This window comes from Leucoraja erinacea, chromosome 34, assembly GCF_028641065.1.
Source record: "Leucoraja erinacea ecotype New England chromosome 34, Leri_hhj_1, whole genome shotgun sequence".
Lineage (NCBI taxonomy): Eukaryota > Metazoa > Chordata > Chondrichthyes > Rajiformes > Rajidae > Leucoraja > Leucoraja erinaceus.
In genome coordinates, this window is record NC_073410.1 from 19,285,147 (window position 1) to 19,405,509 (window position 120,363).

At 45.6% G+C, this 120,363-nt stretch overlaps 1 protein-coding gene and 1 non-coding gene across 2 annotated transcripts; both read right to left on the minus strand.

Moving 5' to 3' along the window:
- Positions 1-36,602: 36,602 nt before the first annotated feature.
- On the minus strand, positions 36,603-112,202 carry psap (prosaposin). The gene is made up of 14 exons (XM_055661953.1): positions 112,050-112,202; positions 89,721-89,854; positions 81,469-81,543; positions 73,354-73,479; positions 68,521-68,697; positions 66,046-66,186; positions 63,164-63,220; positions 61,076-61,171; positions 51,301-51,396; positions 48,313-48,496; positions 47,026-47,189; positions 43,303-43,383; positions 40,926-41,033; positions 36,603-37,109 (listed from the first exon to the last, which is right to left on the minus strand). The coding sequence occupies exons 1-14, from the start codon at positions 112,099-112,101 to the stop codon at positions 37,074-37,076; spliced, it is 1,527 nt and encodes a 508-aa protein (XP_055517928.1). The 5' UTR covers positions 112,102-112,202; the 3' UTR covers positions 36,603-37,073.
- On the minus strand, positions 63,557-63,638 carry trnas-aga (transfer RNA serine (anticodon AGA)). The gene has a single exon. It is a non-coding gene; the product is annotated as a tRNA-Ser (tRNA).
- Positions 112,203-120,363: the final 8,161 nt, after the last annotated feature.

Below are 120,363 nucleotides of genomic sequence, written 5' to 3' on the forward strand. Positions count from 1 at the left end.
TGAAACGTGGTTGCAGGAGGGCTGTGATTGGAAACTAAATATTGCAGGATTTCAGATTCAGATTCAGATTCAGATTCAATTTTAATTGTCATTGTCAGTGTACAGTACAGAGACAACGAAATGCATTTAGCATCTCCCTTGAAGAGCGACATAGCAAACGATTTGATTAAAAAATAATAAGTGTCCGGGGGGGGGGGGGGGGGGGGGGGGGGGGGCCCGGGTCAGTGGGGGCAGTCACCGAGGTACGTTGTTTAGTAGAGTGACAGCCGCCGGAAAGAAGCTGTTCCTCGGACCTGCTGGTTCGGCAACGGAGAGACCTGTAGCGCCTCCCGGATGGTAGGAGGGTAAACAGTCCATGGTTGGGGTGAGAGCAGTCCTTGGCGATGCTGAGCGCCCTCCGCAGACAGCGCTTGCTTTGGACAGACTCAATGGAGGGGAGCGTGGAACCGGTGATTCGTTGCTTCAGGTGTGATAGAATTGGAGGGGCAAGAGGTGGAGGTGTGGCATTTCTTATCAGGGAAGATATTACAGCAGTGCTTTGGCAGGATAGATTAGAGGGCTCGTCTAGGGAGGCTATTTGGGTGGACCTTAACTCTAAGAAGACCAAGGAGCTCATTGTAGACTTCAGGAAATCCAGAGGCGGCACGCACACCCCCATCCACATTAACGGGACGGAGGTGGAACGTGTTTCTAGCTTCAGGTTCCTGGGAGGCAACATCTCCGATGACCTCTCTTGGACCCACAATACCTCTACTCTGATCAAGAAGGCTCACCAGCGTCTCTTCTTCTTGAGGTGACTGAAGAAGGTCCATCTGTCTCCTCAGATCCTGGTGAACTTCTACCACTGCACCATCGAGAGCATCCTTACCAACTGCATCACAGTATGGTATGGCAACTGCTCTGTCTCCGACCGGAAGGCATTGCAGAGGGTGGTGAAAATTGCCCAACGCATCACCGGTTCCACGCTCCCCTCGATTGAGTCTGTCCAAAGCAAGCGCTGTCTGCGGAGGGCGCTCAGCATCGCCAAGGACTGCTCTCACCCCAACCATGGACTGTTTACCCTCCTACCATCCGGGAGGTGCTACAGGTCTCTCCGTTGCCGAACCAGCAGGTCGAGGAACAGCTTCTTCCCGGCGGCTGTCACTCTACTCAACAACGTACCTCGGTGACTGCCAATCACCCCCCCCCCCCCCCCCCCCCCCCCCCCCCCCCCCCCCCCCCCCCCACCCCCCCCCCCCCCCAACCCCCCCCCCCCCGGACACTTATTATTTATTTTTTATTCAAATCGTTTGCTATGTCGCTCTTCAAGGGAGATGCTAAATGCATTTCGTTGTCTCTGTACTGTACACTGACAATGACAATTAAAATTGAATCTGAATCTGAATCTGAATCTGAACTGAGAAATGGGAAAGGGGTAGCAACACTTATAGGGGTGTATTATAGACCGCCAAATTGGGAGCCAGAATTGGAAGAGCAAATATGTAAGGAGATTGCAGACATTAGTAGTAAGCACAAGGTAGTGATTGTGGGAGATTTCGATTTTTTCCACACATAGACTGGGAAACACATTCTGTAAATGGGCTGGATGGGTTGGAGTTTGTAAAATGTGTGCAGGATAGTTTTTTGCAGCAATACATAGAGGTGCCTACTAGAGAAGGGGTGGTACTGGACCTCCTGTTAGGAAATGAGACGGGACAGGTGGCAGAGGTATGCGTTGGGGAACAGTTCGGGTCCAGTGATCACAATACCATTAGTTTCAATATAATTATGGAGAGGGTCAGAACTGGACCTAGGGTTGAGATTTTTGATTGGAGAAAGGCTAACTTTGAGGAGATGCGAAAGGATTTAAAAGGAGTGAATTGGGACAGTTTGTTTTATGGGAAAGATGTGGAAGAGAAATGGAGGACATTTAAAGATGAAATTTTAAGAGTACAGAATCTTTATGTTCCTGTTCGGTTGAAAGGAAATAGTAAAAATTGGAAAGAGCCCTGGTTTTCAAGGGAAATTGGACACTTGGTTCGGAAAAAGAGAGAGATCTACAATAATTATAGGCAGTATGGAGTAAATGAGGTGCTTGAGGAGTATAAAGAATGTAAAAAGAATGTTAAGAAAGAAATTAGTAAAACTAAAAGAAGATATGAGGTTGCTTTGGCAAGTAAGGTGAAAGTAAATCCAAAGGGTTTCTAAAGCTATATTAATAGCAAAAGGATAACGAGGGATAAAATTGGTCCATTAGAGAGTGGACAGCTATCTGCAGAGCCAAAAGAGATGGGGGAGATACTGAACAATTTATTTTCTTCGGTATTCACCAAGGAGAAGGATATTGAATTATGTGAGGTAAGGGAAACAAGTAGAGTAGCTATGGAAACTATGAGGATCAAAGAAGAGGAAGTACTGACACTTTTGAGAAATATAAAAGTGGATAAGTCTCCAGGTCCAGACAGGATATTCCCTAGGACATTGAGGGAAGTTAGTGTAGAAATAGCAGGGGCTATGACAGAAATATTTCAAATATCATTAGAAACGGGAATCGTGCCGGAGGATTGGAGTACTGCGCATGTTGTTCCATTGTTTAAAAAGGGGTCGAAGAGTAAACCTAGCAATTATAGACCTGTTAGTTTGACGTCAGTGGTGGGCAAATTAATGGAAAGGATACTTAGAGATAATATATATAAGCATCTGGATAAACAGGGTTTGATTAGGAACAGTCAAAATGGATTTGTGCCTGGAAGGTCATGTTTGACTAATCTTCTTGAATATTTTGAAGAGGGAAATTGATGAGGGTAAAGCAATGGATGTTTTATATATGGACTTCAGTAAGGCCTTTGACAAGGTTCCTCAAGGAAGGTTGGTTAAGAAGGTTCAATGGTTGGGTATTAATGGTGGAGTAGCAAGGTGGATTCAACCGTGGCTGAATGGGAGATGCCAGAGAGTAATGGTGGATGGTTGTTTGTCAGGTTGGAGGCCAGTGACTAGTGGGGTGCCACAGGGATCTGTGTTGGGTCCACTGTTGTTTGTCATGTACATCAATGATCTGGATGATGGTGTGGTAAATTGGATTAGTAAGTATGCAGATGATACTAAGATAGGTAGGCGGTGCGACTCGTCAGCAGCGGCCTCTGCAGCCCGTCTGCGTTTTATTATTTTTTTGTCTATGTTTCTATTTAGTTTTTGCTATTTTTTGTTGGGGTGTGTGGGGGGGGGGGGGGGGGGGTGGGGGGTGGGGTGGGGGGGAGGGGGGGGACTTTTAACTTCTCTCCCCTGCACGGGAGACCCGACCTTTTCTTTATCGGGTCTCCGTTGTCGTTGGGGCTGCAACGAGGAGCGGCCTCCAACAGGAGAAGACCGGAGGCTCTGGTGCCGACGACTCACCTCACTGTCGCGGAGCTGGCCGAGTCCGGAGCGGGTGGAGCGGTGGTGGAGCGCTGCTGCTGCTGCGGCCCGACCTCCGGAGATTCGGAGGCTGCAACTGCGGGTCTGGCGGACGGCGGCACCGGGAGCCAGCGGGTCACTGGAGGGAGACCGCTTTTCAGGGCTCCCGCAACGCGACTTCTCACGCCCGAGTTGCGGGGTCGAAGAGCTCCTGGAGCGGGGCCTTAAAGCACCGCCCCGCGCGGCTTGGAATGGCCGCGGGACTCTGCGAGCGAACGCCGGGGGCTCCAACACCAAGACCCGGTGTGCGACCTTGCACCACCCGGCGTGGCTTTAATGGCTGCAGGATAATCGCCATCGCCAGCCTGGGGCTTTGACTTTGACTCTGACATCAGGGTGGGGGGGAGTGCAGTGGAGAGATGTTTTTTTGGCCTTCCATCACAGCGTTGTGATGGATGTTTATGTGAATTATGTTGTGTCTTGGGTCTATTTGTTTGTAATGTATGGCTGCAGAAACGGCATTTCGTTTGGACCTCAAGGGGTCCAAATGACAAAATAAATTGAATTGAATTGAATTGAAGTTGGGGTTGTGGATAATGAAGTAGATTTTCAAAGTCTACAAAGAGATTTATGCCAGTTGGAAGAGTGGGCTGAAAGATGGCAGATGGAGTTTAATGCTGATAAGTGTGAGGTGCTACATCTTGGCAGGACAAATCACAATATGACGTACATGGTAAATGGTAGGGAATTGAAGAACGCAGGTGAACAGAGGGATCTGGGAATAACTGTGCACAGTTCCCTGAAAGTGGAATCTCATGTAGATAGGGTGGTAAAGAAAGCTTTTGGTGTGCTGGCCTTTATAAATCAGAGCATTGAGTATAGAAGTTGGGATGTAATGTTAAATTGTACAAGGCATTAGTGAGGCCAATTCTGGAATATGGTGTACAATTTTGGTCGCCTAATTATAGGAAGGATGTCAACAAAATAGAGAGAGTACAGAGGAGATTTACTAGAATGTTGCCTGGGTTTCAGCAACTAAGTTACAGAGAAAGGTTGAACAAGTTAGGGCTTTATTCTTTGGAGCGCAGAAGGTTAAGGGGGGACTTGATAGAGGTCTTTAAAATGATGAGAGGGATAGACAGAGTTGACGTGGATAAGCTTTTCCCACTGAGAGTAGGGAAGATTCATACAAGGGGACATGACATGAGAATTAAGGGACAGAAGTTTTGGGGTAACATGAGGGGGAACTTCTTTACTCAGAGAGTGGTGGCTGTGTGGAATGAGCTTCCAGTGAAGGTGGTGGAGGCAGGTTTGTTTTCATCATTTAAAAATAAATTGGATAGTTATATGGACGGGAAGGAATGGAGGGTTATGGTCTGAGCGCAGGTATATGGGACTAGGGGAGAATACGTGTTCGGCACGGACTAGAAGGTCGAGATGGCCTGTTTCCGTGCTGTAATTGTTATATGGTTATATGATTATAGTGACAAAACAAAACCTGCCCTGCACATCTCTGTCAAACTTTCCCCTGCTCATCTTAAAGCTGGGCCCTCTAGTGGACATTTCCACTCTGGGTCATTGTCACACAGTGCAAAGCCTGTCCACCCTATCTGTGCCTCGAACAATGTTATACATTTTTATCAGGTTGCCCCACAACCTCCTGCGTTGCAGAGAAAACAATCCAAGTCTATCCAACCTCCTCCTGTAGCTAATAGCCTGTGATCCAGGCAGCATTCTGGTAAACCTCCTTTGCACCCTCTCCACATCCTTCCTGCATTCAATAAAACATTTGAAACAGCCCCTGGGCTAGTGGAAGGTGAGACCAGTGGATGGTACATGATCAGTTTTGTTTATTGTCATGTATTACCGATGATCAGTGAAGAGCTTTCGTTGCGTGTTAACCAGCCCGAGGAAAGACAAGCAAGCCGTTGTAATGTGTGATTGTGGATCTGCTTCTGTGGCTAGCACACAGATAGTTGCCTGGGTTTGGACCAGGTCATGTTGGTGGCACCATGACAGAGCCGGGGGGGGGCGGGCGGAGACCAGGTGCGGTGAGGGACCAGGTGCTTCTCTCTCTCGCCCTGCTCAGCCATGGCTCCTTGAAGTCAGCTGCTCATCTCAGCGCCGACCGCCCAACAGAGTATCTCCAGCACACACGGTGTCCTCACTGAGGTCACGGGTAGACCCCACCCCCCCCCCCCCCCCCCACCCCCTCCCGACATGGTTTTGTTCAGCCTGAAACACCTTGTGTTTGTTGACAAAATTACATTGATTTATTTATTTACAATCATATTTACACAACTACCCATCACAAAATAGCCACCGCCTTAGTACAAAATTGCCAAGTATTAAACATCAAATGACTGCGCGGCACAGTGGCGCAGCGGTAGAGTTGCTGCCTCACAGCGCCAGAGACCCGGGTTCGATCCTGACTGCGTGTGCTGTCTGTATGGAGATTATACGTTCTCCTTGTGACCGCGTGGATTTTCTCCGAGATCTGTTTCTACCCACATTCCAAAGACGTACTGGTTTGTGGGTTAATTGGCTTGGTATAAATGTAAATTATCCCTAGTGTGGATCCTCAAACAAGAGGACATGACTTCAGAATTAAGGGATAGAAGTTTAGGGGTAATATGAGGGGGAACTTCTTTACTCAGAGAGTGGTAGCGGTGTGGAATGAGCTTCCAGTGGAAGTGGTGGAGGCAGGTTCATTGGTATCATTTAAAAATAAATTGGATAGGCATATGGATGAGAAGGGAATGGAGGGTTATGGTATGAGTGCAGGCAGGTGGGACTAAGGGGAAAAAAAAATGTGTTCGGGACGGACTTGTAGGGCCGAGATGGCCTGTTTCCGTGCTGTAATTGTTATATGGTTATATGGTTATTTGGTGTGTGTAGGATATTGTTAGTGTGCGGGGATCGCTGGTCGGTGCGGACTCGGTGGGCCGAAGGGCCTGTTTCCACGCTGTATCTCAAAACTAAACTGAACTTGCACATTATAATCCTGATGCAGGATTCAGTCACCTCCTCCCCGTGATGCCCAGTGGCCAGAACTCCCCATGCGGTGCCCAGTGGCCAGTGGCCAGAACCCTCCATGGTGCCCAGTGGCCAGAACTCTCCATGCGGTGCCCAGTGGCCAGAACCCTCCATGCGTGCCCAGTGGCCAGAACCCTCCATGGTGCCCAGTGGCCAGAACCCTCCATGGTGCCCAGTGGCCAGAACCCTCCATGCGGTGCCCAGTGGCCAGAACTCTCCATGCGGTGCCCAGTGGCCAGAACTCTCCATGGTGCCCAGTGGCCAGAACTCTCCATGCGGTGCCCAGTGGCCAGAACTCTCTATGAGGTGCCCAGTGGCCAGAACTCTCCATGCGGTGCCCAGTGGCCAGAACTCTCCATGCGGTGCCCAGTGGCCAGAACCCTCCATGCGGTGCCCAGTGGCCAGAACTCTCCATGCGGTGCCCAGTGGCCAGAACTCTCCATGCGCGGTGCCCAGTGGCCAGAACTCTCCATGCGGTGCCCAGTGGCCAGAACTCTCCATGCGGTGCCCAGTGGCCAGAACTCTCCATGCGGTGCCCAGTGGCCAGAACCCTCCATGCGGTGCCCAGTGGCCAGAACCCTCCATGCGGTGCCCAGCACACCGTGCGTTCTTTCTCAGTGGACACCCGGGCACAGATGTAACCCTGAAAATGGGGCAGGCAGTCGGCTCATCTGCCTGGGACTGTGACCTATGAATGGCCAGCTTGGCCAGGACCAGGAGCAACCCAACCAAGACATCCTCTGCTCTCCCCATATCCCCACGCATTGGGTGGAAATGCCCTGTGTCGAGGTGCAGCTTCGGGGCAGATCTGTCTCCAGGCACCAAGAGAAAGATGCTTCACAGCGACCTTCTTTAGTTCAAGGTGCCTGACACAAGGATCTGCAGGTGCTGGTTTACACAAAAAACACAAAGTGCTGGAGTAACTCAGCGGGTCAGGCAGCATTTCTGGATAACATGGATAGGTGATGTTTAGGGTCAGGACACGGTTTGAAACATAGAAAGTAGGTGCAGGAGTAGGCCATTCGGCCCTTCGAGCTAGCACTACCATTCAATATGATCATGGCTGATCATCCAAAATCAGGACCCTGTTCCTGCTTTCTCCCCATGTCCCTTGATTCTGTTGGCCCTAAGAGCTAAACCTAACTCTCTCTTGAAAACATCCAGTGAATTGGCCTCCACTGCCTTCTGCAGCAGAGAATTCCACAGATTCACAACTCTCTGGGTGAAAAGGTTTTTTCTCATCTCAGTCCTAAATGGCCTAGCCCTTATTCTTAAGGGTCCCAACCTGAAACGTCACCTATCAATGTTCTCCAGAGATGCTGCCTGACCCGCTTAGTTACTCCAGCACTTTGTGTTTTTTGTGTAAACCAGCACCTGCAGATCCTTGTGTCAGGCACTGCAGGGTGACAGATCTGCCCCCAAGCTGCACCCCGACACAGGGCATTTCCACCCAATGCGTAGGGATGTGGGGAGAGCAGAGGATGTCTTGGTTGGGTTGCTCCTGGTCCTGGCCAAGCTGGCCATTCGTAGGTCACAGTGCCAGGCAGATGAGCCGACTGCCTGCTCCTTTTTCAGGGTTACGTCCGTGCCCGGGTGTCTTAAATGTTCCTGTGGTATCTGCCTCTTCCACTGCGTCCCAGCACCTCTCACCATCTGTGTGAACAACTTGTCCTATTGAGATGTACAGAAACCACCAACCTCCCTGCCTTCATCAAATTCCTTTGTTACCTCCTCAAAACCGTCATTGAAGTAGTGTGGCCGGATTTCCCCGACACAAGACCATGCTGACTATCCCTGGTTAGTCCCTGCCCTTCCAACTGCATTTGGAATATTGTGAGGTTTTGGGCCCCATACCCGAGGAAGGATGTGCTGGCGTTGCAGAGGGTCCAGAGGAGGTTAACAAGAATGATCCCAGGAATGAGTGGGTTAACATGATGAGTGTTTGACAGCACTGAGCCATTGAAACTCATGGAATAGTGAAAGGCCTGCATAGAGTGTATGTGGAGGTGTTTCAGAATGAAAGGACGTTCCTTTAGGAAGGAGATGAGGAGGAATTTCTTTTGTCAGAGGGTGGTGAACCTGTGGAATTCTTTGTTACAGAAGGCTGTGGAGGCCAAGTCAATGGATATGTTTAAGGCAGAGGTAGATTCTTGTTCGGTACAGGTGTCAGAGGTTATGGGGAGAAGGCAGGAGAATGGGGTTGCGAGGGAATGATAGATCAGCCATGATTGAATGGCGGAGTAAATTTGATGGGCCGAATGGCCGAATTCTGCTCCTATCACTTATGAACATGAACATACATTAATCTGATCCTTTGTCTTTTCTTCATTTATTAATTATGGATTGTGCATGAATCGCTGGGGCAGTTACCTGGATTACCCTTGCTGGCCTTAAACAGAAAAGCCTTAGCATCGTTGCATATTGCCTGTGGCTAATGAAGTGGTAAAAATGCAGACACAAGGAACTGCAGATGCTGGAATCTTGCGCAACATGCAAAGTGCTGGAGGATCTCAGTTGGCCAGGCAGCTCATGTGGAGGGATTGGACAGCGATGTTTCCAGTCGGACCATTCTGCAAACTGATTGAGGATGTAACATTTTAGCTGGGAAACCTCAACTACAGTTGTGGAAAGTGTTACCTCAGCTTTGACCCTAGCAGGTTACAGGGAGTCTGCAGTGTCCTGAGCAAAATATAACCATATAACCATATAACAATTACAGCACGGAAACAGGCCATCTCGACCCTTCTAGTCCGTGCCAAACACATAATCTCCCCTAGTCCCATATACCTGCGCTCAGACCATAACCCTCCATTCCCTTCCCATCCATATAACTATCCAATTTATTTTTAATCAAATTTTAATAAAATATCGGGGTAGAAAGCAGAGTGCAGAAAGCAAGAATGTTTACCGACAACAGAAACTCTTACTCACAACAGAACAACTGGTATGTAAAACCTGAAGAAGGGTCCCAACTCAAAGCATCACCTATCTATGTTCTCCACAGATGCTGCCTGACCCGGCAGCCAGTCCCATGTTGTGTAGTGTTCAAGAGCCTGATGGTTGTAGAGAAAGGGTTTCCTTCCACAACCTAAAGATGTGCGGGTTTGCAGCTTTATGGCTTCGGTAATTCCGTAAATAGTCCTTCAATCCTGACTCTGGGGGCTGTCTGTGGATTAGAGGGTGGGTTGGGGGAGGGGGGATAGAGAGAGTGGGTTGGAGACAGAGATATTAGGCAGTTTACTGTTCTGGATGTCAGATGTGGGAGGTCATGGAGTCGGAGTGCCCTCCAGACGTCCACATCTGCGCAAGGTGCGTCGAGATGGAGCTCCTAAGGGACCGTGTCAGGAACCTGGAACAGCAACTCGATGACCTCTGTCTGCTCAGGGAGAGCGAGGAGGTCATAGAAAGGAGTTACAGGGAGGTGGTCACTCCAAGACCACGGGAGACAGAAAACTGGGTCCCAGTTAGGAAGGGCAATGGGCAGAGGCAGGGACTGGTGAGTACCCCGGTGGCTGTACACCTTGGAAATAAGTACTCATGCTTGAGTAAGGGTGGGGGGGACAGCCTACCTGGGGGCAGCGACAGCGGCCGGGCCTCTGGCACAAAGACCGGTCCTGTTGCTCAGAAGGGTAAGGAAAAGAAGGGGAGGGCAATTGTAATAGGGGACTCTATAGTCAGGGGGTCGGATAGGCGATTCTGTGGACGCAGACAGGAGTCCCGGATGGTAGTTTGCCTCCCTGGTGCCAGGGTCAGGGATGTGTCTGAACGTGTCCAAGAAATCCTGAAATGGGAGGGAGAGGAGCCTGAGGTTGTGGTGCATATAGGTACCAACGACATAGGTAAAAAAAGAGAAGAGGTCCTGAAAGAAGAATTTAGGGAGTTAGGTAGAGAGTTAAGGAGAAGGACTGCAAAGGTAACAATCTCAGGATTACTGCCTGTGCCACGCGACAGTGAGAGTAGGAATGGAGTGAGGTGGAGGATAAATGCGTGGATGAGGGACTGGTGCAGTGGGTATGGATTCAAGTTTCTGGATCATTGGGACCTCTTTTGGGGAAGGTGCGACCTGTACAGAAAGGACGGGTTGCACTTGAACTCAAGGGGGACCAATATCCTGGCGGGGAGATTTGCAAAGGTTACTGGGGAGACTTTAAACTAGTATGGTTGGGGGGAGGGACTGAAATTGGGAAAGCTAGCCGTCAGTGTGTGAAGCAGGGGGCAGAGAATGGTAGCACTCTGACCCAAAATGTAGGGGAGAGAGAAGAAAAAGAAAATAATCAGAGAATAAGAGAGGGCGGGTTTCTTAAATGTGTATATTTTAATGCTAGGAGCATTGTAAGAAAAGTGGATGAACTTAGAGTCTGGATAGACACCTGGAAGTATGATGTTGTGGCGATCAGTGAAACATGGTTGCAGGAGGGCTGTGATTGGAAATTAAATATTCCAGGATTTTGTTGCTTCAGGTGTAATAGAATTGGAGGGGCACGAGGTGGAGGTGTTGCATTGCTTATCAGGGAAGATATTACAGCAGTGCTTTGGCAGGATAGATTAGAGGGCTCGTCTAGGGAGGCTATTTGGGTGGAACTGAGAAATGGGAAAGGGGTAGCAATACTTATAGGGGTGTATTATAGACCGCCAAATGGGGAGCGAGAATTGGAAGAACAAATATGTAAGGAGATTGCAGATATTAGTAGTAAGCACAAGGTAGTGATTGTGGGAGATTTCAATTTTCCACACATAGACTGGGAAACACATTCTGTAAATGGGCTGGATGGTTTGGAGTTTGTAAAATGTGTGCAGGATAGTTTTTTGCAACAATACATAGAAGTACCTACTAGAGAAGGGGCGGTACTGGACCTCCTGTTAGGAAATGAGATGGGTCAGGTGGCAGAGGTATGCGTTGGGGAACAGTTCGGGACCAGTGATCACAATACCATTAGTTTCAATATAATTATGGAGAGGGACAAAACTGGACCTAGGGTTGAGATTTTTGATTGGAGAAAGGCTAACTTTGAGGAGATGCAAAAGGATTTAAAAGGAGTAAATTGGGACAGTTTGTTTTATGGGAAAGATGTGGAAGAGAAATGGAGTACATTTAAAGGTGAAATTTTAAGAGTACAGAATCTTTATGTCCCTGTTCGGTTGAAAGGAAATCGTAAAAATTGAGCCATGGTTTTCAAGGGAAATTGGACACTAGGTTCGGAAAAAGAGGGAGATCTACAATAATTATAGGCAGCATGGAGTAAATGAGGTGCTTGAGGAGTATAAAGAATGTAAAAAGAATCTTAAGAAAGAAATTAGAAAAGCTAAAAGAAGATATGAGGTTGCTTTGGCAAGTAAGGTAAGAGTAAATCCGAAGGGTTTCTACCGCTATATTAATAGCAAAAGGATAACGAGGGATAAAATTGGTCCATTAGAGAGTCAGAGTGGACAACTATCTGCAGAGCCAAAAGAGATGGGGGAGATATTGAACAGTTTTTTTTCTTCGGTATTCACCAAGGAGAAGGATATTGAATTATGTGAGGTAAGGGAAACAAGTAGAGTAGCTATGGAAACTATGAGGATCAAAGAAGAGGAAGTACTGACACTTTTGAGAAATATAAAAGTGGATAAGTCTCCAGGTCCGGACAGGATATTCCCTAGGACATTGAGGGAAGTTAGTGTAGAAATAGCAGGGGCTATGGCAGAAATATTTCAAATGTCATTAGAAACGGGAATAGTGCCGGAGGATTGGCGTACTGCGCATGTTGTTCCATTGTTTAAAAAGGGGTCTAAGAGTAAACCTAGCAATTATAGACCTGTTAGTTTGACGTCAGTGGTGGGCAAATTAATGGAAAGAATACTTAGAGATAATATATATAAGCATCTGGATAAACAGGGTCTGATTAGGAACAGTCAACATGGATTTGTGCCTGGAAGGTCTTGTTTAACTAATCTTCTTGAATTTTTTGAAGATGTTACACGGGAAATTGATGAGGGTAACGCAGTGGGTGTTGTGTATATGGACTTCAGTAAGGCCTTTGACAAGGTTCCTCATGGAAGGTTGGTTAAGAAGGTTCAATGGTTGGGTATTAATGGTGGAGTAGCAAGATGGATTCAACAGTGGCTGAATGGGAGATGCCAGAGAGTAATGGTGGATGGTTGTTTGTCAGGTTGGAGGCCAGTGACGAGTGGGGTGCCACAGGGATCTGTGTTGGGTCCACTGTTGTTTGTCATGTACATCAATGATCTGGATGATGGTGTGGTAAATTGGATTAGTAAGTATGCAGATGATACTAAGATAGGTGGGGTTGCGGGTAATGAAGTAGAGTTTCAAAGTCTACAGAGAGATTTATGCCAGTTGGAAGAGTGGGCTGAAAGATGGCAGATGGAGTTTAATGCTGATAAGTGTGAGGTGCTACATCTTGGCAGGACAAATCAAAATAGGACGTACATGGTAAATGGTAGGAAATTGAAGAATGTAGGTGAACAGAGGGATCTGGGAATAACTGTGCACAGTTCCCTGAAAGTGGAATCTCATGTAGATAGGGTGGTAAAGAAAGCTTTTGGTGTGCTGGCCTTTATAAATCAGAGCATTGAGTATAGAAGTTGGGATGTAATGTTAAAATTGTACAAGGCATTGGTGAGGCCAATTCTGGAGTATGGTGTACAATTTTGGTCGCCTAATTATAGGAAGGATGTCAACAAAATAGAGGGAGTACAGAGGAGATTTACTAGAATGTTGCCTGGGTTTCAGCAACTAAGTTACAGAGAAAGGTTGAACAAGTTAGGGCTTTATTCTTTGGAGCGCAGAAGGTTAAGGGGGGACTTGATAGAGGTTTTTAAAATGATGAGAGGGATAGACAGAGTTGACGTGGAAAAGCTTTTCCCACTGAGAGTAGGGAAGATTCAAACAAGGGGACATGACTTGAGAATTAAGGGACAGAAGTTTAGGGGTAACATGAGGGGGAACTTCTTTACTCAGAGAGTGGTAGCTGTGTGGAATGAGCTTCCAGTGAAGGTGGTGGAGGCAGGTTCGTTTTTTATCATTTAAAAATAAATTGGATAGTTATATGGATGGGAAGGGAATGGAGGGTTATGGTCTGAGCGCAGGTATATGGGACTAGGGGAGATTATGTGTTCGGCACGGACTAGAAGGGTCGAGATGGCCTGTTTCCGTGCTGTAATTGTTATATGGTTTATATGGTTATATGGTGTATGGATGTGCCATAGATATACTGAGTATACCTACGGGCCGCAGCTGTGGACTGGGAACGCATCGAGGCCTCGATCTCTCCCAGATCGCTGCACAGAAGTCCGGGTATGAGCATGATGGAGACCCAGGGCAATGAAGCCGGGTGTGGAGGCACAAGACTGTGAAGTGGAAAGCAGAACATAAGCATTTCCCGAGTACAATTTGGAAGGTACCAGGACTGGGAAGGGAGATAGAAGATCTAAGGACAGCAAGCAGAGCCCTGTGGCTGAGGAGAAAGCCCAGAGGGTACATGTAGGTCCGGCAGTCAGAACGTGGGACAAATGCAGCTGCCTCACAGTTCCAGGGGCCCATGTGTGTGTGTGTGTGAACATGTATGAATATGCAGGGATTTAGGTGCTTTGGGGATGGAATGTATCTGTTTAAGACTTGGCTTCACTGGTGGAGACCCTATTCCTGAAAGTCATGTGACCCACCTGCCACCACCAAGTCTGGACCCCTGAAGAAGTTCTGTTTTCTTTCAATGTTATGTATCTGTGATTGGCCAAAGGGGTTGCCTCCCTCTGCACTTCCCCACCGTTAGTTTTCCCACCACTATACATCCTTTTACTACATCAGTTTCCCCCATTCCGCTAATCTGACGACAAATTGGTCAGTCGCTGACGTGAGGGGAATCCCGACGAGATCAAGGTCAGTCTGGCGAATACTGATAGTAGGATTGGTACATGGTCAGCGGCTGCTGAGAGTTCAGGGATCGAGTCCCTGCTGTTGAGGGTTCAAGTCCCTGTTCAGATCCATTGAATTGTTAACTGAAGGTCTATTATTGGAGTATGATTGGCAGGTTATCTTGAAGGACAATACTGAGAGGCCAGTACTAAGCGGGGTAAGTACTGAGGGGCAGTACTTTATGGGTCGGTACTGAGAGGCCAGTACTAAGGTAAATTGGCATACTGTTACTGTAAATATTCGTGCTGAGGGAGAACGCGGAAACGTTATGGAGACTCGTCCGGGATATTCCAGGACTGTGTGATCCAAATTCTTCTGCTCTAAATTCCGCTAAGTTTAAAGTGTTCCTATTGAATGCTTTTGCTTACGTTTGTGTGGTTTTGCTATTGTATAATAATTGCTTCTTCCCTTAAGGAGGTAATATTGCTTCAATACGCTGTGCGAATTGTGTGTGTGAGCCCCGTCTATCTTGTTGAGTGGAGATAATTGTGTGTGGAAGTGCTTGTTGTGTGTACATCGATCTTGTGTGTAGATTATCGGCCGAAATGAGAAATTAATTAGATCTCAAGTGTCCTTTGCAAATATTGTGTGCTAAGCATCCTGATGAAGCAAAACAACGCAAGTAGTTATCATGAGCATTTAGTGGTCTGAGAAACGACTACTGGAGTTTTCAACAGGTCTTTATTAAAAAGTTCAAGTTGCAGCATTCAGGCTTATCAGACACGTCTGCCCACAACTGGATATCTATGCGCATCAGTAGGCGCCGCTACAAGCTTTGTTTGGAGGTATAGTAAACGCATTGCTGCTAAGGAGCTTATTGGTCTCTGGAGACAACATTATCAGCAACTGAAAGACCAGAAAGAAGCCGCAATGTTAAACCCCCTTTTCACGGGGCGACTTGACGCAAGAGGTAACCAGAGTTTAACATCGTGGGAACCTCGTGCGGTAACAGTACGGCATTCGTGGACCACCGTGGCGCTAACGGCAGGTAATCGTGTAACTTGGGTACTCGGGAGAAAATTCAAACATGTTTGAATTTGTCCAAGAGTGACTTGTACACTTGTGGTTGAGCATTGCAACATTTTATGAACGTAGTGGCCAGTGCGATATCCGTAGTAACTCTTGCGGTTACCGTGGGAACTCCTGCGAACGGTAAACCCGGAAGTTGGATAGAGGGGACTGAAGGTGAGTAAAAAAGGTGTTCTCAATGTTGCTAATTGAACATGTGTCCATCGAGGACATCCCACCTCATTGTAATTGTTGGAGAATCTTTTTACCAGGAACAAGCAGAGATGGCTCCCAGATTGATGTCTGCAACTCTTCATTAACACATCACTACAAGAGGAATGTCTCTAATGTTATAATCCTTCTCATGCTGAAACACAAAATAGTTGAAGGGAGTTGAAATAATCACATTTTTATCATTTTTCATTTCTGAGTGTTCAGGCACCTCACTTGCTGAGCTATTGTACTCCAGCAGTTTGTGTCTCTTTTTGTCTGAAAGCAGTTTCTAACTGGAGGAACTTCAGAAAAAACTTGTCTCCCACACAAAACCTCTGGGCAAAGTTGACAGGCAGCATCTATGGAGGGAAATTGACAGGCGAGCCTTTCCTCAGGCTACCTTATCTCTCTCTACCCCCCATCTTAGGAACCCCCCCCCCCCCCCCCCCCCCCCCCCCCCCCCCCCCCCCCCCCCCACCCCAAATGCTGGAGAAACTCAGCGGGTGCAGCAGCATCTATGGAACGAAGGAAATAGGCAACGTTTCGGCCCGAAAAGTTGCTTATTTCTTGTGTATGTGTCGGAAGGAACAGCAGATGCCGGTTTAAAGAGAATGAGTTCGACGGCAGGCAGCATCTTTGGGGAGAAGGAATGGGTGACATTTCGGGTCGAGACCCTTCTGATATGCTGCTTGTCCCGCTGAGCTACATGTTGTGTCTATCTTCGTTTTAATCCAGCATCTGCAGTTCCTTCCTGGCCGAACCCGATTGAAAGATGAGAGGCTGGGCGATAGAAATCATTAATTGAATTAAATAACTAGATACCTGTCTAATCGTATCTACGGGATTGGACAGGCTAGATGGAGGAAGAATGTTCCCGATGTTGGGGGAGTCCAGAACCAGGGTCCCAGTTTTACAGTCTACCGTGGGAACTCTTTAATTACAGCGGGAAACCTTCAGTTTCCCAGGGGGTCGGGACGGGACTGGAGTTGGGAGGGAAAGGTGGGGGAGTCGAGGGAGAGGAGGGGGAGACAGATGGGGGTGTCTTCATTTACTGGCGGTGGGTGTCTGTCACTGAAACAGGCAGGTGAGATTTCGCATCCACCTTGTGTGTGCCTCTCTCTCTCTCTCTCCCTCCCTCTCACACAGGCATGACTGGAGGAACTCCGCGGGCCAGGCAGCATTTACGGAGGGAAATGGACAGGCGACCCATTCTTCAGGCTGCCTTATGTCTCTCTCCCCCCCCCTCCCCCCAACTCCCACCCACACACACGAATGCTGGAGAAACTCAGCGGGTGCAGCGGGGCCGAAACGTTGTCTATTTCCTTCGTCCCATAGATGCTGCTGCACCCGCGGAGAGAGGCAGTCCTGGTCAGTCCTTTGAAGATAGACACCAGTTGCTTGGAGCAACTAGGCGGGACAGGCAGCATCTCTGGAGAGAAGGAACGGGTGGCGTTTCGGGTCGAGAGCCTTCTTCAGACTGAAAGTTTCACCTCTCAGTAGATCATAAAATAACACAATCATCACGGTCAATGTGAGACACAGTCTTTATTCATATTTGACAAAATAAAAAGACGACTTCTTGCACATATTGAGAGAAGGTGCATCACACCAAACACCATTTGTCTAAAAAAACACAGATTATTCTTCAGCTCATTAAAGAGCTCGGGTGAAAAAAAACAATATAGTGTATGACAACAAAGTAACATCATTTGTGCCACGTGATTAACTATACTACAGTCCACGATGTTCATTCACGATTAATGGGAAAGATCGGGAGACGGACAAGTCACTAGCACAAATGACAGAATTGCCGAGTACCGTGGGAACTCTTTACTCTACCCCCGTTATATCATACGGAACTCGTGCTGGACCACGACCACTTCACTCTGGTGACATCTTGCGTCAGGTCGCACCGTGAGAACTGGCAAGAAACAGCTCTGAGATTAGGAATAGATCTTACAGAGGGAGGAATGAGCAGACCAGTGCGCGCACTAAGAAGAGAATGTGCTTATGCTTATAAGGAATATAAGGAACAGGAGTGTGGACGGACCCTGGATGGGTTAGAAGTAGACAAGGATTGCACAATCCAATGGTTGGCTTGGCTTAGAAGAGGGAGACAAGGAAGATTTAGAGGATTGGGAAAGTAGACCCCATGTCTACTACCTCTACAACGCCCACCATATGCAAGTATCGATCCCACAGTACCACCCGTGTCCCTTGCAGCAGCACCAACTCCGTACCCACCTACCTCTACAGCCCCCACCGGGGGCATTGATAGTTTACGAAATAATCGTAAACTATCAATGCGTTTTGAAATAAATTTTACTCAGATGCAAGCTAAGGAATGGGATAATTGTCAGCTGTTAGTTGGACAAAATCGGGACATTTTATTATTTGCCAAAATATACTTCTCAATGTTTCTTGTTTAAAGCCTGCACAATCGCCCAAACTACTTATTTATTTATCATCTAATGACAGACAAGCCTGCAGCATGGAATGATGTCAACAATCCTGATTGGGCACCCACTGTGAGCAGGATAGACAATGTGCACAAGAACGCCATGCACATGCACGTGCAACAAGAAGAGAGTATTAAAGCAGATTTGGTCGCGGCTTGAGATGCTTTATTTCAAAACGCATTGATAGTTTACGATTATTTAAATGGTAAATGTAGCTTCAGAAGCGTTTTCATTTTGCATGTTAAAACCTACCAGTTAAAACCTACCAGAAGATAGATAAAAACGAAGGTAAATACAAGAGGGAGCTGAAGAGAAAATAACAGCGGAAGTTGTTGGCCGTGCAGATATAAAGATAGAAAATATCGGGAATTATCGCGTTTGCTCACTGCATTTCATCAAAACTAAGTCATTATTGATGTTTTGATGAAATGCAGTGAGCAAACGCGATAATTCCCGATATTTTCTATCTTTATATCTGCACGGCCAACAACTTTCGCTGTTATTTTCCCTTCAGTGCACTCTTGTATTTACCTTAGTTTTTATCTATCTTCTGGACTGTAAAGTAAGATAACTGTGCCTCACGGTCACCCCGACTGGCACAGTTATTTACAGCTCAAAAATGGGCCGTTTTTGCTGTTTTTAACAGGTTTGAAAGTGCGCGTTTCTAGCATCAATAACGTGTACTGGAAGTGACGTTTGTACCCCAGTTGGATTTTGCGGTCACGTGGGTGAGGATCTATGATCCAGTGACCTTTCGTGAAATCACCCTATAGATAAGTTGGGAGATGCTAATTATCGAAACGGTGCAAATTCACCCCAGTATTGTGCTCTTATAATAAACTGCCTACCGGCCGCTGTTGCAGAGGCAATAAAAAACTAGTAACATGGACTGAAAATAGTCTGAGCCAAACGGCCTGTGCAGTTCAATACCACTGGAGGGATAGTAAGTGACAGGAGAATCAACCCCAGGTTAAAGTAAAAGTGGACTATGTGGTAAAGAAGGAAGGACCGAGGGCCATTCCAGACGCCAGCGACTATCAAGCAGGACCCCAGTAGTGTGTGTAGGGATGGGGAGTGAGACAGGGACATGGGTATACAGGTTACCCCAGCAGACCAAATGCCCCCACCTACAGCCAATCCTATCTTCAAGTCCAAGTCCAAGTTCAAGTGAGTTTATTGTCATGTGTCCCTGTATAGGACAATGAAATTCTTGCTTTGCTTCAGCACACAGAACAGAGTAGGCATTTACTACAAAACAGATAAGTGTGTCCATATACCATAATATAAATATACACACACATGAATAAATAAATAGACTTTGGAAATCCTCTTCATTATGCACAACACCCCCTATCTTGGTATCATCTGCATACTTACTAATCCAATTTACCACACCTTCATCCAGATCATTGATGTACATGACAAACAACAAAGGACCCAACACAGATCCCTGAGGCACCCCACTAGTCACCTGCCTCCAACCCGATAAACAGCCATCCACCATTACCCTCTGGCTTCTCCCATTCAGCCACTGTTGAATCCATCTTGCTATTCCTGCATTTATACCCAACAGTTGAACCGTCTTAACCAACCTTCCATGAGGAATCTTGTCAAAGGCCTTACTATAGTCCATATAGACAACATCCATTGCTTTACCCTCGTCAATTTCCCTAGTAACCTCTTCAAAAAATTCAAGATTAGTCAAACATGACCTTCCAGGCACAAATCCATGTTGACTGTTCCTAATCAGACCCTGTTTATCCAGATGCTTATATATATTATCTCTAAGTATCTTTTCCATTAATTTGCCCACCACTGAAGTCAAACTAACAGGTCTATAATTGCTAGGTTTACTCTTAGAACCCTTTTTAAACAATGGAACAACATGCGCAGTACACCAATCCTCGGAGACTATTCCCGATTCTAATGACATTTGAAATATTTCTGTCATAGCCCCGGCTATTTCTACACTAACTTCCCTCAATGTCCTAGGGAATATCCTGTCAGGACCTGGAGACTTATCCACTTTTATATTTTTCAAAAGTGTCAGTACTTCTTTTACTTTGAACCTCATAGTATCCATAGCTACTCTACTAGTTTCCCTTACCTCACATAATTCAATAGCCTTCTCCTTGGTGAATACCGAAGAAAAAAAATTGTTCAATATCTCTTTTGGCTCTGCAGATAGCTGTCCACTCTGTCTCTCCAATGGACCAATTTTATCCCTCGTTATCCTTTTGCTATTAATATAGCTGTAGAAACCCTTTCACCCCCTTGCCAAAGCAACCTCATATCTTCTTTTAACCATATAACCATATAACAATTACAGCACGGAAACAGGCCATCTCGGCCCTACAAGTCCGTGCCGAACAATTTTTTTTCCCCTTAGTCCCACCTGCCTGCACTCATACCATAACCCTCCATTCCCTTCTCATCCATATGCCTATCCAATTTATTTTTAAATGATACCAATGAACCTGCCTCCACCAATTCCACTGGAAGCTCATTCCACACCGCTACCACTCTCTGAGTAAAGAAGTTCCCCCTCATATTACCCCTAAACTTCTGTCCCTTAATTCTGAAGTCATGTCCTCTTGTTTGAATCTTCCGTATTCTCAAAGGGAAAAGCTTGTCCACATCAACTCTGATATCCCTCTCATCATTTTAAAGACCTCTATCAAGTCCCCCCTTAACCTTCTGTGCTCCAGAGAATAAAGACCTAACTTATTCAACCTATCGGCTGCAGATTGGTTATTTCCTACTAGTCAATTGTAGTGCTTATAGAAACATAGAAAATAGGTGCAGGAGTAGGCCATTCGGCCCTTCAAGCCGGCACCGACATTCAATATGATCATTGATGATCATCCAACTCAGTATCCTGTACCTGCCTTCTCTCCATACCCCCTGATCCCTTTAGCCACAAGGGCCATATCTAACTCCCTCGTAAATATAGCCAATGAACTGGCCTCAACTACCTTCTGTGGCAGAGAATTCCACAGATTCACCACTCTCTGTGTGAAAAATGTTTTTCTCATCTCAGTCCTAAAAGACTTCCATGTTAGTGACTCCGCCTTTATATTAACAAGAGCTTGCCCACGCCAGTCAGTATGAGTAGCTGCTACGAAATGTAATGTCCTGCAGTTCGATGGTGTAAGTAGATTTAATAAACGTGTTGTATTTTGATAAGTGTTTGACTCGACTCACATGGTGTCAGAGTGAGTCTTAACTACTCTGGTCACGTTTATCAAGTCTTGTTTTTATTAATTAGTTTATGTGCCAGTTATCTCTATCATGGCAAACTCGTCCCATAGAAACATAGAAACATAGAAAATAGGTGCAGGAGGAGGTCATTTGGCCCTTCGAGCCAGCACCGCCATTCATTGTGATCATGGCTGATCGTCCCCAATCAATAACCCGTGCCTGCCTTCTCCTCATATCCCTCGACTCCACTAGTCCCCAGAGCTCTATCTAACTCACTCTTAAATCCATTCAGTGACTTGGCCTCCACTGCCCTCTGTGGCAGGCAATTCCACAAATTCACAACTCTCTGGGTGAAAAAGTTTTTTCTCACCTCAGTCTTAAATGGCTTCCCCTTTATTCTAAGACTGTGGCCCCTGGTTCTGGACTCACCCAACATTGGGAACATTTTTCGTGCATCAAGCTTGATCAGTCCTTTTATAATTGTATATGTTTCTATAAGATCTCCCCTCATCTTTCTAAACTCCAGTGAATACAAGCCTAGTCTTTTCAATCTTAACTCATATGACAGTACCGCCATCCCAGGGATCAATATCGTGAACCTACGCTGCACTGCCTCAATCACAAGGATGTCCTTCCTCAAATTAGGAGGCTAAAACTGTACACAATACTCCAGATGTGGTCTCACCAGAGTCCTATACAACTGCAGAAGAACCTCTTTACTCTGACACTGAAATCCTCTTGTTATGAAGGCCAACATTCCATTAGCTTTCTTCACTGCCTGCTGTACCTGCACGCCGACTTTCAGTGACTGGTGTACAAGGACACCCAGGTCTCGCTGCACCTCCCCCTTACCTAACCTAACCCAATTGAGATAATAATCTGCCCCCTTGTTTTTGCCACCAAAGTGGATAACCTCACATTTATCTATATTATACAGCATCTGCCACGCATCTGCCCACTCACTTAACCTGTCCAGCTCACCCTGCAACCTCCTAACATCCTCTTCACAGTTCACACTGCCACCCAGCTTTGTGTCATACGCAAACTTGCTAGTGTTGCTCCTAATTCTCTCTTCCAAATCTTTAATATATATGGTAAACAGTTGCGGCCCCAACACCGAGCCTTGTGGCACTCCACTCGCCACTGCTTGCCATGCTGAAAAGGACCCGTTCACTCCTACTCTTTGCTTCCTGTCTGCCAACCAATTTTCTACCCATGTCAACACCCTACCCCCAATACCATGTGCTCTAATTTTAGTCACCAGTCTCCCTTGCGGGACATTATCAAAGTGTTTCTGAAAGTCTAGATACACTACATCCACTGGCACCCCTTCATCCATTTTACTTGTCACACCCTCAAACAATTCCAGAAGATTAGTCAAGCATGATTTCCCTTTCATAAATTCATGTTGACTTGGACTAATCCTTTTACTGCTCTCCAAATGCCCCATTATTACCTCTTTAATAATTGACTCCAGGATCTTTCCCACCACCAAAGTCAGGCTAACTGGTCTGTAATTCCCCATTTTCTCCCTCGCTCCTTTCTTGAAAAGTGGGATAACATTAGCCATCCTCCAATCCCCAGGAACTGATCCTGAATCTATTGAACATTGGAAAATGATCACCAATGCACCCACTATTTCTAGAGCCACCTCCCTGAGGACCCTGGGATGCAGACCATCAGGCCCAGGGGATTTATCATCCTTCAGTCCCATTACCCTACCCAATACTATTTCTCGCCTAATGAAAATTACTTTTAGTTCCTCTGTCCCCTTAGATCCTCTGTCCTCCAGTACATCTGGGAGATTGTTTGTCTTCCTTAGTGAAGACAGATTTGAAGTACCTGTTCAACTCTTCTGCCATTTCCTTGTTACCCATAATAATTTCCCCCATGTCTGCCTTCAAGGGACCCACATTTGACCGTCCTGGTGCTCTGATCTTTGACTCTGACATTGCTGAACGCTGTTGTCTTTTCGAGCGTGATTGGAAACAAAATATTCCAGGTGTGATAGAATTGGAGGGGCAAGAGGTGGAGGTGTTGCATTGCTTGTCAGGGAAGATATTACAGCAGTGCTTTGGCAGGATAGATTAGAGGGCTCGTCTAGGGAGGCTCTTTGGGTGGAACTTAGAAATGGGAAAGGTGTAGCAACACTTATAGGGGTGTGTTATAGACCGCCTAATGGGGAGCGAGAATTGGAAGAGCAAATATGTAAGGAGATTGCAGATATTAGTAGTAAGCACAAGGCAGTGATTGAGGGAGATTTCAATTTTCCACACATAGACTGGGAAACACATTCTGTAAAAGGGCTGGATGGTGAGTCGCGCCACCCACATAAATTTCCGGTGGGCGGCGCGACTCATGTCGCAGCGGCCTCTGCAGTCCGTCTGTCTTTTTGTTGTTTTTTGTCTCGTTTGAATGTAGTTTTTATTTTTTTTTGTGTATGTGTGTGGGGGGGCAGGGGGTGGAAGAAACTTTTAAAATCTATCCCCTGCACGGAGAACCCGACCTTTTCTCTGTCGGGTCTCCGTTGTCGTTGGGGCCGAGCACCGTGGAGCGGCCTCCGGCAGGGACGACCTGGGGCTCCAGTTGCGAAGCCTGCGGACCTACTCACCATCGCGGAGCTGGCCGAGTTCGGAGCGGGAGGAGCGGTGGTGGCGCGCTGCTGAGACCCGACCCCGGGAATTCAGAGGCTTACCGCAGGTTAGGTGGACAGTGACACGGGGAGCCCGCGGGTCCCTGCTGGGAGACCGCTTTTCGAGGCTTCCGCAACGGCGACTTCACCCGCCCGAGTTGCGGGGCTGAAGAGTACCTGGAGTGGGGCTTTACATCACCACCCCACGCGGCTTGGAATGGCTGTGGGACTTTGCTAGCGTCCGCCGGGGACTCCAACAACAAGACCCGGAGCGTGGCCTTGCATCGCCAGGTGCGGCGTTAATGGCCGCGGGACAATTGCCATCGCCCGCCGGGGGCTTTGACATTAACTCTGACATCGGGAGGGGAATGGGAAGTGCAGGGGAGAGATAAGTCTTTGCCTTCCGCGGCCATTCTTTGGAGCGCAGAATAAAACCAAGACACAACACAATTTACACAAACATTCATCACAGCGAGGAGGAGATGCGCTGTGATGGATGTTTGTGTAAATTGTGTTGTGTCTTGGTTCTTTCTTGTGTGTATGACTGCAGAAACAACATTTCGTTTGAACCTCAATGGGGTTCAAATGACAAATAAATTGTATTGTATTGTTTGTTTGGAGTTTGTAAAATGTTTGCAGGATAGTTTTCTGCAGCAATACATAGAGAAGGGGCAGTGCTGGACCTCCTGTTAGGAAATGAGACAGGTCAGGTGACAGAGGTATGTGTTGGGGAGCACTTCGGGTCCAGTGATCACAATGCCATTAGTTTCAATGTAATTATGGAGAAGGTCAGAAATGGACCAAGATTTTTGATTGGAGAAAGGCTAACTTTGAGGAGATGCGAAAGGATTTAAAAGGAGTGAATTGGGACATTTTGTTTTATGGGAAGGATGTAGTAGAGAAATGGAGGACATTTAAAGGTGACATTTAAAGAGTACAGAATCTTTGTCCCGGTTTGGTTGAAAGGAAAGAGTATTATTTGGAAAGAGCCATGGTTTTCAAGGAAAATTGGACACTTGGTTCGGAAAAAGAGAGAGATCTACAATAAATATAGACAGCATGGAGTAAATGCGGTGCTTGAGGAGTATAAAGAATGTAAAAAGAATCTTAAGAAAGAAATTATAAAAGCTAAAAGAAGATATGAGGTTGCTTTGGCAAGTAAGGTAAAAGTAAATCCAAAGGGTTTCTACCGCTATATTAATAGCAAAAGGATAACGAGGGAGAAAATTGGTCCATTAGAGAGTCAGAGTGGACAGCTATCTGCAGAGCCAAAAGAGATGGGGGAGATATTGAACAATTTATTTTCTTCACCAAGGAGAAGGATATTAAATTATGTGAGGTAAGGGAAACAAGTAGAGTAGCTATGGAAACTATGAGGATCAAAGAAGAGGAAGTACTGACACGTTTGAAAAATATAAAAGTGAATATGTCTCCAGGTCCGTACAGGATATTCCCTAGGACATTGAGGGAAGTTAGTATAGAAATATCAGGGGCTATGACAGACATATTTCAAATGTCATTAGAAACGCGAATGGTGCCAGAGGATTGGCATACTGTTCATGTTGTTCCATTGTTTAAAAATGGTTCTAAGCCATTACCCTAGCAACTATAGAGCTGTTAGTTTGACGTCAGTGGTGGGAAAATTAATGTAAAGGATACTTAGAGATAATATATATAATCATCTGGCTAAACAGGGTCTGATTAGGAACAGTCAACATGGATTTGTGCCTGGAAGGTCATGTTTGACTAATCTTCTTGAATTTTCTGGAGGTTACTAGGGAAATTAATGAGGGTAAAGCAGTGGATGTTGTGTATATGGACTTCAGTAAGGCCTTTGACAAGGATCCACATGGAAGGTTGGTTAAGGAGGTTCAATGGTTGGGTATTAATAGTGGAGTAGCAAGATGGATTCAACAGTGGCTGAATGGGAGTAACCAGAGAGTAATGGTGGATAACCGTTTGTCAGGTTGGAGGCCGGTGACTAGAGGGGTGCCACAGGGATCTGTGTTGGGCCCACTGTTGTTTGTCATATACATCAATGATCTGGATGATGGTGTGGTAAATTGGATTAGTAAGCATGCAGATAGGTGGTGTTGTGGATAATGAAGTAGATTTTCAAAGTCTACAGAGAGTTTTAGGCCATTTGGAAGAGTGGGCTGAAAGATGGCAGATTGAGTTTAAAACTGATAAGTGTGAGGTGCTACATCTTGGTAAGACAAATCAAAATAGGACGTACATGGTAAATGGTAGCGAATTGAGGAATGCAGTAGAACAGAGGGATCTAGGAATAACTGTGCATAGTTCCCTGAAGGTGGAATCTCATGTAGATAGGGTGGTAAAGAAAGCTTTTGGTGTGCTGGCCTTTATAAATCAGAGCATTGAGTATAGAAGTTGGGATGTAAAGTTAAAATTGTACAAGGCATTGGTGTACAAGGCATACTCCAATTCTGGAATATGGTGTACAATTCTCGTCGCCAAATTATAGGAAACATGTCAACAAAATAGAGAGAGAGTACAGAGGAGATTTACTAGAATGTTGCCTGGGTTTCAGCAACTACATTACAGAGAAAGGTTGAACAAGTTAGGGCTTTATTCTCTGGAGCGCAGAAGGTTAAGGGGGGACTTGATAGAGGTCTTTAAAATGATGAGAGGGATAGACAGAGTTGACGTGGATAAGCTTTTCCCATTGAGAGTAGGGAAGATTCAAACAAGAGGACATGATTTGAGAATTAAGGGACAAAAGTTTAGGGGTAACATGAGGGGGAACTTCTTTACTCAGTGAGTGGTAGCTGTGTGGAATGAGCTTCCAGTGGAAGTGGTGGAGGCAGGTTCGATTTTATCATTTAAAAATAAATTGGATAGGCATACAGACGGGAAAGGAATGGAGGGTTATGGTCTGAGTGCAGGTAGATGGGACTTGGTGAAAGTAAATGTTTGGCATGGACTAGAAGGGCCGAGATGGCATGTTTCCGTGCAGTAATTGTTATATGGTTATATAGTGTTCTGCATGCCATGTGTGACAGAGTTGACAATGAACTCAAGCGGATGGTCTCCATGGGTGTTATTGCTGAAGTTACCGACCCATCTAACTGTGTTAGCACCATGGTGGTCGCAACAAAAAACAAGAAGATCCGTATCTGAATAAACCTCAGAGATCTTAACACTGCTATCAAACGCCCGTACTACCCTATGTGAACAGTAGAGGAAGTTGTTGCTCAAATAGCCAACGCATCAGTGTACTCCGTTCTGGATGCCAAAAGCTCGTTTTGTCAGATTCCACTGGACCCAGACTCGCCTGATATTTCAACGTTCGGCACCCACTTCGGCCGATACAAATTTCTAAGAATGCCCTTTGGCATCAACTCTGCCAGCGAAGTTTTCCAGCGCACTATGGAACAATTGTTTGCTGAATATCCATGCGCCATCAGTGTTGATGACATTCTCGTCTACGGACGCGACCTGGGTGACATGACGCCAATCTGAAGAAAGTACTCGACCGTGCCAAAGATATTCAGCTCAAACTCAATGGGCAAGTTTCGAGTCCCAGAGGTTACAAATTGGACATGTTTTCACAAGTGATGGTCTCAGACCTGACCCATCAAAAACTGCAGCTATCAACGAAATGCCGGTTCCTACTGACGTTGTGAGTCTACAAAGGTTCCTTAGAATGGTCAACTACCTGGGGAAATGTATTCCCAACCTCAGCGACATATCTGCCCCCCTCCGAGAAATGACACACAAGGACGTTGCAATGTCCTGGTATCCGCGGCATCAAAGAGCTGTTGACACTCTCAAATTGCAACATGCTTCCGCACCTGCTCTCGCCTACTTTGCTTTGGAGTTACCAGTAACACTCACCTGCGATGCATCCCAGTACAGACTTGGCGCTGCTTGCCTGCAGTCCACTACCGATGGCGACTGCAAGCCTGTTTCTTATGCCTCTCGCACATTAATTGACACTGAACAACGTTACGCCCAGATCGAAAAAAATTTACTCGCAGTAGTTTTTGTCTGAACGCAATTCATGGACTTTATTTTTGGGAAGTCTGTGACTATAGAAACTGACCACCAGCCATTGGTCACTATTTTGAACAAACTCATCCATGCTGCCCCAGCCTACCTACAACGTATGATGATGCAGCTGCAGCGATATGACTTCAACATGCTCTATAAGAAAGGCAAAGACATGCACATAGCTGACACGCTAACAAGAGCCCCACGCAAAACCAATGAACAACAACTATCTGAACAGGACCAGTTCTCAGTAATGTTCCTACTGATTGTTTGAGCAGCCTTGCAGAAAACACGGCAGCTGACAAGACTTTACATAGAACCATAGAAAATAGGTGCAGGAGGAGGCCATTTGGCCCTTTGAGCCAGCACCGCCATTCATTGTGATCATGGCTAATCGTCCCCAATCAATAACCCGTGCCTGCCTTCTCCCCATATCCCTTGATTCCACTAGCCCCTAGAGTTAAAATCTAACTCTCTCTTAAATCCATCCAATGACTGGGCCTCCACAAATTCACAACTCTCTGGGTGAAAATGTTTTTTCTCACCTCAGTCTTAAATAACCTCCCCTTTATTCTAAGACTGTGGCCCCTGGTTCTGGACTCACCCAACATTGGGAACATTTTTCCTGCATCTAGTTTGTCCAGTCCTTTTACCTATATATTACTAAAAGTAAGATCAAGGCCGCTTTTGGCTCGCTGTGCTGTGATTTCCAAGAGAACGCCGCCACCTACGGCCGTCACCTCGCTCAGAGCCCCCCTCCTCCTGCCTGGACCGGAGGATTTTTCCCATGGATGAAAAATCAGAGATATTAATGTTTTTAAAACATCTCCATTCTCTCTGCTGGCGGCAGGGGGAGGGACTATAAAACCCGGATGTGTCGTGCCTCACTCAGTCTCTGCCAGACCCAGGAAGTGAGAGGGTCGCGGCTCCCAGAGCTGCGAATAACACTGAACGCACGTCTACTCCACGGTGAGTCCCCCGGGATGTGGTTTTCAGCAAATGTCTTGGTGGCTTGCTAAGTGTTTTTGCCCTAATTGGCTTTTTAAAGTGCTGTCAGCAAAACAAATGTCTTTTGTCGGCTTGCTAAGTGTTTTTTACCCTAATTGGCTTTTTTAAAGTACTTTCAGCAAAACGAATGTCTTTATCGGCTTGCAATGTATTTACAAGCTGGTTTGAAGTTGAATGGCTTAACGAAATGGTAAAAACTGCTGCACCAAAAGCTCATGAGGTCATATATTTGCACAAGAATTCAGTGCACACATATTTGTAACAACATAAAAAATTGCACAATACAAGATTTCTGCGCACACAGTCCCTACACACGATCAATGTTCCCTACTAAAAATTACAGGGGAGCGCAGGGCGGTTGTACCTAAAATGATGAGGCAGACTAAAAGTATAGATAAAGGCAAGTCTCCCCAGGAAAAAGCAATTATCCAAAACGTCGTTAGATTACAGGAGGATGCTCCTGACCGAGATATAGAAATGTGGAAGCAACTCGGTTGTACGGTTGATTGTATGTCGGGATTGTGGGTTACCCCGGCAGGACAAACATGCACGTCAGACGGACTCACAATGTGGGTTATTGAACGTATACACTTTTCAATTCACTGTGGTGCCCGAGCAACTGGCGATACACTTCTAGCTACAGGGTGGCATTCAAAGTTGCAGACTCTGGCTCAGGGGATTAGCAGTTGTTGTCAGCAACACAACCCCGGAAAGGGTATAACTTGTGAAAATGGGAAAACACCCTTACCCATGGGTCCCTTTGAGACCCTCCAGATGGACTACATTGAGTTGGAAAGATATTCGGGTTATAAATGTGTATTAGTTATTGTTGATGTTTTCAGTAAATGGATTGGCCAACCCCACCGTGGACAACAAAGCCTCTACAGTTGTTAAGATACTTATGAAAGAAATTATACCCAGGTATGGGATCCCAACTTGGCTGAGTTCGGACAATAGCCCTCATCTTGCGGGACAGGTAAGTAAAGAATTCTGCCACAAATTAGTATCCACCAGCCAACATTGTGCTTATCGACCACAGGCTGCTGGACTTGTCGAACGAGTCAATCAAACACTAAAAACCAAACTCGCCAAATTACAAGCTGAAACAGGAGCTAACTGGTTTAAACTACTCCCCGTGGCACTGTTCCAGATGCGCACCACCCCAGCACAGAAGGCACCGCCCACTCTGAACCCCATCGAACCAGAATACCCCAAAGGCCGTTCACTTTCACCACTTGACAGCAGAAATGAGTAACTATATTCTATCACTAACCATGGCATTGATAGACTTGCATTCCAGGGTATGAGCAGCGTACATTCAACTCCCACCTCTAACTACGCCGTCTAAGATTGAACCTGGTGATTCTATAATGGTCAAAAATTGGAAAAGAAAGGGTCTGGATCTCGGTGGGAAGGACTTTATCAGGCCCTCCTCACAACCTCGACTGCTGCCAGGGTGTAAGGGAGAAATGCGTGGATCCACCTTCACCATTGTAAGATTGTCAGTATTGCGCCTAAAACCTAAACTGCTAACCTCGTCTTTGGTTTGAGAAATCTCTTTCCAGTACAGATAGATTGAGTTGCCATGGACACACTGCTGCTGCTCATTTACCTTGGGATGCTGGTAGTGCAGATAAAGTGTGCTGACCCCTAGAGAATCCACCACCCATGTGAAACATTCAGGAAGTGGAGACTTAAACCCCTGTCTCACGGTGCGAGTTGACCCACGAGGTACCCCGACTTTAAAACAAATTTAACTCGTGGTAACTACGTACAATTAACGTAGCGGGAACGTCGGAACTCGTGGACGCAACTTAGCGACTCGTGGCGCTAAAGGCAGGTACCCGTGAAACTTGTTAACTCTTGGAAAAATTCAAACATGTTTAAAGTTTTCAATGTACTGATGAAGTTAAAAATTGAAGCATTTAAACTCGTTTTAAGAACGTAGTGGCCCGTGCGTTTACCTTAGTGTCTCGTGAGTCTACCGTGGGAACTCTTTAACTCAGCGGGCAGGCAGCATCTCTGGAGAGAAGGAATGGGTGACATGATGACGTTTCCAAATTTCTGCTGCGTCTTTGTGTAACTCCAGCACTGTTGTCAACCAGCATCTGCCCTTTCTTGTGTATTATATTATTTGTATCCGTGGCAGTTGATTGTCGCTCCCTTCAGTTTCCCAGGGGGTCGGGACGGAACTGGAGTTGGGAGGGAAAGGTGGGGTGTGGGGGGGGGGGGAGGAGAGAGGAGAGAGGGTGGAGAGTGGAGGGAGAGGAGGGGGAGACAGATGGGGGTGTCTTCATTCACTGGCGGCGGGTGCCTGTCACTGAAACAGGCAGGTAGATTTCACATCCCCCTTGTGTGTGTGTGTGTGTCTCTCTCTCTCCCTCCCTCCCTCTCACACAGGCTGAGAGACTCTGCCTCTGTGAGTGTACGTCTCTTTCTCCCCCTCTCCCACACACAGTAAGACCGAGGTACTGTGCTCAGTCCATCTGTGTCTCCCACATACACAGTAAAACTCTGCTTTGTGTGTGTATATACGTCTCCCCTCATTTCTCTCTCTCCCCCCCCACCTCTCTCTTTCTCCTCCCACACACAATAAGACCGATGTATTCTGCTTAGTCTCTCTTCCCTCCCACACAGATAGACTGAGGTCCTGTGCACTCTTCTCTCCCCCAGTCACGCCAATGTACACCACACAGCCTCTCTCTCTCCCCCTCTCTCTCTTCCTGCACAGTCAGAGGTCCACACTGTCTCTGTGTCTCTCTCTCCCCCCCCCCCCCCCCCCCCACACACACACACACACACACAGACCAAGGTACACACTGCCCATGGTGTGTGTGTGTCTGCCTCTGCCTCTCTCTCCTACAGTTAAAGGTACTCCACGCTGCCGGTGTGTGTGTCTCTCTCTCTGTCCCACCCCGCACACAGACCGTCAGTCAGTCAGAGGAACTCCACACTGTGTGTGTGTGTGTGTGTGTGTGTGTGTGTGTGTGTGTGTGTGTGTGTGTGTGTGTGTGTGTGTGTGTGTGTGTGTGTGTGCCCCCCCCCCCCCCCAGTTGATTGTCGCTCCCTTCAGTTTCCCAGGTGGTCGGGACAAGGGGGGAGGAGTGAGGGGGTTGGGGTGACTTAGTACGGGAGACAAGTGTACCGACAGTGTGAGCAGACACGTGTGTGATTGCCCATGGGGTTCACTGTCAAGGACTTCATAATGCAGAGAGCATTATAAACAGTGGAGCAATTAACCCTGGAAAGGGGGGAGACTTCTCTCTGAGTTGGACCCAGGAAACTGAAGCAGGAATTTTCTTGAGGTTATTAACGACATATAAATGGATGGGAAGGGTTTAGAGGGCTATGGGCCACATGCAGGCAAATAGGACTACCCCAAGACGCCAACTTGGACGGCACGGCCAAGCTGGGCCGAAGGACCTGTTTCCGTGTTGTACAGCACCATGACTAAGGCCTATCCAGTGGGATTGACATGTTTTGTATTTTTCCTTTCTAAAGATGCAGTGTATTTTGGTGATTATTGCACACTGCAGACCAGAAGCGCCTTCAATGCCCAGAGAGAAGGGATGGGCGGCTTAGGTGAGCAGGAGAGTGGGGTTGTTTGCATTTGCAGAGGGAGGGGGCAAGGGTGGTACAGTTCCCAGTCTCAGCTCCTGTTCTAACGAGCGTGTGGGCGTGGACGGGTGGCTTGGTTGGCGGCGGCCCATGGTGTGGCAGAGCCGGCGTGCCCGCTGACTCCCATCCCCCCACCCCCCGGTCCAGGGCCACAGGGAGAGAACCCCCGAGCATCTGTCCCAGGCGACTGGCACTGACCTGCTGGCATCACCGTGTGAAGACAGTGCAAAGCCCCCGCACCCAGTGCAATGGGCGGGGAGCTGGAGAGGGGAGGGAAGGTGTCACACACATGGCCGGGAAGCAGAGGGGTGGGGGTGGGGGGGTGGTAACAGACAGGGCCAACAATGAGTGGAGAAAGACAGAAACATCGACGTGCAAAGGAGACCTACAACAGTGCATGATCTCTATCACGTTATGCCGAGTGATTGTCGCCTGCCCGCTGTTTCTGACGCTAAAGCCTTGGGATCGTTGCATTTCGTGTTGGTGTGGAGGGGGGAGGGGTATTGTTCTGTTTAATCGTCCCCTGCTATCCCAGGGACAGACACAGCGGCTTTTGAGACTGGTGGGCAATCACTACCAAAGTGTCTGCCCACACAGTCAGTACACCTCTCCTACACTTGTCTCCCGCACTAAGATCATCCCGCAGAGAATGATCCCAGCCTAACCCAAGAGCCTTGTCACCCAAGACAGATTAATGACCCCCCCCCCCCCCAACAATCTGATGTGCACATCCGCCCAAATATTTCATCTCCCGTCTCCCCGCAGTGTGTAGACATGGCAGTAAATTCAATTCAAATATATCAAACCTGTGTGTTTCAAACAAATCATAAGTTTGTTTTGTTTCAATGTTAAGTATCTGTGATTGGGCAAAGGGGCTGCCTCCCTCTGTACTTTCCCACCGCCAGTTTCCCACCACTGTATATCTGTATAAATAGATCGGTTCGTTGGGGCGTGGTTTTTCTTCTGTTCTGTTTGCGCGAGGCTGCTGTGGGCTCGGGTGAGTGGATCCGAAATTGGCCCCGTGCTGAATAAAGGGTTTGGACTACAGTATTCTAATTAGTGTTTCACTGACCCAGACTGGGGGGGTGAAAGAACCGGAATCAACACATGTGTCTGTGCGTACATGTGGAGTCCACACATCCTACCACCCCTCGTAACCTTTGCACCTGCACCCCCCCCCCCCCCCCCCCTCTAATACAAGGTGTTTGCAAACTGACTGAGTACATGCAGGGAAGTCACTCCCCTTACCTCTGGTATTTAGACCCAGGGATCACACAAGGGCAGCACGGTGGCACACTGGTAGAATTGCTGCCTCACAGCACAAGAGACCCTGGTTCGATCCTGACTTCATAGCAAAAGGATTTTAGTATAGGAGCAGGGAGATTTCACTGCAGTTGTACAGGGTCTTTGTGAGACCACACCTGGAGTATTGCGTAGTTTTGGTCTCCTAATCTGAGGAAAGATTCTTGCCATAGAGGGCAGAGACAAGGTTCACCAGACTGATTCTTGGGATGTCAGGACTTTCATATGAAGAAAGACTGGATAGACTCGGCTTGTACTCGCTAGAATTTAGGATTGAGGAGGGGATCTTATAGAAACGTACACAATTCTTAAGGGGTTGGACAAGCTAGATGCAGGAAGATTGTTCCCGATGTTGGGAAAGTCCAGAACAAGGGGTCACAGTTTCAGGATAAAGGGGAAATCTTTTAGGACTGAGATGAGAAAAATATTTTTTACAAATGAATCTCTGGAATTCTCTGCCACAGAGGGTAGTTGAGGCCAGTTCATTGGCTATATATAAAAGAGGGAGTTAGATGTGGCCCTTGTGGCTAAAGGGATCAGGGGGTATGGAGAGAAAGCAGGTACAGGATACTGAGTTGGATGATCAGCCATGATCATATTGAATGGCGGTGCAGGCTCGAAGGGCCCAATGGCCTACTCCTGCACCTATTTTCTATGTTTCTATGACTACAGGTGCTGTCTGTACGGTGTTTGTACATTCTCCCTGTAACCACGTGGGGTTTTCCCCGGGTGCTCCGGTTTCCTCCCACATCCCAAAGACGTGTGGGTTTGTAGATTAATTGGCTTGCTGAAATAGTAAATTGTCCCAATTGTGTAGGATAGTGCGAGTGTGCGGGGATCGTTGGTCGGCGTAGACTTGGTGGGCCTGTCTCTAAACTAACCTAGCTAATCAACCACTCCTCACGTGGATCTACCTATCACTTAGAAACATAGACATAGAAAGGAGGTCTTTCGGCCCTTCGAGCCAGCACCGCCATTCATTGTGATCATGGCGGATCCTCCCCAATCAATAACCCTTGCCTGCCTTCTCCCCATATCCCTTGATTCCACTAGCCCCTGGAGCTCTATCTAACTCTCTTAAATCCATCCAGTGACTTGGCCTCCACTGCCCTCTGTGGCAGGGAATTCCACAAATTCACAACTCTCTGGGTAAAAAAGTTTTTTCTCACCTCAGTCTTAAATGGCTCCCCCTTTATTCTAAGACTGGGGCCCGTGGTTCTGGACTCGCCCAACATTGGGAACATTTTTCCAGCATCTAGCTTGTCCAGTCCTTTTATAATTTTATGTTTCTATAAGAACCCCCTCATCCTTCCAGTGAATACAAGCCTAGTCTTTTCAATCTTTCCTCATATGACAGTCCCGCCATCCCAGGGATCAATCTCGTGAACCTACGCTGCGCTGCCTCAATCACAACGATGTCCTTCCTCAAATTAGGAGACCAAAACTGTACGCAATACTCCAGATGTGGTCTTACCACAGCCCTATACAACTGCAGAAGAACCTCTTTACTCCTATACTGAAATCCTCCTGTTATGAAGGCCAACATTCCATTAGCTTTCTTCACTGCCTGTTGTACTTGTAAGCCAACTTTCAGTGACCGGTGTACAAGGACACCCAGGTCTCGTTGCACCTCCCCCTTACCTAACCTAACCGCATTGAGATAATAATCTGCCCCCTTGTTTTTGCCACCAAAGTGGATAACCTCACAAAATTAACTATATCATATTGCATCTGCCCACGCACTCAATCTGTCCAGGTCACCCTGCAACCTCCTAAAATCCTCTTCACAGTTCACACTGCCACCCAGCTTTGTGTCATCTGCAAACTTGCTAGTGATGCTTCTAATTCCCTCTTCCAAATCATTGATATATATGGTAAACAGTTGTGGCCCCAACACCGAGCCTTGCGGCACTCCACTCGCCACTGCCTGCCATTCTGAAAAGAACCCGTTCACTCCTACTCTTTGCTTCCTGTCTGTCAACCAATTTTCTATCCATGTCAACACCCTACCCCCAATACCATGTGCTCTAATTTTAGTTACCAGTCTCCCGTGCGGGACCTTATCAAAGGCTTTCTGAAAGTCTAGATATACTACATCCACTGGCACCCCTTCATCCATTTTACTTGTCACATCCTCAAAAAATTCCAGAAGATTAGTCAAACATGATTTTCCTTTCATAAATCCATGCTGACGGACTCATCCTTTTACTGCTATCCAGCTCTTTCCTTGCAACTTCTTTGTACCAGCTATCACCCTCCCCACCTTTACTCAATCTCACTGAAGAAGGGTCCCCACCCAAAACGTTGTCTGTCCATTTCCCTCCACAGATGCTGCCTGACCTGCTGAGTTCCTCCAGCACTCTGTTTTGCTGAATAATCAAAGTAAACTGGAAAGCAATTCATGTTTATATGTTCTGGGAGCAGAATTGGGCCACTCCGTCCATCAAGTACTCCACCATTCAATTGTCTCCCTTTCAACCCCATTCTCCTGCCTTCTCCCCAGAGCCCCTGACCATGTACCTGTCTAAATGTTTCTTAAACATTGTGATAGTACCTGCCTCAACTACCCCCTCCGGCAGCTCGTTCTATACACCCACCACCTTTTGTGTGAAAAAATTACCCTGCTAAATCTTTCCCCCCCTTACAAACCTATGAGCTGGTGAAAACACCCTCACCACATCCATTCTATCCAGGCCTTTCACTATTCAGTAAGTTTCAATGATCATCCTTCTGAACTCTGGTCACCTCAACTCTTCTATTCCTTCGTGTCAATGAAACAACTCACAGCAACTCTGCGGCTCAAAAGAAAACGAGGACAAAGACGAGACTTAACACAGACTTTATTGACCAACCAATTTGTACATATTTATCAAATATTTTACAACAAACTAATGATTGAACAGATCAGCACAGTTTAGTCATTCTGACCACGATGCTTGTACATTAAGAGAAGCATAACCCAGTTATTACTTCATTAGTAAAATCATTTTAACACTAAAAATCTATACATTAATTCTCACACATGAAGGCTAACCTTAGCTGCAGTTCCTTCCTGTTAACAAAGCCCAGGTTTGCAGCTACCTTTCATCGTTAATTTCCTGCAGTGCATCACATCATAGTTAGGTTCAATATTAGACAAGACATCATGGAGCATAATCAATAACCACAGGGCCGAGATATACGTGGATTATGGAACACTCATAGCTGCTTACAACAGACATTTCTACACAAAGCTGGAGCTTAGAATGCAAACTACACTTAAAACCATTACTTTTCATCCGTGATGTAATCCCCTTCAGTTCCAGATGTGACGCTTGCAATGTTCAACCGCCTGTCAGACAATGAGAGAAACAGCCATCAGGGACGGCACCACCAGCGATTATGGTTCACACAGTTATAGACACAGCACAGAAACAGAAACTGCCACACCGCTGTGGAGGCCAAGTCAATGGATATTTTTAAGGCAATATAGGTAGATTCTGGATTAGTGCAGGTGTCAGGGGTTATGGGGAGAAGGCAGGAGAATGGGGATAGGAGGGAAAGATACTTGATGGGCCAAATGGCCTAATTCTGCTCATATCACTTATGACAGTTCCTTTAGCCCAACTCGGACTAAACGTCCCATCTAAGCTAGTCTGTGGAATTCTCTGCCACAGAAGGCAGTGGAGGCCAATTCACTAGATGTATTCAAGAGGGAGTTGGATATGGCTCTTAGAGTTTACTGAATCAAGGGATATGGGGAGAAAGCAGGAACGGGTACTGATTCTGGATGATCAACAATGATCATATTGAATGGCGGTGCTGGCTCGAAGGGCCGAATGGCCTACTCCTGCACCTACTTTCTGTTTCTAGTCTCCTTTGCCCACGTTTGGCCCACATCCCTCTAAACCATTCCTGTACATGTACCTGGCCAAGTGTCTTTTAGATGCCTTAACTGTAGCTGCCTGTAGCACCCTCTCTGGCAGCTCATTCGTCATGCACAACATACAGTGTGTGAGGAAATTGCCCGTCAGGTCCCTTTTAACTCTTTCCACCATCACCTCCATGCAGTCTAGTTTTACATTCCTCTAACACTGGCTATTCACCTTCTTTAGACCCATCATGAGTTTACAAGCATCTGAAAGGTCACCCCTCAGCCTCCTATGCTCCAGGGAAAATTGTCATTGTCTATCCAGCCTCCCCGTATCACTTATACCCCACAGTCCTGACAACATGCATGTAAATCTTTTTTGAATCCTTTCTAACACCATCCTTCCAATGGCTAGGTAACTGTGGCGGCACGGGAGCGCGGCGTTGCTGCCTTACAGCGCTTGCAGCGCCAGAGACCCGTGCTATTTTACAAAGTTTGTACGTTCTACCCGTGACCTGTGTGGGCTTTCTCTGAGATCTTCGGTTTCCTCCTACACTCCAAAGATGTACAGGTATGTAGGTAAGTTGGCTTGGTAAATGTAAACATTTTCCTAGTGCGTGTAGGATTGGTGGGCTGAAGGGCCTGTTTCCGCGCTGTATCTCTAAACTGAAACTAAATGTACACAGTATATGTAAATGGTGCCTGACTAAAGGCTTGCATAGTTATACACAGAGCCCCATCTCATGAACCCAATAACATTCCCCAGAATACTGCCATTCTATAATTATTTGATTTCATATTAATATCTATATTCACCCTCACACTATATACAATTAAACTAATGGATCCAATGTTCTTATTATCAAAAATTATTTAAAAAATGTATGGCAGAATTTGTGTAAACTCAAATTTGTGTAAGTCTGGTCCTCCATAACCCAGGAAGCACCTGTCTCTCCATTGTGGATGGAGTCAGTGTCATACAGTTTTGGAACTTGCCCATGTTGACACATGCCTGGAGGGAGTGTGAGCTGTGAGAGTAGGGTGAAGCATGTTGGGCAGGTGGGGCTGAATGGGCAAATGCAGTAAAGTGTTGATCAATTCCAAAACAGGAAGGCAGATGGTGTAAACGATGATAAGATTATAAAATGGGGAATTGAAACAAGAACTTGGTGTCCTTGTACAGTACATGAAAGCTGCTGATGCAGCAAGTGTTTCAGGCAGCAAATACTAGGATGGTCTTCATAGTGGGTGGAATTGGGTTGGGGAACAGGGCTGTTGTTCAGGGCGGCACAGTGACGCAGTGGTACAGTTGCTGCCTTACAGTACCAGAGTTCAATCCTGACTACGGGTGTTGTCTGTACAGAGTTTATACGTTGTCCCTGTGACCGCGTGGGTTTTCTCCGGGATCCCGTTTCCTTCCACACTCCAAAGACGTACAGGTTTGTGGGTTAAATGGCTTGGTATAATTGCAAATTGGCCCGAGTGTGTGTAGGATAGTGTTAGTGTGCGGGGAGCACTGGTCGGTGCGGACTCGGTGGGCCAAAGGGCTTGTTTTCGCACTGTATCTCTAACTGAACTAAACTACAATGATATAGATGGAGAGATGACACCTTGGGTATTGTTTTTAGTTTTTAATATCCTGGTGGAAAATGGAAAGTATTCACCGATGGTTCACCAGAATGTTCCCTGGGATCCTAGGTAGGACTGATGTATGAGGAGAGATTGGAGATGATTGGATTTACATTCATTAGAGTTTGGAAGAGCATGGATTAATCGAAACAAAGAATCCCATTAGGATTAGGGAGTAGATGTAAGAAGGGTGGTGAGAAGCAACTTAGAGACACGAGGCAGGCCATTTATAGGACTGGGATGATGGAATGGTAAACCTGTGGAATTCTCTACAGAAGAAGTCAAAATTATTCATTATTATAAATGATTAATTACATAAAGAGATCAATAAAAGCTGGAAAAAAGTATTGGGTTGAATAATCAGGCATATCCATTCAGGATTCAGAAACCAGAGCTGCAAAGGGACTTGGGGGAGCAGCTTAAAAGGTTCATTTGCAAGGAGTCAGTAGTAAGGAAGGCAAGTGCAATGCTAGAATTCATTTCCAGTGGACTGGAATATAAAAACAAAGATGTAATGCTGAGGCTCTATAAGGTGCTGGTCAGGCCACATTTGGAGTATTGACAGCAACTTTGAGCCCCACATCTGAGGAAGGATGTGCTGGCATTGGAGAGGGTCCAGAGGAGGTTTACAACAATGATCCCAGGAACGAGTGGGTTAATCTGTGATGAGCGTTTGACGGCACTGGGCCTGTACTCGCTGGAATTTAGAAGAATGAGGGGGGGATCTCATTGAAACGTACCGAATAGTGAAAGGCTTGGACAGAGTGGATGTGGAGAGGATGTTTCCACTAGTAGTAGAGTCTAGGACTAGAGGTCATAACCTCAGAATTAAAGGACGTTCTTTTAGGAAGGAGATGAGGAGGAGTTTCTTTAGCCAGAAGATGGTGAATCTGTGGAATTCATTGCCACAGACGGCTGTGGAGGCCGTCATTGGGTATTTCTAAAGCGGAGATTGACAGATTCTTGATTAATAAGGGTGTCGGGTTATGGGGAGAAGGCAGGAGAATGGGGTTGAGGGTAAGATAGATCAGCATGATAGAATGATGGAATTAACTTGATCGGCTGAATGGCCTAATTCTGCTCCTTTGACATGAACCATTGAACGGCAGGGCAGACTGGAAGGGAATCATGGCCACTTAGTTATGTTATGATCCACGTGATGAAGATTCAGTCTCTGGTCACTCTTCAAACCTTTAGCACAATGGGACAGAGTATCAAAGGGAACTCAACTCAACTCAACTCAACTCAGGGCCATGCTGTTCAGTGTGGCACGGTGGCACAGCGGTAGAGTTGCTGCATCACAGCACCAGAGACCCAGGTTCCATCCTGACTACGGATGCTGTCTGTACGTTCTCCCTGTGATCTGCCTGGGTTTTCTCCGAGATCTTCGGTTACCTCCCACGCTCCAAAGTACAGGTTTGTAGGTTAATTGGCTTGTTATAAATGTAAATTGTCGCTAGTGTTAATGTGCGGGGAGAATCGCTGGTCGGTGCGGACTAGGTGGGCCGAAGGGCCTGTTTCTGCGCTGTATCTCTAAACTAAAACTAAGTAGTGACCGAAAACCCACCACCTGTGTCCAGGGGGTTACAGGAAAATGGAGTTGACAACTGAGAATGAAAACATGTTGGAAGCACTCTGGAAGCAGGGCAGTGGAATGCTGTTACTCACGTTGCACTGGATTGCAGTGTCCATGTTTGCACACCAGTATGAAGGGCCCCACACACACTTCTCTGCTCCCAAGAGACTTTTCCTTGATCCATCGCAAACCCCAATATTCTGTTGATGAGAATAATCACAGTCAAACTGCATCACTTCAGGCTAGAAGCTGTTTTAGGATTACATTGTCAGGCACAATGGAAAGTTTTTGTTCGCATGGTATACCTATGTTAATGAGATCATACCACACAATAATGGTATATAATCAGATAATACCACACAATGAAGCTAAACATGAGGACCAAATGTAGAATGCAGAGAAAGACAGCAGGATGCAGAGGATAGTTTCTCAACACTAGTGTAACAGTGCCAGAGAAAAAGTCCAATGTCCGCATCGAGGTAGTTTGGAGGGTGGGGACCAGAGGCCCGGTAACAGACGGGAACATTTTAAAGTAGTTGAACATTTACTTTGTTCCCAATGCCATGTTTGCTGAATGTACAGCTATGCCCCGTCTGTGGGGACAAGTAGTGAGATTTTCCCTCTCCATCCTGGTACTGGGTTCCACATTGTAGCACTCACTGCAAATTAAACAGCGTTTGGACAGGTGCTTAAACAGGAAAGGCCTGGGACCCGGGCTGGCAAATGGGATTAGCACAGACAGGTATTGGGGTCGGAACAGGCAAAAGGGATCCATGAAATGACATAAAGACCTAATCCATGTCACAACTTGCATCACCAGTAAATCGAAAGGTACTTGAATAGTTTGTGAAGTAATTGTGACGTTCAAAGGTGGGGAACACTCTAGAAATGCGTTGGCAGATATCCTACAGCTCAGCAATGATGGAGTGACGATCAAATATAAAGGTAGATGCAGGGAGCTGCAGATGTTCGTTTAAAAACAAAAAAACGTGACAACACAGTGGTGCAGCGGTAAAGTTGCTGCTTTAGGGGCTGTCCCACTGCGGGGACCTAATTTGCGAGTTTAGAAGCGTTTGCGCTCGACTCAAACTCGCAGCATAGTCGACACGTGGTCCTAGGAGGTCACTGTCCACTGAGGTCCTAGGAGGTCTCCTTCACACTTGAGGAAAGTTCCCGCATACCCGCGGCTCAGTTTGGTCGAGGAACATTTTTCAGCATGTTGAAAAATTCTCCGCGGGCAAATGTTGGTCTGCATGGTTATTTTGAACTCGTAGTGCAGTGGTAGTGAGGTCACTATGTAGTGATAGGCAGTGGAGGTCGCCGTCGGCAATCTCCTTTTAATTGGCTCATTGGAGTTTTCAAAAACAAGGAAAACCGACCGGTAATGTTAAATGCCCACTAAACTTTATTACAAGTTGTCTGGCTTCTTAAAAGTGTCTCCACTCCTTCTCCCCCCCCCCTTCCCCGCTCTTTAAAGGACTTACCAGACGTCTTTTACCTTCCTGTTCATCGCGGGTGTGAATTTCAGACAGCGCTCCCCCGCTTTCCCTGGCCCCCGCCTTTGAGATGTGTGTGTGTGTGTGTGTGTGTGTGTGTGTGTGTGTGTGTGTGTGTGTGTGTGTGCTGTGAGCTTGAAGGTCGAAGACAGTTGCTGAAGAATCGCGTTAGTGACAGTGCCAGAGACCCGGGTTCCATCCTGACTACGGGAGCTGTCTGTATGGAGTTTGTACGTTCTCCCTGTGACTGAGTGGGTTTTCTCTGGGTACTCCGGTTTCCTCCCACACTCCAAAGACGTACAGGTTTGTAGGTTAATTGGCTTTGGTAAAATTTGTCCCTTGTGTCCATCTCTAAATTAAACGCAAAGTGTTGGCGTAACTCAGCGTGTCAAGCAGCATCTCTGGGGAACACTAATAGCAGATGTTTCAGGCTGGGACCCTGAAGAAGGGTTCCGATCCCAAAACATCACCTATCCATGTTCTTCAGAGGTGCTGCCTGACCCGCTGAGTTACTCCAGTACCTTACGCTTATTATGATCAAATGTAATCTGGCTGTGCAAGTCTTTTACATCCATTTAGAATTAAGAAACAAATTAGAGGTGGGGTGGATAAAGCAGATTAACGATCGTTTTAGTAGAATTGTAAAAATATATCCAAAATGAGGAAGTGGGTGAAAGTGCTACTTTCAAGACTAAACCACATCTTTAAATTGAATTTTGCTTGCGTGCACTTGTTGATGAACTTTGGGCCAGGCACCAGCTGGGACAGGAGGTGTATGGCTGGGTCCTTGGGACAGACTAGGTTGCAGGCTGACCGAGAGCTGATGCACTGCGGGCATTAGGGCACAGTCCTGTGAACGGCAGCTGAAATCAGCTGAAGTGTGACGGTTCCACGTGCCGCCCCAACATTTCACACGGCAAGGTGCACCCAGAAACAAGAGAAATGTGATTATCAGATTGCAAACCATACTCACAGTGCAAACCAATTTTGGTTCCAGGTTATCCAACAGGACTTGAAGTAACACGGGTTCATACTGAGAGACCAGCTGGTCGCACTGCAACACAAAGTCGTGACTAGAGTGAGTCGCCATTTAGACACTGCATACTATCTGGTGGACACAGCCCCATTCATTCACAACATAAGGAGGCAGATAATCTATGTGGCATGGTGGCTCAGCGTTGCTGCCTCACAGAATCAGAGCCCCGGGTTCCATCCCGACCAGGGTTTGTACCTCTCCGGGATCTCCGGTTTCCTCCCACACTCCAAAGACATACAGGTTTGTAGGCTAATTGGCTTGGTATAAATGTACATTGTCCCCAGTGTGTGTAGAGTAGTGTTAATGGCGGCACAGACTCAGTGAGCCCAAGGGCCTGTTTCTGTTCTGTATCTCTAAACTAAACATAAGGAGGCAGATAATAGAAACATAGAAACATAGAAATTAGGTGCAGGAGTAGGCCATTCGGCCCTTCGAGCCTGCACCGCCATTCAATATGATCATGGCTGATCATCCAACTCAGTATCCCGTACCTGCCTTCTCTCCATACCCCCTGATCCCCTTAGCCACAAGGGCCACATCTAACTCCCTCTTAAATATAGCCAATGAACTGGCCTTAACTACCCTCTGTGGCAGAGAGTTCCAGAGATTCAACACTCTCTGTGTGAAAAAAGTTCTTCTCATCTCGGTTTTAAAGGATTTCCCCCTTATCCTTAGGCTGTGACCCCTTGTCCTGGACTTCCCCAACATCGGGAACAATCTTCCTGCATCTAGCCTGTCCAACCCCTTAAGAATTTTGTAAGTTTCTATAAGATCCCCTCTCAATCTCCTAAATTCTAGAGAGTATAAACCAAGTCTATCCAGTCTTTCTTCATAAGACAGTCCTGACATCCCAGGAATCAGTCTGGTGAACCGTCTCTGCACTCCCTCTATGGCAATAATGTCCTTCCTCAGATTTGGAGACCAAAACTGTACGCAATACTCCAGATGTGGTCTCACCAAGACCCTGTACAACTGCAGTAGAACCTCCCTGCTCCTATACTCAAATCCTTTTGCAATGAAAGCTAACATACCATTCGCTTTCTTTACTGCCTGCTGCACCTGCATGCCTACCTTCAATGACTGGTGTACCATGACACCCAGGTCTCGCTGCATCTCCCCCTTTCCCAATCGGCCACCATTTAGATAATAGTCCGCTTTCCCGTTTTTGCCACCAAAATGGATAACCTCACATTTATCCACATTATACTGCATCTGCCAAACATTTACCCACACACCCAGCCTATCCAAGTCACCTTGCAGTCTCCTAGCATCCTCCTCACAGCTAACACTGCCCCCCAGCAATGTTAGTTTCAGGCTGGCGGCCAATCCATAGGTTCAGCCTGGTAGATAGGTGACCACTAGGAGTGGCAGGCAGATTGGTTTAGAACCGTCCCATCAAAGCATGAGACACCTCACACGGTCTTCAACTCTTCAATTGCTAGACCTCCATTGCCTCATCTTTACCATGGACGTCCACTCTACACCAGGACTCTCTCCATCCTCCGCCAGGAAGGTTTCAAGGTCCCCCAGTTTTTCCTTAAAAAGTGACTCAACCAAGTTGCCTCTACTGATACTTGTCTCAATCCTGCAGAACTTGTCCTCACCCTAATCAACTTTTATTTTGACTGTTCTCATTTACTTCAAGTTAAATCAATATCCATGGGCTCTCTCATGAGTCCCAGCTATGCCTGCCTTTTGGTTGGTTATGTCAAACAGTCCTTGTTCCAACCATGCACTGGCACCATCCCCCAACTCTCTCTCCGCTACATCGGGCTGCCTTCTACATCTGTGCACAACTCATTGATTTCATTAACTTTACCACTAACCCACAGTCCTCAAATTCAAGGACCATCTCTCCCCCTTTCATGATCTCTCTGTCTCCATTACAGGGACAGACTATCGACTGTCTTCTAGTACAAACTCGCCAACTCCCAGTTATCTGGACCAAACCTCCACTCACCCTGCCTCTTGCAAAGACACTATCCCCTACTCTCAATTCCTCTGTCTCCGCCGCATCTGCTCCCAAGATGAGGCTCTCCATTCTGGGACATCCGAGATGTCCTCTTTGTTTAGTAAACATGGTTACTGTCATAGATGGATCCCTCACCCCCGTCTCTTCTGAGCCCTGCAGCTTTGCTCTCCCTCCCCCTCAGACAGAACAAGGATAGAGTTCCCCTGGTTTTCACCTTTAACCCAAAACTCTGCATCCAACACATCATTTTCCGACATTTCAGGCATCTCCAACATGATCCCACCGTTAGTCACATTTTCCCATTCCCACCCCTTTCTACTGTCCGCATAGACCGCTCCGTCTGCAACTCCTTGGTTCACTCATCCCTTCCCACCCAAACTATTCCCTCCCCAGGTACTTTCCCCTGCAACCGCAGGAGATGTAACACCTGTCCCTATACCCCCTCCCTCACCTCCATCAGGGACTCTAGCAGTCCTTCCAGGTGAGACAGAGCTTCACGTCACCTCCTCTAACCTCATCTACTGCATCCGGTGTTCCCGATGTGGCCTCCTGCACATTGGCGACCATTTTGTTGAACACTTGCTTTCAGTTCACCAACGCCTACTGGATCTCCCAGCTACTAAACCTTTCAAATCCATTCCCAATTCCATAGTGACCTTTCTGTCCATTGTCAGAGTGAGACCACAAGCAAACTGGAGGAACTGCACCTCATATTCCCTTTGGGCAGCTTACAACCCAGTGGTATAAATAATGAATTCTCCAATTTTAGGTATCTAAGCTACAGACCCTTCCCCCTCTCCTTTCTTCCCTGTGCCCCACCTGCATGTGCCCCCTTCCACCGTCTACTTGCATTCCTTCTTCTGGCTTCACAATTTAACTTCTTCTATCCTAGTTTCGCACCTTTTGTCTTTTCATCACTGGCCATTGTCCAAACATCTGCCTATAAAAAGCCCCCCTGATCTGTGCCCACCTATTATTCGCCAGGCTTTGCTCTACCAGCTTTCTGCCCTCCCCTCACAACATCTGAAGAAGGGTCCCGACCTGAAGTGCCACCTATTCATGTTCTCTACAGATGCTGCCTAACCTGCCGAGTTACTCCACCACTTTTGAGTCTTTTTTGTAAATCAGCAATTCCTTCAAGATACTGGAGGCTAGGGACTCAGGAATATCACAGCGAGCCCTGTCTGTTCCTTCACACAGTCAAACCATGTCCCTGAAGACACATGTGGGAGGAAGGATTAATGGTTTAAACTGTAGACACAAAATGCTGGAGTAACTCTGGAGAGAAGGAGTGGGTGACGTTTCAGGTCGAGACCCTTCTTCAAACTGAAAGTCACAGGAAAGGGGAACGAGTGATATAGACGATGATCTAGAGAGATATAGAACTAATGAATGAAAGATATGCAATAAAAGTAACAGTGATAAAAGAAACAGGTCATTGTTAGCTGTAGTTAGGTGAGAACAAGAAGCTGGTGTGACTTGGGTGGGGAAGGGATGGAGAGAGAGTGAATGCAGGGATTACTTGAAGTTAGAGAAATAAATGTTCATACCCCTGGCTTGTAAGCTGCACAAGCAAAATATGGTGAAGAACCATGTCCACTTATCACAAAGACAGGCCACAGCTGCCTGTGGCTCTGCTCCCGTTATCCATTGACTTAGTAAAGCTGGCAAACACGTGTGTCTCTTACCTCATCTCGCATGGTATCCGGGAGCATGGAACACACCTTCTCAAGAGCAGCCAAGATCTTTACCTCGGTGGAGTTCTTCTCCAGTAAATCATCCAAATATCTTACCATCGTCTCACAGACTTCACATAAAGCACCTGCCTGCTGCTGCTTTGGTCTGCTTATGTCTGTGGTAGGAAGAATGATCAGAACACAAACCAATTAGAAAAGTACAAACACCATACAGACAGCACCTGTAGTCAGGATCAAACCCGGGTCTCTGGTGCTGTGAGGCAGCAACTCTATCGCTGCGCCACCGTGTTGCTTTAATGAAAAGCTTTGATCCACAACCTGAACGTAATGTCATTAACATTCGGGCATCAGGGAAATGGATATAAACACCGCCTCATGAGCAGTAGTTCATTTATTTTTAAGGTGCATCATAACCGAACCAAGCTATCAGCCAATTTACCAGAGACATTGTAAATATGACGGTACCTGTAAGTGACCAGCTGGCAAGTTTCACCCGTAAATAAAAATGAAAAAGATGCTGGAATCTAAACCAACAGCTTACTGGTTGAGCTGCACTGCCACCTTCAGAGATCATTGGACTTGTCCACATGGTCTCTGTTCTATTCAACTTATACACTATGGTTTCATTTTAGTTTAGCCTGGAAACAGGCCCTTCAGCCCATCAAGTCCACCCCAACCAGCGATTCCCGTACATTAGCTCTATCCTTCTACACAATGACAATTTACAATTTTAACTAACAATTAACATTCAAACCTGTAAGTTTTTGAAGTGTGGGCGGAAACCGAGACAGGCTCCCGGAGAAAACCCACGCGGTCACAGAGAGAACGTACAGAGGGGGGCCGTCGGAGAGAGGGGGGGGGGGGGGCTGTCAGAGAGGGAGGCTTTAGGGGAGAGAGAGAGGAGGACTGTTGGAGAGAGATGGGGGCTGCTGGAAGCTCCCGATGAACGCATGGAAGAATTCAAGAGAAGATCCTGCAGATGGGTCCTCGCGAGTGGGTTGCTGGTGGAAGCGCTGCGGATAGAACAAAGAGGGACCTGGCGTGGGGGGGGGGGGCTGCCAAGAACAAAGAGGGACCATTGGGGGCCACATTGAAGACTTTGCAACTCTGTCTGCACCCTATACGTGGCGACTCTGCAAACAAAGTATCTCACTGTGACATATCACATGCGATAATAAAGTATCAATGATTCATTGATTGAATGTAAATTCTCCAGCTGCCACGGTGGCTGCTAGTCCACTGCCCCAAACCCCAATAAGAACGGGGAATCCACATTACCTGCGGCCACCCTTTTCGGCTTCTTGCACAGGCCGATCATGGTGCATACAAACTCAGGGTCCATCTCCTGGGAAAGGAGTTCAATCACAGCTTTCCCATACTGGTCAACAAAGTCTTGACATTCACTTTCAACTGTGGCCGGCAGAATAGAGCAGACTTTGATCAGAGCTTCAGTGATCGCCTCCTGCAAGTGAGAAACATGCCCGCAATTACAGAGAGACCTGTGCAGTGGTGGTGCCTATCCGTCCGCAAGACCTCTCTTTACATCCCATTCGCTAACACAATCGGATGTAGAAGCAGCTACAAGTATAGATGTTGGGGGGGTCATGTCGCAGTTATACAAGACGTTAGTGAGGCTGCATTTAGAGCATTATGTTCAGCTCTGGGCACCGGATTTTAGGAAAGGTGTTGGAAAGGGTGCAGACGGTCTACAAGGATGTTGCCAGAACTCAGGGACCTGAGTTTTTGGGAGCGGTTGAGCAGGCTAGGACTGTATTCCTTAGAGTGCAGGAGGATGTGATGATCTTGTAGAAGTGTTCAAAATGGTGAGAGGAATAGATTGGGTAACACAGTCTCTTGTCCAGAGTTGGGGAATCAAGAACCAGGGGACATAGGTTTCAGGTGAGGGTGGAAGGATAGGAACCAGAGTAGTCATTTTGTTTTTAAACACAGAGTATGGTGGGTGTATGGAACGAGCTGCCAGAGGAGGCAGGGACTATCCTATCCAAATGCTTAAGAAACATTTAGACTGGTACGTGGGGTCAGGGTAGGCAAGGTAGGCAGTGCCTACCCTGACTAAAATTATAATACGTGAAAGTATGTGCAGCTCACGTGCCGTCGATGCAGCTCCTACCCTTCAATGACAAGGGGAGCTGAAGGCAGCTGAAATTCTGCCTTTGCACTGTGGACTGCGTGCATATGCTGCACAGCAGCCTACTGCGCATGCGCAGAGCAAGTTTCTTGGCCGTTTTTTCAAATATGGATTGTCATTATCTCAAGACTATCTTTAGAAACAGAAAGAATGGAGTTCGTGAACAAATAACGTGGTAAGTAAATTTCTTTGAGCTATATGTTATATGGTGTTTCCCGGCAATGAAGATGCTATTTTTTACCCAAAAATAAGGCACGGAAATGTATCTGTGTCTTGGAGCCCAAAGGTTAGGTTGTTAGTCAAGAAAGATAGACTTGGCTATCCCTCAGTACAGAACATCAAGAACAATGTTGCTGTACAGAGGGATAACCAAGTCTACCCCTTATTGCTGGCAGCTGATGGGAAGCGGCTGTAAAAGGACAGCTCCGCTGGGGAGGAAGAGTTCCTTTCACAGCTTGTGGGGAGTCTGGCCAGGTGTAAAGTTGCGGGGAGGGCAATAAGGAGGGGGGGGGGTCGGGGATCAATAAGGAGGGCAATAAGCAGGAGGGGGGGTCGGTGATCAATAAGGAGGGGGGTCGGGGATCAAGCGAGCAACTCACACACTCAGTGCGCCGGGTGCGGAGCCACCGCATTGTGGCCGTGGAGGGAAGTAGCTCGGGTGGCTGCGAGCGGCCGCCGGGACCGACTGCCATCTCAGCACCTTGTGCCGGCCCGCCCACCTCTGGCAGTGCTCTCCGTCTGAACACCTCTCTCCTGCCGCTCACCGGCCTCGCCCATGTCAGCCGCTTCCTGCAAATCCGTCAATTCCGCGGGAGGAGGACATGGCCGCACTCGCTGCACTGGGTGACACTGCATGGCATTCACTGCCCAGTCCGTGTTTTTCAATGTAGACTGGACAGTGAGGGGACTAGCTCAAGAGCGGGTCAGTGGGCGATGAATAACAGGACAGCAGGCGGTGGAGCTTTTTCCTGTTTCAGCGCGATCAATGGACCAACTGAGGTTACTCGTGCTGACACAGGAGTAAGCTCCACCGTCCGTGGTCCTGTTATCCATCGCCTGCTGACCCGCTCTTGAGTTGGTCCCCTCACGGTCTACATTGAAAGACACAGACCGGGCAGTGAATGCCATGCAGTATCACCCAGCGCAGCAAGTGAGGCCATGTCCTCCTCCCGGCGGCAGTCGTAATTTAAGGATTTGCGGGAAGCGGCTGATATGAGCGAGGCCGGCGAGCGGCAGGAGAGGTGTTCAGACGGAGAGCACTGCCAGAGGTGAGCGGGCCGGCAGAAGGCGCAGAGGTCCCGGCGGTCGCTCGCAGCCACCCGAGCTACTTCCCTCCCCGGCCACAATGCGTTGGCTCCACGCCCGTAGCGCTGTGGCAGCAGTGAGTGAGTTGCTGGCATGATTCCCGACCCCCTCCTTCTCAACGCTCCTGCCCATGCTGCCCCGGGCCAGACTCCCCACAAGCTGTGAAAGGAACTCTCTCCCCCAATTGGTCCCTTGAACTAGTATTGTCATTCAATAAGATCGCAACTGATTCAACTTGTCCTGGTATGCTCCCGTATTTCCCACCATCTCTCCACCTGCCGTCACCCTCCACCCCCCACCCATTCAGTAATTCAGAATGGAGGAAATTTGGAAGCCTTGGGCAAATTGAATTGTTACTTTCTTTATTTTCTTTTTGAGCGTGAGATATTCTATGTCCCCCCAGCCCTTTTTTCAAAATTTCGCAACTCGAAATGGTGATGCGTCTTTGACGCATGTGCATCTTCATTGCCGGGAAATACGGTACTTTATTAAGAGATATGGCTTTTGAAGGCAAATTACTTTATAAAAGTCGACTGACTGCTCACAGAGAACAATTTGCGCATGCGCGGTTTAAGATTTTTTAAAAGCCGACTGACTGCCTACCCCGAGTAATTACTCACGGCACGTGCCTGGTCCGTGGATATGACAGGTTTAGCGGGATATGGGTCAAACGCAGGCAGGTGAGAATAGTGTAGATATGACACGTTGGTCGGTGTGGGCAAGTTGGGCCGATGGGCCTGTTTCCCCTGTGACTAAGTGCCAGTTTCTTACTCTGGTCATCTAATCTGCTGCCCGTAGTTCTGGGTTCTCACCTCAGTTGTATTCTTCTGCAGAAGCGTGGTGATCTCCTTCATGGCAAACTCACACATCACACATCCCTGCGACTCTGTTTCCTCCACCAGCTCCTTCTAAAGACAGAAAATACTTAGTGTGAAGAAAAAATTAAAGGTAACTGAAGCCACTATGGATTTCACAGGGAAAGGTGCCCCACAAGCTGGACTGTGATTAAAGAGAATGCAATGGAGATTCACCAGGTTCTTGCCCGGATTGGAGAACTTTAGTTATGTGCAAGGGATTGGATAGACACAAAAAGCTGGAGTAACTCAGCGGGACAGGCAGCATCTCTGGGGAGAAGGAATGGATGATATTTTGGGTCGAGGCCCTTCTTCTGGTCTTGTCTGCAAAAGGGTCTTGAGTTACTCCAGCTTTTTGTGTCTCTTCGGTTTAAACCAGCATCTGGAGTTCCTTCCTACACAAGAGATTGGATAGGCTTTGCTTGTTTTCCCTGCAGTGAAGGAAGCGAAGGATGACTTCATGAAAGTATGTAAGATCATGCGGCGCAGCGGTAGAGTTGCTGTCTCTCAGCGTCAGAGACCCGGGTTCAATCCTTACTACGGGTGTTCTGTACGGAGTTTGCATGTTCTCTCCGTGACCTGCTTGGGTTTCCCCCGGGTGCTCTGGTTTCCTCCCACACTCCAAAGGCGAACAGATTTGTAGGTTAATTTGGCCTCAATAAAAAGCGTAAATTGTCCCTTATGAGTAGGATTGTGCTTCTGTCGGCACAGACTCGGTGGGCAGAAGGACCTATTTTCACCCTGTTTCTCTAAACTAAACAAAAATGAGGGGTATAGAGACGGAAAGTAATCAAAATCTTCTTCCCAGGGTAGGGATATCAAAAACAAGAGGGCATAGGTTGAGAGGAAAGAATTTGAAATGGGACCGGAGGGGTCAGGATTTTTTTTTACATATGCAGTGTTTGATATCTGGAATGCACTGCCAGACACAGACACACTCACAATTTGTACAGGGCATGAGACAGACACGCTGATAGGTGACTCATAGTAAAACATGGATAAAGGGGATTTGTCTAGATGTACATAAAGCGTGGATGTGGTGGGCCAAAGGATCCGTTTCTGTGCTGTTTAATTCTATGACTCTCTATTTTCCCTAGATTGGCAACACAAAAATTAGCTATTTGAAGAATCCTGGTTTGTTAAATTGAGCTCTGAGGGAAATATTAGTTATTATTATTAAATAGAATTGTCAACCTTTATTCAAAAAGTTGTTTCGTTCATTTCAATATATATGTATCAATTAAAAGTAGTTTGGGAGACTTTTGGAGATAAGAGAAAATGTTTGAAGACAGAAGATAGACCAAAAAGCTGGAGTAACTCAGCGTGTCAGGCAGCATGTTTAAGAAAGAACTGCATATGCTGGTAAAATCGAAGGTAGACACAAAATGCTGGAGAAACTCAGCGGGTGAGGCAGCATCTATGGAGAGAAGGAATTGGAGACGTTTCGGGTCGAGACCCTTCTTCAGACTGAGAGTCGGGAGAAAGGGGAAAGAGGGATATCGACGGCACAGAACAAAATTTATAATATACATCAATGATTTAGATGAAGGGATTCAAAGTAACATTAGCAAATTTGCAGATGACACAAAGCTGGGTGGCAGTGTGAACTGTGAGGAGGATGCTAGGAGAATGCAGGGTGACTTGGACAGGTTCGGTGAGTGGGCAGATACATGGCAGATGCAGTTTAATGTGGATAAATGTGAGGTTATCCACTTTGGTTGCAAAAACAAGAAGGCAGATTACTATCTAAATTGTGTCAAGTTGGGAAAAGGGGAAGTACAATGGGATCTGGGGATCCTTGTTCATCTGTCAATTAAAGTAAGCATGCAGGTACAGCAGGCAGTGAAGAAAGCGAATGGCATGTCGGCCTTTATAACAAGAGATGAGTATAGGAGCAAAGAGGTCCTTCTGCATCTGTGAGATGCAGTGGCCCTTGTGAGACCACGCCTGGAGTATTGTGTGCAGTTTTGGTCCCCTAATTTGAGGAAGGACATTCTTGCTATTGAGGGAGTGCAGCTTAGGTTTACAAGGTTAATTTCGGGATGGCGAGTGAATGGAGCGGCTGGGCTTGTATACTCTGGAGCTTAGAAGGATGAGGGGATCTTATTGAAACAGATACGATTATTAAGGGTTTGGACACTCTAGAGGCAGGAAACATGTTCCCGATGTTGGTGGAGTCCAGAACCAGGGGCCACAGTTTAAGAATAAAGGGTTTTTAGAACAGAGACGTGGAAACACTTTTTCTCACAGAGATTGTGAGTCTATGGAATTCTCTGCCTCAAGAGGCCCGTGGAGGCTGGTTCTCTGGATACTTTCAAGAGAGAGCTAGGTAGGGCTCTTAAAGATAGCAGAGTCAGGGGATATGGGGAGAAGGCAGGAACGGGGTACCAATTGGGGATGATCAGCCATGATCACATTGAATGGCGGTGCTGGCTCGAGGGGCCGAATGGCCTACTCCTGCACCTCTTGTCTATTGTCTAAAGGATAACCAAAAAGTAACGATGATAGAGGAAAGGCAGAGCCCACAATGGTTAATTGTTTGCTGTGGGGTAGGTGATAACAAGTTATACTGCGTTCCATGTCGGGAGACAGCATGAGTTATCAGAATAGTTCACTGACTATTGTGGCCCTATGGACTTCACAGAGAGACTGCTGTGGCAAACATTGGCCGCGGGACTCTGCGAGCGCACGCCGGGGGCTCCAACATCAAGAACCCGGTGTGCGACCTTGCATCACCCGGCGTGGCTTTAATGGCCGCGGGACAATCGCCATCGCCAGCCGGGGCTTTGACTTTGACTCTGACATCGGGGGGGGGAGTGCAGTGGAGGGTTGGAGAGATACGTTTTTGGCCTTCCATCACAGCAATGTGATGGATGTTTATGTAAATTATGTTTGTCTTGGGTCTATTTGTTTGTAATGTATGGCTGCAGAAACGTCATTTCGTTTGGACCTCAAGGGGTCCAAATGACAAATAAATTGAATCTAATCTAAAAATTTGCATGACTTAAGGAGCCATGTGGCTCTAAGATTCCAGTGTGGTTTAGCATGGCTCCAAGGCAAGGGATCTGAGAGATCTGGCCCATCTCAAAGGCTAGAAAGCTCATTCGAATCACAGAGCATTTATGACACACTATCCACCTGCTGCATCTGTGGTGATAGACTAAAGAGCTACCCAACCATATCCCACCTTGCAGAAGGTTGAAAAACTCTAGTTACTTTCAGGATGCATCAATAGTCGTTGTTTCTCTGCTTCACTCAATCGTCTCCCAAACTTCCTCACCTTCTTGCATCTCCCCAAACACTTTGGCTCGCCTATCTATACATAACTAAAACTCCGATCTTGTTATCTTCCAGTTTGGCAGTCATTCTATTTGCGCAAAAATGGTTCGCGATAGCGCTACGATTTTCCACCAGTTCACTCACCGTTCTCCTGTGCTGCGAGTGTACCAAGTTACGTTCTGATCGGTTGAATGTCGTAAATGTTAGTGAGGTCTAAAAATCTTAAAAACCGCGCATCCGCAGATTGATCTCTTCTCCTGCAGTTGGCGCTGCGCGGATTATTCTCTTCCCCTGTCACTCCCCAGTACAGTCCGCATCTACCTGCGCCATCGCGTCTTTACTGGAGCTGAGGGTGGCTGGCGGAGGTTTCCAACCAAATACAATTTTCGGAGGGACCCGAAGCGACTCGAAGCAGCCCATTCTCAAGCAGCCCAGCCCCAAGCAGCCCAACAGGTCCCACTTAGTCTAGTAAGCATAAATTCTGGGAGCAAAATAAAGCTATTTGGCCCATCAAGTCTCCCCCTCAATCATGGCTGATCGTGGCTGATCGATTTTTCCCTCTAAACCTCATTCTCTTGCTTTCTTGCCATACCCCCCGACACCCTTACTAATCTAAAATCTGCCTTAAAAATATCCATTGGGCTGGGTTGTCGGTTTGCCTGGCAGGGGAGGTGGAGGTGAACTGGCGTTGGCGCTTCTAGGTGCTGCCTGTGGGCCGGTGTCCCATTGATCCGTAGGTCTCTGACCACCTTGCGCGCCCCCCCCCCCCCGGTCTTCCACTGAAAAAAGACAAAAAAAATCGGAATATCGAACTCGCTAAACATCCTCTCTACATTAATTCTATCCAGGCCTTTCACTATTCGATGTTTCAATGAAGCCCCTCATCCTTTTAAAATCCAGCGAGTACAGGCCCAGTGCCTTCAAACGCTCATCATATATTAGCCCACATTTCTTGCAGTCTAAATAATTTCCTCTTCAGTCTACCGCATGGCCACATTCCAACCTTTGTAATTTTCCCCACATCTCTCCCTATTCATAGGCATTTATTATAAAAGCTGGAGTACTGAACCTTGCGGATCTTCACCCACAACAACCCTCAACCCACAAGAACACCGAAATTAGACTGAAGAAGGAACTCAACCCAAAACGTCACCCATTCCTTTTCTCCAGATGGTGCCTGACCCGCTAAGTTACTCCAACTATTTGTGGCTGTCCACAAATGAGTCATTCTCTTTGTTCCCTGTCACTGAGCCAATTTTCAATCCAATTTGCTACCTTTCCTTAGATCCATTGGGCATTTACATTTTTTCATCAGCCCATCACCTGTTCCTGGCAAGAATCACTGCAAGCCATATCAACTCATTGAGCTCAATACTTCCACAAAATATTCAATACGTTAGATACGCCCTTCCTTTAAATCCACATTGCTCCTGATTAATATGTACCTTTCCTATAGAAGATTAACTTTGTCCCTCAATAATCTGTTGCTGGGGTTCATTGGCCTGGTAACAAATCTAGAAACATAGAAAATAGGTGCAGGAGGAGGCCATTCAGCCCTTCGAGCCAGCACCGCCATTCATTGTGATCATGGCTGATCATCCCCAATCAATAACCCGTGCCTGCCTTCTCCCCATATCCCTTGAGTCCACTAGCCCCTAGAGCTCTATCGAACTCTCTCTTAAATCCATCCAGTGATTTGGCCTCCACTGCCCTCTGTGGCAGGGAATTCCATAAATTCACAACTCTCTGGGCGAAAAGGTTTTTTTCTCACCTCAGTCTTAAATGGCTTCCCCTTTATTCTAAGACTGTGGCCCCTGGTTCTGGACTCACCCAACATTGGGTGAATGTTTGGGTGAATCTCTTTTTAAACAACAGAACATCAACAGTCTTCAAATATTCTGGCCATACTCCTGTAGCTACGGAGCACTAAAAATTGTCTTAAAAGCCTCTGCAGATTTCCTTTTTCTTTAGTAGTCTGAGATGTTTGACATGGATCTTGGCGATTTACCAATTTTCAAAAATGCTGTATCTAATAAGGAAGAGTACAGTACAAGAACGGGTCCTTAGCTCCACAATGTCTGTGCCCAACATGGTGCCAAGACCATCACATATCTATAGGTTGCAACTGTAGGTGCTGGTTTAAACCAGATAGACACAAAAAGCTGGAGTAACTCAGTGTGTCAGACAGCATCCTTGGAGAAAAGGAATAGGTAATGTTTTGTGTCAAGACCGTGAGAAGCTGTCTGATGTGCTGAGTTACTCCAATTTTTAGTATCCAACACTTATCTACCTGCACAGAACCCATATCCCTCCATTCCCAGTACAGCCATATGCCTATCCAAAAGTCCTTTGAATGTCACTAATGTATGTATCTGCTTCAACTATCACCACTGGCAGCTCGTTCCAAGCACTCATCAGCCTCTGTGTAAAAAAAACTTGCACTACAAATCTCCTTTAAACACTGCTCCTCTCATTTTAAAGCTATGCTGGGAGAAATATTCTGACTTTCTACCTCATCTGTGCCTCTCATAATTTTATATAGTTCTATTGGGTCTCCCCGCAATCTCTGGCGTTCCGGAGAAACTGATCCAATTCTGTCTAACATCTCCCTGTAGCTAATACCCCTCAACCCAGGCATCTGGTTAACCTCCTCTGCACGCTTTTCAAAGACTACACATCCTTCCTGCAATGGGGTGACCAGAACTGCATGCAATACTCCAAATGCATCCTAACTAAAGTCCTACAAATCTGCATCATGACTTCCTGACTCAATGCCTTGACCTCTGAAACAAGCATAACATATGCCTTCATCAGTCTGAAGAGTCGCGACCTAAAACTTCACCCATTCCTTCTCTCCAGAGATGCTGCCTGTCCCGCTGAGTTACTCCAGCATTTTGTGTCCATCTTCAATTTAAACCAGCATCTGCAGTTCTTTCCTACACATAACATTTGCCTTATTTACCACTCTAACTACTTGTGTTGCCACTATCAGCAAGTTATGGATTTTGACCCCATGATCCATTACATTAATACTGTTAAGGTTCATGCCATTAATCGTATATTTTCATTAACAAACCTTACTCGTATCCCCCACCTCTACACTCTGGTCCAGAACAAGCCCTGCTAGCCTGATTTTCTTTGATGTGACTCTTCTAGCTTTCTGTAGTATTTAGCTCTTGGTATCTCATCCCACCCCCAATACACATAATTGGCATTCTAGATCTAGCAGTCCTAGTTCTTTGTGGGAACATGTTTACTCTGAATGTTTTGTACCTCCATCCTGTATGTCTCCCATTATCCTGAGTTTGATGTAACTAAAGTAGCTGTCTCCAGTTCACTCTTGCTAAATCACTTCAGTCCAATAGGATAGTCCATAACCCTTAGATACACACAAAAAGCTGGAGAAACTCAGCGGGTCAGGCATCTCTGGAGAAAAGGAATAGACGACATTTTGGGTCAAGACCTTTCTTTGGTTTAAACCAACATCTGCAGTTCTTTCCTATACAGTCCATAGCCCTTCACAACTGTGGGACACAAATTCATTCCCACATCCCTGCACTTTTACCTGTTCAATTATTTACCAAATCCCATTGACAAGTCCTTCTTTGAGCTTCTTCCAACACTTTTTCAAGCAAATTGTGGGGCAAAAACATTTCTCAATTTTCCCTTACATTTTTTTTAAGCAAACAATCTTAAAACTGCTCTTCAGTTATCAAGTTTCCTGTCAGGCCATCAAAATATTTTTCTGCTACTTCCCTTCGTGACTTGAAGGAGAGGAATCTTGGCTTTTCAGTTCCCTCCATATAATTCCAAGTTCCTTATCCCTGGTAGAATTTTGGAAAATATTTCCAAACGTGACATGGATGAAGTGGAGGTAGTTAATATCAAGGTTTAGATGTCAAGTATCGAGATATACCATCCAAGCTCATCATCAAACTCGCGGGGCTTGGTGTGAGCATTCATCTTTTCAACTGGATCCTCAACTTCCTGACCAACAGACCCCAATCAGTGAGCATAGGGGACAAATCATTCTCCACGATAATCCTCAACACGGGAGCTCCACAAGGATGTGTTCTCAGCCCCCTTCTTTACTCCTTATACACCCACGACTGTGCAGACATGTACCAATCTAATTCAATTTCCAAATTCACAGATGACACCAGCATTGTGGGCCTTTGATCAGACTTTGCTGGCTTTACCTTGCTCTTAACGTTATTCCTTTCTGACGTTATCTATATACTGTAAATGGCTCGAGTGTAATCATGTATTGTCTTTCCATGACTGGTGAGCTCGCAACAAATGCTCTATACCTCGCTACACATGACAATAAACTAAACTGATAAACTGAGAGGTATTTAACTTTTGAAAAAAGTTGCAGGATACATGTTCCCGATGTCGGGGGAGTCCAGAACCAGGGGCCACAGTTTAAGAATAAGGGGTATCAAAGGTATTTTATTAGTCACGTTCACATACACCCAGGTGTAGTGAAGTGAAATGCTTTTTGCCATTTTGCAGCACACAAAAAAAAGAATAGACATAACACCAATAAGAGTTTTAAACACAAAGAACATCCCCCACAATGGCTCCCACCATGAGGGAAGGCACAAAGTCCAGTCTCCAACCCCAGTTCACCCATAGTCGGGCCCATTGAGGCCTCCACAGTTGCCTCTGTGGAGGCCCGATGTTCCAGGCCGTTCTCGCCGGGTGATGTTGCTCTGGCGTCGGGAGAGTCCTCCCAGCGGCCTGGGAACCCTGGAACGGCCGCTTCCGCACTGGAGGCCGCGCCGGTCGGAGCTCCATAACTGGCGATCTCATCTTGAGATCCCAGGCTCCCGGTGTAAAGTTCAGCGCCGCTGCCCGCAGCTGGTCGTTCCACAGTCCCGCAGCTCCGCGATGTTTTACCCAGAGCTCCAGCACGGCCACCCGGGCAAGGCATCGCCCGCTCCGCGATAGCGCTCCAGCGCTGTGCCGCCGCCGAAGCCGAGGTTCTGGGCGGTTCCCGACAGGAAACGCTGCTCCAGGCCCGCTGGTAGGCCGCGAGGACGGGTCGAAGCTGCAGCCCGGAGAAAAGCTGCCTCTCCGACCAGGTAGGGACCCTGAAAGGTAGTTCCCCCCCCCCCCCCCCCCCACATAAAAAAGTCTAGACCTCCAAACATAACACTTAACTAACTAAAATAAAAAAATAAAAAAACGAAGAGACAGACAGCTGCTGGCTGGGCAGCCGTGTACAGGACAGCACCCCCTACACGTAAGCTATTTAGAACAGAGATGAGGAAACACTTTTTCACAGAGAGTTGTGAGTCTGTGGAATTCTCTGCCTCAGAGGGCGGTGGAGGCCGGTTCTCTGGAAACTTTCAAGAGAGCGAGATAGGACTTTAAAGATGGCGGAGTCAGGGGATATGGGGAGAATACAGGAACGGGGCACTGATAGGGGATGATCAGCCATGATCACATTGAATGGAAATGCTGGCTCGAAGGGCCGAATGGCCTACTCCTGCACCTATTGTCTATTGGCTGAGGGGAAATGCTGGAGCTTCAGGTGGGGTGAATGCAGCAATGTTTCCCCTTGTGTCAGAGTTTACAATCAGTGTTAAGAGATGCAATGAGGAATTCAGGAGAAATTTACACCACCAAATGAGTAGTTGTGGTAAATAATAGAGCATAGAACAATACAACATAGCTAAATCTGCTCTGTCTGCACGTGATCGACAATTCCCTGCATATCATTTGTCTCTTAAATGCAACTATCGCATCTGCCTCCACTGGCATTCCAGGCACCACCAAACTCGTTAAAAAACTTGTTCCACATATCTCCTTTAAACAAAACACTTGTTTTTAAAGGAGAAACTGAACACGTGGGCAAAGGATATGCAAATTGTTTTGGATGAAGCAGAATGAAAAGTTAGACCAGCGCACAAGCTCAGGCAATGACCGGCTGCACTTTTAGTTATAGTTTTAGTTTTAGAGAAACAGCGTGGAAACAGGCCCTTCAGCCCAGAATGTGCACTGACCAGTGATTCCCATACATTAGTTCTATGCTACACACGAGGGATAATTTAAGCAATTAACCAACACAAATGCACATCATTGGAGTGTGGGAGAGAAAGCGGAGCAGCCGGTGAAAAGCCACAGAGTCACAGGGATAATGTACAAACTCTGTACAGTCAAGCACCCGTAGTCAGGATCGAACCCGGCCCTCTGTTACTGTAAGGTAGCAACTCTACCACTGTGCCACTGTGCCTCCTTTTCTTTACTCCTGCATCTTCACCAGGTCCTTGCTAATCTATGGCACGCAGGGTTTAGCCCAACTACACACTCGTTATGGGTTATCGTCATTTCCTCGGTTTTGTGCACAATTGTATGTCCCTATATCCCATATTCAGAAAGTTGATGGAGCATATGGGCATGGAAGAAGTTATCAACAGACCCTTGACTCTGTGGAACAGTGCTTCACCTTCACAGTTTGAACGATGGGTTTCTGAAGGAGCAGCATTGGCACGCTGGCTGCTTGCTGGCAGAATCCGTTTACAGCACAAATCTCTTCTGCACTCTGAAGGAGGAAAGAGGAATAAATATAACTCCTTAAAAATGACTTAACAACAACAAATAGATTCAAACACTATTTTAAAGAATGAAAAGTTAAAAGCACTTTGCCTGTTGCTGCTTAATTCAATAACGCCACCAGCTGTTTGAAAGTCAGATGTCTGAATTTATCGGTGACCGACACAAGGCAGATAACTGCATGGAGTGAGCGCTGTGGAGCATTGCCCACTGGTGAATTTATACTTTATAATGACAAGTTGTAAAGTGAAGAATAGATTGGGTAGATGCATGGAATATCTTGCCCAGAGTAGGGGAATCAAGGACATAGGTTCAAGGTGAAGGGGGAAAGATTTAATAGGAATCTGAGGGGTAACTTTTTTCACACAAAGGGTGGTGGGTGAATGAAACAAGCTGCCAGAGGAGGTTGTTGAGGCTGGGACTGTCTCAACGTTTAAGAAACAGTTAGACAAGTACATGGATAGGGCAAGTTTGGATGGATATGGAAATGGTGGAGCAGACAAATGGCCTAATGCTGCTCCTATGCCTATGCCTTATGGTCTTGGAGAAGTGGTCATACTGCAGTTTAACAGCATGGGTACAGAGGGCGGACGAGTCCAGGACTCACCGAGTCGACCTCATTCACTCACAGACTTTCCACTCTGGATAGCAGTGAGGATGATGGTTGAGCACAATGGGTGGCCCCACGGGTGGCTCAACTGCACAGAAAGGAAGGCAGAGGCAGCAATAATGGCGGCACAGGAAGTGGAGGATAAGTGAGATAACCATGTGGCTGCAATGATGGTACTGGAGGGAGGGCTTTAGATGTACAATTCACTGGGACTTGTCTGGGGACCGAACAGTTTGGACGGTGCCCTTGTACCAGAACAGACCCACCATCCTTCTGAGATATTTGCTAATGCTATTGGAGAGTGTTTAAACTGGGTTGGCGAGGAAATGAGATACAGAGTAGTCAATGATAAGAGGAAAACTGTTGGTTCAATAGGCAGAGCATTCAGAAGCATGATAAGGCACATACGAGTATCTTGTGGCAAATTCAATCTATTTTAAATATGTCGTCTAACAAGTACCTGACTAATAACTGAGAGCAATAATCAGGATGGTATCTACCATAGTATTTTCTGTTTTAATATAGCATTTCCAGCGCCTGTACTATTGGAACTACAGTTTATTTTGATTATGCTGGCATAGAGTTTTGTATCTTTTAGACCATTTCCAAAGGCAATAAAGTGTCAATCACACCATCATTTGATTGAAAGACACAGCATGGACACCTGCCTTTCGTGCCACCCAGTCCACAGTCGATCATGCTAGTTCGGTTATCATGCTTCCCCCCTCCCCACTAGGGGCAATTTACAGAGGCCAATTAACCTACAAACGTCTTTTTGATGTGGGAGGAAACCGGTGGGAGGGACAACATGCAAACTCCACACAGACAGCACCCAGGGTTATGATCAAAGACAGGTATCTGGCGCTGTGAGGCAGCAGCTCCACCAGCTGGGGTATAAGATGGTATTCAGGTGAGGTAGGACAGGGGTGACCAAGGACAGTTTCTTCCCAGTTGTTATCAGGTAACTGAATCATCCTACCAACAATTAGAGAGCAGTCCTGACCTACCATCTACCTCATTGGAGGCCTTTGGACTATCTTTGATCGGACTACACTGGACTTTATCTTGCACCCTTCATCATGTATCTGTACACTGTGAATTGTTCGATTGTAATCATGTATTGTCTTTTCGCTGACTAGTTAGCTTGCAACAAAAGCTTTTTACTGAACCTTAGTACATGTGACAACAAACTCAACTCAAACTTCATCCAACTAGGTACAGTTTTACCACAGACCAATCAGTTCATGATTCCTAATATTGATGCCAAGTTTTGGTCAATTCATTAACTGAATGCTTTGAGTGCAGAAGTGGGATTTAAGAAACACTTAAGCATATCAGATAACACATCACCACTTGTGTGTTAATACTCACTCGCTGCGTTAACACCTCAGCCACTTGCGGTCCGTGCAGGACGATGTACTTCTCACACTGAAATAACAGGTTAAACGCACATATAACACCATATAACCATATAACAATTACAGCACGGAAACAGGCCATCTCGACCCTTCTAGTCCGTGCCGAACACATAATCTCCCCTAGTCCCATATACCTGCGCTCAGACCATAACCCTCCATTCCCTTCCCATCCATATAACTATCCAATTTATTTTTAAATGATAAAAACGAACCTGCCTCCACCACCTTCACTGGAAGCTCATTCCACACAGCTTCACTCTCTGGAAGCTCATTCCACACAGCTACCACTCTCTGGGTAAAGACAAATTATGCACAGATCGGTTCAAACGAGCGGACCTGCTACCGCCATAATCGGCAGGATTCGAACCTGCGCGGGGAAACCCCAATGGATTTCTAGACCATCGCCTTAACCACTCGGCCACGACCACTGCACATGAGCACACTGTTTCACGCTCTATTTGTGTTTAATCAGAGAGTAAGGTAACTGGAGTTAGCATTCCTACACAGGTTACAGCTGCAGGTGGAAGGAACACTGTTTGTTTTTTACAATTTATCAGCATGTACACTGGATAATATCATCAAACTGATATTGTCATTTCATGGTCTGAAAAGTTCTCTGGGCGAAACACTGCTTCAGTGGTAATGAAACACGAACAAATCCTCGCTTGCAATCACAAGGCAAAGGTGTAAGATGACAGGTAATAAGGGAGGGTAGACCTTAAAAGGGGTGGGGGGCAGGAGGACCCATTACTTTGTTATGGAGCACTACAGGCCAGCTAATAGTCAGCTGTGGCTACAGGCCAAACTTTGCTGTGAAAACAACTATGCTGGAGTTTGTGTAAGAAGGAACTGCAGATGCTGGTTTACATCGACTAGCTAGGTTAAATGATAGAAACTACAAGCAGTGAAGCTACAGCATATAGTTTCTATTATGTAACCTTCTAGCTAGTCGGTGGTGTGTTTCTCTGCCTACAAAACAGATGGCATGCAAACATTACTGGTCCAGTGAAAGTAATCGATCTCAATTGAAAACATTTCTATCCCTATCCAAAACTGTAAGCTGCAGCTGAAAGCTTCTTGCCTACAATGATATCCCAATAATTGTCACCAGCCTTCATGTAGTTTACACCAATTTCAGCAAGGCCTTTGTCAATATCCAAAAGGTAAGGGGGCTTCTGGAGCAAGTTGATATTTGGATCCAAAACTAATTTGGCAAAAGGAGAAAGGTTGTTTTGTAATTGGAAACCTTGCAGTGTATCAGGAGGGATTGGTGCTGGGACCTTCAATGAGGTAACGAAGGCGTTCGTTGTTTACATTTTAGTAAAGCATTTGTTAAAGTCCCCCATTGTGCCCTAACCAAAGACGATAAAGCTGCAACATAGAGTTGAGTATGAAACAGATATACTCAACTGTAATGTGCTACATGCAATGATGCTCAGCTGCGAGGGTCACAGCTAATGGTGGTAGCTGTCCATGTGATACAATCAATAATGCTGAACACTACATGAAACAGACTCAATGGCACTCAGCCACTGTGAGTGTGATACTGTCAATTATACAGGTAGTTCTGCTGTAATGTGATAATTGCTTTCCTAAGAAATCCTGTGTTATAGAAAGTCACGTTATAAAGACAATTGTAAAATGGCAAAAAGGAGTTATAGGCTGGAGGGTTTCAGACTCACAATAACAGGAGTTATTTATCCCCATAGAATTTCCAAAAATAAAGGCCTTGTCACCTTGTAACTAACAACAGTTTATTTTTGTTGTCACAAGCTAAAAATATTAAAGGCTCTACATTACATAGTTTAACAGACTATTGTTAACAAGTGTCAATGGATGTCAATGCCAGTGACCGCCTGTCAACTTCAATGGCAAATTGCGGTTAAAATAGGGATAATGGTGCCGGTTACTATGGGGACATTTTCCCTGGTATTGTTTAAATCCAAGACAGCATTGTTTTCTACTTATTAATTTTCAAAGTAACTTTAAGTGGTTCCCTAGATCCCGATTGAAATCTCATTATAATCAATTCAGCCGTCTCAATGCAAATAGTGTTGCCTAACTCATTGGGTATTTTTAAAACGCAGATAGATAGGTTCTTGATTAGTAAGGGTTTAGACTTTAGAGATACAGCGTGCAAACAGGCCCTTCTGCCCAGTGTCGACCAGCGATCACCCCGTACACTAGCACTATCCTACACACTAGGGACAATTTACAATAGTTACCAAAGTCAATTTACCTACAAACCTGTACGCCTTTGGAGTGGATGGAAACTGGAGCACCACCCGGAGAGAAAACCCTTGTGGGTGGGGGGGGGGGGGGGGGGGGGGGGGGGGGGGGGACGGACGGACGACGTACAATCACTGTACAGACAGCACCCGTAGTCAGGATTGAACCCGGGTCTCTGGCGCTGTGAGGCAGCAACTCTACTGCTGTGCCACTCATGACGTCGGAAGTTACAGGGAGAAGGCAAGAGAAAGGGTTGAAATAGATCAGTCATGATGGAATGGTAAAGCAGACTTGATGGGTCAAATGGCTTCATTCTGCTCGTATGTCTGACGGTCCAACTGGCGTCATGATTAATTCATGATGAATGAATGAAAACTTTATTGTCATTCAGATATACACCTAAACACAGTGCACCTTGAACGAAATTTCGCTGGAAACAAGTAGCAGAACTACCTGCACTCGGACACACCAAATACAACCTACCAGGTGTGCAATACAACATGGCATTGAGATTCAGATTCTGTGCTTGCACTGTGCTTGCACAGACCCACCCATCCCATTGACAAGTCTATTCACACCGTGTGCTCCATACACAAGCATACTCACCAGCTCTGTTAGACCGGCCCCAACGTTACACTGTTTCTTCAACTGAGAAATGAATTCATTCAGGAATCCATCATTCACCTTCATAGCAAGCTGAATATTTGTGATGAACTGATTGCAATCTTGACAGGCATCGTCAGTGCTCTGCAAGTAATTAATAAACAAAATGCGAAGTTGTGAATCAAAGGAAGTTTAAATATGTGCGACCTACCACAATTGCAGATCACCTCAATGAAAAAAATGACCAGAATTGAACAATCTACTACAAATGTTTTGTTGAAAAGTTATTTTTTACATAATTACATTTCCTTTGGAAAAGGCAATTTTCTCTGTTCAGCACCACAAAAGACACTAACAGTAGCAAATTTAGTTCAGTTTAGAGATACAACATGAAAACAGATCCTACGGCCCAGCTAGTCCGCGCTGACCATTGATCACCGGTACACACTAGTTCTATATTATGTCACTTTTTAAGGGAAAATAGATTATGAAAGAAAACTGGCAGGGAACATAAAAACCGACTGCAAAAGTTTTTATAGACATGTGAAGAGAAAGAGATGAGTTAAAATAAATGTAGGTCCCTTGCAGTCAGAAACTTGATCATGAAGAAGAAGGACACGGCAGACCAATTGAATAACTACTTTGGTTCCGTCTTCACTAAGGAAGACATAAATAATCTGCCGGAAATAGCAGGGGACCGCAGGGTCAAATGAGATGGGGGGAACTGAGCGAAATCCAGGTTAGCGGGGAAGTGGTGTTAGGTAAATTGAATGGATTAAAGGCCGATAAATCCCCAGGGCCGGATAGGCTGCATCCCAGAGTACTTAAGGAAGTAGCCCAGAAATAGTGGATGCATTATAATTTTTCCAAAACTCTTTAGATTCTGGAGTAGTTCCTGAGGATTGGAGAGTAGCTAATGTAATCGCACATTTTAAAAAGGGAGGGAGAGAGAAAATGGGGAATTACAGACCAGTTAGTCTAACATCGGTAGTGGGGAAACTGCTAGAGTCAGTTATTAAAGATGGGATAGCAGCACAAAGTCAGCATGGATTTACGAAAGGTAAACCATGTCTGACGAATCTTATAGAATTTTTCGAGGATGTAACTAGTAGAGTGGATAAGGGAGAAGCAGTGGATGTGTTATATCTGGACTTTCAGAAGGCTTTCGACAAGGTCCCACATAAGAGATTAGTATACAAACTTAAAGCACACGGTATTGGGGGTTCAGTATTGATGTGGATAGAAAACTGGCTGGCAAACAGGAAGCTAAGAGTAGGAGTAAACGGGTCCTTTTCACAATGGCAGGCAGTGACTAGTGGGGTACCGCAAGGCTCAATGCTGGGACCTCAGCTACTTACAATATATATTAATGATTTGGACAAGGGAATTGAATGCAACATCTCCAAGTTTACGGATGACACGAAGCTGGGGGGCAGTGTTAGCTGTGAGGAGGATGCTAGGAGGCTGCAAGGTGACTTGGATAGGCTGGGTGAGTGGGCAAATGCATGGCAGATGCAGTACAATGTGGATAAATGTGAGGTTATCCACTTTGGTGGCAAAAACAGGAAAGTGGACTATTATCTAAATGGTGGCCAATTAGGAAAAAGGGAGATGCAACGAGACCTGGGTGTTATGGTACACCAGTCATTGAAAGTAGGCATGCAGGTGCAGCAGGCAGTGAAGAAAGCGAATGGTATGTTAGCATTCATAGCAAACGGATTTGAGTTTCAGAGCAGGGATGTTTTACTGCAGTTGTACAGGGTATTGGTGAGACCACACCTGGAGTATTGCATACAGTTTTGGTCTCCAAATCTGAGGAAAGACATTCTTGCCATAGAGGGAGTACAGAGAAGGTTCACCAGACTGATTCCTGGGATGTCAGGACTTTCATATGAAGAAAGACTGGATAGACTTGGCTTGTACTCGCTAGAATTTAGAAGATTGAGGGGGGGAATCTTATGGAAACTTACAAAATTCTTAAGGGGTTGGACAGGATAGATGCAGGAAGATTGTTCCCGATGTTGGGGAAGTCCAGGCCAAGGGGTCACAGTTTAAGGATAAAGAGGAAATCCTTTAGGACCGAGATGAGAAAAACATATTTCACACAGAGAGTGGTGAATCTCCGAAACTCTCTGCCACAGAAGGTAGTTGAGGCCAGTTCATTGGCTATATTTAAGAGGGAGTTAGATGTGGCCCTTGTGGCTAAAGGGATCAGGGGGTATGGAGAGAAGGCAGGTACAGGATACTGAGTTGGATGATTAGCCATGATCATATTGAATGGCGGTGCAGGCTCGAAGGGCCGAATGGCCTACTTCTGCACCTATTTTCTATGTTTCTATGAATGGCAAAGCAGACTTGAAGGGCTAAATGCCTAATTCTGCTCTCATATCTTATAGTCTAAAAATGTTAATTATACAACAATGCTCATTTTATACAAAGTGATCAATCCCACAATACATTGCGGTGGTTTCTGTTTACCTTGGGCATGACAGTCTGCTCTGGATAAAGAAGAAGAGGTATATTTGCAATGAAAGGGGAGACTGATTTGGACAAGTCTACCTCCGGTATTTCATTGGAGATAATATCTTTTCTGTTCAGTGCTTCTTGGAGGGTTTGGCACAAGTGCAAAGCGCTGCACACAACCTCGGGATTTTCCTGTAAAAAACAAATATGCAATACTGTTTTAGCTGAAGTACTCTGGTTAATAATGCTGACTATTTACCTGTGGCACTATTATCCTCCTATCACAAAATGGTAGCCATATAAAAGGAGGCCCTTTATCCAACAGCTAAGTCTTGTGCTCCAAATGGCCATCGATTCTTACTGTATTCCTCTTCTCCAGAGCTGCTGCCTGAGCTGCTGAGTTACTACAGCTTTTTATGTCTGCCTTCGGTTTAAACCAACATCTGCAGTTCCTCTCTAGACATTACCATAATCCCACCAGAATTACCCATTGAATATTATTTGGCATTAAAAAAAATTCACTTTTGGAATCTGGCTTTGTAGGCAAGGCCAGCGATTTATTGTCCACCTCTAATTGTGGTTTGGTAGATGATGGAGAGGCACCATCTTCAACCACTGCAACCTCAGGTGAAGATTTTGACGGTTTGATGCTGAATGAGGAATTCTTGGAGTTAGACCAAATCATGATAAAAGCCAGGAATATATTTCCAAGTCAATCTGGTGTGTACTACAGGTGTAGGGAATAATTGCGTGAGAAAGAACAGCAGATGCTGGTTTAAATCGAAGGTCGAAATCGAAGTCTGAAGAAGGGTCTCGACCCGAAACGTCACCCATTCTTCTCTCCAGAGATGCTGCCTGGCCCGCTGAGTTACTCCAGCATTTTGTGTCTACCTTGGAGGGACTCATTGTTCACAGTAAATCACTGCTCTAGTGGTGGAGGGAATGGATGTTTAAGGTGGTGGAAGGGGTAAATGGGCTATTAGTCCCAGGAGCTGTTAAGTTACTTGATGGGAGATCCAAGTTCTACTATTTCAAGGGACATTGTTACTGCCCATCACTTGCGACATGGATGTTTCCAGCCACTGATCAACCTCATGCTGTAACACCGTTAGGCTACAGGCAGCAATGCCTGCTTCCCTTGCTCATGAGTTGTGAACAGGACCGAACACTGTGTAATGAGAACATCTCAACCTGATCTTGTGATGGGAGGTCATTAATGAAGCAGGTGAAGTTAGTTAAGACTCAGACACTAGTACGAGGAACTCCAGCAGCGATGTGAAACATCACAAAATGCAGATGCTGGAAGCGTGAAGTAAAAACAAAAGATGTTTAAAGGGTAGAGATATGGATGGGATTTGACGGTAGAATTTTTCACCCCGACAGTGGCGGAAGCAGAGTCGCCAACAACATTTAAGTATCTAGTTCAGCACTTCAGTCGCCCAGGCAGAGAAGGCCCTGGGCCAAGTGCTGGAAGATGGGACTGACACTGATGGGCATCCACTGTCCTGCGTGGATGGGTGGGCTGAGTGATGCATTACCATGATGTATGACATTGTCCAGATATTACTTGGAGTCTATCTAATTGACTGGATACCAACTTCCTTGACACTTCTGGCTGAACACATTTATAAATGCTTCGGCCTTTTCATTAGCATTCACATGCTAGGTGCTGCCACCATTAGAAACGGAATGTTAATAGACCCTCCACTTCCCATATAACCATATAACAATTACAGCACGGAAACAGGCCATCTCGGCCCTACAAGTCCATGCCGAACAAATTTTTTTCCCCTTAGTCCCACCTGCCTGCACTCGTACCATAACCCTCCATTCCCTTCTCATCCATATGCCTATCCAATTTATTTTTAAATGATACCAATGAACCTGTCTCCACCACTTCCACTGGGAGCTCATTCCACACCGCCACCACTCTCTGCGTAAAGAAGTTCCCCCTCATATTTCCCCTAAACTTCTGTCCCTTAATTCTGAAGTCATGTCCCCTTGTTTGAATCTTCCCTATTCTCAAAGGGAAAAGCTTGGCCACATCAACTCTGTCTATCCCTCTCATCATTTTAAAGACCTCTATCAGGTCCCCCCTTAACCTTCTGCGCTCCAGAGAATAAAGACCTAACTTATTCAACCTATCTCTGTAACTTAGTTGTTGAAACCCAGGCAACATTCTAGTAAATCTCCTCTGTACTCTCTCTATTTTGTTGACATCCTTCCTATAATTTGGCGACCAAAATTGTACCCCATACTCCAGATTTGGTCTCACCAATGCCTTGTACAATTTTAACATTACATCCCAGCTTCTATACTCAATGCTCTGATTTATAAAGGCTAGCATACCAAAAGCTTTCTTTACCACCCTATCTATATGAGATTCCACCTTCAAGGAACTATGCACGGTTATACCCAAATCCCTCTGTTCAACTGTATTCTTCAATTCCCTACCATTTACCATGTACGTCCTATTTTGATTTGTCCTGCCAAGGTGTAGCACCTCACATTTATCAGCATTAAACTCCATCTGCCATCTTTCAGCCCATTTTTCCAAATGGCCTAAATCACTCTGTAGACTTTGGAAATCCTCTTCATTATCCACAACACCCCCTATCTTAGTATCATCTGCATACTTACTAATCCAATTTACCACACCTTCATCCAGATCATTGATGTACATGACAAACAACAAAGGACCCAACACAGATCCCTGAGGCACCCCACTAGTCACCTGCCTCCAACCCGATAAACAGCCATCCACCATTACCCTCTGGCTTCTCCCATTTATACCCAAACAGTTGAACCTTCTTAACCAACCTTCCATGAGGAACCTTGTCAAAGGCCTTACTAAAGTCCATATAGACAACATCCACTGCTTTACCCTCGTCAATTTCCCTAGTAACCTCTTCAAAAAATTCAAGAAGATTAGTCAAACATGACCTTCCAGGCACAAATCCATGTTGACTGTTCCTAATCAGACCCTGTTTATCTAGATGCTTATATATATTGTCTCTAAGTATCTTTTCCATTAATTTGCCCACCACTGAAGTCAAACTAACAGGTCTATAATTGCTAGGTTTACTCTTAGAACCCTTTTTAAACAATGGAACAACATGCGCAGTACGCCAATCCTCGGGGACTATTCCCGTTTCTAATGACATTTGAAATATTTCTGTCATAGCCCCGGCTATTTCTACACTAACTTCCCTCAATGTCCTAGGGAATATCCTGTCAGGACCTGGAGACTTATCCACTTTTATATTTTTCAAGTGTCAGTACTTCTTTTACTTTGAACCTCATAGTATCCATAGCTACTCTACTAGTTTCCCTTACCTCACATAATTCAATATCCTTCTCCTTGGTGAATACCGAAGAAAAAAAAATTGTTCAATATCTCCCCCATCTCTTTTGGCTCTGCAGATAGCTGTCCACTCCCATGAGCTGCTTAATTAATTACTACCATTACTAGTGGTAAGACTGATCAATTGATGGCGAGATTGCTTAGCTGTGTAAAGCATGCTGTTTCACAAGCAATTCCCCACTGCAGCCTCACTCGACTGGCACATCATCTATAGATGGACCATTGTGTGCTCCACCTTCCATGCCGCATCAATGCAGGCTCTGCCCTGTTCTGGACCATCCCATACCTCTAGTTTCCCACTCCTGACTCTCAGTCCGATGAAATCTTGACTCAAAACATCACCTATTCCTTATCCCCAAAGATGCTGCCAGATCCAGAGTTACTCCAGTAATTTTTGTCTATCCGGTTTACACTAGCATCTGCATTTCCTTCTTACATCATTTATAGATGTGCCTGGTGCTATTCCCAACATGGCTCTCTTCACTCCTCAATCAAACCGGCTTGAACTGCTGGGTTGATGATAATGGTCAAGTGGGAGGCAAAGCCACAAGGCTGGAGACTGTGGTGGTGTAGTCGTGCATGCCTAGTTTAGAACTGTTTGATCTATTCTCCATCTAACCAATTGAGCACATTTATTGTAAGTCAGCATGGAAACAGGCCTTTCAGCCCAAATCATCCATGTCGACCAGGATGCCCCATGTAAGCTAATCCCATTAGTCTGCATTTGGTCCACATGCATCCAAACCTTTCCTATCCATGTACTTGTTCAAATGTCTTTTGAGTGTTATTATAGTAGCTACCTCAACTACCTTCTCTACAGCTCATTCCATATACCCACCACTTTCCGAAATGTAGTCTCTCAGATTCCTATTAAATCATTCCTTTAACCTATATCCTCTGGTTCTTGATTCCCCTATCCTGGATAAAGGACCCTGTGCATTCACCCAATCTATTCCCCTCATGATTTCATACATAATATGATACCTCGGCATCCTGCGCTCCAAGGACTAAATCCTAGCCTGCCCAACCTCTCCCAACAGCTCATGCCCTCAAGTCCCGGCAACATCCTTACAAATCTTTACTACACAAAATGTTGGAGGGTCCTCGGTGCAAAAACGGGATGTTCTACCTGAAGTGACTGAGTGATGGTCATCAACTGATGCTATCATGAACAGATGCATTTAGTCAGGTAGGTAGGGGAGAACAAGGTGCAGTAACTTAATCAACTTGCTTTATCAAGTAGCTGGCTCTGTGTGCATCCTTAATAGTCATCTCAAGGATTTGGCCTGATTACAAATTAAATAATCTATCTTCCACCCAGGAAGTTTTATTTTTCATCTTTAACCAGGCAACTTGATGGGATAAGGTGAGAAGAGATCGAGAGTTAACAACAAGAACACTGGAAAGTGCATGCTAGTTCTCATTTTAATTATGTACTATGCCATTACATTTAAATTCTGTATGAAAAGGAATGCTTGAGTTACCAGCTCTTCATTGAGAATATCCAGGATAATTGGTAGGTAGTCATCTATCAATTCGTTGCATTCTGCTTTCGTGGTTGGATCAGGAAGCAGATCACAGGCTTTGTTCAAATAACTTCTCACCTCCGCCTGGATAAAAACAAAGCAAGCACATCAAACCAAGCCTCAGCAAACCTTTACAGAATTCAAGAGAAGGAAAGTAATATTATTTAATAGCTCTGAGCACATTAAAAGGCTGGTCACAACTGGTTTGGATATGGAGATGGTGAGGTCGGCTAAGACAGCACCAGCAATGGTACGGCTCTCTTCACCTCAGTTTTTCACTGAATTGTCCCTTGTGTACCTGTTGTAGAAGAAAAAATTAAAATCTTCATTTACTTAATTTTAGGTCGGAATTAAATAAGATAATGAAAGGGTGTACGTATGTGGCAATTGGCATCTCTTGTTGACCAGCTGCAGAAGAAGATCATGAGGAATCAGGCAAAACAAGTTTCTGACACATTATCCCTTCTAGAATTGACCTCGTACCCGTTTTTCTTTCTGGGAATGCGTAGCGCTGGTGAACAAAGCACAGCTTTGGACATGGATCAAGAAGCCTGTTTCTTAGTGGAAAGTTACTGAATGCTGCAACACAATAGTTAACCCTGTAATGTCCATAACTATTGTGATCAAAAACACAGCAGCAATAGCTGGGTAGACCACCCGCGTCCTCTACCACTAGTAGCACAGAAAGGTTGCAGTAAATGGGGGCTTATGGTTGGCTCTAGTAAGGGGCAGTGGCGTGGCCCGCTTGAAAGATGAGATAGAATAATGTCAAGATGCCCTTGTATTATGTTTGACATATATTAACCATCTGTTGTTGAATATGATTAACATAAACAAAAAGTATATTATGACTAATGAAATAATTAATACCCATGTAGTAGATAGTAATAACAGTAAAACATATCGCCAAGTATATTTTCATATAGTTGTATCTAATGAAAAAAAAGTTGTTTACTGCACTGTATAACTGTCGGCTAATTCAGCTGCAAAGGCAGAGAGTTGGTGAGCAGTTAACTGCCGCCATCTCTACATAATATCATGCAATGGTCTCTTGAAGCAAAACTCAAAGTCTTTGTTTTTCCTTTAATTTCCCTCTGTTAATTTCCTCGACACCTGTACTTAGTGCCACTGGGACGACAGATGGCACAATGGGCTAAGTGTTCGGCTGGCGACCGGAAGGTAGCCGGTTCGAATCCCGCTTGGAGTGCATACTGTCGTTGTGTCCTTGGGGCAAGACACTTCACCCACCTTTGCCTGTGTGTAAATGTAATGTAATTATGTGAAGCACTTTGGGGTCAATGCAAGTTGACTAAAAATGTGCTATATAAATAAGATTATTATTATTATTATTACTCTTATTGTCTCATATAGTTACATTGTCAAAGGTACTGAAGCACCACTGGCTTGGTTCCCTTCTTCTGGACAGTGAAGCGAACAGTACCAGATTAATAAGCGTAACTGGTGAACAAGATAGCGGCGCCTCACGGCAGCCGCCTCTGCAGTCCGTCTGTCTTTTTTTTCCTTTTTGTTGTGTATGTTTTGGTTTTAGTTTTATATTATTTTTAGCTGTGTATTTGTTGGGGTGCGGGGTGGGGGCAACTTTTTAATCTCTTCCCTGTAAGGGGGACTCGACTTTTTCCGTGTCGAGTCTCCATTTTCGCTGGGGCCTAACATCGTGGAGCCGGCGGCCTTCAATCGGAATCGACCCGGGGCTCCAGTCGCAGAGCCTGCGGACTCACCATCTGGCTGCCCGACTTCGGAGCACGGAGCGCTGTGGTTTCGCGCGGCTGCGACCCGACTTTGGAGCTTCGAAGGCTTCATCTGCAGGCCCTGTAACTTCATGAGTTCGCAGGTCCCTGGTGGGAGACTGCTTTTCGGAGCTCCCGCAAAGGTAAAGTTCACCCGCCCGAATCGAGGGGTTTAAATCGACCCGTAGCGGGGCCTTACATCGCCTGCTGTGGCTTAAACAGCCGCGGGACTTACTATCGCCCGCCGGGGACTCTAACATCAAGAGCCTTGATCAGCTCGATGCAGCAGTTTAACTACTTGACTGCGGGAGAAGAATAAGAACAGAGAACAGGGAAGAGATAAGACTTTTGCCTTCCATCACAGTGAGGAGGTGTTTTGAGATTCACTGTGATGGATGTTTGTGTGGAATTGTGTTAATTGTGTGTTTTGTTGTTATGACTGCAGAAACGTAATTTTGTTTGAACCTATGTTTGAATGACAATAAATGGCATTCTGATTCTGATCTTATTTACACACAAGCACATACACATTTACAAACAGGAAGGAGTTAGTCAGAATTATAAAGCACAGAAATATGCCCTTTAGTCCAACTCGTTGAAAATGCCCCATCTAATACAGTCAGATTTACACCCATATCCCCCTCGCTCTTTCCTATTGAAATGTCTTCTAAATGTTGTTTTGTAATTGCTTCAACTGCCTCCTCTAGCAGCTCTTTCCATAAACCCACTACACTGTGTGAAAAAGTTGTCCCTCAGATTCCTATTCAATCTTTCCCCTCTCATCTAAACTCTAGTTCTTAATTCCACTATACTGGGGAAAAGACTGTGCATTCACCCTGTTTATTCCCCTCTTAGTTTCATACACCTCTATAAGTTCACCCTCAGCTGCCTGCGCTCCAAAGAATAAAGTGCTAGCCTGCCCAACCTCTCCCTGTAACAGGCTCGAGTCCTGGCCACATCCTCGTAAATCTTCTCTGCACTCTTCCCAGTTAGATGGCATCTTTCCTGCAGCAGGGTGACCAAAAGTGAACACAATACACCAGGTTCGGTCTCACCAACATCTTGTACAACTGTAACATATTGTCCCAATTATCAGGTACAATATATCAGGTGTGGTATCACCAACATTTTGTACAACTATAACATATTGTCCTAATTATTTGACTGATGAAGGCCAATACCCCCAAATCCTTCTTCACCACCCTATCTCTCTGCGACGCAACGTTCATGGAATGATGTACTTGTTCTCCGAGATCTCTCTGCTCCACACCACCCCTCAGGACCCTCCAGTCCACTGTGACGGTCCTGCTCTGGTTTAACTTCCCCAAAGTGCAACAACGCAAACTTATCTGCGATAAACTCCATTTGTCATTCCTTGGCCCGCTTGCCCAGCTGATCAAGATCTCACTGGAATTCTGAATAACCATCTTCATTATCTACGAGACCCCCCTATTTTAGTGTAATCTGCAAACTTATTCATCATGCCTGGTACAATCTCATTTAAATGGTTGATACAGATGACAAACAGCAATGGGCCCTGTGGCACACTAGTCACAGGCTTCCAGTCTGAAAAATAACTTTCCACATCCACCACCCTGTGAAGCCAACGTCATCTGGCTGATGGAGCCAATCACTTTTGTTGTTATTTGTTAACTAATCACGATCCCAGCTGTATCAAGAGTTACTGCCTATATTCACTTGACATCTCTTGACTCTGCTCTTTAATGTAGGAACTGAACCTTCCTTTGTCAACGAAGCCCAGTACCTGTTTCATTGTTCAATTCTACACTCCAACAGGGTTTCATATGAACAGTTTGCAGTTTTTGACTAATTTAACCATGTTTGCATTTTGAAAGCATTTGCTCCAATGGAGTTCTCATTCCCCATCTTCGTTGGCTAAGGATCTGATGCTATCTGTTTATTCTGGGTACAAGTTCTTAAGTCACTATACTACGTCCTACAGGGACAGGTAGCGCCATTTTATGTCCGCATGCTAAGGTTTAACACCTGACCGATATATTTGCTCATTATACAGTGCCCTCCGTAATGTTTGGGACAAACACCCATCATTTATTTATTTATTTGCCTCTGTACTCCACAATTTGAGATTTGTAATTAAAAAAATCACATGTGATGGCAGATGGAGTTTAATGCTGATAAGTGTGAGGTGCTACATCTTGGCAGGACAAATCAAAATAGGACGTACATGATAAATGGTAGCGAATTGAGGAATGCAGTTGAACAGAAGGATCTAGGAATAACTGTGCAGTTCCCTGAAGGTGGAATCTCATGTAGATAGGATGGTAAAGAAAGCTTTTGGTGTGCTGGCCTTTATAAATCAGAGCATTGAGTATAGAAGTTGGGATGTCATGTTAAAATTGTACAAGGCATTGGTGAGGCCAATTCTGGAGTATGGTGCACAATTTTGGTTGCCAAATTATAGGAAAGATGTCAATAAAATAGAGAGAGTACAGAGGAGATTTACTAGAATGTTGCCTGGGTTTCAGCAACTAAGTTACAGAGAAAGGTTGAACAAGTTAGGGCTTTATTCTTTGGAGCGCAGAAGGTTAAGGGGGGGACTTGATAGAGGTCTTTAAAATGATGAGTGGGATAGACAGAGTTGACGTGGATAAGCTTTTCCCACTGAGAGTAGGAAAGATTCAAACAAGGGGACATGACTTCAGAATTAAGGGACAGAAGTTTTGGGGTAACATGAGGGGGAACTTTTTTACTCAGAGAGTGGTAGCTGTGTGGAATGAGCTTCCAGTGAAGGTGGTGGAGGCAGGTTCGTTTTTATAATTTAAAAATAAATTGGATAGTTATATGGATGGGAAGGGAATGGAGGGTTATGGTCTGAGCGCAGGTATATGGGACTAGGGGAGATTATGTGTTTGGCACGGACTAGAAGGGTCGAGATGGCCTGTTTCCGTGCTGTAGTTGTTATATGGTTATATGGTTTATTCTTTGGAGCGCAGAAGGTTAAGGGGAGACTTGATAGAGGTCTTTAAAATTATGAGAGGGATAGACAGAGTTGACATGGATAAGCTTTTTCCATTGAGAGTAGGGAAGATTCAAACAAGAGGACATGATTTGAGAATTAAGGGGCAAATGTTTAGAGGTAACACGAGGGGGAACCTCTTTACTCAGAGAGTGGTAGCTGTGTGGAATGAGCTTCCAGTGGAAGTGGTGGAGGCAGGTTTGATTTTATCATTTAAAAATAAATTGGACAGGTATATGGATGGGAAAGGAATGGTGGGTTATGGTCTGAGTGTAGGTAGATGGGACTAGGTGAGAGTAAGTGTTCGGCACAGACTAGAAGGGCCGAGATAGCCTGTTTCCGTGCTGTAATTGTTATATGGTTATATGTGGTTAAATTGCACATTGTCAGATTTATTAAAGGGTATTTTTATACAATTTGGTTTCACCATGTAGAAATTACAGCTGAGTTTATACATAGCCCCCCATTTCAGGGCACCATAATGTTTGGGACACATGGCTTCACAGGTGTTTGTAATTGCTCAGGGGTGTTTAAATGCCTCCTTAATGCAGGTCAGCACCTAGTCTTTCCTCCAGTCTTTCCATCACCTGTGGAAACTGTTATTGCTTTTTATTAACATGAGGACCAAAGTTGTGCCAATAAAAGTCCAAGAAGCCAATATGAGACTGAGAAACAAGAATAAAACCAAACCTTACCAAAATCAACTGTTTGGAACATCATTAAGAAGAGAGCACTGGTGAGCTTACTGATCGCAAAAGGACTGGCAGGTCAAGGAAGACCTCTACAGCTGGTGACAAAAATATTCTCTCTATAATAAAGAAAAATCCCCAAACACCTGTCCGACAGATCAGAAACACTCTTCAGGAGTGGATTTGTCAATGGCCACTGTCCGCAGAAGACTTCATTAACAGAAATACAAAGACTACACTGCAAGACGCAAACCACTGGTTAGCCGCAAAAATAGGATGGCCAGGTTACAGTTTCCAAGAAGTACTTAAAAGAACAACCACAGTTCTGGAAAAATGTCTTGTGTACAGATGAGACGAAGATTAACTTATATCAGTGATGGCAAGAGCATAGTATGGCGAAGAAAAGGAAGTGCCCAAGATCCAAAGCATACCGCCTGCATCTGTGAAACACAGTGGTGGGGGTGTTATGGCCTGGGCATGTATGGCTGCTGAAGGTACTGGCTCACTTCATTGATGATACAACTGCTGATGGTAGTAGCATAATGAATACCTAAGTGTATGGACACATCCTATCTGCTCAAGTTCAAACAAATGCCTCAAATCACTTTGTCTGGCGGTTCATTCTACAGCAAGACAATGATCCCAAACATACTGCTAAAGCAACAAAGGAGTTTTTTCAAAGCAAAAAACTGGTCAATTCTTGAGTGGCCAAGTCAATCAACTAATCTGAACCCAATTAAGCATGCCTTTTATATGTTCAAGAGAAAACTGAAGGGGACTACCCCCCAAAACAAGCATAAGCTAAAAATGGCTGCAATACAGGTCTGCCTCATGGACATCACCAGAGAAGACACATCACAGGTGATGTCCATGAATCGCAGACTTCAAGCATTCATTGCATGTGAAGGATATGCAACAAAATACAGTTTGAATAACTCGAAAAGGATACCATCATGCACATAGCTCGCATCAACAAGACCTTGCTACCAGGAAAACTCAAGCTGTGGTGCTTCTACTACTAGCATACTACCAAGACTATTTTGGCCCTTAACTGTGTATGAAATCCTCATCAACAAAGTGGAAAAGCTGGAAAGAATGATCAGCACATATGTGAAACAGTGGCTTGGATTTCCACAATACTGAAGTGCTGTCGGACTGCATGCGAGTGGTAAATTGGAATTACCCATTGCAGGACTTGTGGAAAAGTTCAAATGCACTAAAGCAAGGTTGGTCATGACCATCACTGAATCTGAAGATACTGTGTTCGTAAGGCACCCTCCCCCCCTCCCCCATGTGATAACAGGGAGGAAGTGGACCCCATCTGAAGCTGTTCAGAGTGCTAAGTCTGCTCTTCATTTCAGGGATGTGGTTGGCCAAGTCCAACACGGGAGAGCCAGGCTCGGACCCGTCCCAAAAGCTACTCAATGGCACAAGGCAACATCAGTGCAGAAGAGACGGTTCGTGGTGGAGGAGGTGAGAAGACGGGAGGAGGCAGAGCAACACGCCAAGGCCATCTCAATGGCCAAGCAGGGCCAATGGACTAACTGGGAGAGCCTGGATAAGAGGAAATTCAGCAGGCGTGACATCTGGCAAATGCAGGCATCTTGGCATTACTGAAATAAATCATTACTAGATACAATTATATCTTCGCTCCATAGATGCTTTCTCACCCGCTGAGTTTCTCCAGCATTGTTGTCTACCAGATACAATGAGTCCAGGCTCCCTCTGTAGGATGCCAAAGATGATCCATTGCCACCTTGGCAAACAGAGCCCTGGACAATATCATAGAAAAACATAGAAATTAGGTGCAGGAGTAGGCCCGGCCCTGGCCTGCACCGCCATTCAATATCATGGCTGATCATCTCAGTATCCCGTACCTGCTATAGCCATACTCTCTATCCCCTTAGCCCAAGGGCAATTAACTCCCTCTTAAATGCCAATGAACCTACTACCCTCTGCGAATCCTTCTCTCCTCTGCTAAAAATGCCACAATTATGCTTGATGGACTGTGGAAGAAATCCTTTCTGCCTTGCGGGTTGTGTGAGCCAACAGTTGCTGCTTAGTGCGGGTGTCAGGGGTTATGGGGTGAAGCAGAATGGGGCTGAGTGGGAAAGATAGGTCACCATGATTCAATAGACTTAATGGGCTGAATGGCTTCATTCTGCTTCTAGAGCTTATGAACACACGACCCAGTTCAGAACCTGGCCTCAATGGAGGTGCATCAGAAGAGTACAGTGTGCTTCAGCTGCCAGTGGCTTTTAACACCACAGAGACCTGGATCTGTGGGCAGTAGGATGTCTTCTCACCTCTTCAAACACAGCAATGTTTCTCAAAGAGCAACTACATATAGAAAGACACAGTGGTGCTGCTGTCTCATAGCACCAAAGAGTTGCTGTATCATGGCACGGGTTTGATACTGAACTGTGGTGCTGTCTGTGTGGAGTTTGCAAATTCACCCTGTGACCTTCCCCCAGTTTCCTGCCACATTCCAGGTTTGTAGTTTAATTGGCCTCGGTGTGCAGGGAATGGGAAGTGATGGTGTTTGATGGATGGGCAGTGTGGACTCGGTGGGCCAAGGGGCCGTTATTATGCTGTATCTCTAAACTAAACTACTGCGCGCGCACAAACACAAACATACCTCTGTGGTATTGTCCTTCAGAAGATTTCCCACCATGGACATAACTTCTTTGCACAGATCACAAGGGACAGATTTCTGAAATGAAACAAATAGATTTCCATTAGACATTATTGCCACAAAAAGCTGGAGTAACTCAGTGGGTCTGTTGCAACTCGGGAGAGGGGGAGCAAAGGCAGAGATGAGGGGTACCGAGGAGACACAAGCGAGGGCCTCATCCATGATGGGAGAGGGGAATCCCCGTTCCCTAAAGAATGAGGACATCTCGGATGTCCCCTCGGATGAGGGGGTTCTCCCCTCCCATCATAGGTGAGGCTCTCACTTGAATCTCATCGGTACCCCGCAGCTCCACCCTTGCTCCCCCTCCCCCTTGTCGCATCAGAGTCCCCCTAGTCCTTATCTTCCACCCCATCAGCCGTCCCATACAATACATAATCCTCTGAAATTTCCGCCACCTCCAAAAGGATCTCACCATTAGCCACATTTTCCCCATCTCCACCCCTTACCGCCTTCCGCCGTGATCATTCCTTCCGCAACTCCCTGGTTAACATCCCTTCCCACCCAAACCACCCCCTCACCACGTACCTTCCCCTGCAACCGCAGAAGATGCAGCACCTGACCCTATATCTCCCCCCTTCGACTCTGTCCAGGGACCCCGACAATCCTTTCAGGTCAGGCAGAGGCTCACTTGCACCTCCTCCAACCTCATCTACTGTATCCGTTGTTCATGATGTGGACTCTTATACATCGGCGAGATCAAACGCAGACTGGGCGATCGTTTAGCTGAACACCTTCGCTCAGACGGCCTGAACCAACCTGATCTCCCGGTTGCTGGACACTTTAATTCTCCTTCCCATTCCTAAGACCTTTCTGTCCTCTGTCTCCTCCATTGTCAGAGTGAGGCTAATCGCAAATTGGAGCAACAGCATCTCATATTTTGCTTGGGCAGCTTACAGCCCAGTGGCATGAATATTGATTTCTCTCACTCCAGGTAGCCCTGGCATTCCCTCTCTCTATCCCTTCCCTACCCATGTCGCATTAGCTTCTCATTTTCACCCTACAAACAGTGGCCTGTTTCCTTTATCGTCATTACTTTTTTGCATATTTTTTATTCTTCGTTTTTTCATGTCTCCACATCACCATCTATATCTCTCGTTTCCTTTATCTCTAACTAAGGGTCCGAATAAGGGTATCGACCCGATATGTCACCCATTCCTTCTCTCCAAAGATGCTGCCTGTCCTGCTGAGTTACTCCAGCTTTTTGTGTCCATACTGGCATGATTGTGAGATTTACTGTATTTGCTGGCAATGAAGACTCTACTCTTTACCCAAAATGAAGGCACAAAAATTTACCTGCGTCTTGGAGGCGGAAATTGAGGTTGTTAGCCAAGAAAGATAGACTTGGCTATGCCTTAGTACAGCAACATCATGAACGAGATAAGCCAAGTCTATTCATCATTGCTGGCAGCTGAAATGATGCGGCTGTAAAGTGGGATGTGACTGTAAAAGGACAGCGCCGCTGGGGGGGGGGGGGGGGGGGTTCCTTTCATAGGAGGGAGGGGGTCGGGGAGGTAAGTAGCTTGGGTGACTGCGAGCGGCCGCCTTCTGCCGGCCCGCCAGCCTGCCACGGTGACCTTCGGCACAGGTGCAACCGGTGGAGGTGGTGGTTGGTGGGTAGCTACTGGGGGAAGGCTTGCTTCTCCGTCCCGGACTGACTTTCTCTCTCTCTACACTTGTCCCGGGGGAGGTGACCCGAGTGTTACAGCCAGTCCCAGGGACGTGAGGGATCTGGGAACTGCAGCCAGTCCCGGGGCACACAGGCGATGTTTCCGACCCCTGGACTAAACCAAACCATTGATCCTGTCCCGCCATCCTTTTCTCAAAATTTGGCGACTTAAATTGGGGGGTGCGTCTTCGACGCAGGTGCGTCTTCATTGCCGGAAAATACAGAAGTTATCAGTTATGTAGGAAGTTGGATTGATTAAATAGCAGAAGAAACAGTTAGGCAGTAATGTACGGATGTCATGAATTTAATTGTGATGAATAATTTGCACGGATCATTTGAGATGAAAGCCAATTGAACATCCTTAACGTTAAAATAATTTTCTGAATTTGCAGGGAAGTTACTGCATGTCAAAAGTAATACATTAGTAATTAAACAATTATCCCAAATGTGTACAAGGAACTATATTAAGGAATCTACTGTTTGCTTGCAATGAATATAATTGCTTCTTCTTTAAGAATTCATGGTTAAAAATTGCTAACGCAGAACATTAGGAACATTTTGGCAAAATGTACCGATGTCAATCATGTCTGACGAATCTTATAGAATTTTTCGAGGATGTAGCTAGTAGAGTGGATAAGGGAGAACCAGTGGATGTGTTATATCTGGACTTTCAGAAGGCTTTCGACAAGGTCCCACATAAGAGATTAGCATACAAACTAAAAGCACGTGGTATTGGGGGTTCAGTATTGATGTGGATGGAGAACTGGCTGGCAGACAGGAAGCAAAGAGTTAACGGGTCCTTTTCAGAATGGCAGGCAGTGACTAGTGGGGTACCGCAAGGCTCAGTGCTGGGACCCCAGCTATTTACAATATATATTAATGATTTGGACAAAGGAATTGAATGCAACATCTCCAAGTTTGCGGAAACTGATCGAGCAACGTTTTTTCGTTTCCTCTGTGTATGCTCAGTGAAAATGGTATTAAAGGAATACTGAATATTGAATACTGAGGTGCATTGATGGAGGAGTTGGTAGTGTTAGTGTAGATGCTGGTTAACACCAATGATAGACAATCAATGCTGGAGTAACTCAGCGGGTTAGGCAGCATCTATGGAGAAAAGAAATAGGTGACGTTTTGGGTTGAAACCTCTCTCCTCTGGACGCGAGAAGGGTTTCAACCCGAAATGTCACCTATTCCTTTTCTACAGAGATATTGCCTGACCCGCTTAGTTACTTCAGCATTGTGTGCCTATCTTAGATGAGTGTTAGGTTTCTTGTAGAGCTGAAGGCTGACAGCTCTCCAGGACCGGATGGGATCTATCCCAGGTTATTAATATAGCCACGAGAGGGGACTGCTGAGGGTTGGCAGGGATTTGTGTAATCTCTTTAGCCACAAGCGAGGTTTCAGAGGACTGGAGGATAACCAATGTTGTTCCTCTGCTTATGGAGCACGGTGGGGACAAACCAGGAGACTATAAGCTGGTGAGACTTACATCGGTGGTGGGGAAATTAATGGACATTCTCAAGCATAGGATCGACTTGTGTCTGGATATGCACAAGCGGATTAAGGATAGTCAGCATGGCTTTGTGCAGGGGAGGCCACGCCACACAAACTTAATTGAGTTGCACACACCCCCCCCCCCCCCCCCCCCCCCCCCGTGGAGGTGAGAAAGGTGATTGATGAGGGTAGTGGATGTTGTGTACATTTGAAAAAAAATTGACAATGTCCCCATGGAAAGCTGATCACAAAGATCAAGGTACATAGGATCCACTGAAGCCTAGGAAATTGCATTCAAAATTAGACCATAAAAGAATCAGCGCTGAGGCATTTGTCTGCATCTGTGCATGAGTGCCCCTTCTATCTGTGTGCGTCTGTCTGCCGGCACGTGCGTATTTATGCATGTGTGCGCATGTGTGGGTATGTGTGGACGTGTGTGTATGGACGTGGGTGTGCTAGCATGTGTGTGTATGTATGTATGTGTGTGTGCATGTGTGTGCAGGTGTGTATATGTGAGAATGTGTGTTTATGTATGTGTGTATGTATGTGTATGTGTGCATATATGTGTGTATGTGTGCATGTGTGTGTGCATGCATGTGTGTATGTGTGCACATGTGTATCTTTGTGTAACCATATAACCATATAACAATTACAGCACGGAAACAGGCCATCTAGACCCTTCTAGTCCGTGCCGAACACGTATTCTCCCCTAGTCCCATATACCTGCGCTCAGACCATAACCCTCCATTCCCTTCCCATCCATATAACTATCCAATTTATTTTTAAATGATAAAAACGAACCTGCCTCCACCACCTTCACTGGAAGCTCATTCCACACAGCTACCCCTCTCTGAGTAAAGAAGTTCCCCCTCATGTTGCCCCTAAATTTCAGTCCCTTAATTCTCAAGTCATGTCCCCTTGTTTGAATCTTCCCTACTCTCAGTGGGAAAAGCTTTTCCACGTCAACTCTGTCTACCCCTCTCAACATTTTAAAAACCTCTATCAAGTCTCCCCTTAACCTTCTGCGCTCCAAAGAATAAAGCCCTAACTTGTTCAACCTTTCTCTGTAACTTAGTTGCTGAAACCCAGGCAACATTCTAGTAAATCTCCTCTGTACTCTCTCTATTTTGTTGACATCCTTCCTATAATTAGGCGACCAAAATTGTACACCATACTCCAGAATTGGCCTCACCAATGCCTTGTATAATTTTAACATTACATCCCAACTTCTATACTCAATGCTCTGATTTATAAAGGCCAGCACACCAAAAGCTTTCTTTACCACCCTATCTACATGAGATTCCACTTTCAGGGAACTGTGCACAATTATTCCCAGATCCCTCTGTTCACCTACATTCTTCAATTCCCTACCATTTACCATGTACGTCCTATTTTGATTTGTCCTGCCAAGATGTAGCACCTCACACTTATCAGCATTAAACTTCATCTGCCATCTTTCAGCCCACTCTTCCAACTGGCATAAATCTCTCTATAGACTTTGAAACTCTACTTCATTACCCGCAACCCCACCTATCTTAGTATCATCTGCATACTTACTAATCCAATTTACCACACCATCATCCAGATCATTGATGTACATGACAAACAACAGTGGACCCAACACAGATCCCTGTGGCACCCCACTCGTCACTGGCCTCCAACCTGACAAACAACCATCCACCATTACTCTCTGGCATCTCCCATTCAGCCACTGTTGAATCCATCTTGCTACTCCACCATTAATACCCAACCATTGAACCTTCTTAACCAACCTTCCATGAGGAACCTTGTCAAAGGCCTTACTGAAGTCCATATACACAACATCCACTGCTTTACCCTCATCAATTTCCCGAGTAACATCTTCAAAAAATTCAAGAAGATTAGTTAAACATGACCTTCCAGGCACAAATCCATGTTGACTGTTCCTAATCAGACCCTGTTTATCCAGATGCTTATATATATTATCTCTAAGTATTCTTTCCATTAATTTGCCCACCACTGACGTCAAACTAACAGGTCTATAATTGCTAGGGTTACTCTTAGACCCCTTTTTAAACAATGGAACAACATGCGCAGTACGACAATCCTCCGGCACTATTCCCGTTTCTAATGACATTTGAAATATTTCTGCCATAGCCCCTGCTATTTCTACACTAACTTCCCTCAATGTCCTAGGGAATATCCTGTCCGGACCTGGAGACTTATCCACTTTATGTGTGTGCGTATGTATGTGTGTGCGTGCGAGTGTGTGTGCATGTGTGTGTGTATGTGTGCATGTGTGTGTATGTGCGCATATGTGTGTGCATGTGTGCGTGTGTATGTGGGCGTGTATGTATGTGCATGTGTGTATATGTGTGCATGTGTGCGGATGTGCCCATGTGTGTGTATGTAGGTGCACGCATGCGTGTGCATGTATGTGTATGTGTGTATATGTGTGCGTATGTGTGCGCATGTGTGTATGTGGTGCATGTGTGTGCATGCATGCACGTGCGTGTATGTATATGTGCATGTGTGTGTATGCGTATGCGTGTATGTGTGCACATGTGTGTATGTGGGCACGTGTGTGTATGTATATGTGCATGTGTGTGTATGTGTGCACGTGTGTGTATGTGTGCACGTGTGTGTATGTGTGCACGTGTGTGTATGTGTGCACGTGTATGCATGTGTGTGTATGCGTGCATGTGTGCATGCATGCGTGTGTGTGCGTGTGTGTATGTATGTATATGTGCATGTGTGTGTATGCGTATGTGTGCACGTGTGTGTATGTGTGCACTTGTGTGTATGTATATGTGCATGTGTGTGTATGTGTGCACGTGTGTGTATGTGTGCACGTGTGTGTATGTGTGCACGTGTATGTATGTGTGCACGTGTATGTATGTGTGCACGTGTATGTATGTGTGCACGTGTATGCATGTGTGCTCGCACATACAAATGTGGTGCAATTGTGAGTAGTGAGAAAGGTTGTAAAAGATTCAGCAGGATCAATTAGACATATGGGCTGAGATGTGACAGGTGGAGTTTTAGTGCGAGATGTTGCACTTTGGCAGGTCAATGTAAGGGGAAAGTATATCATAAATGGTCAGACCATCAGCAGCAATGAAGAAAGGGATCTTGGATCACAAGTCTATCGCATCCTGATAATGGCAACACAGTGTGACATATGACTTCATTGATTGGGGATTGTATATAAATTGGCAACTTCCCCACAAGCTCTGTCTTCCTCCCACACACTAATGACTGGTAGGGTTATTTAGCTTCTACTAATTACATCTAGTGTAAGTGATTGATGGTATTTGGTGGGAGCCCTTGGAAATGTAGGATCTATGGATGGTTTATGCTGGCACAACTCAGTGGGCTGAATGGCCTGTTTCCATGCTGTCTCTCTGTGACTCGAGTAGGAAGGAACTGCAGATGCTGGGTATACACCAAAGATAAGACACAATAAGATGGAGTAATTCAGCAGGACAGGCAGCATCTCTGCAGAAAGGAATAGGTGACATTTCAGGTAGAGACCCAGTCTGAAGAAGGGTCTCACCCCAAAATGTCAGCTATTCCTTTTCTATAGAGATGCTGTCTGACCCGCTGCGTTACTCCAGCTTTTTGTGTTTCTCTATGACTCAGTGTCCTCACAATCTTCAATTATAGGCGGGGCGGGAAGGCTCTTATTAGCAATCTTTGCTTCACATACCGGGATCTGCAGATGCCTTTGTACTGCAATATTCTATGACTTATTCCTGTTTTTTTTTCTTGTGTTGAACAACTCCAATCGCTTTCCGGGTGCAGGTTAATCAAGGCCCACGGATATCTTTCCAACGGCTTCTCTACCACTGATTTTCCAGTCACTGGCCAGGATTCACCTTACCAGCAGTGCTTCATAAATAACATATTTGCTGTCCTCCAGAAACCAATGACAGGATCAGTCAGTCAGCATGGATTTATGATGGGGAAATCATGCTTGACTAATCTTCTGGATTATTTTGAAGGTGTAACAAGTAGAATGGATAAGGGGGAGCCAGTGGATGTGGTGTATCTGGACTTTCAAAAAGCCTTTGACAAGTTCCCACACAAGAGATTAGTGTGCAAAAATTGATCACATGGTATTGGGGGTAGGATATTGACATGGATAGCGAACTGGTTGCCAGATAGGAAGCAAAGAGTACAATTAACGGGTCCTTTTCAGAATGGCAGGCAGCGACTAGTGGGGTGCCGCAAGGCTCAGTTCTGGGACTTCAGTTATTTACAATATATATTTAGACAAAGGTATTAAATGTAACGTCTCCCAATTTGCAGATGACACAAAGCCAGGTGACTGTGTGAGCTGCGAGGAGGATGCTATGAGGTTGCAGGGTATAATGTGGATAAATGTGAGGTTATCCACTTTGGTGATAAAAACAAAGCGGCAGATTATTATCATTATTATATCAATTCACTGGATGTTTTCAAGAGAGTTTGTTTTAGCTCTTAGGGCTAAAAGAATCAAAGGATATGGGGAGAGAGCAGGAATGGATACTGATTTAGGATGATCAGCCATGGTCATATTGAATGGCGATGCTGGCTCGAAGGGCTAAAAGGCCTATATTCCTGAACCAATTTTTCTATGTCTCAGGTTACACAAGAAGAGGAGAACTTCTTCAAGGTAGGCATATCTTGAAGATTTTCATAGATTTTCTATGTCTCAGATTTACTTTTAAAAAATCAACATTATGTTGTGTATTGCTTTCCATCGGTGATACAAAGAACTATCCACTGCTATTATTACCATATAATTCATTTTAGTCCGAGCAAGCCATAGAAAAAAAAGTATTTCACAAAACAAGGTTACTAACTACTACAATGTCTGATCATCATTTATAGTGACAATTGAATTGATGTACTTTTGGTTAATTTACTTCTGTTGATCCCATCATTAATTAAAAACACATTTCATAAGAACCAAATCACATAATATTAAATGACTTTAGACAAGACTACTGAAACAGCGTGCGGGACGTGAATGAGAAGGGATTTGCAGGCTTCTCTCTCACCAACTTACCACAGTTGGTTGTCTCCAAACATTCTGCTGACAGTGTTTCACAGCTCCACACTCGGATGCAGTTTTTACATCATGACACCAAAATGGGGGGCCTTTAGCACATTGTTGCTGGCCTGAGAAAGGCTTGGCCACAGCTGTCAATAGAAAAAAATAATTTAGAATTCACTTTGTAGCTAACATTCAGACAAGGGCCTGAACCAAGATATCTATGTGTAGCACTCTCCCAAACTTAGAGATGCAGAAGTTAATCACATTGCCGTATGTGTAAGACAGAACTGCAGATGGTAGTTTAAATAGACAATAGATGCAGGAGTAGGTCATTCAGCCCTTCGAGCCAGCACCGCCATTCAATGTGATCATGGCTGATCATCCCCAATCAGTACCCCGTTCCTGCCTTCTCCCCATATCCCCTGACTTCGCTATCTTTAAGAGCCCTGTCTAGTTCTCTCTTGAAAGTATCCAAAGAACCGGCCTCCACCGCCCTTGAGGCAGAGAATTCCACAGACTCACAACTCTCTGTGTGAATCGAAGGTAGACACAAAATGCTGGAGCATCTCTGGAGAGAAGGAATGGGTGACATTTCGGGTCGAGACTGGGCCTGTTCACAGGCTACAGGGCATGTTCCTCTGTTTTACTGTTGCTGTGTTCTGTGCGTTTCTAACAACTAGATCTGCACGACACTGCAACCCCTCTCCGACTATGTTATGGAACAGCAGATGGACATATTGAGGAGCATACTGAGGCAGAGAGGGCTATAAGCAGTGGTTCCACCAGATCGGTAGGCAGGTAGTGCAGGAGTCTCCTGTGACTATCTCCCTCTCAAACAAGTGGAGCATTCTGGAAACGGTTAAGGCTGATGACCTTTGGTTTGGTTTATATATACAGCATGGAAATAGGCCCTTCGGCCCACCAAGTCCACACTGACAACCGATCATCCATACACACTAGTTCTATCCTACAAACTAGGGTGACTTTACAGAAGTCAATTAACCTATAAACCTGCACATTTTTGGAATGTGGGAGTAAAACGGAGCACTCGGAGGAAACCCAAGTGGTCACAGGGAGAATGTGTAAACTCCATTCAGACAGCACCCAATCTATAGTCAAGAATACACACAGGCATTTCTATGGTTGTAATCAAAGCTCCAGGAATGTGTATTGTTTTTCTGGTGCCATGCTCAAAGATGTCTCTGAGTGGGTACAAGGCATTCTGAGAGGGGAGGGTGACCAGCGAGAGGTTGTGACCCTTATTGGTACCAGTGACATAGGCACGAAGGGGGATGAGGTCCTGCAAAGAGAATTCAGTGAATTAGGTTAGAGGTTGAAAGAAACAGGAACTCCAGAGTCGTGATCTCGTGATTATTATTCATGTAATGTGCCAGTGAGACAATAAATAGAAAGATAGTACATTCAGGGCGGCATGGTGGTGCAGCGGTAGAGTTGCTGCCATACAGCCCCAGAGACCTGGGTTTCATCCAGGCAACACGTCTGTCAGTACATTCTCCTTGTGACTGCATGGGCTTTCTCCAGGTGCTCCGGTTTCCTCCCATATTCTAAAGACGTGCAGGTTTGTGAGTTAATTGAATTTGGTAACATTGCAAAATTGTTGCTAGTGTTTAGGATAGTTTTAGTGTACGGGAGGGCACAATCGCTGGTCGGCATGGACTCGATGGGTCGATGGACCTGTTTGCGTGCTATATGATTGGATAGGCATATGGATGAGAAGGGAATGGAGGGTTATGGTATGAGTGCAGGCAGGTGGGACTAAGGGAAAATAATTGTTCGGCACGGACTTGTAGGGCCGAGATGGCCTGTTTCCGTGCCGTTATTGTTATATGGTTATATGGTTATATGTCTGTTTGTCTAAAGCAAAGCAAAGTACATTCAGTGGGTGGCCAAGGAGTTGGTGCAAGAATGAGGGCTTTAGATATACGGTTCATTGAGCGTGTTCCAAGGCAGGTGGCACCTGTACAGAAGGGACATTGTAATTGAGCTTGAGGGGAACCAATATCCTCACAGGGAGGTTCGTAAGCACTACTCAAGATGGTTTAAACTAGAAGGTGCGGGGTATATCAACCAGAGCAGTAGGTCAGAAAGTGGAGGCACTGATGGGAAGATGGAGGTTGTGACAAGCAAGTCCAAAAGGACAGACAGGAACAGGTTAACAAAACACAGCCAGACTCATGGGCTGTGTTTATTTCAATGCAAGAAATATTGTGGGAAAAGTAGATGAATTAAGAGCTTGGAACAATGTTGTGGCGGTTTCAGAGGCTAGATAGTGAGAGAGACTAAACTAGCAGCTCAACACTCGAGGGTTTCAATGTTGCAGACATGATATAGAGCGTGGTAAAGGAGCTGCTCCACTAATCAGGGAGAATGCCACTCAAGAGAGGACATACTGGAGGGTTCATCCAGTGAGATCATGTAGGCACAGCTCAATCCCACTCTGTTGGGATTGCACTCTCAGCCCAACAATAGCCAGCGGAGGTACAATTGCAACGTTTAAGCACGTACTATCACAACGATTAAGAAACAATTAGACAGGTACATGAATAGGATAGGTTTAGAGGGATATGGGCCAAGTAGGTTTGCGCAAGTTGGACGGAAGGGTCTGTTTCCACGCTGTATCAATCTATGGAAGATAAAGTAACAGATCTGTAGGTAGATTACAGAAAGATGTGAAAGCCACGGGGTTGTCAAAGTGGGTGAATAACTTCCCCAATAGTGACTGTGACTTCCTCAGTGTAAAAGGAAGTGCATCCAGGAGGGGTTCCTGAAACATTGTGCGGCCAGTCCAACCCAAGGAGGAACAAGCTGGTACCTGACCTGAGAGACTGGTGGTTCCGTGGAAGAACATTTGGGGAACCACGATCACTACCCCTTAAGTTATGAATAAGGATAAGTCTGAACTTTAATGGGCCTGTCCCACTTAGGCGATTTTTCAGGCGACTGAAAAAATGGCGACTGGAACAGTGACTGTCAGAGTGGAACAAACACACACACACCGATTCCTTCACCAGCCCGTTATACAGGCGGAGGACAGGGCAAACGGGGGGTGCACTGTCTGAGTGAAATTCACACGGTGAAAAGCCAATGTGATACAGACACACACCGCGATGAACAAGAAGGTTGGCACTGTAATTAAGAGGGTGAAAGCACAGTGTATGGAAAGGGTCACATACAGTGGCTTGCAAAAGTATTTATACCCCTTGAACATTTCACCATTTTGTCACGTTACAACCACAAACGTAAATGTATTTTATTGGGATTTTATGTGATAGACCAACACAAAGTGTGCATAATTGTGAAGTGGAAGGAAAATGATACATGGTTTTCAATTTTTTTTACAAATAAAAAACTGAAAAGTGTGGCGTGCAAAAGTATTCAGCCCCCCTGAGTCAATACTTTGTAGAACCACCTTTCGCTGCAATTACAGCTGCAAGTCTTTTGGGGTATGTCTCTACCAGCTTTGCACATCTAGAGACTGACATTTTTGCCCATTCTTCTTTGCAAAATAGCTCAAGCTCAGTCAGATTGGATGGAGAGCGTCTGTGAACAGCAATTTTCAAGTCTTGCCAGAGATTCTCAATTGGATTTAGGTCTGGACTTTGACTGGGCCATTCTAACACTTGAATATGCTTTGATCTAAACCATTCCATTGTAGCTCTGGCTGTATGTTTAGGGTCGTTGTCCTGCTGGAAGGTGAACCTCCGCCCCAGTCTCAAGTCTTTTGCAGACTCTAACAGATTTTTTTTACCAAGATTGCCCTGTATTTGGCTCCATCCATCGTCCCATCAACTCTGACCAGCTTCCCTATCCCTGCTGAAGAAAAGCATCCCCACAGCTTGATGCTGCCACCACCATGTTTCACAGTGGGGATGGTGTGTTCAGGGTGATGCGCAGTGTTAGTTTTCCGCCACACATAGCGTTTTGCATTTAGGCCAAAAACTTCAATTTTGGTCTCATCTGACCAGAGCACCTTCCGCCACATGTTTGCTGTGTCCCCCACATGGCTTGTGGCAAACTGCAAACTCTTATGGCTTTTTTTCAACAATGGCTTTCTTCTTGCCACTCTTTCATAAAGGCCCGATTTGTGGAGTGCACGACTAATAGTTGTCCTGTGGACAGATTCTCCCACCCGAGCTGTGGATCTCTGCAGCTCCTCCAGAGTTACCATGCTTGGCTGCTTCTCTGATCAATGCTCTCCTTGCCCGGCCTGTCAGTTTAGGTGGACGGCCATGTCTTGGTAGGTTTGCAGTTGTGCCATACTTTTTCCATTTTCGGATGATGGATTGAACAATGCTCCGTGAGATGTTCAAAGCTTGGGATATTTTTTTATAACCTAACCCTGCTTTAAACTTCTCCACAACTTTATCCCTGACCTGTCTGGTGTGTTCCTTGGGCTTCATGATGCTGTTTATTCACTAATGTTCTCTAACAAACCTCTGAGGCCTTCACAGAACAGCTGTATTTATACTGAGATTAGATTACACACAAGTGGATTCTATTTACTAATTAGGTGACTTCTGAAGGCAATTGGTTGCACTGGATTTTATTTAGGGGTATCAGAGTAAAGGGGGCTGAATACTTTTGCATGCCACACTTTTCAGTTTTTTATTTGTAAAAAAAATTACTGTATCATTTTCCTTCCACTTCACAATTATGCACCACTTTGTGTTGGTCCATCACATAAAATCCCAATAAAATACTTTTATGTTTGTGGTTGTAACGTGACAAAATGTGGAAAAGTTCAAGGGGTATGAATACTTTTGCAAGCCACTGTAAGTCCTTTAAAAGAGGGGGAGAGAGAGGAGAGAAGGAGTGGAGACAACTTTTAAGAAGCCAGAGATACACGGCTGTGAAGCTCGGCAGACATTCACATTATCCTTATCCATTATCGGTTATCCTTGGTTCTGAAAACTACTGCTTATGTTCCCCCCCCCCCCAATGAGCCAATGAAATTCACCGGTCATCACCGGCCACAACCTACGGGAACCTATGACAACCTTCGACCTCTTGGCAACCCACGGCACCTACGGCACGCGAATTCTCGCTACTCGCCATGCGGCTTTATTCTAGTCTCCGCTAATTTTTCAACATGATGAAAAATTCACGGCGACCATAATGAGACTGCGACTAGTTCCTAGAATGCGGAAACTCCTCACGGCCATGAAGGGGACTACCCGGCAACCCGCGAACATGTGGCGACCGCTTAGTTTCCTGCAGTCGCCTAAGTGGAACAGGCCCATTAGTGGACAGTACTAAATTGGGGTACGGCAGATTTCAGCATCATTAGGCAGGAATGTGAAAGAGCAAATTGGGAGCAGTTGTTGTTGGGTAAGTCCACATCAGACAGTCCAGCTGATCAGAGTTCAGCATCATTATCTTCCGGTTAGGAGGGATATGGGCCGCAAGCTCAGGAAAACTGGGATGAAGAAGATTGCCAATTTAGACAAAAATGGAAAGAGAAGCATGCATAATCTTTAATTTAGAAAATGGTCAGAGGAAATCAGACAAGTCCCATCAGGAATATAAAGAAAACAGGAATAAACTCAAGCCGGCAATTTATGAGGGCCAGAAGGGCCATGAAAAAGTCACAGAGTCATATACAGCATAGAAGCAGGCCTTTCAGCCCACCTTGTCCATGCTGACCAACTTGCCATTATGGAATAGCCCCATTTGAAACATAGAAGAGATAAGAAAAGGAACACAATGCCTGTGCTGTAGATGAAGCTTGGTTCAACTAATCTCCACTGCCTGCATGTGATTCATATCCCTCCATTCTCTGCACACTTGTGCTTAGGTCAAAGTCTCTGAGACACCACCATCATATCTGCTTCCATCACCCCACGCAGCACTTTCTAGCCACTCACCACCTGTGTAAAATAAACTTGCTCAGCGCATCTCCTTTAAATTCCTCCCTCCCCCTGCCCGCTGGGAAGGAACAGAGAGGGGAGAAGAGTGAGTGCCCAGTTTAGACCCTGATTATGCTGGTGGCCTTGCCAAGGCAGCATGAAGTGTAAACATAGAAAATAGGTGCAGGAGTAGGCCATTCAGCCCTTCGAGCCTGCACCGCCATTCAATATGATCATGGCTGATCATCCAACTCAGTATCCTGTACCTGTCTTCTCTCCATACCCCCTGATCCCTTTAGCCACAAGTGCCACATCTAACTCACTCTTAAATATAGCCAATGAACTGGCCTCAACTACCTTCTGTGGCAGAGAATTCCGGGGATTTACCACTCTCTGTGTGAAAAATGTTTTCCTCATCTCGGTCCTAAAAGATTTCCCCCTTATCCTTAAACTGTGACCCCTTGTTCTGGACTTCCCCAACATCGGAAACAATCTTCCTGCATCTAGACTATCCAACCACTTAAGAATTTTGTAAGTTTCTATAAGATCCCCCTCAATCTTCTAAATTCTAGCGAGTACAAACCAAGTCTATCCAGTCTTTCTTCATATGAAAGTCCTGACATCCCAGGAATCAGTCTGGTGAGCCTTCTCTGTACTCCCTCTATGGCAAGAATGTATTTCCTCAGATTAGGAGACCAAAACTGTACGCATTACTCCAGGTGTGGTCTCACCACGACCCTGTACAACTGCAGTAGAACCTCCCTGCTCCTATACGCAAATCCTTTTGCTATGAATACTAACATACCATTCGCCTTCTTCACTGCCTGCTGCACCTGCATGCCTACTTTTAATGACTGGTGTACCATGACACTCGGGTCTCGTTGCATCTCCCCCTTTCCTAATCTGCCACCATTCAGATATTAGTCTACTTTCCTGTTTATGCCACCAAAGTGGATAACCTCACATTTATCCACTTTGTGTAGATGGAAGAAAGGTTGGTTTGTGTGATGGTTTGGGCTGAGCCTACAATTCTCTGCAATTTCTTGTGGTCTTGGATGGAGCTGGAGCTGTTCCCAATGAGGCAATTTGGTTCCATGGATGAGTTAGCCTCAAGCGCAATATGGAACAATATATAACAAATGAATGAAAAATATACAATACGTAATGATGATCAAGGAGAGCCACAATGGTCCATTGTTGGTTGTGGGCAAGGTGATAACTAGTATTACAGGCAGTGAAATGCAACACAACAGTGAAACTAGTAAGATGACTAGGGTGGGGGAGGGAGGGACAAAGAGGGGTTGCAGGGTTTGCTTTAAGTTAAATTCAATATTCATACAGAAGTTAGACACACAAAGCTGGAGTAACCCAGCGGGACAGGCAGCATCTCAGGAGAGAGGGAATGGGTGACGTTTCGGGTTCAGTACTGCTGAAGCTGCTCAAGCGAAATATGAGGTACTGTGAATATATATGTCTATATGGACTTTAGTAAGGCCTTTGACAAGGTTCCTCATGGAAGGTTGGTTAAGAAGGTTCAATTGTTGGGTATTAATGCAGGAGTAGCAAGATGGATTCAACAGTGGCTGAATGGGAGACCCCAGAGAGTAATGGTGGATGGCTGTTTGTCAGGTTGGAGGCAGGTGACTAGTGGGGTGCCTCAGGGATCTGCGTTGGGTCCACTGTTGTTTGTCATGTACATCAATGATCTGGATGAAGGTGTGGTAAATTGGATTAGTAAGTATGCAGATGATACTAAGATAGGTGGTGTTGTGGATAACAAAGTCTACAGAGAGATTTAGGCCATTTGGAAGAATGGGCTGAACGATGGCAGATGTCGTTTAATGCTGATAAGTGTGAGGTGCTACATAGAAACATAGAAACATAGAAATAGTTGCAGGAGTAGGCCATTCGGCCCTTCGAGCCTGCACCGCCATTTAATATGATCATGGCTGATCATCCAACTCAGTATCCCGTACCTGCCTTCTCTCCATACCCTCTGATCCCCTTGGCCACAAGGGCCACATCTAACTCCCTCTTAAATATAGCCAATGAACTGGCCTCAACTACCCTCTGTGGCAGAGAGTTCCAGAGATTCACCACTCTCTGTGTGAAAAAAGTTCTCCTCGTCTGGGTTTTAAAGGATTTCCCCCTTATCCTTAAGCTGTGACCCCTTGTCCTGGACTTCCCCAACATCGGGAACAATCTTCCTGCATCTAGCCTGTCCAACCCCTTAAGAATTTTGTAAGTTTCTATAAGATCCCCTCTCAATCTCCTAAATTCTAGAGAGTATAAACCAAGTCTATCCAGTCTTTCTTCATAAGACAGTCCTGACATCCCAGGAATCAGTCTGGTGAACCTTCTCTGCACTCCCTCTATGGCAATAATGTCCTTCCTCAGATTTGGAGACCAAAACTGCACGCAATACTCCAGGTGTGGTCTCACCAAGACCCTATACAACTGCAGTAGAACCTCCCTGCTCCTATACTCAAATCCTCTTGCTATGAAAGCCAACATGCCATTCGCTTTCTTTACTGCCTGCTGCACCTGCATGCCTACCTTCAATGACTGGTGTACCATGACACCCAGGTCTCGCTGCATCTCCCCCTTTCCCAATCGGCCACCGTTTAGATAATAATCTGCTTTCCCGTTTTTGCCACCAAAATGGATAACCTCACATTTATCCACATTAAACTGCATCTGCCAAACATTTGCCCACTCACCCAGCCTATCCAAGTCACCTTGCAGTCTCCTAGCATCCTCCTCACACCTAACACTGCCCCCCAGCTTAGTGTCATCCGCAAACTTGGAGATATTGTCTTCAATTCCCTCATCCAGATCATTAATATATATTGTAAATAGCTGGGGTCCCAGTACTGAGCCTTGCGGTACCCCACTAGTCACTGCCTGCCATTGTGAAAAGGACCCGTTTACTCCTACTCTTTGCTTCCTGTTTGCCAGCCAGTTCTCTATCCACATCAATACTGAACCCCCAATGCCATGTGCTTTAAGTTTGTATACTAATCTCTTATGTGGGACCTTGTCGAAAGCCTTCTGGAAGTCCAGATACACCACATCCACTGTTTCTCCCCTATCCACGCTACTAGTTACATCCTCGAAAAAGTCTATAAGATTCGTCAGACATGATTTACCTTTCGTAAATCCATGCTGACTTTGTCCAATGATTTCACCACTTTCCAAATGTGCTGCTATCCCATCTTTAATAACTGACTCTAGCAGTTTCCCCACTACCGATGTTAGGCTAACTGGTCTGTAATTCCCCGTTTTCTCTCTCCCTCCCTTCTTAAAAAGTGGGGTTACGTTTGCTACCCGCCGATCCTCTGGAACTACTCCAGAATCTAAAGAGTTTTGAAAGATTATTACTAATGCATCCACTATTTCTGGAGCTATTTCCTTAAGTACTCTGGGATGCAGCCTATCTGGCCCTGGGGATTTATCGGCCTTTAATCCATTCAATTTACCCAACACCACTTCCCGACTAACCTGGATTTCACTCAATTCCTCCACCTCCTTTGACCCGCGGGCCCCTGCTATTTCCGGCAGATCATTTATGTCTTCCTTAGTGAAGACGGAACCAAAGTAGTTATTCAATTGGTCCGCCATATCCTGGTTCCCCATGATCAACTCACCTGTTTCTGACTGCAAGGGACCTACATTTGTTTTAACTAATCTCTTTCTTTTCACATATCTATAAAAACTTTTGCAGTCAGTTTTTATGTTCACTGCCAGTTTTCTTTCATAATCCATTTTTCCTTTCCTAATTAAGCCCTTCGTCCTCCTCTGCTGGTCTCTGAATTTCTCCCAGTCCTCCGGTATGCTGCTTTTTCTGGCTAGTTTGTACGCATCATCCTTTGCTTTGATACTATCCCTGATTTCCCTTGTTATCCATGGATGCACTACCTTCCCTGATTTATTCTTTTGCCAAACTGGGATGAACAATTTTTGTAGTTCATCCATGCAGTCTTTAAATGCCTTCCATTGCATATCCACCGTCAACACTTTTAGAATTAATTGCCAGTCAATCTTGGCCAATTCACGTCTCATACCCTCAAAGTTACCTTTCTTTAAGTTCAAAACCATTGTTTCTGAATTAACAATGTCACTCTCCATCCTAATGAAGAACTCAACCATATTATGGTCACTCTTGCCCAAGGGGCCACGCACAACAAGACAACTAACTAACCCTTCCTCATTACTCAATACCCAGTCTAAAATAGCCTGCTCTCTCGTTGGTTCCTCTACATGTTGGTTTAGATAACTATCCCGCATACATTCCAATAAATCCTCTTCCTCAGCACCCCTGCCAGTTTGATTCAACCAATCTATATGTAGATTGAAGTCACCCATTATAACTGCTTTGCCTTTGTCGCAAGCATTTCTAATTTCCTGTTTGATACCATCTCCAACTTCACTACTACTGTTAGGTGGCCTGTACACAACACCCACCAGCGTTTTCTGCCCCATCTTGGCAGGACAAATCAAAATAGGACACACATGGTAAATGGTAGCGAATTGAGGAATGCAGTTGAACAGAGGGATCTAGGAATAACTGTGCATAGTTCCCTGAAGGTGGAATCTCATGTAGATAGGCTGGTAAAGAAAGCTTTTGGTATGCTAGCCTTTATAAATCAGAGCATTGAGTATAGAAGTTGGGATGTCACGTTAAAATTGTACAAGGCATTGGTGAGACCAATTCTGTAGTATGGTGTACAATTTTGGTCGCCCAATTATAGGAAGGATGTCAACAAAATAGAGAGAGTGCAGAGGAGATTTACTAGAATGTTGCCTGGGTTTCAGCACCTAAGTCACAGAGAAAGGTTGAATAAGTTAGGTCTTTATTCTCTGGAGCGCAGGTTAAGGGGGGGGACTTGATAGAGGTCTTTAAAATGATGAGAGGGATAGACAGAGTTGACGTGGACAAGCTTTTCCCATTGAGAGTAGGGAAGATTCAAACAAGAGGACATGACTTGAGAATGAAGGGACAGAAGTTTAGGGGTAACATGAGGAGGGACTTCTTTACTCAGAGAGTGGTAGCTGTGTGGAATGAGCTTCCGGTGGAAGTGGTGGAGGCAGGTTTGATTTTATCATTTAAAAATAAATTGGATAGGTATATGGATGGGAAAGGAAAATGGTTATGGTCTGAGTGCAGGTAGATGGGACTAGGGGAAAATAATTGTTCGGCACGGACTTGTAGGGCCGAGATGGCCTGTTTCCGTGCTGTAATTGTTGTATGGTTATATTTAAAAAAAACTCAGGTCCAGGTCCCTGCAACTTCTGTGCCCATTGGAATGAACATAAACCAAACACTGATTGGTTTTTTAAAATATTAAAACTGCTTTAATTTCTCTCAGTTGGCTGAACAATACGGAAAAGGAGAGTTTCTGACTGCCATGAATACAATTCAGCATATTTAAACGGTGCACTACTTTCAGTATTATGGATTTCTTAATGCCAAAAAAACCCTCAAGTAGTTTAGAGGATTAGCAAATGTGAAATGTGCATTCATTATGCATGAAAAGCTTACTGATGTTTAAACATAATGGCCCAGTCCTCCTAATGCTCCACAAAGCAGACAATTCTCTTGCACCAAGCTGATGCAGAATAAAGAACAATGCTGCAAATGTGGAACAGAAACCAAGGGCTAGCAAGCGTTGTGGAATGCAGTCACATGCTGCTGATCACACACTCACATGATTAAACTAAAGAGCACAACACATCATGGGACAAGATTACTCACTCAGCTTGATAATCTTATGTTTCACAAACCACTCCACTCTCTGAAATAGAAATAGACTGCGACTGTTCCCATCCAAACCTCCCCTCCCTTCCAGTAGTGGAGTGTCCAATCATGTCATTTACAATGTCACTTCCCCAAAATCTAGCAACCAAAAAGTCATGAACTTCCCCAACCTAATTTAATCAACACATTGTACTTTTAAACTTTAGGAATCTTTTTATGTTAAAAATGTGAAAATCTAGTTTATAACTTTTAAGAGTTGCTGGTATGTCATACACCATCACAAAAAAAGCACATCATCATCTAGAAATGTTTCTTACAATGGGCTTCAATGTTGATTGATTTAAGGATACAGCATTGTAACAGGCCCAGGCCATGGAATCCACGCCAACAAGCTATCATCCGTTCACACTAAGTTATGTTATCCCACTTTCTAATCCACTCCCTGCACACTAGGGGCAATTTAGAGGGCCACGTCTTTAGGATGTGGGAGGAAACCGGAGCACCCAGAGGATACCCACTCGCTCACAGGGAGAACGTGCAAACTCCACACAGTTGACATTTGGGGTCTGCATTAAACCCGGGTCCTCGGCACAAAGAGGCAGCTGCTCTTCCCACTGCACCACTGTCCTGCCCCACCAACCTTGTATGGATAGCAGTATCATCCTGTCAATAATCCCATCACCAATTGCAGTGTCTTCTGCTAACTCACTACAGACCTCCTGTATTCATCGGGATCTCAGATCCCATAAGGCTTGGATAGAGTGAATGTGGGAGAGTCCAGGACTAGAGGTCATAGCCTCAGAATTAAAGGATGTCCGTTTAGCAAGGAGATGAGGAGAAATGTCTTTAGTCAAGGGTGGTTAATCTGAGGATTTATTTGCCACAGAAGGCTGTGGAGGCAGAGTCAGTGGATATATTTAAGGGAGAGATAGATAGATTCTTGATTTGTGCGGGTGTCCAAAATATTCCAAATGGAATTTAAACTGGAGGTGGTACCTCATGGTGGTACCCCATCTCCCCCTCCCCCCCACAACTCTCTCGCCCTCCCCCTCTCTCCTCCTCCCCCCCCCCACCCCTTCTCCTCCCCTCCCCCAACCCTTCTCCTCCCCATCTCCATCTCCCTCTCCTCAGCGAGTCGGGCCGCCGCTGCCTCAGCTCTGAGTCGGCCCGCCTTAGCTCTGAGTCGGGCCGCCGCCGGAACGCAGCCTCAGCTCCGAGTCCCGCAGCCTCAGCTCAGCTCAGCTCCGAGTCCCGCAGCCTCAGCTCCGAGTCCCGCAGCCTCAGCTCCGAGTCCCGCAGCCTCAGCTCCGAGTCCCGCAGCCTCAGCTCCGAGTCCCGCAGCCTCAGCTCCGAGTCCCGCAGCCTCAGCTCCGAGTCCCGCAGCCTCAGCTCCGAGTCCCGCAGCCTCAGCTCCGAGTCCCGCATCCTCAGCTCCGAGTCCCGCAGCCTCAGCTCCGAGTCCCGCAGCCTCAGCTCCGAGTCCCGCAGCATCAGCTCCGAGTCAGGCCGCCGCCGCCTCAGCCCCGAAGTCGGCCAGCCTCTCGTTGTAAGTCCTGGCTGGCTCTGCCTCCGGAGCCTCGAGGTCGGTCGCAGTTGCAGACCACCAGCTCCGCCATTAGGCCTCAGCGCAGACGGACGCAGGGAAGGGGGATACGACAAGAAAAAGTCGCATTCCCACCGAAGGAAGAGACAAAAAAACATTTCACCCCCCGCCCACACATAACACAGCCTAAGAAACTAAAATTAACTAAAACAAGACACAAAAAACCAACAACAAAAGTAAAAACAGACGGACTGCAGGCGAGCCGCAGCTGTTCAACAGCGTCACCATCTTTTGAGAAGGCATGAGAATGGAGTTAGCAGGGAGAGATGATTGAATGGTGGAGTAGACTTGATGGGCCAAATGGCCTAATTCTGCTCCTATCACCTATGATCTTATGACCACACAGGTCACCGACTTCCAATCTCAAAATAACACTCTACCTCCCAAAACATTGTAATTTTGGATTCTGCCAACTGGTCTTGGATTCCAGAGATTCTAACACTTATGACCACTTTCTTGCGAGTGTGGAACCCCTAGTTCAAACATTACCAACTCAGCGTGTCAGACAATATTGGTGGAGGCAAAGGAACAGACAATGCTTTGGGTTGGGACCCTGAGATTCTCACTAAAATCCATATTGTTTGAATCAACCAGGTTGTCTTGATTGATTTGAGAAGGAAATAATAAAAATAAATCAGGCTGCAGTTCCAGATAAGCCTGAAGAGCAAGGACAGATCCTTTTTATCAAATCGTTCACACAACACTGCCAATTTATCATGGAACATTCCTGGATTGGGTTGGGAAGGAAACGTTTAGATATTACTCTGTTCGATCGTCAGACTGCTGCTGTGGAAAGGGATCCTGAATAAAAACAGCCCACAACAATTAAGCGCCCTCTTGCCCTTCCATCAAAGGAGATCCACGGAATGACTTGGGAACAGCAAGAAATTGCAGCAAATTGTGGACGCAGTCCAGACCATCACATAAACCAACCTCCCCTCCATTACTCCACTTATACCTCACGCTGCCTCGGCAAGCCCGGTATCATGATCAAGGACGAGTCGCACCCTGGCCACTCCCTCATCTCCCCTCTTCCAGCGGGCAAAAGGCACACCTCCAGATTCAGGGACAGTTTCTTCCCAGTTGTTATCAGGCAACCGAACCATCCCATCACCAACTAGTGAGCGGTCCTGAACCACCATGCTATCTTTGATCGGACTTTACAGGCTTTATCTTGCACTAAACATGATTCCCTTATCATGCATCTGTACACAGTGAATGACTCTATTGTAATCACATTTTGTTTTTCTGCTGAATGGTTAGCACACAACAAAAGCTTTTCACTGTACCTCCTTACATGTGACAATAAACTAAACTGATCCCAGCAGTTTCAACACACCCATACTGTGCTCAGTCTCTCTCAATGCAAAGTTGTACCTCCCTAACAAGGTTACTACTGGTGCAGCTTATCCACAGGACAACTGGAGAACACTTCAATCTATGTTGCTCCGCTGCAGGTGTGAGGTCTGTTCAACCGCAGTTTGCAAGCTGTAAGGCTTGTGAGTCTGCAGGCTGAACTTCAAATCATCGACTTCATCCCCAAATTAGTCAACAGGAACCCACCAATCCTCCAAATACCGCCAACTTTTCCTGGTTTGGCCACAAAGGTGGTTCCCAACCACAACTCTCCCACATCCCCAACCACAAAGATTTGAGCATGAAGATCTCAAACTTTGCACAAAGCTCATGGTCCTCCAGACACGAGTAGTTGCTCTAGTCAACAGCCTCCCTTTGATCTAGTATTTTGTTGGATCGCATGCTAGATCAATGGTATTTTATCATTAATGTTTTATTATTATTGATGTTTAGTGTTTTCTGAGTCATTCATAACTGTCACTGTATGTCATGTTGTTACTTGTGGGCGGAGCACCAAGGCAATTTCCTTGTATGTGAATACTTGGCCAATAAACAATGATGCATTTCAGAGGCATGGATGACTCAGTGCAGGCATTTCAAAAACACCACCGCTGTCTCCTCTCCCCAAAACACTAACTCCACTGGCACGAGGAGACCCTCAGTCGCCTTTCCCAGACTTCCATGACAACATTACCATTCAAAGTACTCTCATCTGACCTTAAAGGCTGTGCCAAGATGCTCACATGTGCAACAGTGGACTCTGACACAGCAAGATATGAGCAGAAGGTCGAGGAAATTAATGTTCTCAAAGTGTCCTTGCAAAAAAAATGTAACATCCACAATGACAGGAGAATCTCCGGCCCTGACAGCTCAAAATAGGGTGGTGTCCGGGAACTGAGAATTTAGTTCAATGCTTCTTTATTGTCACGTACTGTGAAATTATTTTGCACAACCACAAATACAGTCGCCACAATTTATGGCACTGTTTAAAAAGTACTGGAGTGGAACAGATTTGAGCTTCAGGGACCATCCAAGGAGAAGATGATACAAATAGTTCTCAGAATTCTCTTTTAATAACATGCAAAACACCCCCTATCTACTCCTGCGTTGCTGCCCATTCAATAAAGGGTTTTAAAGAAGCAAATCATTCTGTCTGTAGAAGGGTCTCGACCCGAAACGTCACCCATCCTTTCTCTCCAGAGATGTTGCTGAATCCGCTCAATCTAGCATTTTGTGTCTATCTTTGGTTTAAACCAGTAACTGCAGTTCCTTCCTAAACAAATCAGTTTAATGAGCTGTCTTTTCTAACATAACAGTTTAAATTTAATTACTCAATTGAGTTACTCAGCTCTGTGCTAAATAGGATGAATTATAGTGTAAAATTCTTAAACAGCCAGATCTCACTAACCCCACCACTGAATATCCCCCCCATAAGGGTAGAGATTCTCCAGAACTTATTTTCCATAAAAGCAGTGAAGCTGAGTATATGGGGTTTTTTTCAAAGTGAGTAGCAGACAGAAATTTGATTATCAAGGGAATGAGAGGTTACCCTGTGTGGGGAAGAATTCAGGAGAGATTACAATCAGATCACCCATGCTTTCATCAAAAGATAAGCGGGTAAGTTTGAAGGGTGTATAGCCCACCGCAGCTCCTGGTTCATGTGCTGGCCTGCATGGCTCAGTCTCTGGTACTGGTGACTTCCCCTTCAAAACCACACAATTTGCTCAATTGAATCTTTTGTTTGCCTGTTGAAGGAAAGATTTGATTTCATTGTGGGTGGATCGGAATACAGAATGCTCATGTGATGAGGATCAGAGAAGGTGTGGTGTCAAGGATGGATAGGTTGTGGGCTCGAAATTAGTGGTTGCCCAGGTGCCAATGGCCCGCTGGGCAACCTAAAACTCGTGTAATTTTGCCCAGCTTGGCGAGCACCCGGAACAGCCATAGTTTAATTCTGAGTGGGCCCCCCTCTCTATCTTTCTCTCTTTTACTTTCAGTCTCCGCCCTCCAACCGTATCCATGTCCGGGTCTCGGGTCTCCGCTCCGCTCCTCATCCGCGGGGCACGACAGGCCGCCTTGCACATCCTCCCCTGCACATGCACACAACCACGGTCAGCACATCATCGGCCGTGGTTATGTGCATGTGCCGCCCTGCAAATTTACTCCCTGGAGCTGGAGTAACTTTTGCGTCTTGGTTTCCTGGTTTAACCAAAAATATTCCAAACGGAATTTAAACTGTAACAGACCCACCACCACCAAACTCTGAAAAATAAGTCTATTGCACTTTATCTGTTTATTTACTGTGTATATATATAGTCTAAGGTATCTCTAGACACACTGAACTTTTATCTCCTATTCTGTATTATGTTTAGATATTCTGTTGTGCTGCAGCAAGCAAGAATTTCATTGTCCTATCTGGGACACATGACAATAAAACTCTCTTGACTCTTGACTTGGACTTAAGCAAAAAAGGGTTCTTGGGAAAAAAGAGCTACCTTAAATTTAGTTACGTCTGGTTGGGTAACAATGGTAGGCTGAAGACTATTCCATGGTTTTAATTTTTTTGGGAAACTCCATGGAGCAGCCAGCATCTCTGGATAGAAGAAATTCGGTGACGTTACAGGTAGAGACCCTTCTTTAGATTTCTTCCTGGTTTTAGTGTTTTTAGTTTAATTTAAAGATGCAGCGTGGAAACAGGCCCTTCAGCCCACCGAGTCCACGCCGACCACCGATCACCTGTACTCTAGTTCAATTCCATACATTAGCGACGTAAGTCAACATAGAAACATAGAAATTAGGTGCAGGAGTAGGCCATTTGGCCCTTCGAGCCTGCACCGCCATTCAATATGATCATGGCTGATCATCCAACTCAGTATCCCGTACCTGCCTTCTCTCCATACCCTCTGATCCCCTTGGCCACAAGGGCCACATCTAACTCCCTCTTAAATATAGCCAATGAACTGGCCTCAACTACCCTCTGTTGCAGAGAGTTCCAGAGATTCACCACTCTCTGTGTGAAAAAAGTTCTCCTCATCTCGGTTTTAAAGGATTTCCCCCTTATCCTTAAGCTGTGACCCCTTGTCCTGGACTTCCCCAACATCGGGAACAATCTTCCTGCATCTAGCCTATCCAACCCCTTAAGAATTTTGTAAGTTTCTATAAGATCCCCTCTCAATCTCCTAAATTCTAGAGAGTATAAACCAAGTCTATCCAGTCTTTCTTCATAAGACAGTCCTGACATCCCAGGAATCAGTCTGGTGAACCTTCTCTGCACTCCCTCTATGGCAATAATGTCCTTCCTCAGATTTGGAGACCAAAACTGCACGCAATACTCCAGGTGTGGTCTCACCAAGACCCTGTACAACTGCAGTAGAACCTCCCTGCTCCTATACTCAAATCCTCTTGCTATGAAAGCCAACATACCATTCGCTTTCTTTACTGCCTGCTGCACCTGCATGCCTACCTTCAATGACTGGTGTACCATGACACCCAGGTCTCGCTGCATCTCCTCCTTTCCCAATCGGCCACCATTTAGATAAGAATCTGCTTTCCCGTTTTTTTTGCCACCAAAATGGATAACCTCACATTTATCCACATTATACTGCATCTGCCAAACATTTGCCCACTCACCCAGCCTATCCAAGTCACCTTGCAGTCTCCTAGCATCCTCCTCACACCTAACACTGCCCCCCAGCTTAGTGTCATCCGCAAACTTGGAGATATTGCCTTCAATTCCCTCATCCAGATCATTAATATATATTGTAAATAGCTGGGGTCCCAGTACTGAGCCTTGCGGTACCCCACTAGTCACTGCCTGCCATTGTGAAAAGGACCCGTTTACTCCTACTCTTTGCTTCCTGTTTGCCAGCCAGTTCTCTATCCACATCAATACTGAACCCCCAATGCCATGTGCTTTAAGTTTGTATACTAATCTCTTATGTGGGACCTTGTCGAAAGCCTTCTGGAAGTCCAGATACACCACATCCACTGGTTCTCCCCTATCCACGCTACTAGTTACATCCTCGAAAAATTCTATAAGATTCGTCAGACATGATTTACCTTTCGTAAATCCATGCTGACTTTGTCCAATGATTTCACCACTTTCCAAATGTGCTGCTATCCCATCTTTAATAACTGACTCTAGCAGTTACCCCACTACCGATGTTAGACTAACTGGTCTGTAATTCCCCGTTTTCTCTCTCCCTCCCTTCTTAAAAAGTGGGGTTACGTTTGCTACCCGCCAATCCTCTGGAACTACTCCAGAATCTAAAGAGTTTTGAAAGATTATTACTAATGCATCCACTATTTCTGGAGCTACTTCCTTAAGTACTCTGGGATGCAGCCTATCTGGCCCTGGAGATTTATCGGCCTTTAATCAAGAGTGTTTTATTCTCTCACGTCCCAGTTAGAACAATGAAATCCTTACTTGCAGCAGCATAACAGAATATGTAAACATAGTACTTGTATATGGTTACATATAAATAGATATATATATATTTATACACACACACTTGTGTGTGTGTAATATATAGTATAGTATTGTGTGTGTAGGAAGGAACTAGAAACAAAAAGCTGGAATAACTCAACAGGTCAGACAGAATCTTTGGACAAAAGTAAAATATTACGTTTTGGGATGGGTCTGAAAAAGGTTCCTGCACACCTTTGGAATGTGGAAGGAAACAAGAGCACCCGGAGAAAACCCATGCAATCAAAGGGAAAAGGAGCAAACTCCATACAGACAGCACCCATATTCAGGATCAATTCCGGGTCTCTGGCAATTTTAGGCAGCAACTTTATGGTCAATGTACTGCCGCATAGTCTTGAACTGAATTCAAACATACAGTAGATGTAAAGAGGGACATAGCGTCACTTAGAGAGATTTAAGAATGAAAATGGATAGTTTCTTTCTTTTTAGTAACCAAAGTTATCAGCGTATAATATTTTGTGTGTTGAAAAGCAAAATATGGAGGCACAGCTGGTAGACTTGCTGCCAGGCGCCAGAGATCTGGGTTTGATCCTGTCCTCGGGCACTGTCTGTGTTGAATTTGCACATTCTCCCAGCAAGCGTGTGGGTTTCCTCCCACATCCCAAAGACGCATTGGCTTTGTAGGTTAACTTGTCTCTGTAAAATTGCCCTTAATGTGTAGGGAGTGGGTGAGGAAAGTGGGATAACAGAACTTGTGTGAATGGGTAGACAGAAATGCTGGAGAAACTCAGCGGGTGAGGCAGCATCTATGGGTGAGGAAATAGGCGACATTTCGGGTCGAGACCCTTCTTCAGACTGATGTGAGGTGGGGGAAGAAGAGAGGAAGAGGCGGAGACAGTGGGCTGAGGGAGAGCTGGGGAGTGGAGGAGAAAGCAGGGACTACCTGAAATTGGAGGCCAACGTTCATACCGCTGGGGTGTAAACTGCCCCAGCGAAATATGAGGTGCTGCTCCTCCAATTTACGGTGGGACTCACTCTGGCCATGTACGAGGCCCACGACAGAAAGGTCGGATTTGGAATGGGAGGGATAGTTGAAGGGCTGAGCCACCGGGAAATCAGGTTGGTTATTGCGAACTGAGTGGAGGTTTTGTGCGAAGCGTTCGCCAAGCCTGCACTTGGTCTCACTGAGGTTGATCATACAGTGAATAATCAAACCACATTTTTGTTTGGAAGTGGAAAGAAATAATAGAAATTGCATTCATTGCAACATGTAAAAAGAGTTGAGATGCTGCATTGTAATTTTGCTGTATGTCATTGTGGTATAGATCATGTCTTGATTGGTGAATATGTTTAGTTTTTGACTTTATTTGAAGCAGAAATAATATGTGTGCGCTTCATTGACCATGATTCCGATTGGTAACCACGCACTTCGCATTAGCACGTCTTAAATGACCACCTAAACTGTCATTTGGCAACCTAAAAACCTGCCGAGGTTGCCCAGCTGGTTACAGGGAAAAAAAGTTAAGTGAGAGCCCTGGAGATGAGGAAAAGTTAAACATGTTAGAACTCAACTGATTGCAACTTACAAGAATAAGAGGCAATGTTACTGACACATACAACATATTTTATGGGTTTAATCAGGGTTAAATGCTAAACGTTCTCTCTCATGGCGGCATTCTTTAGTGATGGCAGTGGGAAGTTAAATAGATTTGAGGAATGTCAGGCACGATCCCACAAACCCAGTTTGTTTTTATGGAAACATCCTCTCCACATCCATCTTCAGGAACTTGCATGTTCCAATTGTTCTTCAAATGACAACCAATTCTGGGGAAGTTTAGTAAACGTTCCACAAACTGCCTCCTTCCTCAATTAACAGCCTTCCTTAAATGAGACGACTACAGCTGCATCCCAGAAATCCAGATGTGCTCCAACAATACGACAAATAACGTAAGCATGACTACTTTTGTGTTCAACTCCCTAACAATAAACATAAAGATTGAAAGGACACAAAGTGCTGGAGTAACCCAGCTGCCCAGGCAGCATTCCTGTAGAATATGTATAGGTGGAGGGGAAGAAAGAAAGCTAGAAAGTGGAGAGGAGAAATAGGTACGAGTTTAGGTGGGGCACGGGGGTGGGGTGTAAGAAAAAGAGGTGTAATGGGAGGGTGTTGGCAGGCTACCAAGGGGAATATGAGGTACTGCTCCTCTGGATTGGATTTGGCAATGGCCGAGCCCCAGGACAGAAAGGTTAGTGTGGGAATGGGACTTAAAATGGTTAGAACCGGGAGATCCAGTCGGCCTTGGCGGAACGGTCGCCGAGCCGACGCTTGGTCTCGCCGATGTACAGGATCAGCAACACTGGAGGCAGTGGATGAGGTTAGAGGAGGTGCAAGTGAACCGCTGTTTCACCCGAAGACAGTCGGGGTCTCTGGACAGAGTTGAGGAGGAGGGTGTTGCATTTCCTGTGGTTGCAGGGGAAGGGTTGGGAGTGGTTTGGTGGAAATAGAATATGTATAGGTGGAGGGGAAGAAAGAAAGCTAGAAAGTGGAGAGGAGAAATAGGTACGAGTTTAGGTGGGGCACGGGGGTGGGGTGTAAGAAAAAGAGGTGTAATGGGAGGGTGTTGGCAGGCTACCAAGGGGAATATGAGGTACTGCTCCTCTGGATTGGATTTGGCAATGGCCGAGCCCCAGGACAGAAAGGTTAGTGTGGGAATGGGACTTAAAATGGTTAGAACCGGGAGATCCAGTCGGCCTTGGCGGAACGGTCGCCGAGCCGACGCTTGGTCTCGCCGATGTACAGGATCAGCAACACTGGAGGCAGTGGATGAGGTTAGAGGAGGTGCAAGTGAACCGCTGTTTCACCCGAAGACAGTCGGGGTCTCTGGACAGAGTTGAGGAGGAGGGTGTTGCATTTCCTGTGGTTGCAGGGGAAGGGTTGGGAGTGGTTTGGTGGAAAGGATGAGTAAACAATAACATGGCATTGGCAATAACAGAGCCGCCTGCAAATGGCGCAGCAACTGGAGAATGACCCCTCTAAAATGATGACGTTTGCTCAGTTTCCCAATGCTCCGGCATCTGCCCAACCTTTGCCCACACCCATCCTGATCCCTGTTCACAACCTCACTCCTTTCCTTCCCTTCCCTATTCAGCCAACTCATCGCCATTGCCCTGGGCTCGGCCACAGGCCGCCGCCGCTCCTCCATCTCCCCGCCCAGGTCTCGGCATCCGACAGACAGACAGCCCTGCGGGGGCAGAGAGAGCCGCTGTCACCCCCTCCCCTCCCCAGCACGGCGAGCCGGCGGCCGGGCCCCCCATTAACAAGTGCCCCTACCTGCGCCCACACTGACACACAGCAACAGCAGCGCAGTCACCAACACCGCCATCTCGTCCGATGCCCCTGCTCCGACTGCCCGCTGTCGTAAGGTCGTAACCGCCCACAGCGCCCCCTGTCTGCCCCGAGGATTCACCGCCCACAGCGCCCCTTGTCGCACCGGAGGAGTCACCGCCCACAGGCGTAACCCGCCACAGCACCCCCTGTCGCACCGGAGGATTCACCGCCCACAGCGCCCCCTGTCGCACCGAAGGAGTCACTGCCCGCAGCGCCCCCTGTCGCGCCGGAGGACCTGCCAGGAGGACTTACTTACCAAAGATCTAATGGCAAAGATCCTATATCAGAGGATCTTTGCTAATAGCGGAGCAAGATGTGCTACTCCTGCGAAATGCAATGGGCTGACGTGTAGTAGCTACGGAGGGGATCCTGGGCATTTTTCCCGCCCATTTTAGTAACCGGAGCCTACCTGACCCGACCCGACCCGCAGTGTAATCAATGTTGTGGGGCAACAGTTTGTGTGTGTGATATAGGGTTAGATTCATAATTCTGTCAGTTCTTCTTGTCAAGAATAAAATTTGACTCTGCTAATTGTCTTTTTTTATGTTTTTTAAATCATGTCTTTTTAAATGGCTCACAAGCTGTGTTTGAGTTGATTTTGTAGTAACCGGAACCGACCCGACTGGCAGGGTAATTGACATTGCGGGGGATGTTTTTGTGTGTGATATAGGGTTAGATTCATAATTCTGTTAGTTCATAATTCTGTTAATTCTTGTTAAAGAATAAAATGTTTATAAACACACACACACATGAATGTGATATAAATGTATATAATCATAAAACACACACAATTATATTTCTTCTGATCCAATAATGAACTTTATTTCAGACTAGACAAGGGACATTAAATAAGAAACATTGTAAACCCCCCCGCAACTTCACACACACTAGGCCTTATCCCCCCCACTCCCTCGCCTGCCCCCTCACTATAATGTCTCCCCCCCCTCCTATGCCCCTCTCCCCGCTGCCCCACACTCCCTCTCCCTGTGGCCGCACACTCCCTCTCCCTGTGGCCGCACACTCCCTCTCCCTGTGGCCGCACACTCCCTCTCCCTCTACCTGGGCCCCACACTCACTCTCCCCGCTGCCCTGGGCCGCTATAAGATCTTTGTTACTTACCAGATGCCAGTTCATAATCCATAGGAACAGAATTATGCCATTCGGCCCATCGATTCTACTCCGCCATTCAATCATGGCTGATCTATCTACACAGTGGGTCAGACAGGATCAGCGGAGGGAATGGACAGATTTAGGGTGGAAGCCCTTCAGACTGACCTGAAACATTGTCCATTTCCTTCCAGGTGCTGCCTGACCCGTTGAGTTATAAAGGCATAGAGTGATACAGTATGGAAACAGGCCCTTCGGCCCAACTTGCCCAAACCAGCCAACATGTCCCAATTGCACCAGTCCTACACCTGCCTGCATTTTGTCCATATCCCACCAAACCTGTCCTATCAATTTACCTTTCTAACTGTTTCTTAAATGTTGGGATAGTCCCTGCCTCAGATACCTTTTCCGGCAGCTCGTTCCATTCACCCACCACCCTTAGTGTGAAAAAGTTATCTCTCAGGTTTCTATTAAATCTTTCCTCCCTCACTTTTAAACCTTGGTTCTTGATTCCTCCTTCTCTGTGTAAAATACTCTGTGCATTTACTCAATCTATTCCTCTCAAAGTCATGAGAGGAATAGGTCATACCCCTGATCATAATCAGCTTTTGAATTTTAAGATCATCCCTCAGCCTCCTGCACTCAACGGAATAAAGTCCCACCCTACCAAACCATATAACCATATAACAATTACAGCACAGAAACAGGCCATCTCGACCCTTCTAGTCCGTGCCGAACACGTATTCTCCCCTAGTCCCATATACCTGCGCTCATACCATAACCCTCCATTCCTTGTCCCTTTGTTTGAATCTTCCCTACTCTCAGTAGGAAAAGCTTATCCACGTCAACTCTGTCTATCCCTCTCATCATTTTAAAGACCTCTATCAAGTCCCCCCTTAACCTTCTGCACTCCAAAGAATAAATCCCTAACTTGGTCAACCTTTCTCTGTAACTTAGTTGCTGAAACCCAGGCAACATTCTAGTAAATCTCCTCTGTACTCTCTCTATTTTGTTGACATCCTTCCTATAATTAGGCGACCAAAATTGTACACCATACTCCAAAATTGGCCTCACCAATGCCTTGTACAATTTTAACATTACATCCCAACTTCTATACTCAATGCTCTGATTTATAAAAGCCAGCACACCAAAAGCTTTCTTTACCACCCTATCTACATGAGATTCCACTTTCAGGGAACTGTGCACAGTTATTCCCAGATCCCTCTGTTCACCTGCATTCTTCAATTCCCTACCATTTACCACGTACGTCCTATTTTGATTTGTCCTGCCAAGATGTAGCCCCTCACACTTATCAGCATTAAACTCCATCTGCCATCTTTCAGCCCACTCTTCCAACCAGCATAAATCTCTCTGTAGACTTTGAAAATCTACTTCATTATCCACAACCCCACCTATCTTAGTATCATCTGCATACTTACTAATCCAATTTACCACACCATCATCCAGATCATTGATGTACATGACAAACAACAGTGGACCCAACACAGATCCCTGTGGCACCCCACTAGTCACTGGCCTCCAACCTGACAAACATCCATCCACCATTACTCTCTGGCATCTCCCATTCAGCCACTGTTGAATCCACCTTGCTACTCCACCATTAATACCCAACCATTGAACCTTCTTAACCAACCTTCCGTGAGGAACCTTGTCAAAGGCCTTACTGAAGTCCATATACACAACATCCACGGCTTTACCCTCATCAATTTCCCGAGTAACCTCTTCAAAAAATTCAAGAAGATTAGTCAAACATGACTTTCCAGGCACAAATCCATGTTGACTGTTCCTAATCAGACCCTGTTTATCCAGATGCTTATATATATTATCTCTAAGTATCAATTCCATTAATTTGCCCACCACTGACGTCAAACTAACAGGTCTATAATTGCTAGGTTTACTCTTAGACCCCTTTTTAAACAATGGAACAACATGCGCAGTACGCCAATCCTCCGGCACTATTGCCGTTTCTAATGACATTTGAAATATTTCTGTCATAGCCCCTGCTATTTCTACACTAACTTCCCTCAATGTCCTAGGGAATATCCTGTCCGGACCTGGAGACTTATCCACTTTTATATTTCTCAAAAGTGTCAGTACTTCCTCTTCTTTGAATCTCATAGTTTCCATAGCTACTCTACTTGTTTCCCTTACCTCACATAATTTAATATCCTTCTCCTTGGTGAATACCGAAGAAAAGAAATTGTTCAATATCTCCCCCATCTCTTTTGGCTCTGCAGATAGCTGTCCACTCTCTAATGGACCAATTTTATCCCTCGTTATCCTTTTGCTATTAATATAGCTTTAGAAACCCTTTGGATTTACTTTCACCTTACTTGCCAAAGCAACCTCATATCTTCTTTTAGCTTTTCTAATTTCTTTCTTAACATTCTTTTTACATTCTTTATATTCCTCAAGCACCTCGTTTACTCCATGCTGCCTATAATTATTGTAGATAATTACCACAATCTCTCTTTTTCCGAACCAAGTGTCCAATTTCCCTTGAAAGCCATGGCTCTTTCCAATTTTTACTATTTCCTTTCAACCGAACAGGGACATAAAGATTCTGTACTCTTAAAATTTCAGCTTTAAATGTCCTCCATTTCTCTTCCACATCTTTCCCATAAAACAAACTGTCCCAATTTACTCCTTTTAAATCATTTTGCATCTCCTCAAAGTTAGCCTTTCTCCAATCAAAAATCTCAACCCTACGTCCAGTTCTGACCCTCCCCATAATTATATTGAAACTAATGGTACAAACCTCTCCCTATAGTTCAGGCTCTCGAATCCTGAGTTCTTCCGGCACTTTATTTTTTGCTCAGTATTCCAGCACCTGCAGTTCCTTATATTTCCAAGCTCTGCAAAATCCCAGCCTGACAACCTGAGATGCATCTGTTTTCCCCCATTCATTACTTTGTTTTATCCCCATTCATTAGAATAAACTCTATTGACTCTTGACTCTTGATTTCAATAACCAATTCTCAACGTGTGTCAGTGTTTTATCTCCAAATCCACATGGGCAACACAGTGGTGCAGCGGTAAAGACCCAGGTTCGATCCTGACTTCGGGTGCTGTCTATGTGGAGTTCACCCTGTGTTCACATGGGTTTTCTCCGAGTGCTCCGATTTCCTCCCACATTCCAAGGACATGCAGGTTTGGAGTTTAATTGGCCTACATAAAATTGCCCCTAGTGTGTAGGGAGTGGATGATAATGTGAGATTACATACAACATGTGTGAGCAGATAATCGATGGTCAGCATGGACTCAGTGGGCTGAAGGACCTGATTACATGCTGTATCTTTTAATCCATCAATGATTGTTAACCACGTCCTGTAGCGAACCTATTCAAAAGCCTTCTGAAAATCCAAATAATGTGGAAATTCCAAATTCCCTTTATCCATTTTAATCACATAGCAACATCTATCTGAACAGCACGTAAACAGACCCTTCGGCCCACCGTCCATGCTGACAAAGTTGCTTATTCCCATTTGCCTGCATTTGGCACATATCCCTCTAAACTCTTCTATACATATATCTGTCTAAATGTCTTTTAAAAGTCATCATTGAATCCACTTCTGTCACTTCCTCTGGTAGTCCATTACAGGTACAGACTACAGCAAAATGTTGCCCCTGAGGTCTTTCTTAGATCGCTCCCCTCTTACCTCCAGTCTATGCTATCTGGTTTTAGAACGTTTACCATGGGCAAAAAGCCTGTGAGTTCACTTTATCCATGCCACTCACGATCTTGTGCACTTTCCTAATTCACCTCTCAGCCTTCTACACTCCAAAGAAAAGTGCTCGACCAACCCACCTTCTCCCCATAACTCAAGCACGTAATATTCTGTGGATCTCTGCTGCACACTTTCCAACTTAATGATGTCCTTCCTAAGGCTGGGCGATCAGAGCTACACAATCCAATGATTCAATTATACTTTATTATCACATGTACCGAGGTACAGTGAAATGCTTTGTTATGTACACAACCCCAGTAAAATCGTACAGCAGACCGCACCTAGGCAGCACACAAGAGTTGCCACATTTCTCGCACCGACAACATTACATAAAGTTCACCGAACAGTCCTATACACTGCCTGCCGCCGCATGTTCTCGTCAGCACCCTGTCAGGTTGCTCAGTGGCCCTCCTCGCTCTCCGATGGCCCACCTCTCTCTCGAAGGTCCCCTACACTCTCCACAGTCCCCTACAGTCTCCACAGTCCCCTACACTAAACACAGTCCCTACACTAAACACAGTCCCCTACACTAAACACAATCCCAACACTAAACACAGTCCCTACACTAAACACAGTCCCCTACACTACACACAGTTCCTACACTACGCAGTCCCTACACTAAACACAGTCCCCTACACTAAACACAGTCCCTACACTACACACAGTTCCTACACTACGCAGTCCCCTACACTAAACACAGTCCCCTACACTACACACAGTTCCTACACTACGCAGTCCCCTACACTAAACACAGTCCCCTACACTACACACAGTTCCTACACTAAACACAGTCCCTACACTAAACACAGTCCCTACACTACACACAGTCCCCTACACTACGCAGTCCCCTAAACACAGTCCCCCACTACACTAACACAGTCCCCCTACACTACAACACAGTCCCCTACACTAAACACAGTCCCTAAACTAAACACAATCCCCTACACTAAACACAGTCCCCAACACTAAACACCGTCCCAACACTACACACAGTTCCTACACAAAACACAGTCCCCTACACTACAAACAATCCCCTACACAAAACACACTCCCTACACTAAAAACAGTCCCTACACTAAACACAGTCCCCTACACTAAACACAGTCCCCTAAACTAAACACAGTCCCTACACTAAACACAGTCCCTACACTAAACACAGTCCCCTACACTAAACACAGTCCCCTAAACTAAAAACACAGTCCCCTACACTAAACACAGTCCCCTAAACTAAACACAGTCCCTACACTAAACACAGTCCCTACACTAAACACAGTCCCTACACTACACACAGTTCCTACACTAAACACAGTCCCCTACACTACACACAATCCCCTACACTAAACACAGTCCCTACCCAAACCACGGTCCCTACACTAAAACACAGTCCCCTACACTAAACACAGTGCCTACACTAAACACAGGCCCCTACACTAAACACAGTCCCCTACACTAAACACAGTCCCCTACACTAAACACAGTCCCCTAAACTAAACACAGTCCCTACACTAAACCCAGTCCCTACACTAAACACAGTCCCTACACTAAACACAGTGCCCTACACTAAACACAGTGCCCTGCACTAAACACAGTCCCCTACACTAAACACAGTCCCTACACTAACACACAGTCCCCACTAAACACACTACACTAACACAGTCCCCTACACTAAACACAGTCCCCTACACTAAACACAGTCCCTACACTAAACACAGTCCCTACACTACACACAGTTCCCTACACTAAACACAGTCCCCTACACTAAACACAGTCCCCTACACTAAACACAGTCCCCTACACAAAACACAGTTCCGTACACTAAACACAGTCCCCTACACTAAACACAGTCCCCTACACTAAACACAGTCCCCTACACTAAACACAGTCCCCTACACTAACACAGTCCCCTACACTACACACAGTTCCTACACTAAACACAGTCCCTACACTAAACACAGTCCCTACACTAAACACAGTCCCTACACTAAACACAGTCCCTACACTAAACACAGTCCATACACTAAACACAATCCCCTAAACTCTCCATGGTCCGCTAAAAGGCCCTGTCCCACTTAGGCGCCTTTTAGGGGACTGCAGGAGACTCTGCGCTGGCCACATGTTCGCTGGTGGTCTGTGGTCTGTGGTCTGTGGTCTGTGGTGAGCCTCCTTCATGGTCGAGAGGAGTTCCCACATCTGGGAACTAGTCGCGGCCTCAGTATGGTCGCGCATGTTGAAAACTTTACTGCGACCGGAAATTGGTTGCCATGGGGAAAATCGCTAATCCTGTAGTGGTAGGTGCAGTTGTAGTGGGGTCACCTTGTAGTTATGGGTAGTCTTTTTATTTTATTTTATTAGAAGTAAGTACAGTCATATGGCACCAAAGTGCCTAATATATATTTTCATAATACATTTTATGTACAACTTCTTTTTTTTTCTTTTGTTACATTGAAAAAAGATGAGAATAAGAAAAAGAAGTTAGATAGTAAAGGATAGAAAGATGTGAAATATATAGTGTGTGAAGAAAGAAAACGAGTAAATGAAGAAAGTTAAGAGAGAAAATAGTGAAAAGAAAAGGAGATCATTATTTATAATCTTGACCAACCCTCGTCCAGTCCTGAAACAGTTATTTTTTACAATTGTGTTGCACCATATGATTCCAAAAAAACGACGAATGGAGACCAACTCGTTATGAATTGGTCTGATTTATCCATTAGGAGGAATCGCATTTCCTCAAGATGAGCGGTGTCCAACATACTTGCAATCCACATTTTAAGCGTTGGTATTGATGTACCCTTCCAAAATTTAAGTATTAATTTTTTTGCTATTATTAAACCATAGTAAAGGAATAGATTTTGAGATGTGTTCAATTTATTCCCATCTTCCATTACACCAAATATAATCATTTCAGTATTAGGTTCCATTCTTGTCTTGAATAATTTTGTAAGTACAGGTATTTCAAAAATATCATTCCAAAATCTATAAAGTTTTATGCAGGAAACTAAGGAGTGTGTTATAGTTGCCTTTTGGGCTAAACATTTATCACAAGTGGCGGATATATTTGGATAAAATTTGTTCAATCTTGTTTTTGAATAATATAATCTATGTACAGTTTTAAATTGAATTAGATTATGTCTTACATTAATTGAACATTTGTGAATATATATCAGGTATTTTTCCCATTTAACCTTCGTAATTTTTTATCATTAATTCCCGTTCCCACTCTTCTCTAAGTACCTCTGTCGATGGTAGGTCTATATTTAGAATACTATTATATAAATAGGATATTAATTTTTGTGAGTCAGCTTCAATATTCATTGCTTTTCCAATAAGTCAGGAGTTACTTTTTGATATCCTTGTATATATTTTTTCACAAAGTCTCAAATCTGAAGATATTTAAAATATTG

Excerpts from the sequence above, each read along its gene's own strand:
- psap (XM_055661953.1), bottom strand. The coding sequence starts at position 112,101 with ATGGCGGTGTTGGTGACTGCGCTGCTGTTGCTGTGTGTCAGTGTGGGC. Across the intron at positions 81,544-89,720 it reads TTTGGAGACAACCAACTGTG|AAATCTGTCCCTTGTGATCT; the intron begins GTAAGTTGGTGA and ends GTTTCATTTCAG. Across the intron at positions 73,480-81,468 it reads TGAAGGACAATACCACAGAG|GCGGAGGTGAGAAGTTATTT; the intron begins GTATGTTTGTGT and ends GTTTTTATCCAG.